Here is a 144179-nt window from a genome sequence, read left to right as displayed (position 1 = left end):
TCTGACCATGATGGAGTAACAGGAATTACATCCATCCTCCCACCTTTTAAACAGCTAGAAAATTGAATATATGAAACAATAATTTTTAGGTTTTGGACAACAGGAAGCACAGGATTGTGATCCCTGAGAGAGGGAAGAAATGAAATTCTCGCAATGGCGCCTCAGCCTATGCCTGGAGGCAGTTTCCAGGCCATGGAGTGGAGCAGAGGAACCCACGTAGAGTGCAGCAGTCTCACTGAATTGAGGAGACAGAAATTCAGTTTCAGAAAGTCCAAGGCAGCTAGAATTTATAAGGCAGAATAGCAGAAGAGGAAGCCACACAGAGAAGAGTTTCGGGTTCTTTGCCTGAGTCATAATGTGTGCATGCATGAGAGGAAATCACCCAAGATCATGTCAGAACCACCTGAAATCAGTCGGACAAAGGGTGCCGGGGACAGTTCCTGTAGGCAGTGGTAAGTCATAGCAGGCTTCCAACTGAGGAATGAAAACAATTGATGTTGAAAACTAGGAAGCTCACTCTAATAATAATATGGAGGACAGCACAGCGAAATAACTAGATTAGAGGAGGGAAAAAGTTCGAACATAGTGAGATGAGAAGAACATGGAACACTGGTGAACCAGTGCAGGTGAGAGAGGATTTAGAGCCAATCTAAGCAGTGGCTGTGAGAATAGAGCAGAAGGGTCGGATGTGATAACGTTAAAGAATTGACATTGACAATACTTGTTCACAAATTGAACATCAAGTGATGAAGAAAAGGAGGACTCTAGAACAGCCTCCACAAATCTAATATGGGTGTCAAGAGGGATGGTGATGATATTCACCAAGAATTATACATGGGGAGAATCAGAACTGAGGAATAATAGTAAGTACAGTTTCAGCTATTTTTAGTTTGAGGTCTCCAAAGTTTGGCATTTAGATGCAAAGATCTAGCACAAAGTTATATGTTGGTGCTAGAACTGAGGGAAAATTGTTCAACTGTAGAGCCTCATTATAAATCATTAGCTAGAAGTGGAAGTAAGTCTGATGAAGTTTGATGAGGAAGCCTGTTCTACAAGCAATTTCTCAAAAGGGTCAGTCACACTGAGAAAAGAGAATGTATGTTTCACAAGCACTAGGAATTGTCAAAGATTCTTCCCTCCTCAAAGAAACGTTAGAATGGAAAAGGCAAGGTGATAGGTCTGAGAGTGAATGGCACCCGGGGAGGGGACGGGACCTTAGAGCTGAGGGATGGAACCTCTGCAACCCCTGCCTGGTCTCAGCCAGCCCCAGGCCCATGCGACCTCTTCTCCCGGCACTGCGGAGTGCACTGCTTGGCCTCACCCCTGCACCCTCCTCCTCCTCTTCCTGCCATGGCAGGGTTAGAAAGGGACAGATTTCAAAACCCTTGCAGCAGTTTTGGTGGGCGCTGCAGTTGGTTTCCATTTGGAAAATCCCCTCGCTTCAGGGTAGTCTTAGGAGCTTAGGACGTGAACTGCTGCTCTTCCTGCCCCTGCCTTGCTCATTTGCGGGCAATTCCTGCCAGGGGACTAGTTCTCCACAGAAGGGCCTGAAAGCTGAAGGGGAGTTAACAGCCCAAGGTGACACTGGTATGAGGAAGGGAATTGGAAGTGAATAATCAAGGACGGTTCTGTGTTTTTGACATCTTCCTTGTGAACTTACTAGAAAGCAGATTCAGAAATTAAGAAAAAAAGATTCCGGAATAAATGAAGCATCACTCTATATACACATATATACAATCGCCCCTCATCGTCCCTCAGTATCCAAGGGGGATTGTTTCCAGGATTCCTCGGATACCAAAATCTGAGATGCTCAAGTCCCTTATGTAAAATGGCAGAGTATTTGCTTATAACCTACCTCATATCCTCCCATATACTTCTCATCTCTAGATTACTTATAATATCTAATACTATGTAGATAGTTGTTATACTATATTGTTTAGGGTATGCTGACAAGGAAAAAGAGTCTGTACACATTCAGTAGCACAGAGGCCACCATTGTAGGCCTTTCCATCTGCTGTTGGTTGAATCTGAGGACATGGAACTCCGGGGAGCTGATAGAGAGCAGACTGTACATATGTTTATACTTACATGCATGCACACGCATGTAAATGATAAATGAAGACCAAATGACTATGTTTAATTTATTTACATTGTTTAACATGACAAACAACTATAGTCCTAGTAATTTCTCACTAAAAACATTCAACTTCGTCTATGATAGCTCCCTTTTCTAATTCTGCCATGGAGACACTCTGTTCTAAAAGTAACGCAAGTTAATGTAACCTATAAATATTTTTATAGAAATTTCGGTTTCCAGTAAGATTTCTTTATTATAAAATCCCCTGGAATCACCTAACTCTCTTTTATGGCACTTACCTCTCTGTAATTTTACTTTTAAAAATATTATTTATTAATGTCTGTCTCTCCCACTACACCATAAGCTCCACGAGAACAAGACTGTGTCTGCTTTTATGCACCGTATTTCCCAAACTCAAAGCATGTGAACTGGCACAATGTTAGTGCTCAGTGAGTGTTAGTGAGTGAATAAATGAACTTTTCAAGAATGCATTCATTCCATTATTGGTTGAGTAGAAAGATCTAAAAAAGTTACATTCCTATAGTCCAGTTTTAGAATTACGTTTAACATTTAGCCACATGCCAATTTGTGATAAGCAAAATGCCACTATTCAAATTTATCTTTCAGCCCAATGGTATCTGCCACCTACAAGAGAATTCTCCTTATTTTTCTTTATCATGAAGCATTTCTTTAACTAAACCTAATGCTCTACCGTTTTTATCACTGGTACCATTTGTCAGTACTGAGGTGGTGTGTGGAGAGACAAGATAAGGCGCTGGCTGGTCTGCTGAATCGTAAGAAGAAATCTTAATATCAGGGCTGGAACCCATATCGTATCCTGTGCTTTAAGATATTAATAATGATAATGATCACAATGTTTATTAATTCCTTCCTGTGTCAGGCATGACATTGAATGATTTATGTATGTTTTTAAAATTAATCCTACAAAAAGCACTGCAATTACAGTTGAGTAGGAGAGATTAAGTAACTGTTCAAGGTCAGACAGCTAACAAATTGCTGCCTTCATCCACACTCACCTCTGTTTGACTCCAAAGCTCTTGCTTTTAACATCTTGTTCCGGGCACCAATTTGAAAAAACACATGGGATACTGAACACTGTAAGGCTTTTATTCTGAGACAAGGCCCTAAATTATGTAGATTTTTTTATGCTTTATGCCATTCACTCACTAATACGAACAATGGTTTCTTCTTGTATCCTGGGTTAAATCTGAACTCATCCTGGAGATTAAAGTCTGCTCTGACTTCACCTGCTCGACAGCACTCCTCCCTCAGCAGTCATGTTTCTCTCCTGAATTTCCTGGAACATCCCAGCTCATCTCCAATTATGCTTTTACAATGTGGCAATATATTGCTCTTCCCTTTCAAAGACAAGTTCATGCTTCTTCAAGCACAGATGTGACTCACCTCATTCAGGAATCCCTGACTAACATCGCTCCACAATCATCTTCCCTTTCCCTTTCTTTTACTTCTCTCAGCATTTCTGAAAATAACCTGTGCCTCACTCTCAGGCAATTCATTCCCTTTTACTTATTCATTTATTTTCTCATTCTCTCTCTCTATTTATTGAGCACCTATTTTATACCTGCTAGTGATACAGATGCTGTTGAATGGAGCGGCGAGCAAGAAAATGAGATCCCCTTTGCTTGTGAAACATACAAAGTGATCTGATCCAGAGTACCTGGATGGCTGGTTTAGACTGGGTGTTGGGAAAACCTTGATGAGGAGGGCATGTTTGAACTCAGACATGAATACCAAGGAGAAACCAATCTGTGCAAATGTAGAGACAAAGTATTTCAGATGTCAATTATAAACATTAAAATAAGGAGGAGCTTTGCATGTTTGTGATACATCCAGAGACCCCTATGGCTGGAAAACAGTTAGTGGGAAAAATCAGTGGTGGAAGATAAGGTTAGAGATAGAAGCAATAGCGAGGAGTTTTTATTTCATTACAGTGGAAGGCATTGGAGGATTTTAGAAAGGGAAGAAGTAAGACCTAATTTCTCTTTTAGAAAAATCATGAGGGCTGCTAAGTAGAGAATGGCTTATATAGAATCAAAAATGGAGGAGGAAAGACTCCAAGGGAAAGTGGTTTTCGATTTTCAGCAAACAATGAAGGTGGCAAGAAGAGACACGTTAGCAACGCGTAGTGAAGGAACGAGCAACATGCCTTGATACTGAATTTAATAAGACCTTGTTCTTGCACAACTGGTTGGATAAACAGGTTATTTAGAGACTTGGAGAAAAGACTGAGGGGTAACTAGATGGGGGCCAAAAACAAGAGTCCCAATTTGACCTTGATAGGTTTGACACACCTGTTAGACGTCAAACTAGAGAGAAGAAGTAGAAAGTAGGATACAAGAGTCTAGGATTCAGAAAAGCAGTCAAGGCTAGAGAAATAAATTTAGGAGACATCAGCAATTGGCTGGCAATTGAAGCCATGGGACCTGATACTGGGAGGGAACAAATGTAGTGAATCCAGTAGAGGGCTCATAAAATAGAATTTCTCAATTTTCTGTTTTAACATTTTAATTTTTATCTATTTTTAATTATTTCAAAAGACCTATGTGTGATATGCAGTGATGGTTAATTTTGTTCCGCGTATGTACATCTACTCTTCAGCTGCTCTATAAACTCTCAAGGGAGGTGATCTGTATTTATTCATTTTGGTATTGTCCACTGTGCCCTGTTTTAATGAAAAGCTGAACTGAAATGAATTAAAGTGAAGTGAAATGAGTCAACAGAATCAGAGAACTTTTGTGAGTCATTTAATGAGAGCATTTTCCATTTTTATTTTTAAACCAAATTGAAAAAAATAATAGGTTTTACATTCTAAGATGTCACTGCTTCTGCTTGGTTTGAAAGAAAATATTTTCCCTGTTTTGAATCATTCTTCTCAATTTCATACAAGGACATTTACATAAAGAATTCTGTGATGAAAATCCTTTCCTGACTGTTCTTACTTACAAAATCAGCCTTTCACCATGTCTGTAAATACTTGGGATGAGGCAGCATAAGATTATTAGCCTGAGTTCCACCACATGTAGACCCTGAGCTAAAATTTGAGTGGAAGTAGTTTTTTTGGGAGGCACACTCAAGAAATATGGGGGAGTGAAGAAGTGAGACAAGAAAGGGAAAGAGGAGATTAACTGCTGTATTGTCAGGAAAATTCCTACTGTGGGCAGCTACAGCTTGATCTTTCTGGGGAATCTGAGGAGCAAGTGTAGAATATAGAGCTCAGAACTGGGAGAGCTCCTGTTGGCTGGCTTCTCCCAGAACCCTTAAGCTCCCAGCCCTCCCTCAGTGCTGGGTTCAAGCTTAGTGGGCTCCTGTCAGATAGAGCCTCCAAGCAAATAATATTGGACACTGGAAGGTGGAAATTAGGGTATCATGTGCTGAAAGGTTAAGTGTGAAGGGACGTGTATGAGGCACTGACCCTATTTGCTACAAGGATATATTATAGGGGCTCACAGCAATCTGATTAAATAAGATTTTAAAGAGCCAACTGACCTTGGCATACTAAAAAGTTCCCTTTACAACTTTGTCTGCAAAAAGCAGTCTGGGGTAGTGGTCTTATAAAACTAAATAGGAATTGGTTCCTGTAAGTCATGTTTTTAAGCCTCTTTAAGCAAATAATAATGAGAGAGAAAGAATATTTATGGTTATGAAATCATAACCTGAGATTTGAATTTAAAATAAAAAGGAAGGCAAATCATCCATCTGGCCATATATGCAGCCATATATTTCTTTATTTCAAGAGGTAGGGATGTTAGAAGAGTCATGTGTAAGAAAAATAAATAAGTTAGGGGCAGGCCCTGTGGCTGAGGGGTTAAGCTCGGGCACTCCACTTCAACAGCCCAGGGTTTCACCAGTTCGGATCCTGGGCGAGGACTTAGCACCGTTCATCAAGCCATGCTTGATGAACCAGAAGGGGCTGCAACTAGAATATACAACTATGTAGTGGAGGGGGCTTTGGGGAGAAGAAAAAAAGCCCTCATTTTCTTTGGATATAAACCCAGAAGTAGAATTGCCGGATCATATGTAGTTCTATTTTTAACTTTTTGAGGAACTTCCGTATTTTACTTGTTTACTTCCGTACTGTTTTCCATAGTGGCTGAACCAATCTACAGTGCTAGATTTTTTTTTTAAATCTCAAAGATGACATTGGGATCGCAAGAATAACGTGATTTAATAACTTTAGAAAGATTCATTGATCTGATTTATGGATTGTATTCAAAGGAGGAGGAACTTAAAAGTTGCTAAGAGACTGGATCTTAAATGTTCCCACCACACACACACACAAAATTATATGTGATGCAATGGAAATATTAAGTAATCAGTGGTGATCATACCGTAACATATAAATGTCTTCAATCAACACTTCATACACTTTAAACTTACGTGGTTTAAATTTTACATATATCTCAATTTTAAAAAGAGGCAAAAAAAGAGAACAGAATTAATATTATTAGTAGAATAGATTAGTTCTTACTGTGGTGTTATGTCTCAATATGCCTCTCGTTTTAATGGTTTGCTTCTACTGGAGGAACAGGGCATGCTAGTGATTAAATGTAAGAATGGATTTTCTTTCTAGCTTCATTATTTTACTACAGCTTAAATAACTCTGATTATACATTATTTTTCACATTTGCATAATGATTTTAAAACCTATATAGCATATGAAAAGACTTTTTGTGAAAATTTTTAATTTTAAGAAAAAAAGGTGTTAAATATGAGTCATTTACCTCAATTATTTAGGAAATAGATGATCTATTTAATTGAATGTTCTGAAACATTGATAAAAATCATGGATACAATGCACAAAACAACTTTAAAAAATAGTGAAAATGTTTAATACCTATATAATGAGCGTAATTGAATCATTCTTTGATAATTTAAAAGGAAGTTCAGAACTAATAATGTTATAAATCATCATTGTAACATCTTATTTAAAAAATTAATAGACTTTTAATTTTGAGCAGTGTTAAGTTTGCAGAAAAATTGAGCAGAAAATAGAGAGTTCTCATCCATCCCCTCTACTCGCCTTCCCCAATTTCTCCTATTTTAACAGCTTGCATTAGTGTGGTGTATTCCTTACAATTGATGAGCCAATATTGACACATGATTAGTACCTGAAGTCCAGATTTTACATCAGGGTAGACTTTTTCTGCTGCAGATTCTATGGGTTTTGACAACTGTATTACGCCATGTATCCATCATTAGAGCATTATACAGAATAGTTTTACGGCCCTAAAATTTCTCAGTCTTCCATCTGTCCCCGTCCACCTCCTCCCTCCAGGAGTCCTTGGCAACCACAGATCATTTTACTCTCTCCATGGTTTTTGCCTTCCCCAGAATGTTTTATTGTTGGAATCTATATTATGTAGCCTTTTCAGATTAGCTTCTTTCACAGTATCTTTTCATGGCTCAATAGCTTTTTATTTTTTATTGCTGAATAATTTCCATTTTATGGATGTATGAGGGTGTGAAATGTTTATAACTCACATGATGAAGCTTTCTGGGAAGAAGAGGGTAGACTCCCAACTGGGCCCAAAAATAGCTTGAAAGAGCAGGAAAAGGAGACTGGCTTGACTTTTATGGTGATTCGGGGGTGGAGTTAAGGCCAGGGTTCCTGAAGATGGTGTGAACTTCCCACCAGAGCCAAAGGAGGGAGCATCCAGGCTTTCTTATCAGATTTCCTCGACATAGGGCAGAAGGCAAATAGGGAGTGGCAGGGCTTGAAAGCTGCCAGCAGTCAGCAAAAATGGAGTCCAATCCTTTATTACAAAAAGAAACTGAGGCTCAGTGTAGATAGCTTATAAATTGCAGACCTAGGATCAAAACTCAGGCAGCTGCTTCCAACATTCATGCCCTTAACCAGGATACAATTTTTTTGATCATAAAAGCATCACCTGATTATAGTGGAAAATATGGAATGTATAAATAAATTGGGAAGAGAAAATAAAAATTACTCTTATTTACACCACTCATGGAAAATGACAATCATATTTAGTTTCTACATTGTCCTTTAAGAGTTATCCTATCTTAATACTCTGTAAGCTGCTTTGAATATTCCTAAATTAAATATCATATATTGACATTTTTCAAAGAATTAAATATTCCCCAAAGTGGTAGACAGAATTCTAAGAAGGCCCTAAATATCCCCAGCCCTCGGTGTTAGTCTTGTGTTGTCCTCTCCCCTTGAGTGTGGGCAGAACTTGTGACTTGATTCTAATTAATAGAATATGACAAAGGTGATGGGATGTCACTCCCATAATTATGTTTCTTTATATAACAAGGTGTAGTATTCTATAGATGTAATTAAGGTCTCTTAAGTTCACCAAAATGGATATTGCCCAGGGTAGGCATGATGTAACTGGGTGAGCTCTTTTAAAAAAGGCCTTCGCCTTCCCTGAAGAGAGACACTTTTCTGCAGGTCGTGAAGAAGTAAGCTGCCACCTTGTGAGAAGGCCTGTAGGAGGGCCACGTGGCAAGGAATCGCAACTGGCTTCTAGGAGCAGAGAGTGAACCCTGGCTGACAGTCAACAAGAAAACAGAGAGATCAGTCCTATTATCACAAACAACTGAATTCTGCCAATAACCACATGAGCTTGGAAGAGGACACTGCGAATGGAACACGGCCCAGATAACACCTGCATTGCAGCCTTGTGATCCTCTAAAAAGAGATCCAGTCAAGCCGTGCCTGGACTCCTGACCCACGGAAACTATGAGACGATAAATAAATGTTGTTGTCAGCCTCCGAGTCCGTGGTTCTGTGGTAATTTGTTATCTAGCAATCACAAAGTAGTACCTCTAAATATGTAGTTTCAAATTGTGGCACAAAATTGTATCAGATGGATTATCTTTAAATTATTTAAGTGTTTTCTATGTAAATCTGTCTAAATTTATGATTTTTTCCTTTGCTATAAATTTAAAGTCGATCTACAGAGTAAAATGCACACGTGATTTTTTGCTTCGTTAAATTCATGACACCTTATTTTAGTAATACAATTCAATTATCCACTGCTTGCAGTCTTGATGGGACTGTCCATCTATGTACCCAGTCTTTGCCTGATGAGAAGAGAGTAACATGAGTTAACAAGACCAACCAGACTCTTTCCCTATAATGTGAATCTCAAGAAGAGTGGCATTGAAAATCAATGGATCTGATTCATGCTGTGGTAACAGCCTGATGAGACTTCTTGTGATTCCCTCCTAACTAGATTCCCATGTGTTCTGTTTCATATTCTTTCTTAGGCCTCATTGTTCAACTCCTTCTTTGATTCTGTGAGTGTAAACTCATATCCTTCCTATCAATCTATCCATCTATCTATCTATCTATCCAAACACACACACAGAATCAATCCTCATTATTTATGGATTCCACTTATGTGAATTTACCTACTTACTAGAATTCATATGCAACCTCCAAATTAATGCTCCCCGAGCTTTTGTGGTCATCCACACACACATACAGAGTGTTGAAAACTTTGAGTGGCCCAACACACACATTCCCAGCTGAGGTCAAACAAGGAAACACTCTGCCTTCTTGTTTCAGCTTTTATGCTGTAAACAAGTGTCCCTTTCACAGACTATATAAATGTCATGTTTTTGCATTTTTCATTTTTGGGGTGATTTTTCTGTTTAAAATAACTTCCAGCCATTAAGTTGAAGTATTTTCTAGTGTTCCTAAGTACAAGAAGGCTGTGATATACCTTATGGAGAAAGTGCCTGTGTTAGATAAACTGTTCAGGCATGAGTTACAGTATTGTTGGCTACGAGTTCAAAGTTAGTGAATCAGTAATATAGGGCATCCAGAAAAAGGAAGAGAAAATTTGCTGTTCTGTATGTGAGGCTTCTCCAGATAGTGCTAAAGTAACATCTATAGTATGTGATCAAATTATAGAAAAGACAGAAATGTAGTTAAATTTGTGGATTCAGGAGATGATCACAGATTTTTTAAAAAGCACAGTGGTCAGCCTTGTGTGAGGCTGAAAACCAAAGAAAGGTATGCTAATTTTTGTGTATTGTGTATAACAATGGTCTACTTTCATTCTTTTGCATGTGGCTGTCCAGTTTTCCCAACACTATTTATTGAAATGATTTTCCTTTCTCCAATGTGTGTTCTTGGCTCCTTTGTCAAAAATTAGCTGTCCATAGAAGTGTGGGTTTATGTCTGGGCTTACGATTCTGTTCCACTGATCTGTCTGTCTTTTTCTGCCAGTACCATGGGTTTTTATTACAATAGCTTTGTAGTATATTTTGAAATCAGGGAGTGATACCTCCAGCTTTGTTCTTTTTCTCAGGATTGCTTTGGCTATTCGGGGTCTTTTGTTGTTCCATATAAATTTTAGGATTCTTTGCTCTATTTCCTTGAAAAACATCATTGGGATTCTGATTGAGATTGCAATGAATCTGTAGATTGCTTTAGGTAATATGGACATTTTAACTATGGGTATAATGCTAAGCGAACTAAGTCAGAAGGAGAAAGACAATTACCGTATGACTTCACTAATATGTGGAAGATAAACAAACAAACAAACACACAGATATGGAGAACAGATTGGCGGTTACCAGAGGGGAAGGGCGAAAGAGGTAAAGGGACACGTGTATGGTGACAGATGGCAACTTGACTTTTGGTGGTGAACACAATGCAGTCTATACAGAACTAAAAATGTAACGATGTGCACCTGAAATTTATATAATGCTGTAAACCAAGGTGACCTCAATTTAAAAAAAAAATTTATGATCACATTACCCAGAGTCAGGAAAATGTTAAACCCTTCTCAGCTAGTGCTGGCTGGCTCACACGTTTGAAAAGGCGATGACTGTGTGAGAAATGTTAAAGTGGCAGGCAGAGCAATTAAAAAATACTTGGTAAATGTTATACAGGAAAAGCGTCCTGTGGAAGAGCAGGTTTTCAACACTCATGAGACTAGCTTGCTTTACAAGGACATTGGTAAACTGACATATAGTGCAGATAGCATTTCAGTTGACAAAAAAATTTAACATCACTGCCATAAATAACTAGAATCGACTGAGTGTGTATGTGTATTATTGATTGATTGATGGATGGATGGATAACATATATAATGTGTATATGCGCATTTTATATACACGCAAATACAAACCAGATACAAATACAAAGAATCCTATGAATATACCAAATAAGAGGCTCAACTTTAATCACTCTCAACATAGCTAGCCAAAGCTGTACTTCAGAAAGGAAGGAGAGATGAAGACTTTCTTAAACAAAAAAAAGTCAAGGGAGTATACCACCAATAGATCTGCCTTACAAGAAATGCTAAGGAGAATTCTTCAAGCTGAAATGAAAGAACACTAATTATCAAAGTAAAAACATATGAGCGTATAAAACCCACCAGTAAAGGTAAATAGTCAAAGTTAGAACTCTCTAATATTGTAATGGTGGTGCATGAAACATTTCAATGCTAGTGTAAAAGTAAAATAACAAATATATTAAATATAACTATACTGGTTTTTGTTTCCTCAAGTAAGAAACTGGAAGTCACCATTCCATCCTAACGATAAGTAAAAGCTGAACGGACTGAAAAGTCAACAATTCTTCTTGGATCCATAAGAGAGAGGAGAACACAGGGCAAACTGCTGTATCCCAGATGGAAGAGACAGACAGGGAAACAGAGAGAGTCACGGCTTTCCAGAGCAGAGACTCAGGAGCAGAAACAACCCCTGGGAGCCAGTGCTGGTGGAGGAAAACCTGAACTGTAACTGACAAATTGCTGGAGGTTCAATGTGGACAAATCTAAGAGTTAGAACCTCTATAGGGACCCAGTCATAAGGAGGCTTCTACAATATATGATTTATCTCCAGTGGCTCAAACGGATTCCCACAGCAAAGATCAAGAAAAATCTCCCTGGGGCTTCTGGCAGGAGGAGAGGAAAAGGAATCATTTTAAAATATACCAGAGCATTCCATCCTTCTCAGCAAGGCCTGCCTCAAAGGAAATTACTTTAAAGGAACCTACCCTGCTGGGGTATTATCAGAGCACAATTGACCTGGGTAAGGAAAATACCCAGCTGCAGCCAGCTCAAGACTTCCAAGTGGGAGAACAGACATACTTAACTCCAGTACACACTAGCCATCTTGTCCTACCTAGGTGGGAGTTAAAAACTGAGAAACATTGTGAAGTTCACAGTCCATACATATAGGCTCACTAAAAGACTGGGACATGATCTTAGGATGATAGAATATGTCGCCTTTGCTCACACCTCAACACCACATTACTAAACGCCTATTTACAGCAGTTTCTTTTACCTAGTACCTCATGTTCCCTATCAAAAAATATTACAAGCCATAGCAAAAGGTAAAAACCAGTTTGAAGAGACAGAGCAAGCATCAGAACCAGACACAGCAGGGATGTTAGAATGATCATTCCAGAGATTTAAAATGATTACGATTAACATTCTAAGGGCTCTGATATCTAATGTAGACTGCATGCAAAAACAAATGGGCAATGTAAACAGGGAGATGAAGATCCTAAGAAAGAACCAAAAAGAAATACTAGAAATAAAGAACACTGTAACAGAAGTGAAGAATGTCTTTGATGAGCTTATTAGAAGACTGACATGGCTAAGGAATGAATCTCTGAGCTAGAGAATATGCCAACAAAATCCTAGAAAACTGAAAAGTAAAGAAAACAAAGACCTAAAAAAAAATAACAGGGGTCAGCCCCATGGCCTAGTGATTAGTTCGGCATGCTCTGCTTCAGCGGCCTGCAGTTCTCAGGTTCAGATCCCAGGTACAGACCTACACCACTCATCAGCCACACTGTGGTGGCAACCCACATAAAAAATAGAGGAAGATTGGTATGGATGTTAGCTCAGGGCTAATCTTTCTCAGGGGAAAAAAAAAAAGAACAGAATATCCAAGGCCTGTGGAATAACTACAGAAATGTAATATGTGTGTAGTGAGAATACTAGAAGGAGAAGAAAAAGAGGAAGGAACAGAAGAAATATTTGAAACAATAATTACTGGGAATTCTCCCAAATTAATGTGAGCAACCAAACCATAGAACTGGGAAATTTAGAAAAACACCAAGTAGGATAAATGCCAACAAAACTACACTTCAGCATATCATTTTCAAATGACGGAAAATCAAACATAAAGAAAAAAACTCCTGAAAGAAGCCAGGAAAAAAACCATACAACTTTATCTACAGAGGAACAAAGATAAGAATTACATCTGATTTTTCTTCACAAATCATGAAAGCAAGAAAGGAGCAGAGTGAAATATTTAAAGTATTGGGAGAAAAACACCACCAACTTAGAAGTCTGTACCCTATAAAATTATCCTCCAAAATTAAAGGAGAAATAAAGACTTTCTCAAATAGAATGTGAGAAAATTTGTTGCCAGTATATTTGCCGGGTGGGAAATGTTAAAAGAAGTTTATAAGACAGAATAAAAATGATAAAGATGAGAAACAAGGATCTACATAAAGAAAAGGAGAACACTGAGGAAGGAATTGGTAAAAATGAAATAAAAACTTTTTAATTTTCTTTTTCTTCATTGATCTAAAAGATAAGAGTTTTTCAAAATAATAGAAAAAATTTATTTGATTATATATGCTTATGTGAATAAAATATATACATAAATGTATGTATACTTAGTATAAATAAAATGAATGACAGGAATGATACAAGTGATAATACGAAAGCATTAGGATTATTTTGTTATTATAAAGTACTCACACTATCCATGAAGTGTTATAGTGTTATCCAAAAGTGGACCTGGATTAGTTGTAAATGTACATGGCAAACTCTAGGGCAACCATTAGGAAAAGTTGAAAAAAGAAATATAATTGGCATGTTAAAGAAGGAGAGAAAATGGTTGCACATAAAATCCTGAATTAAAACCACAAATGAGAGAAAAATAGGAACAAATAACATGGACAACAAACCGAAAACAGTGAAGAATACGGTAGATATTAAGCCAACTATATCAATCACCACTTTGAATGTCAATGGTCCAAATGTACCAATTAAAAGACAGAGGGTGTCAGAGTGGATCAGAAAACATGACCCAAATATATGTTGTCTACAAGAAATCCCCTTTAAGTATAAAGACACATATAGATTAGAAGTAAATACATGGAGAAAAATATACCATGCTAACACTCAAAAGAAAGCAAGAGTAACTATATAAATTTCAGAAAGAGCAGACTTTAAAGCAAGGAAAGTTATCAGGGATAAAGAAGGGCATTGCATAATGATAAAGGGGTCAATTATCCAAAAAGAGGTAAGAGTTCTTAATGTATATGCACCCAACAACAGTGTCAAATTACATGAGGCAAAAAGTGATAGAACTGCAAGGATAAATAGCTAAATCCACTATCACAGTTGGAGACATCCACACCACTCTCTCGGAAATAGATTGGTTCAGTAGCAGAAAATCAGTAAGTAAGTTAAACTCAACAACACCATCAATCAACTGGATATAATTGACATCTATAGATTACTTCATCCAACAACAGCAGAGTACACGTTTTTCTCAAGCTCACATGAAACATTCACCAAGATAAACCACATTATGGACCATAAAACACATCTTAACAAATCTTAAAGAATAGAAATTATACAATGTCTCCTTTTTTATTATAATGAAACTAAACTAGAAACCAATAAAGGAAACATAACTGGAAAATTCCCATATATTTGCAGATTAAACTACATACTTCTAAGTAACACATGAGTCAAAGAACAAATCTCAAGAAATCTTTTTAAATATTTTGAAATAAATTAAAGTGAAAACACAACTTAAAATTGATAGGATGCAGCAAAAACAGTGCTTAGTTGGGAGTTTATAGCATTGAATGCATATATTAGAAAAGAAGAAAGATCTAAAATCAGTTATCTAAGTTTCCACCTCAGGAAATTAGAAAATTTAGAGGAAATTAAATCCAAAGTCAGTATAAGAAAAGGAATAATAAGAATTAGAGCAGATATTACTTGTATGGAAAACAGGAAATCAATAGAGAAAAATCAAAAAACCAAAAATGGTTTTCTGAAAAAAAATAAAATAAAATTGATGTCATTAGCCAAGCTAAGTAAGAAAAAAGAGAGAGAAAAAATACTGATATAAAAAATGAAACAAGGTACATTACTACAGACCCCATGGACATTAAAAGGATAATAAAGGATTACTATGAAATCTATGACCAGAAAATTGATAACCCAGATGAAATGAACCAATTCCTTGTGAGACACAATATGCTAAAACACATACAAGAAGAAATAGATGATCTGAATAGGCCTGTATCTATTAAAGAAATAGAATTACGAATTAAAAAATTTCCTGAACTGAAAAGACCAGGACCAGATGGATTCACTGGTAAATTCTACCAAACATTAAGAAAAAAATTATGCCACATCTCTATATTGTATTGCAGAGGACAGAAACAGAAGGAGTATATCTGAACTCATTCTATGAGGCCAGTATTACCCTAATACTAGAACCAAATAAAGACATTACAAGAAAAGAAAACTGGAGACCAATCTCTCTCATGCACACAGGCACATAAATCCTCAAAAAGAATTAGTAACTAGAATTCAAAAACTAAAAAAGATTATACATTACAACCAGGTGAGATTTATCCAAGGTATGCAAGGCTTGTTCAATATTTGAAAATCAATCAATTAATGTAATCTATAACATTAACAAATTAAAAAATAAAGTTCACATGATCAGTAGATGCAGAAAAAGCATTTGACAAATTCCATTACTCATTTATGATAAAACTTTCAGTAAACTAGGAACAGATGGGAACTTCCTCAACTGAATAAAGCATATCTACAAAAATCTACAACAAACATCACACAATGGTGAGAAACTCAAAGCTTACTTGTTAAGATCAGGAACAAGGCAACAATGTCCTCTCTCACCACTCTCTTTCTACATCATAGTGGAAGTCCTTACCAATGCAGTAAGACAAAAAAAAAAGAAAAGGTATACAGTTTGAGAAATAAGACTGTCTTTGTTCACAGATGACATGATTGTCTATATAGAAAATCCAAAAGAATCAACAAAAAAACCGCTGGAACCTATAAGCAATTATAACAAGGTTGTAGGATATAAGGTTAATATACAAAAGTCAATTGCTTTCTTATATGCTAGTAATAAACAAGTGAAATTTGAAATTAAAAACACAATAGCATTAGCACCCTAACAAATAAAATACTTAAGTTTAAATCCAGCAAATTATGTACAAGATCTCTATAAGGAAAATTACAAAACTCTAATGATCACAATCAAAGAAGAACTAAATAAATGGAGACATATTCAGTGTGCTTGGATTTGAAGGTTTAATACGGTCAAGATGTCAGATCTATACACTAATAAAAAACTTCAGAAAGAGAAATTCAGACACCAATCTCGTTTACAATTGCATCAAAAAGAATAACATACCTAGGAATAAATTTAACTAAGGTAAAAGACCTGTACACTGAAAACTATTAGACACTGATGAACAAAATTGAAGAAGACATAAATAAATGAAAAGATATTTTGTGCTCATGGATTGGAAGAATGAATATTGTTAAAATGTCCATACTATCCTATGCAATCTACAGATTCAATGAAATCCCCACCAAAATACCAATGGCATTTTTCACAGAACTACAACAAAGTTTCCTAAAATTTGTATGGGACCAGAAGAGATTCCAAATAGCCAAAGCGATCTTGAGAAAGAACGCAGCTGGAGGCATTATGCTCCTTGATTTCAAAGTATACTACAAAAGTACAGTAATTAGAACAACATGGTTTTGGCATAAAAACAGACACTTGGACCAGTGGAACAGAATAGGGAGCCCAAAAATAAACCGACACATATATAGTCAACTAATTTATGACAAAGGAGCCAAGAATACACAACAGGGAAAAGACAATCTCTTCAATAAATGGTGTTACAAAAACTGGACAGCCACATACAAAAGAATGAAACTAGGCTACTACCTTACACCACACAGAAAGATCAACTCAAAATGGACTAAAGATTTGAATGTAAGACCTGAAACCATAAAACTCCCAGAAGAAAATACGGGTGATAAGCCCCTTGACATCAGTCTTGGCGATAATATTTTGGATGTGACTCCAAAAACAAAGGCAACAAAAGCAAAAAAATAAACAAGTGGGGACTGCATCAAACTGAAAAACTTCTGCACAGCAAAGGAAACCACCAACAAATGAAAAGGCAAGCTCCTGAATGGGAGAAAATATTTGGAAATATATATCTGATAAGGAGTTAATATTCAAAAGATACAAAGAACTCATACAACTCAATAGTAAGAAAAAACCCCAATCCGATTAAAAAATAGGCAGATGATCTGAATAGACATTTTTCCAAAGAAGGCATACAGATGGCCAACAGGTATATGAAAAGATGCTCAACATCACTGATCATCAGGGAAACGCAAATCAAAACTACAATGAGATATCACCTCATACTTGTTAGAATGGCTATTATCAAAAAGACAAGAAATAACAAGTGTTGTTTAGGATGTGGAGAAAAGAGACACCTTATACACTGTTGGTGGAAATGTAAATTGGTACAGTCATCATAGAAAACAGCAGGGAAGTTCCTCAAAAAATTAAAAATAGAATTACCATATGATCCAGCAATTCCACTTCTGGCTATTTCTCCAAAGAAAATGAAAACACTAAACTGAAAAGATATACACACGACCATGTTTGCTGCAGCATTATTTACAACAGCCAAGATATGGAAATAACCTAAGAGTCCAGCAAGGGATGAATGGATAAAGAAGGTGTGGTGTCTATATATACAATGAAATACTATTCAGCCATAAAAAAGAATGACCTTGAGGGCATTACATTAAGTGAAATGTCAGGCAGAGAGAGAAAAATACTGTATCATTTCACTTATATGTGGAATTTAAAAACAAACAAACAAAAACTAAGCTCATAGATACAGAAAACATTCAATCCAACAAAAGCGGAGTACAGATTCTTCTCAAGAGCACATGGAAGATTCTCTAGGATATATCATATATTAGGCAACAAAACAAGTCTTAACAAATTCAAGAAGATTGGAATCATATCAATTTTCTTTTCTGACCACAATGGTATCAAACTATAAATCAATTACAATCGGAAAGTTGTAAATTTCAAAACTACACAGAAATTAAATAACACACTCCTGAAGTACCAATGAGTCAAAGGCAAAATCAACAAATACTTTGAGACAGAGAAACAGGAGACACCAGATACTTATCATATAGGATGCAGCAAAAGCAGTTCTAAGAGGAAACTTTATAGCTATAGATGCCTACACTGAGCAAAAAGAATGATCACATATAAACAAGCTACTTTTACATCTGAAGGAACTAGAAAAAGAACAAATTAATTCCAAAGTTAGCAGAGGAATGAAATAGTAAGTATTAGAACAGAAATAAATAAAATTAGGAATAGCAAAACAATAGAAAAGATTAACAAAGCTAAAGTTGGTCTTCTTAAAAAATAAACAAAATTTACAAATCTTTAGCTAGACTAAACAAGAAAAAAGTGGACTCAAATAAAATTATAAATGAAAGAGGAGACATTACAATTGATATCACAGAAATACAAAGGATTATGAGACTACTGTGACAATTAAATGCCAACAAATTGGATAACCTAGAAGAAATGGATAAACTCCTAAATACATACAACCCACAAAGACTGACTCATGAAGAAATAGAAAACCTGAACAGACCTCTAATGAGTAAGGAGACTGAATCAGCAATCAAAAACCTCCTAACCAAGAAAAGTCCAAGACCTAATGGCTTCACTGGTGACTTCTACTAAATACTTAAAGAAGAATTAATACCAATCCTTCTCAAACTCTTCCAAAAAAATTAAAGGGAAGGAAACACTTCCAAACTCACTTTCCAAGCCAGCATTACTCTGATGTGAAAGCCAGATAAGGACACTACAAGGAAAGAAAATTATAGACCAATAGCATTGACGAATATTGATGTAAAAATTCTCAACAAAATACTAACAAACCAAATATAACAGCATATTAAAAGGATCATACAATGTGATTAAGTTGCATTTATCCCTGGGATGCAAGGATGGTTCAACATGCACAAATTAATAAATATGATTTACCACATTAACAGAATGAAAAATAAAAATCATGATCCTTTCGATAGAGGCAGAAAAGGCATTTGATAAAATTCAACATCCTTCCACAATAAAAACTTTCAACAAATTAGGTATAGAAGGAACTTACCTTAAAATATTAAAGGCCACATATGAAAAGCCCACAGCTAATATCATGCTCAATGGTGAAAAGTTGAAGGCTTATACTCTAAGATCAGGAACGAGACATGGGTGCCGACTTGCACCACTTCTAAGCAACATAGCATAGGAAACCCTAGCTAGAGCAATTAGGCAAGGAAAAGAAATAAAGAGCAGCCAAATAGGAAAAGAAGAAGTTAAATTATCTCCATTTACAGATGACATGATCATATACACAGAAATCCTAACAACCCCACGAAAAAATTGTTAAAACTAAAACAAATTCAGTAAAGTTACAGAATCAAAATCAAAATCAACATACAAAAATCAGTTGTGTTTCTATAGACTAACCATGAGCTACCTGAAAAAGAAATAAATAAAACAATCCCATTTACAATAGCATCAAAAACAATAAAATAGGAATAAATTTAACCAAGGAGGTGAAAGAGGAGTACATTGAAAACTATGACATTCATGGAAGAAATTGAAGACACATGGAGATATATTCCATGCTCATGGATTCTTTGTCCTTTGAATCACTAACTTCTTTCATCTTCAAGTTCATAGTACTTTTCACTTTATCCTAGGTCTTCTGAAATTTTACCACAGTTAGTCTAGGTGCGAAGTTTTCTTTCATTTTTTCAACCTGTGTAGCACCTCATTAATAAGTTAAACATATATCTTTCTCCAATTCTATCAGTACTTATTACTTTCCTCTTTCTATTCTGAATATCCTATTTGTGCTGACATATCTTTAGACAGATGTTAGGATTTCTACATCTATCCTCCTTGTTTCCTAACTTCTGTTTTCACACATTTCATCTCTCAGTCCTTTATGGTTGAATTTGGAAGCATTTTTTTATTTTATCTTATACTTGACTAATACACTTCATCCGAATCCATTCTGATATCCATTCTATCTGTTAAATTTTCCTTATTTTAACAAATTTTATACTTCCAAAGTTTCTTGTTTGCTCATTTTTTGTGGACTACAGTTCCTCTTCATCACTCTGATGATAATTTCTTCTAAAGTCTTGTTCTTTGTAGTCCCGTCATGTTATTCCATCAGGTGTTAGTTCTTTTCCTTGAGATTCATGTCTCTTTTTCAGAGATTGATTGAGATCAATCAATCTCTTTCATGGGGTTGTTTTTTTTACATGATTGGAGATTTTCCTTTGTGTGCTCATTTTCTGGGCATACCATTGAGGGGCAGGATGATATAGGAAGGATTTAATCAGGAACTAATTTTCTAGTCGCAGAGTTTTCCATTTCCTCCTGGTTGTCTCCAGCTATCCAGGGCATGGCCATGCCTCTGTCCCAGATGCCCACTCTCACTGCTTCTGCCCGTTCATGAAGACCTCAACTTGGTCTTAAGCTGGGGGAGGGAGGGCAGGGTTACATGCCTTCTGGGGAGTTCCACCCACCAAGACTCCTGTCAGTTGGCTCAAGATCCCTTCTTCTTCAACACATACATCACGTCCAAACATGGAACACCTCCCTCCCGTGGAATCCCCTCCCCTCCTAGAGTTTTCCTGTATGTAGCCTCTGAGCTGTGACTCCCTCCTTTAATTTGATTCCATTGTCTGCCACCCTTCTAATCTACTGAAGGAATGGGTTTTTAGAAATACGCTATAGAGCATTTGGTACAGGAGTGTTGTCTAGGGCACATATTCAGTCAATCAACTTAAGGTGATTCTGAAACAACTTTCAAAGTTTAAAGCCATCTGAAGAAATTACAAACGAAAGCAGCTTTAGATTAGACCTTTTAAAAATGTACAGCAGCTCTACATAAAAAATAAATATTGGAATAAAATTAAAGGAAGCAATACAAGGGAATGTTCGGAATAACTATGACAAAAAGAATTCTGAACCTGTGAAGCCTGAGCCTCCAAAGCAGAGAGGGTGAACTTAACCACTACACCACTGGGCCACCCCTATTTTTATTTTTAAATATTAAATATTTTTCAGTAGAGATGCACTTTCTAAGGCATCTTTAGTGAGGAAGTAATACCCTCATGAATAGTAAGAAAAGCTACTATAAAAATCAATCACCTGGAGAATACTTTATTTCTCAGCACCCTTCCCTTCTATTTCATGTCTGGTCATTTTCTCCCCTTCTATTTGCTTGCTAGGGCTGCTGTAACAAAGGACCAGTAACTGGGTGGTTTCAAATAACAGAAATCTGTTGTCTCACAGTTCTGGAGGCTGGAAGTCCAAATCGAGCTGTCAGCAAGCCTGTGCTCCTTCTGAAGCCTATAGGGAGAATCCTTCCCTGCCCCTTCCAGCTTCCGGTGTTGGCCATGGATCCTTGGTGTTTCTTGGCTTGTGACAACACAACTCCAGTCTCTGTGTCCATCTTCACCTGGCACTGTCCCTGTGTCTTCAAATCATCTTCCATCTGTGCACATCTGTCCCTGTGTTCAAATTTCTTCATCTGTATGGGACAGCAGTCATATTGTATTAGGGTCCACCATATTGGCTTCATTTTAACTTGATTATCTCTTCAAGTTATCTTGATATTAAGATTCAAAATATCTTGATATCAAGATTCAAGATATCTTGATATCTTCATTTAACTTGAATATGAATCTATTTCCAAACAAGGTCACATGCTGAGTTACTGGGGGTTAGGACTTCAACATCTGTTTTTTGGGGGCACACGGTTCAACTCATAATACTCCTGTTTGTCAAGTGATGATGCCCTGTCTGTCTTCAAAGAGACTTCCTCTTAACTCTGAACATCTCTCTTAACCCTCTCAATTATCAAAATGTTCTGAATCAGTATGGCGTTGCTGAGAGGCTTCTTCACAATTACCTAGAAATTTCCTTTGAGGAAAGAGCTTGATTTAGGGTGGGGTTAATGCCCAGTCATGGTTTACGGGGTCAGGCACTAGTGACAGACTGGAAGACATTTTTCAGCAACTCTCCAACCATAGCATATAGGAAAAGTGACAAATTACTTCACCTAATGCAAGAGAAGCAGGATTGAGTAGCTGTCACCACCCTGGCTCACTGGAGGCCACGAAGAAAAGATTCAGAACCATTGACAAGCGGCAGAAACGGCATGTTGGATCATGTGCCTAGTGACCCTTTAAATTGCTTCCTTAATTTAATATTGTGGTATTTTGCTTAGAGAAACCTCTCTTGGAAGCAGTAGTAATGGTTTCCAAGCAGAAAATAATAGCATGAAGCTAGAGCCAGTTTCCTTGCTTCTTTTGAAAGTCTGTGTTCAAAACAAAAGAAGGGAAAATACGTAATAAATATGGTCATTTAGATGGTCTTGGTAATTCTCAGTAAGATGCACTGAATAAAGTATCAATTAAGTACTCAGGACATACTAAGCATTACTTATTCACTGAATGGGTCATAGAGTCAATCATCAAAGTAAATCTTTATTTAATTTTGCAGACACTAAGTGGGAAATCTAGAAACAGTGAACTAATACAATTTTTTTGTTTCTCCCCCGAACTCCTATTCCTCTGGCAGCCCATATAAAGAATAGGTTCTGGTAGGCATTATGAATTATATTCAGGTAGATTTCTTATTTTAAAGCTACTTTGGATTCAGTGTCTGCATATATCATTTAGATCTGTATATCACATGGCAATTTATTCTAGTTCATTCCCACATTTAAAATGGATGTTCAGCACGGTGTAGCATCTATAGGCAGACTTGCAGGAACTAATTCCAGAGGCAGCCCTCTTGCAGAATCAGTGCTAAGCCATTATCTCAGCATGACTTTGTGGTTCCCTACTGGGAGAAACTGTCATTTCTTTTAGGGACAGTGATTTTGGGGCCCTCTCCATTTGGGCTCACTACAGAAGAACGAGTGGCTTTGACACAGTGAAGATTATTCAAAGTCAATCCCAAATTACAGACTTATGTCCTACCTCTGTCAAAACTGCAGACCATCTGAATGGAGGGCCTATGTTTGAAATTTCCTATGTACGAATTTAAGTATTATCACTATATCCAAGCCCAGATTGTTTTAGAACATGTTTTTGTTGTTATTCTGAGTGAAATGAAGATTTATATCAAAAAAATCTTAGATTTAAGTATAATTCAAGCAAAGCTGGCATTTCAAAAAGATGGTCTCTGAGATTCACATGCAGGCAATCATTAAAGCTCTAAGGCAGACACCAATGCTGCCTTGCTCTCGAAAGACCTTTGGTTTTCTTCCCTAGTCCATTTATGCCTAAGTCTCTGCGAGACGGAATCCAGCGAAATGCTGCAAAATTCCAAACAGATGATGTGCATGCATGAATTCATCATAATGCCTAAATTGCTGCTTAGCAAAACAGCTAGGCATCTGCTGGTCCATGGGCCCAACTTCCTCCAAGATTATTTTTCTAGTGTATGTTACTCTCCTATCTTGAATTTCTCAGTACTTGATCGTTATTGAGATAAACAAAAATGCAGAATTTTATTTTATTTTTATGTAAGAGAAAAGCTATATAAAGCTGTTGGCATTTACTTTTCCTTGTGATAGAGATATCAAATTCCAAATCTGGAAGTTTCACCAGAATGCACTCCCCAGTTATTACCTCAAAATAAAGCAAGTAAATTACTATATGTGTCTGTCTTGGCAAAGATTTTTGGCTTAGATGTGGGTGTTGGGTGGTGGTATACTATTAATGTAATTCGTTAGCCACTGTATGTATTTTCATCCAGGAATTTGCTTAGGGATGAAGGAGAAATCTAAAAGGATCAGGAGTGAAATATGCATTCCTTCCCTTTGAAGTTTGAATCTTTAGAGCAGGTTGGACAGTCTGGAGTTTGCCCCTATGGAATGAGGCCACTGTTCCCCAAGAGGAAACTATTTCAAGAGGGGGGATTCTGGCCCGCGACCCAGTATCACCATCAAGGAGGCCTAGTTCTGTGCACTGAGTGACAGACGCTGGGGTCCCTCCTCTCAAGCCATTTATGTAGTATGGGTGGTGTGTCTTAGGATAAGAGGCTGTAGATGGAATAAAAATTTGCTCTGTAAGAACAGAACCTAACCCTGGAGCCAGAAGTATTTCTTCTTGGAACTCTTGTCATTTGAATATGAAAACAAATATAATTTGGTTTTTATCGCAGTGTATAAATGCAGCATACCAGTTATATTTAAAATAATGATATTTTCTTGCATTTTTTAGATGATTTCTGTAATTTCATTTCTTCAAACAGGTTATCTCCCCAAGAACAAGAACCATATCTTTTCCATGTTTTTGGGTTTTATGATGGCTTCGTTAATTGTAGTAATTTGTATCAAGTAAACACCAAATACGTGTTTTTCGACTAGATGATTTTCTATGTTTATATGGCTTTACGGTTCACAATGTGCTTTCACACACACAAAATATTATCTAACAACCACACAGAGACAGTTGTGCCAAATAAAGTTGTTTCCCTGAAACTCCGATAAATAAGAGATTTGTTCACGAAGTCTCATAGCTAATAATCGAGAGAATCAAAATTCAAATACAGGATTACAGAATCTATATACATTACTATTCCAACTACTACCAAAGGTGGCAATCTGGTGGTCCTCAAGCCAAATTTCAGTCACAGATTTATTTTTTCCTTTTTCGACTCACCACTGAATGAGAGTCTCTCTCCAGTTGACCACGCTGCTCACCACTTGAGGCTGAGAAGCACCTGGCACCACTCGATGACTTAGGTTACTTGCCTGGCCCCTAAAGACGTGACATCCTAAACCTCACCATAACCTATACAACATGGAAAGCTCCTGTACCAGCTACAGACTGCTTAAAATGGAAGTTACTAACTGGTAGAAGGAAGCCAAGTCAGTAGACAGGGAACCTGAAAGGATAAAGAACTATTGAGAAAGACTTTTATTAGGGGAGGTCCTCATGAACATCTTTCTGAACCTTGATACCTCTGTCTTGTAATGTTCTTTCCTTCTTATAGAAGGCAAAGGGATTACAAAGTGTGAGTTTTGTTTTTAAACAAATAAAAAGTCTCTTAATACTCCTTTTCAAAACATAGGCAGCATGTAAAACAAGGGAAAGAATTATGTAAGTCTACAATCCTACTCTTATAATCTGTTTTTAAAAATAGATCATGTTTACTTGGTTTATTATATTTTTATTACAAATTAGAAAGTAACTTGCTTTTCAGTGATATAAATCAAAGGAGATATGATCAAAAATTACCAAGATCCACAAAATCTGTCAAATGAAGGTGGTGGAAGAAATCAGGGTGAATTCATACTTTAGAGAGAGTTCTCCCTGGCCTCACAGGTCAAGCTTTGCAACAGCTGCGAGGTCCAAACACTTCTCTGGTTTGCCATCCCCCGTCACTGCAGGAGCACCAGGAGGCTCGGGTTCAGAATTAATTAGGTTACTGACAAAACCCAATTCAGGCTGAAGCTGAAGACAATACTATGATAGATTCATATTACTTAGCATCATATTTAGTAGGGAATTAAAGGACAGGATATCCCTTTTGGCCGTTCTATAGCTCTACATTTTCTGACATTTCCTCGTCTTTATGCTCTTGAAAGAATCAAAGAGCCCTAACCTCAGAGAAGGGAATCACCCTTAATTTTGACAGATCTTAAAAGAGGATTAATGTTCTGATTCTTACTGAGGGTCTTTTAGTCATTCAATTGCCTTAAATTACATCACCTTTATTAAACATCTTTCCTTCTGTCATTGTCCATCTTCTCTATTTCCTACAGCATTTTTCAAGACCAGATAGGAGCTTAAAGAGTTCATTGGATAAAACATTCTTCGGGTGAAGGACAAGTTGTTAAGATTTAAGATTTTTTTCCTCTTCTGATGTACTGGTAGTAGTTTGCTGCTAGCAGTTAAGAAGTATGAGGCTATGTCGGACTCAGAGAGAGTTTTGAGATCAATTCGTAGTCTTTTCCACAGACTTCACACAAACAGTGAAGCTGGAAGGACCAGGTATTTGCCATGATCCCTCTGATAATCTTCCCATCATCAGTATGGGCCATGTGTTTATGTGTTAAGGCAGGTGGCTGTGGCTCAGCCTTGCTGGAATCTCACAACAAACAAAGCCTGAGGGCTTGACCTGCTCTATTTTAAGGCTGACAGCTGTGCCTGTTTTAGCCAGTGCTGAAGACTACAATTGCAGCATGCAAAGGCCTAGGGGGACTGAGGCTTCACCAGGTTCCTTCTCCAGGGGCCTGATTTGGCACCTACAACCCAGCAATTCAAATCCCAAGACAGGAAATTACTTAGGCAAGGCAAATGGTCTCCCTAGGGATCCGGTTGATTTGTCTTGTTTTTATTCCCTCTTACAGTGATTTCTACCCAGGAAACAGGACACCGTGCTTGGGCCACGTCAAGAGTCAGATCAGGGCAGATCCTAGCAGAGAAATAGGTTGCCAAGTAGAAACCGAAGTTAAAAGGGAGTAACAGAAATTGGGGAAATCTGGCCAGGCAGGGTAGGGAACATTTGCAGTTTGGTGAGCTGAGCACGCTCAATCCTGTTTCTAGCAAAGGCATCTGCCCCGACACCCGTTCAGCACAGCCCCATCCTTTTTCCGGCCAGACCCCTGTCTCCTGCTATGCTAGATTGCAGGGTTGGAAATCCTACCTTGGGCTCCAGAAAGTCAGTCTGAGCCCTGGGAGCAGCCTGTTGGCAACTTTGAGAAAATGATTGCTTTTCTGAATTGACCATGGGATGCCACCGTCGCCAACCTAAACTTGGAGTAACTGTTTTGACAGGATCTTCACTTTTATCTATGGTAGAAAAAGAGCTTGAGAACAAACAAATTGCCTACATATTTCATGCCACTCAGTACAACATTTCCTCCTCATGCCAGTATACAATTATCCTAACCAAAATCATTTTGACTTCTTTTTATTCTTTTGTAAGCATAGTTTTAAAGAGAGCAGTTTATAGACAACAGACCCAATACAGGAAACTGCCAAGTGTTGTGGAACACATTCTAAGTGAAAGAGGGCTTTAAACATATTTGTTGAAATAATTTTCACATATCTATTTCTTAGAAGGTTGTGCCGCTTTGTAATTTTTTCCAACACTATTGGAACAATGTCAGCAAAATAAGCGATGATAAATAAATGGCAAGCAGTAGGATATACTGGAGTATATGAGGAAGCCATTTAGTGTAAACCTAATTCGGCCTGATTTTGTTTTTCCAAAACAGTCTGACGCATGGCCCTTGAGCATGTATATCTTGAGCTTGTATATCTACTTTAAGCATTGGCTAGGTCCCAAAGACAACAACAAATGCCCTTAAGATAAAGATGCAACTTCCCCCCTTTGGCATTTCCTTAAGGATAAGCATCTCTCTCTAGGCTAGGAACTGGTTGCAGGCTCACCCTGTGACCACCCACCTGGAGACAGCAGACCTGCTACCTGCCCTGTGAATAGCTGTGCCCGCTAGGGGATCTCGTGACTGTTGTAAAAGTGACATTCCTATGATATGTGATACATACTCTTTGATGGTGTATAACCACTCTGTACATCCCATTTCTTTGGTGCCCTTCCTTCCTTAGGAAACGAAGGCCCTGGGCTAGCCCTCAGATCTGGCTCATAATAAACTCACCCCAATTTTGATTTATAGATTGGTTATGGATTATTCGCATTGACAGTGATGTAATGTGGATGTCAAAACATACAGAAAAAGTAGATATACTTTATTGTCAAAACATGAGAGAGGGAGAGTAGACCACGATGGTGACATAGGAGGTTCCTGAGCTCCCCTCCTCCAACAGACACATTGAATCTACAGCTACACATGGAGCAATTCTCTCTGAGAGAAACCCAGAAACTAGCTGAGCAACTCCCACACATTAGACAACTGAGAAAATGCCCGTGTCAAGATGGGCAGGAAAGACTGCAACACACTCTCACCATAAACACAACGCCATGGCACAGCGCCATACAGTTGGGAGGGAACTCCCAACTCCCAGATTCTTCCTGAGGATCACAGGGTTTGGATTCCACGTTTAGCGCCAAACTTTTAAGACTCACTCCAGAGAGACAGACTCCCAAAACAAAGAGTTCTGAAAGCCAATGAGGCGTGTGACCATGATACCCACAAGACTATAGCAAATAATGACACAGTTCTTAATGTCTGCACAAGCCCCTGTCATAGCTCTCCCCTCAGGGTTGAGGGAACAGGCAAAATCGCCCCCTCCCAGTCCTTCCTGGAAAGAGGTTTATCTGCATACTTTACAAGCTGCCGCCTGAGGGCCAGGCTTCTAATTTAGCAGGCATTTGGTGCTGCTATGATCCTCCCCAGAGACCTGGGAAGCCACCACACCTCTCCCGCCTTCTCTCTCCAGCCTGCTGCCAGTAGCTCGTGCACTCTGCTGCACCCCAGCATTTACTGCCACCGCTTAAAGAACAGGCATTCATGAAAGAAATTAAAGAAGATACACCAAAAAATGCAGATATTTCGAGTTCAAAGATTGGAGGAATTAATATTGTTAAATTGTCCACACTATCCAGAGCAATCTATAAATCTAATGCAATCCCTGTCAAAATTCCAATGGCATTTTTCACAGAAGCAGAAAAAAAATTTTAAAGTTTGTATGGAACTTGCACAGAAGACCGCAAATAGCCAAAGTAATCTTGAGAAAGAAGAATAAAGCTGGAGACATCACATTTCCTGATTTCAAACTATCCTGCAAAGCTATAGTAGTCAAAACAGTATGAAAACAGACATATAGACCAATGGAACAGAATTGAGAGCCCCAAAATAAATGTACACAATATACAGTCAACTAATGCTTGACAAGGGTTCCAAGAACAAACAATGAGGACAGGACAGTCTCTTCAATAAATGGTGTTGGGAAAACTGGATATCCACATGCAAAAGAATGAAACTGGATCCCTATATTAACCATTCACAAGAATTAACTCAAAATGGATTAAAGACTTGAATATAAGACCTGAAACTGTAAAATTCCTCAAAGAAAACACAGCCGGTAAGCTCTGTGGCATTGGTCTTAGAAATGATTTTTGGGATTTGACACCAAAAGCCAAGGCAACAAAAGACAAAATAAATAAGTAGGACTACATCAAATTAAAAAGCTTCTGCACAGCAAAGGAGACCATTCTCATTTGAAATGGCAACCTACGTAATAGGAGAAAATATTTGCAAACCACGTGTGTAATAAGGTCTTAATATCCAAGGTATGCAAGGAACTTACATAATTCAATAGCAAAAACACAAATAAACCAATAAAAAAGGAGGCAAAGGATCTGAATAGACATTTTTCCAAAGAAGACAATCAAATGGCTAACAGGAATATGAAAAGGTGTTCCAAATCACTAACCCTCAGGGAAATGCAAATCAAAACCACGGTGAGATATGACCACATATCTGTTAGGATGGCTATACAAAAAAGACACAACAAACGCTGGTGAGGATATAGAGAAAAGGGGACACTTGTACACTGTTGGTGGGAATATAAACTGATACAATCACTATGGAAAATGGTATGAAGTTTCCTCAAGAAATTATAAATAGGACTACCATATGATCCAGTAATCCCACTTCTGGGTATATATCCAAAGGAAACAAAATCTTTATCTGGAAGAGATATCTGCACTCACATGTTCATTGCAGCATTATTCACAACAGCCAAGGTGTGGGAGCAACCTAAGAGTCCTCCTGCAGATGAATGGATAAAGAAAACGGGTATATATATGATGAAGTATTACCAGCCTTAAAAAGAAGGAAATCTTGTCATTTGCTATAACATGGATGAAACTTGAGGGCATTATGCTAAGTGAAATATGCCAGAGAAAGACAAATACTGTATGATATCACTTACATGTGGAATCTTACAAATTAAAAGAAAATAAAAAGTCAAACTCAGAGAGAGTACAAAAATGGCTACCAGGGGTTGGGGGTGGGGGAAATAGCAAGAGGTTGGTAAAGGGGTACCAACTTTCAGCTATTAAAGATGAATAACATCTGAGGATCTAATGTAAAACACAGTGACTATAGTTGATGGCACTGTGTTGTATAACTGAAATTTTCTATAGAGTAGAACTGAAATATTCTCAGACATACAAAAAAAAATAAATAGGTGAGGTGATGGATGTGTTAACTAACTCGATAGGGGAATCCTTTCACATTGTTTATGTACATCAATCACACGGCACATTTTAAATATCTTACAATTTTACTGTCAATTATACCTCAATAAAGCCAAAAAAAATAAAATATGACAGAAAAGAAGAAGTGATGGTGAGTAACTGCTCAAATCTGACAGCTACCATAATAAAATATTTCTCAAAATTTTGTTTTACGAGAATCTGCTGGATCTCTCTTGAGTCGTGCCACCGTTTGAGAATTGCAGATTTTTTAAATTTAGAAAATCACCTTGGGTGGGATAGTTACCCTGATTGATTCTTAGGGACCTAATTATGAATATCAAATGCAAATTATGTGCAGGAAGAAATTACAAAAATTACTTTAAGTGGAGTATTATAATTTTAATTATTCCATATTTCAAGGAAACAATTATCTCTGTCTTCGGAAGTTGAATTGCTTTTTGTAAAAATGAACGTGAAAATGCCCAATGAATGAAATGTTTTCACCGTTCTTCAGCAATGGAATACTGGTTTGAATTTTTGTGTTCTGTTTGTTTGAGTTTTTTTGTTTGTGTACATTCATCTATGTCATTAAAAATATGAAAATTATGTATGGTTTTTAACTTACTGGAGAAATTGTGTGGCAAAATATGTAACTACTAGAAGTTATGTAACTCCTAAAAGAGATGGTTGTAAATTCAATCTACTGAAATATATTTTTAACAGCTAGTTGTGCACTACAGAAGAAAAGCATTCAAACTATGATATGCACGTCATCACTAGTACTAAGATATTTGTTTGTTTTGCATTAATGCAAGTGTGGGAGTTTTATTTGACCATTTGAAAAGAACATGTTTTTAAAATCATTAAATATGAATTCAGACATGTCATTTAAAACAAAATATAATTGAATATGACTTCCTCTGTGTACAATGTAGGGTTGGGCTTTTTCTGTTCTATTTCACACTAGATTTTAACAGCATCAGGAAGGAAGTTGGATATAAGGCTGCCTTGAATTTATAAAGTAGTTTCCTTCCTAGGAACTCAAAATTACTTGCATTCATTCTTACAAGATGCTTGTCAGGCTGCCAGTCTTTATTGTGTTATCTTGTGTACTGAGACGTGCCTGGCAGAATGAATACCAGCTCCTCCTGCCTTCTCATCAAGGGAGCTGTCCAAAACCAAGTAGATCTATATGGGTTTTGAGTCTGATTTACTTTTAGACATGATGAACCTCATACACCTATAGATGGGATTATGTCAAAGTAGTCACCTTGGAAGGCTAAACATTCCATGAAATTGCTACTGCATCAAATAAATTTAGTACTCTCTTGAGTCAAGAGTGGTGTTGCCTTCAGGGCGAGTTGATGGAACCATTTTAGTGCTCCATCACTCTACGAGCATGTTCCACTTTCATCAAACACTGCTCCAACTTATTTTTATTGTCTTTTATTGTTTCCATCTATCAAATTACCCCCACGATGAAGACTTTGTCACCAATGTAGATATCCAAAGAATGAGACACCAAAACCAGCTTCTGCCTTTCATAGATCTGTTCTGTAAAATGACGTCGATAAACATAATATTAGCTAATACTTACTGAAAATTTCCTGTAATCCAGAAACTATTCTAAGCCCTTTATTTGCACAGTTTTGTTAATGCTCAACACAACTGTGGAGTGGGAACAGTTATTATCAATACATAATAGATTCTTTTAAATTAGATGTTGAAATATCATGTAACTTACCTATGGCCATAGACAGTGAAATGTTCTCCATTTGCGAGTTGGACACTGCATTGCCCATTTCCAAGTCCTTTCTGACCAAGGCAAGGGATACCTGGGCAAGCGATACAGGCATACCACTAGCAACACACAGAGTGAGAAAGACTTATGGTGAAAAGTTAAAGAATTTGCAATAGAGTGGATACAATCTCTATTTATCAGAGAAGCAGGCTTGGTCTGGGCACGACTGCATGTCAAAAGAGGAACTTCCCCCTTGGATTCAGCCTGATTCAGGTTTTGTGGAGCCTGAAACATATTTAAATTGGGGATGCCCCATTTAAGGTAAAGATTATAAAAGTATGAATAGAAATAATGGATGAAAGTGCATATTTATTAGGAATGAGAAAAGAAATCTCAACAAATTAAAAAAAATTAAACCACCAAGTATTATAAGTATCAGAAAATGCAGAAAAATAACATATTAATATTAATTAGCAACCTGATACACCAGTCTAATACTTTACTTTCTACAATTTTTGGTGCACATTCTTTGACTGCCTCTTCCTATGACAACAATTTTGTAGCACAATTTTCTAAAAAGAGAATAGAGGGGCTGGCCCCATGGCCGAGTGGTTAAGTTTGTGCACTTAGCTTCAGTGGCCCAGGGTTTCACCGGTTCCGATCCTGGGAGCGGACATGGCACCACTCATCAAGTCATTCTGAGGCAGCGTCCCACATAGAGGAACCAGAAGGACCTACGACTAGCATATACAACTATGTGCTGGTGGGGTGGGGGGTGCTTTGGGGAGGAGAAGAGAAAAAAAAGCATTAAAAAGAGAATAGAAAGGTAATATTGAATCAATCCTCTAGCAGAGTTGATGGAAAGTTGGGTGTGTTTTTAAAATTTATTGATTCAAAAGTATCTTTCTGTATCACATTTATTTACTGATAAAGCTGCATCTGCTCAGACAGTCCTTGCCAGGAAGCAAGTCAGCACAGAACTGCAATGACAGCTACTGGTCCAGCTTGGCCACATCCTCCCTGTATCATGACTCCTCCCAATCCCACCCCTCCCGAGGCCATTGCTGTGCAGGGCATGACACAGCCCTGATGCCTGGTCATGGTAACTTCTGAGCAGGGAGTAATGAAGCAGGCTCTGAATGAATTCCTTATTCTTTAAGTCAAAGATGGGGTCCAGATTCATGATGAGGTCTACCACGCACATATCTGTTGGAGGTAAAGCTGGCAGCCTATTGGCCTGTCCTCAGTCCCAGAGCCACCATCATAGGATACAAGCTGTTACTCAAGCTGGGCAGCATGCCATGCTTCCAGCGCCTCTCCACATCCACTATGGAAAAGGCTCTAAGCCATGCTTCATTAGCTTCCTGATAAAGCTATCTCTGACTATAATGCTTTACTTGTTTATAGAGAAGCAGGAGACGGCAAGTAACATACCCTGGACTGTGAAACAATGGAAGTTTCCTAGCCATGGAACTGGCTTGCTAGAAAATGAGGAAATCCTGGTGAGTCTGAATACTAGCCCTGCCTTTATCTTAGAGACCCTGAGTTCTTCCACTGACCCAGCTCAATCCTCCTAGTCCACTTTCTGAAAGGTTATCAAAACTTTAAGAAAGCAAGAGCTAACAGGGACATTTAGGAGAAAAATTTTTTCTCTCTTCAATGCTTTAAAAGAGAATGGGCTTTGGATCCAGATAGACCATATCTGGCTCTATCACCTACTATTTCTGTAAAATGGGAACAATAATTATACATATTTTGGGCTGTTGAGAAGAGATTAAATGAGATATATGCATGACAGTGCACGGCTTGGCCTACACGTGTTTCCTGTGAAATCCCTACCGTGTCTCCTGAACTAACCGAGACCAACACTCTCCACCAGTGGAGTAAGTTTCACTGCTGTAAACCTGGTGGGCAGGGAGCCTTGCTGAGTCCTGGAAACTCAAATATGCTTCAAGACACAGCTGACAACAATCTCTGTTCTCTTTGTCTAACACTGTATTTTCGAGTTTAGCACATCAGATCCCCATGGGATTTCATCCTTGCTGTAAATCTCTGCTCCCTTGACTAGTTCTGAATGTATTCGTAATGAAGATGCTTTGTATTTATGATGTACTGACGTGAACACTTACTGACATGAGTGACCCCTGCTACCTTGTTCAACCCCTAAATTGGTATTGCCACTGGCCTGTCTAAAACCGGGAATTAAGCAAGCCCTGTGGCGCTGAGGGGCTACAGAGCTAAGGCATTTGATTTCATCTGGTGCTTCATGCTTCTCTTTCATGCTGCCAAGTTCTTAGCAAGTAGGAGGGTGTAATGCAGTCTCAAGCCATTTCCTAAAGAGGTACACAAAACCATTCTAAATAACAGCACAGTTGAAAAATACATATTAACTCTCAGGATGACTAGTATACACAACCTACTTACATGAACAAAAATGGTAAAGGCCGAAATAATGCTAAGAACTTTACCTTCATTATCTCTCTCGTTTTTCATCAGAACTCCATAGCGGAGCTACTATTATTATGCCCATTTTATAGATTAGGGTTTGGCAAACTATGGCCCATGGGTCTGACGTCCCCCCTGTTTTCGTGTGGCCCAACAACTAAGGATGGTTTTTAAATGTTTAAATGGTTGAAACATAATCAAAGGAAAAATAATATTTTATGATGTGAAAATTGTATGAAATTCAAATTGCATATTCATAAATAAAGTTTTATTGGAACATGGCCACATCCATTTGTGATTGTGCTCCACAAGGCAGGGTTGAGTAGGTGCAACAGAGACCTGATGGCCGGCAAAGCCTAAAATATTTACCATCTGACCCTTTATAGAAAAACTTTGCTCACCCTCTTTCCAGACAATGAAGCTAAAGATCAGAGAATTCAGTAACCTACCCACGCCTACTCTAAAAATAAGTGGTCAAACTAAGATAAAATCTGGGTCCAACTTATCCAAGAGAGCTTACCATAAGAACTAGACACTGTTACTACAGTTCAGGTTGTTATGAAACTCATTGAGTCTCACACACAGAAAGTAAATCACATTTTAATCATTCTGAAGTCATATTTTCTATCTTGACCATTGCAGACAGGTTTGGCAGAAGGTAACTGTAAAACGGTGTGCTGCTGAATTTATAAGGAGAGCATTTTGCTCTGTTGACATCTGCATGGCACAGTGAAGTTCTGGTCCTATTTCAAGTGGAATAATTGCCAACCCCCATCTTATAAATGCTTCTGCTTCTAACCTAACTTCAAAAGCATAGCGCATATGCTAGGCTTTTGGAATTGGATGAAAGGTATGGGACCATGCCCAAGAAATAAGTACAAATGATTATTCAAAATTATACATTCAGTTAATTGCTAGTAGAGAGAAAATATAATCCCTTCCTGGTTTCAGAAGGCAGAAATAGTGGCAAAGGATTCAATTCATTAAATAAATGAAAAAAAATTACATCATTATAATCATTACCTGAGAGCAACATTTTAATAGCCAATATTCATTTTAAGATCCAGTTTTACATATTTATAATACTATTTTATTTGCACCTTAACTGTTATTTTAGACATAATGATTTAAAATAATTGCACAGTCTGTTTTTGTTCTTTTTCACCATAGTGGCAAGGATGGTACTTTATATATGTCAGAGCATAAAGCATAGAACTGGGACCATGAAGGATCAAGAGATGCTGTTTTTAAATCTTTGCAGAGATGCAAAGACTGGGGTACAGTGGCAAACTAATAATTAGTATTGTGATAATACACTGACTTATGAATTGACAAGTTCATAATTGGTATCACATGCTATCCTCATTGTTCATGGTATTTGGATCTTTGGACTGAAACACTTAACCTGCATTTGTGTCATGGCTGCTTGCTCTGGAAGACTTCATCCTCCAATTACTGATGTGTTGGATCTTAGGATAGGTGCTTTTGTGACTTGGCAGGAAAGGTAAATGGCACATCTTGGAAGAGCATGGTTTTTGTTAGACTAGTATTTACCTTAAGTGGAGAAGTAAAAGAGATAAGGCTTTTTAAAAAACACTAGGTAAGGGGCTGGCCCTGTGGCCAAGTGGTTAAGTTCGCTTGCTCCACTTCGGTGGCCCAGGGCTTCACCGGTTCGGATCCTGGGCGTGGACATGGCACTGCTCATTAGGCCATGCTGAGGCGGCATCTCACATGCCACAACTAGAAGGACTCACAACTAAAATACACAACTATGTACTGGGGAGATTTGGGGAGAAAAAGCAGAAAAAAAAAAAAAGATTAGCAACGGTGTAAGCTCAGGTGCCAATCTTTAAAAAAAGAAAGAAAACTCTGGGTAAGAAGAAAGGACACATATATTAGAAAATTATAAAGGGTAAAGTAGCTTGCTAAAAATTAAAGATGGACTTCCTATTTCCATTTCTATTTGTGAGGAGCTTGGATGCTGCCACTACATCCTAACAACAAGTAAAAAGCTATACACATTGAAAAATCGATAACTCTCTTGAATCCATAAGAGAGGGGAAGACACTGGGAAAATCATTGCCCCAAAGTTTGGAGGAACACACAGGTGCGTACAGGAAGTCACAGCTTACCCAAGCAGAGACTCATGAGCAGAAATTGCTGTGGGAACTGATGCCGATTAGGAAGACCTGAACTGAAACTGAAGAAGTGTGGGATTCTCAGTGTGAACTACTCTGAGAGTTAAAAACTCAAGGAGAACCCAGTCATGGGGGGCGCCCACAGTATTGGAAGATTTACCTGGGGGAGCTCAGCCAGATTCCCACAAGGAGAGTGGAAAGGAACCATTTTGAAACACTCTAGAGCACTCTGTTCTTCTTAACAAGGCCTGCCCTCAGGGGAAACTAGTTAACCAGAGCCCAACCTGCTGGGATGCTACAGAGCCTAAAAACCTTGGAGAAGGGAAATATCAAATCCAGCCCACTCTAGCCATCCTGTTCCACCTTAGAGGCGAGGAAAAATGGAGAACCACAAGTGAAGTTCACAGTCCAGAGGCATAGGCTCACTAAAAGACTGAGACCTATCATAGAACTAAGAACACTTTCTCTCTCCCGACACCTCAACACACATTACTAAAGGCCTATTTACAGCAGTTCTTTCTACCCAGTCCATCAGGTCCCCTGTCAAACAAAATTAAAACCTATACCAAAAGGCAAAAAAATATATAGTTTGAAAAGATTGAGCAAGCATCATAACCAGACATGGCAGCGAAGTTGAAATTATCAGACTGAGCATTTAAAATAACTATGGCTAATATGCTAAGAGCTCTAATGGATAAAGTAAACAGCATGCAAGAATAAATGGGTGATATAAACAAGGAGATGGAAATCCTAAAAAAGAAACAAAGAGAAATGTTATAGATAAAAAACACGGTGACAGAAGTGAAGGATGCCTTTGATGGGCTTATTAGGATACTGGACACAGCTGAGGAAGGAATCTCCGAGCTAGAGGGTCTACCAATAAAATCTTAGAGAACTGAAAAGCAAGGAAAATAAAGAAGGTAAAAAATAGAACAGAATATCCGAGGACTGTGGAACAACTGCAAAATGTGCAACATAGCCATAATGGGAATACCCAAAAGATAAGAATGAGAGAAAGGAACAGAAGAAATATTTGAAACAATAATTACTGAAAATTCTCCCAAATTAATGTCAGAAACCAAACTATAGATCCAGGAAGCTCTTAAAAACTCCAAGCAGGATAAATGCCAATAAAACTACACTTCAGCATATCATTTTCAAATTAGAGAAAATGAAAGATAGAGAAAAATCCTGGGAAAAGACAGAAGGAAAAAAAAATCCTTGTCTACGGAGAAACAAAGATAAGAATTATATCCAATTTCTCCTGAGAAACCATGCAAGCAAGAAGAGAGTGGAATGAAATATTTAAAATGGTGAGAGAAAAAAACCCATGGACCTAGAATTCTGTACCCTGTGAAATATCCTTTAAAAGTGAAGGAGAAATAAAGACTTTCTCAGACAAACAAAACTTGAAGGAATTTGTTGGCAGTAGGCCTGCCCCCGCCTTGCAAGAAATGTTAAAAGAAGTACTTTAGAGAGGAGGAAGATAATACAGGTTAGAAACTTGAATCTATGTAAAGAAAGGAAGAACATCAAAGAAGGAATAAGTTAAATATACAATAAAAACGTTTATTTTTCTCATTCTTAATTGGCCTAACAGATAACAGTTTGCTTAAAATAATAGGAACAATCTACTCAATTACATATGCATATATATGTTTATTTATAAGTGAAATGAGTGACAGCAATGATACAAAGAACAGGAGGCATTAGAATTACTTTGTTATTATAAGGTATCCACACTACACATGAAGCAGTGCAGTGTTATTTGAAAATGGACTTGGACTAGTTTTAAAAGTATTTTGCAAACTCTACAGCAACTAGGAGAAAAAGTAAAAAGAGAAGTATAACTGATGTGCTAAGAAATGAGGGAAAATGGAATCATGTAAAATGCTAAGTTAAAACGACAAAAGTGAGAAAAAGAGTGGAAGACAAAAATAGGAACAATGAATAAGGGCAACAAACAGAAAACAATTACAAATATGGTAGATATTAATCCAACTATATCAATAAGTACTTTTGAATGTAAATGCTCTAAATCCACCCATTAAATATAGAGATTATCAGAGTGGATCAAGAAACACGACCCAACTATCTGTTATCTACAAGAAATTCTCTTTTAATATAAATACACATATAGATTAGAAGTAAACGCATGGAGAAAAATATACCATGCTAACACTTATCAAAAGAAAGCAGGAGTAGCTATATTAATTTTAGATAGAACAGACTTTAATGTACAAAAAGTTATCAGGGATAAAAAGGGTGTTCCATAATGATAAACAGATCAGTTCTCCAAAAAGACAATAATTCTTAATATGTATGTGACTAATCATAGAGCATCAGACTACATGAGACAAAAACTGATATAACTTCAAGGAGAAATGAATGAATTCACTATCATAGTTGGAGACTTCAATACCCGCTCTCAGAAAAAGACAGATCCAGCAGGCAGAAAATGGGTAAGGGCAAAGATGAACTCAACAACAGCATCATTCAACTGGATATTATTGACACCTGTAGACTACTTCATCCAACAACAGCAGAATACACATTTTTCTCAAGCTTACACGGAACATTCATCAAGAGAGACCACATTCTATGCCATAAAACAGACCTTAAACATTTTAAAAGAACAGAAATTATGCAATGTCTGCTCTCAGACCACAGTGGAACTAAACTAGACATCATTAACAGAAAGATAACTGGAAATTCCCCAATTTCTTCAAGATTAAACAACACGCTTCTGAATAAAACATAGATCAGAGAAGAAATCTCAAGAGAAATTTTAAAATATTTTGAACTGAATGAAAATGTACATATAACTTTTCAAAATTTGTGGGATGCAGCAAAAGCAGTGCTTAGAGGGAAATTTATAGCATTGAGTGCATATATTAGAAAAGAAGAAAGATCACAAAATCAATCTTTGAAGTTTCCACTTCAAGAAACTAGAAAAAGAAGAAGAAATTAAATCCAAAGTAAGCAGAAGACAAGAAATAATAAGAATTAGAGCAGAAATCAATGAAATTGAAAACAGTAAATCAATACAGAAAATTCACAAAACCGAAAGCTGGATCTTTGAAAAGATCAATAAAATCGATAAGCAAATTAAAACAACTAGATATCACTACACACCCGTTAGAATGGCTGAAATCCAGAGCACTGACAAGACCAAATGCAGATGAAGCCGTAGGGCAGCAGGAACTCTCATATTTTGCTGGTGAGAAGGCAAAATGGTACAGTCACTTTGGAAGACAGTTTGTCATTTTCTTAAAAAACTAAACATACTCCTTTCACACAATCCAGCCTTTACACTCCTTGGTATTTACCCAAAGGAATTAAAAACTTATGTCCATACAAGAACTCGCATATGAATATTTACAGCAGCTTTATTCATAATTGTCAAAACTTGAAGATGCCCTTTAGGAGGTGAATGGATAAATAAAGTGTGGTGTATCTAGACAGTGGGATATTCTTTACTGCTAAAAAGAAATGAGCTACCAAGCCATGAAAAGACATGGAGGACTCTTACATGCATATTATTAAATAAAAGAAGCCTATCTGAAAATGCTACATGCTGTGTGATTCCAACTATACAGCCTCCTGGGTAAGGCAAAACTATGGAGACTATGTAGAAAAATCAGTGGTTGCAGGGGTGAGGGTGAGTGAGTGGAGATGAACAGACAAAGCACACAGGCTATTTAGGACAGTGAATTCTCAGCACGATATTATAGTGATTGATGTATATCATCACACTTTTGTGCAAACTCCTAGAGTGTACAATACCAAGGGTGAGCCCTAAGGTAAACTATGGACTTTGGGTGAATCTGATGTGTCAACGTAGGTTCATCCTCGGTAATGTTGATAATGGGGGGGAGGATAAGCATGTGTCAGGGTGGGGGGTATATGAGAAATCTCTGTACATTTCTCTCAATTTTATTATAAACCTAAAGCTGCTCTAAAGAATAAATTCTTTAAGTAAGAAAAATTAAAGCAAATAAGATACTCTTAAACTGTCTTTTTACTTTTAGCATCCTTGAGCCATTTTCTGGACAAACCTTGTTTCAAAATTAAGCTATTTACCAATAGCAGGCAAAGCATATGAATCTTCATCTACTTACATTTCCTCCCCTCTCTGAGTCCTCTTTGTATTTTGTCTGCATCCCTCTTGTTACACTTTTGGTTTTTCATTATTGCTGCTTATTTACTTGAGTCATTCTGCCTGGTTCCATATACTGTAAACTCTTTGAAGGCAGGTACTAAATCTTAAAAAGGTATTTTCATTTCCTGCTATAGGGGATAAATGAAAAATCATTGACTTAAATTGAATGAAACATTTATATTGGAAATGCACATTATACGGAAAGATGTGCACTTTTGTTTAACAGACACAGGGAAACTATTATGTGCCACACAGTTTCTTGTGTTAAACTAATGAAACCTTGTCCACTTTTAATGTCTGATTTGCTTTGATATTTTGCAAAGATAAAAATTAGATAAATATCAAGTGGAGAGGAAAATTTAATTTTTCAGGAGAAAGTAGACAAGGAGAAGTACTTAAGAAAAACTTCAGAGAGAAGTAAGAAGATTAGGTCTGAGGGGCCGGCCTGGTGGCGCAGTGGTTAAGTCTGCATGTTCGCTTTGGTGGCCCAGGGTTTGCCGGTTTGGATCCTGTGTGCGGACATGGCACTGCTTGACAAGCCGTGTTGTGGTAGGCATCCCACATATAAGGTGGAGGAAGATGGGCACGGATGTCAGCTCAGGGCCAGTCTTCCTCAGAAAAAAGAGGAGTGGCAGCAGTTAGTTTAGGTTTAATCTTCCCCAAGGAAAAAAAAAAAAAAAGATTAGGCCTGAAAAGAACTTGCAATACCCAAGGCAAGGAAGGTACAAGATATAATATTGGGAACATTGGAGAGCGTGCCCAGTCTGAATAAATTTTTCAGCATCATCTTTCTTCCAGGAACGATCACAGAGTTCAAGCCTGTTCCTCTCTTTTTTCCCTGTCTTTAATACTTATTAAACATTTAGTATATGCAGAACACTGTTCTAGGAACCATAATATTTTGTATTCTAAGTGACTCAAATTAATTTTGCCAAAGTAGATAGATAAATATGATCCTTTATTCTAATTTATGATAATAAATCTGGTCTGAACAGCCTTCATGATTAAGACACTAATGGGCATGCAGTGTGTTTTGAATCACAGTCATTTAATCCAATGAAAGATGAGTCAGTTCTAACACATAATATTTTTTCTTTTATAAGCTTTGAAAGCTAATTGTCTCAGTGCAAATTCTGATTCTACCACTTACTGGCTTCTTGTCCTTTGAGCCCATTAAGAAAGTTCTGTAAGCTTCAGTTTCTTCATGGGTAAATGAGGATGATCGTAGAACTCAGCCAATGAAATTTCTGTAAGGATCAATTGAAATAATGCATTTAAAACAGCCCACATATTATAAGGACTCAATAAATGCTAACTATTAACACTATTATAATTAGTGTTGATCTATTGTGCAGCTGTCCCTGTTATGGATGTCTTGATCTCTGGGGCAGACACTCTTGAATGGATAACCAAGCTGATAAAGTTTGAACTTATTAACTGGACTTCAATAAGCTAATATTTGTCCACTCAGGATGCTTGATACAAAGGGAACTCTCCCGGGCCCGTGAGTCCATGGTATACCTAACAAAGCACAGAATCACCAATCTTCATGATCTTTCCACTTTTATTTTAATTTTTTACGTGGCTCTACATAGTAAAATCTATTCAAGTGTATCTTATAATTCATTAGTTATTTAAATGTAATCCAAAGAGAATATGTAAACCAATGGTATGTTTTTAAAATCTGGTTCTAGTGTGTTGTCTTATAATGGTGTCAACACAATTATTCAATATCCCTTTGCTATGATTATATGACCTTGATTCAAGAAGTGAGGGGCAGGCTAGTTTAATTGGCTAAAATAGTTAATTCTACTATGGTTTTTGAAAACAAGATTTTTGTGAGGAGTACCTTATTGGTTTCTACCCGAATTCATTAAAATTATCATTGATGTTAGGAGTTTCTAAGATAATTCAGAATTCACATTTGCTGTCCAGGCTATTTAATGCTACTTTTCTTTCTGTAAGATAGTTGATAAACAGGACTGCAGCCACAGAGCTCTGGAGCAACAGGAAAGGGAGCTCCCTTGTCACTGAATATAGCAAAACATTTAGGGAAAAAAAGAGATTCCATTCTCAAATGGCAAATTAAATTATATTTTTATGATCTATAAATTACATGGAGGATATAATTTCCAATCCAATTTCAAATATCATTTATTAAAAATAATATACATTAGCACAAATACAAATAACATTTGTCCCAATAAGGTAAACTAGTGTTGATATGATCCTTTTCCATTTCTAATATACACATCTCTTACAGGTGAGTGAACAAATCTACAAAGTTAGATTAGGTGGATAAATTAATTAACTTTGCACAACTTGAAGAGGAAACCTTTTTAGTGGGAAACTATTCTAAGTTTGATGATGGAGAAAAGCATGATTTCTCTCTAATATAACGTCATTTATGAAATATTGGTCCTAGGAAGTGTATGTTTGTGTGTGAGTGTGTGAAAGTTTTATAGGAGATGGTGAAGGAGGAAGTTATTCATACAGAAACAAGTTTTCATATTTTATTTTGGTACAATATATTATAGTTACCACTGTGATTTCAACAATAAATTCTGGTAGTGTAAACTTTCCTGAAATAATTAAGGCTTAAGAATTTTCTTAGAAGCACTAAGAAATATAACATTCAGTGGTTCTCAAATTATGATCCCTAGGTTAGCAGCATGAGCATCATCTGGGGACTTAGAAATGTAAATTTTTAGGTTCCACTCCAGACGTACTAGTTCAGAAAATCTAGGGATAAGATCCAGAAATCTGTGTTTTCAGGAGCTCTCTAAGACATTTAGATGCATGCTAAAGTTTGAGGACCTCTGGTCTCAAGAAATTCCTCACAAAAAGGAGAAATTTGACATATGTGCTGAGAAATCTGGGAGCAAACACATGAAATCATTAATTTAAGAAGAATGTTTGTCATTGATGCCTTTTGCAGATACTTTCAGGTCCTGTCCAGTTATTTTACTCCTTTGACTAAATTAGAGAACAAGTTATACAGTGCCATACCTGTTCCCCTTTCTCTCTTTAACAAGCTCAAGTTCAACCACATTTTGGTCTTCAAGATGGATCTCGATCACAGTCAGGGATATTCAAGTAACTCCAGATTAAGAATTAGTGTTCAGGGGCCAGCCCATTGCCAAGTGGTTACATTTGTAAGCTCCACTTTAGCAGCCTGGGGTTCACCGGTTCAGATCCTGGGCACAGACCTAGCACCGTTCATCAAGCCATGCTGAGGTGGTGTCCCATATAGCAGAACTAGAAGAACCTACAGCCAGGATACACAACTATGTACTGGGGTCTTTGGGGAGAAAAAAAAAAAAAAAAAGGAAGATTGGCAACAGATGTTAGCCCAGGTCCAATCTTCCTAAAAGAAAAAAAAAAATTTGGTGTTCGTTGTCATGACACTCATTGCCAGTCTGGCTCACCATATTGGCTAGTTCTACTTTGTCTGGTTATCAAATCAAGTCCTTATTTCTAGAAAAAAGGAAAGCAGTCATGCTCCTCTTCTAATATTTCTACCTCTCCACAGAGGCTAGAATGTCCACTCAAGCATGTGCTTCTGACAACTCTCCTTATTGGCTACTCTGCAAGAGTGGATTGATGAGTAAGAAGATTAGTCAGAGACTAAATCATTGAATAGACTACTTTTCACCAGCATGAAAAAATACTGGGTGTGCTTGTATGAGGATGAAACATGATGAGGCAGGAAAGGTGGGTGGAGTGGGATAGAGTGCTGTGGGAAGCATCCAACAGCCTCCCAGATCTAAGCTTTAGCTCTACTCCTTAGCCAAGTCGGGAATGTGGGGAGGAACAGCTGCCAGCATATCAAGTTCTTCCTTATCAGAAAACCCCAGAAGGCAAAAAGAGGGAAGGATACAATTCAAACACTAAAAACTCACTCCCCTAAATCATAATTTCTTAGATCTAATCACTGTATCCCTGTTTCGTTCTCTGAATCCCGATTTCTGCCTGGATACCTGCCAAAGATCTCCAATCTTGGAGGAACTTACTTGCTTTAATACAGCCCGAAGTTTACTTGAATGTATCCTGGAAACCTTGTCAGCAGCGGGTCTCTTTGGCCAGCATAACTCTCTATGCTAACCACTTTCAGATAAACTAGCATTTTACCTATTTCACTTACCAATCTTTGGGGGGTTCATCTTACTCCTTGTTGGTACTTCCAAATGCTGAATTCTGTTACCAACTATTTCTTGTTTTACTTCCAATTGTCTAAGTTCTCCCTTCCTCTCATCATTCCAGCTGGAGTAGCTACACTCTTACATGTCTCATTAGAAGGGATTTGAGTTTTAGCTCTGGGTCTTAGATCTTTTTTCACAATTCTGCTACAGTCACTTGGTCCATGTCTGGCCACATTTTAAAATATAATAACTTTACCTGGCAAATAATATCAGGACAGAAGAGATCCTCTGTGAAAATGCTTTGCCTCAGAGTTTGTGTTTCCATCAAGAAAGACCATCTGGACAAAGAGAAATTCAATAGATGACACACGTAGAGAGTTCAAAGCGTCTTTGGTTGTTACATTTAGCCTAAGGCAGTTTTATGCTCACTACCATCTTGAGAAATCTTGGTATTATACACATTAATATCCTCATCATAATTGTAGAAGTATTTAAGAAACACAGCCAGCATCTTGGATTTAAATCTAGGAGTTTCCAAGGAAAGATCTGAGGAAAAGTCTCATTGACTATTTAAAACATACAATAAATAGCAAAGTAAACATATTTTCAGCAGGGGAGATGTTTATATTGTGGTTCTAGTGAAAAAAAAATAAGGCTAAAAACATCGCCATTTGCTCTTCTCTTCTCTCTCTCTTTATTTCTTTTCTCTTCTCTTTCCATCTCTCCCTGGACAGTCTTACCCAGTGAATTATCCACTTTAATTATCCACTTCAATGCAGATTACTTCCACATCTATCTCATTCTTCTCCCCGGAGCTCCAGATACACGCCATTAATGGCCACCTACAGCTGAGTGTCTCACAGGCATCTGAAACATAATTCAACTGTGAATTACTCATCATTGTTCCCCCTTCAGACAAACACCAACACCAAGCCTACTCTGCCTCCCATATGCCTTATCTCAGCTAAGAAGACTCTGCAGGTTTCCAAGCTAAAAACCTCAGAATTATCTGCAACTGATCCCTTTCCTTCAATAAAAATCATATATTTGCTTATCAGTTCTTTATTCTAATTTCAAAATATTTATCAATTCCGTTCCCTCTTATTCATCTCCCAATGCATTGCATTGGTTCATCATCCATTAAAAATTTCATGGATTACTGCATGCTTCCTAGTTGGACTCCACGTATCCAAGTTTCTTCCCAATCCATTTTCAGTATCACTTCCTGAAATTTTTTTCTACAAAAAAAATTTTTTAAAGGTTATTCCATACTTAAGAGCTTACTTCGAATATTTCTCATTGCTTCCAAGATAAAGTCTAAACTTTAGCTTGGCACATAGGATTCCTTATAATTTGGTTCTCAAACTTGTTTGACATTTACTGCTCTTTCTTTGTAGCCCAGTAAACACTAAGATGAAACCACACAAACATCTTCATTGTTTGAGAAAAATAGCATACCTTTTATCCTTTTCTTTCTTTGAATACGCTTTTTCTCTGCCTAGAGTGTATCCTCTACTTTGTCTTACTGGCATCTCCACTGTGGCTTCTCACAGGGGATGTTAATTGTTTATTTGTGACTCTCTGCTCACAAATTGTGCTCCTGGAGGGAAGGGATTATGAATAATCATAGATATCTAGCAAATAACAGACATTTAATTTCAGTGAATGAATACGTAAGTGAATCCAAGGTAACACACATAGTAATTAGAATTAAGTATTTTAGTGGTGTTAGGATAAGGTTGATAAATCAGTGAGTAGTAAATTGCCCGAGAGATACACATTTGATGAAGGGCAAAAAATTTGAAAAGAGACGATTTTCTCTTCTCTTTTACTTGCAGAATGAAGGAAAAGTCTACATTTAAAGCAGCTCAGAGAATGTTACCTTACATCACTGTCAAAGACTAATTCCGAAATGATGTCATAAATTTCCCACATCTGATATTGAGTCAATCTGTCATGTGTAATGCCAGGGACATTTCTTCTTCTAAGTGAAATGTAGATGGTGACCATGAATGACACAAAGGAACACATTTTTGGATATTTGATGATTTTAAGGAATAACTGATAAAATCATAGTTACTTTAGAGAAGAAAGCTTAGATTTTAGTGATATGTAATGACAACACAGATGTGACATGAGATTGCTTCAAAATGATATGAAACAGTTGAATGTGGATGAGGCAGCTTTATCCATGAGTTGATAGATGTTTAGGACAGGTGATGGATAATGTGCATTCATGAAAACGTCTGTCTATTTTTGTATATGTTTGAAATTCTCTCAATAAATTAAAAAAAAATTTCCATCATGACCAACGCCTGTGACATGACAATTGTGAACAAAGTCATATCAAAACTTGTTCTTGTAATTTTGAGGCACTCTGATATTTCCCATTCTATTCTCTCCTTTTCTATATTATGTATAAAAACCCCATAATGATGAACCACTAAATTTATTTGCTTTTGCTAACGGGTAATGGCAAACGTTGTTTTATACAATGAAATAATTCTTCAAGCGTTAGTCTTCCTCTGCCCCATGCTCACTCTAAGAGTTATCTATTTTCCATCTTAAATATTAATTTCCTCCTAAGGCTCCCAGACTTTTAAACATCTCGTCTCCCTCATGTTACTCTAATTTTGCCACATGGATCTTGTCATGAAGTCTGCTGTAGAAAAAATTTCTAGGATTGGTCTAAATAGACGAAGATTAAGGCAGGCCATGGACAAGCTAAGGCACCCTAGGAAGGACAATACACATCATAAAATCGTTTCCTTGATCTATATATTTGAACAGAAACATTACTTTGAGTAAACCAATGGTGTTTCAGGTGATTAAATTCTATCTTTACTCAAACTTGACCTTAGTATAAAAAGAGAGTTGAGAACATACACTCTTCCTTGTGTTCCACTCTGTGTAAACCTCTGCACCGTCTCGTTTTACTGGTCTTTCTAGCATTACGTTCTGATTGTTCTGTAGCTTTGCAACCACAAAAATCATCCAGTTTCATAGACTCTCCAGGCATCCAAAGTCATTCCTTAGCTGATATTTGTATAGCCTGTTTTTCTGATTTTTTAAAAAATTTGAATGTCATTCTGTGTTTTTAAATACTTTTCCATTTACCAAGGTCATTTTCAATCTTATTTTTTATGGCACAAGCTAGACCTCCTGGCATGGTGCCATCTACAAAAAATAAATACTTTTCATACTGCAGCATTCAGCTTAGTGATAAAGGTGAATACAATGCAGTCCCATCGAACTACCTTTTTTACTGTCACCTCCAATGTAGCTACACTTGATTTCAAGCCTCAAACCTATTTTAACTGACTGATAAATGTATTAAGTAAGGAACAACTGAGTATCACTAACTTCTTAATATTAACAAGCCATATAGACATCTAAAAAGTGACAAACATAACAGCTTTTTGGATGATTTAATATTCATCTATAGTACTATATTTAAGAACCAAACGGCTTGATAAAGATGAATATATAAACTTATACATTGTGTTATAGTCTCTAGTCTTCTCATAATTGTTCACGTTTACATAATTTCCACAAATGTATCTTATAATCCTCGAGGCCTGTACTCCGTAAAGTGAAAGACAGTGTTTGATGTATGCTGGGTAATTTAATATTATATATATTGAATTAAAATCCCACCATCTCAACCCATCCTATCTCTTTAATTTATTAATCTGACATAGGGAGATACAAAGACAAATACTTTCCAGGCGTAGAAAAGAAAATAATTTGTTAAGTACTTGAAAAAATGGACCTATAAAGAGTTTTTGTTGTTGGGTGTTTTGTTTTATTTTGTTTTGTTTTGTTTTTGGTGAGAAAGATTGGCCCTGAGCTACCATCTGTGCCAATCTTCCTCTATTTTGTATGTGGGATGCTGCCACAGCATGGCTTTATGAGTGGTATGTAGGCCCACACCCAGGATCTGAATCTGCAAAACCCGGGACACTGAAGTGGAGCATGCAAATTTAACCTCTATGCCATCGGGCCAGCCCCAAGAGTTTTTGAGGACTATATATTTAGTAATATTATTAAAAAAAAAAACTTGCATGAATTTGAAAGGTCAGTATAGAACCTGATATAGAAAAGTTTGTAACTGATCTAAAGTCTTTAATTTAGCGTGTATAAGAATCAAGCCTGGTCACGACACTTTAAACACACATTTTGCCATTAACCAAACTGAGTGTGATGCTCTTGTGGTAGATGGTCTGTCAGAGTCCCAAACATTAAGGATAAAGATAACTTAAAACTGACTTCCTAGGTTCATTAAACATTAAGAAATCTTACAGTCTCTTAAACCATTGTATTTAGGATTCCAAGGAGTAAATGGGATTCTGTCATCTTGACTGTTGGAACAGTTAATCCATGTACGTCATAGGGAGGCTGCGCTGGAACATGTCCTGTCAAGGCGCCACCAGGAACAGTACCTGTGGCCTGCTCTTGGCCTGCTCCACTTCCAAATCAGTCTATTCTAGCCAATCTGTGACCTCTGGTTTGATATTTCTTGGAACTCACGCAAAAATATTTTAAGCTAGATGAGATGTAAACATATATTTTACCCTCATATACTTAAAGTTTTAATTCTCAGCATGTGGAAATCAACCTCTTGGTCAAACTTTGAGCTCACTAGAGAGAATTCCTAAGAATTTAAAAGTTGTTACTGCCTTTAGCCAAGTGAAAAACATAAAGTAATGCTGGTGGGATGATAATCCTTCTGTGCTAATGGTTCCCTGGTGCCTTTCTTTCAAGGGGACCCCATTACAAGGTAGCTGTCTTCAATATTCACATACTCCTATGAAGTACAAAATACCATCACTTTCATTTAGTATGAAGTAAATCAAGCACAAAGAAGTCCAGTGTCAGAAAGTGGCTTGTCAGAAGATAGAAGTAACATCCACTTTCCATTTGCTCTCTGCTCTTCCTTCTATTTTTATCTAGTAACAGAATTTTCTTCTGTCTTTAAAAGAGCAATATCATATTCTGCTTGGGAAAGAAAAATAAGAAAACAAACTTCAAGGATTTTAGAGTCCCCATTTATGAAAACATTTAATTCTTAGCTTTATGGTAGACCCTCATTGACTAGAATACTTACTTTAATTGAATGAATATCTGACTTATTTAGCCTTAGAAGTTAACCAAAATAAGATTTTGGTATTTTGAAAACAACCAAACAAACAAGGGAAAATTCTTTGCATAAAACACAGTAATATTTGTGTAAGACACAAATACAAACAAGAGGACCTTCTTTCTAAAAATGTAGTCTATTAAATCTAATTGAATCTGCCTAATGATTGAAACACATTAAGACTATTAAAGATCTTTATTCCTGTAGCTAGGAGAAAAAATTGGAGACCAAATGTGTTAATACCAGGATGTGCTCTGAAAGTTGTTTTCTAAAACACATCCCTGATTAAAAGTTCCCATTTTTGTTTTATTTTGAGGGTTGCTGTTTTTTACCCCCATTTACCTCTTTCCAATGAAAGTGAAATAATGGAGACCATTCCATCAAATTCATTTGTGAGTTTTGTCATAAACGTTGTATTTTGCTGTAGACATGTTATGGATATAACCTGTATTTCCTAGTTTGGTAGGAGGAAGGGGACAGTAAATTCCCATCTAGAGCTGTTCTGGTGGAATTTCAGCACCCCCTAATTTCCTACCATAAATGTTCTTGGAGTCCCTAGAGGGATTTGCTCTCTTGGCATCTATTGCTTCCAGCCTGGGCCACTGTGGCAATACTGCCCATTACTGCCCACACCAAAAGTGGTAGATGGGCTTAATTGTTGCTCTTGCCCAACAAAGAGCCTGAAGTTGTTTATAAACCTTTCAACATTAGCAGAGGCTGCTGTTGAAATGGGAGGCCGTGTGCTGACGGCCATGGTGAGGGTGCCCCCGGGGTAGCCCCTCCACCTGACTCTCTCCAGGCACCATCTGTGGAGATCTTAGAGAAGTCATCCTTCCATTGCTGTCTCACATATTCGACCTGTTGGTTGACATCTAAACGACTAATACACAGTCACCACTTCTTCCCTTGTGTACCAATTGCCTTTGAAGTGAATTTGAACAACTCTACTCCCTTTTCCTTTAGGATGAATTCTTCATCAGGGGTTTTCTTTCCTTTAAAAAAAAAAATAACCTTAGAAGACCATCCCTGCTGGATCTCTAAAGATGCACAAATCGTAGGGTGAACGTGGCTAGATTTAAACTAGGACTCCTGCTGCATTAACCCATGCACACTTTTTAATACACACAGCTATTCAGATAGTTATAAAATGCACATTTTAATTTATGGCTATTAATGGAATATATATTTACTTAACTACAGTTAAGGAAATGACTGGATTCACAGATAGAATATTTATCAGGCATCTCTTATCTGTGCCCTTTGCTAGGCAGTAGGAGTAAATCAAGGCACAAGGTTGGACAAATAGCCTTCAAGTAGCATCTTTTTTTTTTTTTTTTTTTGGTGAGGAAGATTGGTGCTGAGCTAACATCTGTTGCCAACCTTCCTCTTTTTGCTGAAGGAAGATTGCCACCAACATCTGTGTCAATCTTTCTTCCTCTATTTTGTATGTGGGACACTGCCACAGCATGGCTTGATGAGCAGTGTGTAGGTCCGCACCTAGGGTCCGAACCCTTGAACTCTGGGCTGCTGAAGCAGGGCGTGTGAACTCAATCACTAAGCCACTGGGCCAGCCCCAGCATACACATTTTTGCTGTTAGTTTGGACTATTCATAAAACACTCATGAAAACTTGCTGCAGCTTCTAATTATCCAGACATTCTTTCTTATATCAAAAGTCTATTATAACCTACATACTTGGAACAAAGTAGGTTCCCAGCATGAGTGTTAAATAAATAAATGAGCCAGATTGTTGAAACAGATTGTTATGGGAGAAATGTCCAATTTGACATGTTATCCTTTTCTTTGTTAACTTGAGTTTTCTCCTATATTTCTCTTGCTTCTGTTTTTCACGCTTTCAGCTCAGGTCATTCAACCTCACATGATTCTCTTCCCCAGGCAGGAAACACACTAACTCTTTTTCATGCCCTTCCATCTCTATCCAGTCCAACGACCTCAGGATGGTCTTTGACTCCTTAAATCAGCTGAGCCTATCCATAAGTTTTCTTTAGGATGGCCACAAAAGTAAAACCTTATGTTTCCCTTACTACTCCATTGAACTAGGCTTTCAGTAAACATTGCCATTTATGGTAAATGGAAAAAAAATCAAGTTTGTTTTTACTTACCTGCTTAAAATTATCCTTACCTACTTAAAAATCATCTTTGCCTGCAAAAGGACTCTATTTAATTCCCAATATACAGTATTTCAACTGCATCTTAATCTGTGATATAAGGGACATGTTTTTTCTAAGGAAAGTGCATTTTGAGTTTCAGATAACTTTCAGACTCTAGGTTATTTAATGTCCCTAACTGATCTAATACAAATGCACCTTTAGAATATTTTACTCAGACTAAAAGTAATACAATAAAGTCAGCTACCAATTTTCTTAATGAAATAGTTTCTCTATTTTTCAAAGTTGCAAGTTATTTAAAATAACTACTATATTCCAGTAGAAATGGAAACAAAGAGAATGTGTATATGATTTTGTTGTTTAAAGGAGGAGTATTGTCACTGGATATCAAATATGGATATATTATTGTATGAAATATAATTGCTAATCAAAATAAAATTGTTTAAGATATGATTTCAAAATCACGGAGAAATATTTCAAAATGTGTAAAAATCTAAATTCATGACATAGCAACTCAGTGAAGCATGAGCTTAAATGGAGAAATCCAGGGAATGAAGATAAAACATAAAAACTTTACAATATATTGATGTTTGTACAAAATTATTTAATATTTATTAAATCTAAAAACAAGTCAATTTGGAAGAATATTTCTTTGCTAACATTGTATATATATATAAAAAAAGACTCTTTGGCTTATAATTTCATCCTTTTTGTCTTAAATATTCTAGAACCGACCTGAATATTATGATAAACTTTTGTTTAAACAGCATCACACAGTTAACATGAAACAACAATTCTACTTTATATCCCTTAGCCATAGGCACATTAAGAATCAACAGATATTCGTAAAGATCAAGATCAGTGAAACAATAGTTGAATAACAAGATAATCTTGAGTAAAGTTGAATGCAGCCAGAGTTCAACCTTCTTCCTTGCTTATCTAGATCACATTTGATGTCATCTGGATTAAACAGGATATTTCTTCCACAAGTGTAGACTGCCGACATATACCCATACCTCAATACACCACATCAGAGTTGTGGCTAATCCCTACCATGATAGAAGGATATCAGTGTGGTTAGGACACAGGCACTTGAACTATTCTGAAGCTATCTGTAAAGAACTACTTTGAATTCGTACCTAGTTTCTTGAGTTTCTGCCTACAAACTAATGTGTTATAAAGAGAGGAAAAGTTGCCCTACCAAACTTTAATATGAAAGCACATTTAAGTGACATTATCTTTCCACCAGTATTAATATGTAAGAGAAAAAGTAAGAAAGTACATCACTTGAAATGATTACGTCCATGAAGTTTGGGTGGGTCTATTTAAAACTTAAAATCTTAGTAAACTACTTGAAGTATTATGTGCTTGCTCAGTCTTAATCCTCAGGAGTTTCCCAGCCACAGAAACTTTGGAAAATTACTACGTACAGATTCTGACATATAGATATTTCTGGATGAAAGAAATTGAAGGCCAATAATCAAAGAAAAAAGGCAGAGGGAAATTAATCTGCTGTGCGCATCTTTGTTATCCATCACAGGTGGATGAAAGAAAGCATCCTGCACCTCCCAATTCCATTAGGGAAGGACGGACTCAGGAACTATTTAAAAGCTATTTATGTTTCCAAAAATGATGGAAGTTGTTGTACAAAAAGGCAAAAGGCTTTTGCTTGTAATTAAACAAGATTAAAATTCTAGTCTCTATGTAATTTCAGCTTTAGAGTTACATTGCTCTGAATTTCAGGACTTTCCATTTCAGAGCTGCCTAATGACACTTAGCCCATCAGCCCCTTAGCTCTGAAAGATGCTCCATCGAACGCTAAGAAAGAGTGGGTAACAGTAACGTCAATCTGGTTTGGTTAACTGTGGGTTCTGCCTTTGGTAAGCAGGTGAAGGACTATGGTCCAGTTACAGAGGTGAATTTTTCTAAGAGCAAAATGACAAATCTCTTTCACTCACTGGATCCCAATTCTAATGCTTTTTAATAATCTGATAGTAATCTATGAAGATCACACAATTTCCAGATGACTCTAAAAATTAACCCACTAACAATTAGAAAAATTTTTCTTATTGCAACTGAATTCCTTACCTAAGGAAATACACATCCCAAAAGTTATTAATTCAATTTTCTTGTACATATACTTGGCTACCTTTCCTAAGAAGAATGACTGTTCCCTCTCAGTTTTATTTTTATGCTATTACTTTATTAGGAGTGTGCAAAATGTCCAGTCTATCACACTTAGCTTTCAGAAACAACAAAATCCATGTTGTGGCACTTGGGAATATCCTGTTATAGTAGGAGTTTCAAAACCTACCTTTATGAATGATGTGAAACTATTATATTCTGGATTTGTGTTTATAAAATGCTATTGCTGTACAGTTACTGGTATATTTCTGCAATTTGTAAAGAGAGAGTAAAAGACAGCGACAACTACTTTCAAAGAAGGTTCCTCAAGCATAGTGGAGTAGACGCCAGCAAGGTATGGTGTGGTATAGTATTAAAAACACAGGCTTTTGTGTTCAAACCCCAGTTCTACCAGTTCAGAACTGTGTAACTCTTGGAAAGTCATGTAACTTCTCCAAGGATTAGTTTTCTCATTTGCAAGATGGAGGGACTTACTTCACAGGGTTATTGTGAGTATTTAGAGACAATGTATTTAACATTGAGCTCCAGCCCCTGCCTAGCTTCCTAACCTAATGAACTCCTTTCTCTAGCACAGAAGCAGGTTACAACTCACTTATGGTGCCCTTCCCTTTCTTTCATTGTTACAGGTCAACTGGAAGGAGATCATAATGCCTGCCTAGCAATTAAAAGTGGCCTGCTGGGTTACATTCAGAAATTAATCTCGATTTAATTCCCTAATCTCACTTACTATGATGATTTTAAGCCCTGTGTGTCCTTGTTGTCTGGTGGAATTCAATTAAACCTTTCTCAGTTGATTGCTGTTGAGTCAGGAAAAATGAATGTTCTCTTATTTAATTCTTAACAGTTTGAACGAGGCAGGTACTGAACACACCTGGGAGGTAATGTGATGTGACAGAATATGACAGACACTTTAGTACCATTAATTATTAGTCATGTGACTTGGGGCATTACCTCTCTAGTCTCAATTATCACCTCAATCATCATCGATAAATAATGAGGACAATGGTACCCACAAAACATCACTGGGGGGGCTTTAGGTTCTAGCTCGAGACCTGGTCTATAGTAAGTGCTCAATAAATGTGTGGTTTTCTTTTCCCTACTGTCGTGTTTTCTCCTGTCATGTTTCTTATCATGGTTTTTAAATACTATGGAAAATTATTTTAATAACAGACATTTTAATGCCATCAGTTTAATTATTTAATGGCATAAATATTAATATTTGACGAATCTTGAACTTTTAAAACATACTGCCCCCTATAGCAATTTGGAAACTGTTCAATAATATATTTAAAGTGTTGTAGAAACACTTCACATTTCTCAAATGATGCATTGTTTCTTGAAGTCTGTTCTTTGTGGATGAAGCAAAGCCAACTTAAAGTCTCTGTAAGGGATATGGAGCTTTAATTTCATTACTTTAAGAAAGGCAAGGGTATCTTATGATCTGAATACCATCATCAAATTAAGATATAGAAAGATTGTTTTTTTTTGAGGAAGATTAGCTCTGAGCTAACTACTGCCAGTCCTCCTCTTTTTTGCTGAGGAAGCCTGGCCCTGAGCTAACATCCGTGCCCATCTTCCTCTACTTTATAAGTGGGACGCCTACCACAGCATGGTGTGCCAAGTGGTGCCATGTCCGCACCCGGGATCCAAACAGGCAAACCCTGGGACGCCGAGAAGCAGAACGTGTGAACTTAACCACTGCGCCACCTGGTCGGTCCCTAGAAAGATTTTAAAACTTTCAACCAGGCCCCACGGTCGTGGAAGGACTAGGCCAAGTATGACTTCTCATTTTCATCATGGTACCGTTATGCAAACACCACGCAGTCACACTGTATTTGGCACAATGTAAAAAAGAGCACAGACTTTTGCAAGCAAAACACCTAAGTATTGCCATCCTAATTGAAGATAAAAACTGATGCAGAAGTTTACACTTCTGAAACCTTTTTTATATTAGAAAAAGTAGAGAAAGAATTCAGGTTTTCCAAATTCCTGCTGGCTTGCAATAAATTTGAAGGAAGAAATGGTGATAAAAGTTCAGCAGCTGACGGGGGAATGGAGTCCAGGCTCCCTTGGTCCAGAGAGGAAAGAGGCACATCTTGGATGGTTTGCAAAGGGTTAGGAAAATAAATTCCTATGCTGTACTTGTACTACATGTGGCTGATACTTCGCAAACACCTGAGACAAAGCAGAAAATGTGCCGAGCTATAGTTTAAATGGTATGGTGGCTGCCAAAACAGCTGTATATGCCCCACAAGAAAATTAATAACACACAAGTTACCCAGTAGAATTTAAAGGTAATCAAAAATCAAAAAGGCTTTGTTCTATTTTCTCATAATTTGAAGCTCTGAAAACCCCAGAAAGACATATTATAAAGGGTCATTGAGAGTATTATGATGTTTTTTAAAAGGAAAGACTTTGAAATGAATGGTTAAAATTCATACACGATCTCTCCACTGAAATTTATACTTAAGATTTAAGAAGATCTTCAGTCTGAAGAAAACAATTTAATTACTTTTTTTTTTTACCACTACCATTTAATAATCATGTGTTTATAGAGACATCCCATCTATGGTGTAATTAAGCACAACTAACTTTATCACACAGAACAATAACTTTACTGTACATTATACATTGTTAAACATACACGTTATACCCCAAATTCTGCCCCTATCGAAATCTATTGGCATGTTACAAAAACTGTCCCCAATGTCCTTTGACAATATTTATAGCCACATTCATTTTATATTTTAATATGTATTTGCAATTACAGTATTTCATTTATTCTTGTGTATGAAGTTTCCAAACTTCTGCATAAATCCTCGAAACTTGTTTTCATTTGGTTGGTATGAGTGATAAACGCCAGTGTTGTAATTAAGTATTGGGCTGGACCTGCCATAACTATTACCTATAGCTGTGGATTTTATTTCTGGGCGGTGTATACCGGCGTTGGGCATGTTGCTTGTTGGCTGAATAGAGCTTTCAATCTTACAGAATGGCTCAAAACGACTATAAACGCGCCGGTCCATTGAATGAGTTCTTAGAAGCTCGTTGGGCTTTAGCCTTGGAGAAGCAGCTGGTTTTCTCTCAGGAGCAACAACTGCATTCATCTCCTTCGAATCGCGGTACTGGATCTGTTCGGTGTTAAATCTTGGGGCAGAGGCATCGCCCGCCCTTTCCAAGAACTTGCGCTCAGCTGGACCTGGAGAAGGTATGATTTTGTTACTTTCATTAGATGGGGAGTTTATGCCCTGAGATGAGCTAACTGTTACATCTTCCTTACTCTTGTGGATGCTGCCTGGAGAGTTCGATGAGGAAGAACGCTTTCTTCTAGGAGATGACTCAAGTTTGGATTCTGATTTTTTTGGTTTTTGATTCTCTTCAGCCTCAGAAACTAAGGTGTCAGAACTGCTACACATTCTGTAAAAGGCAGGCGCTTTATTTTTGGATAGATTTTCTTTCTTCTCTGGGGTAAGGCTAAGTAATGACCTTAACTTCTGAGAGCCCTTTTTCAAAAAACTTGGGGAGCCCTTAACTTCCTTCTTTGAAGTGAGTTCCTTGTTAGCTTCCTCCTTATTCACATCATGCAAAGCAGCAATGGAAATGGACTTGGAAGCAGTTCCGCTCGCAGGGTCTCTCTTGATAACCTCCCTCTCCTCTTCCGTGCCACGGGTCACACTGTGCATGCTTCTACAACTTTTCAGCAAATCCTCTTTGGGCTTTTCGGGTTGTCTCACTCGATTCCTGGTAAGTGTACTGTATACATACTGCTTACTATTTCCATGATCTAAATTGGCTTTTGAGTGGTCAAAGAATGGGAAACTTCGCCTTTTAAGCAGATTCTCATTTTGTTGATTCTTGAGATTTTCGGTCTGCTTATTTACACACAAGGTCGTATATAAATAGTTGTTTGACTCCATATGGCCATTTGCAGTTTGGTTTAGGACTGGTGAGTGGTCTTCAGGAAGCTGCAAGGTGTGCATTTTTGGTGCCTCTGAGGGCGAGGGGGCCTTGGGGATTGATTCCGGCAAGGGTTTGTCTGTCAAATGCTGTACACTTGCAGGGGTGTCTGGGACCTCTTTAGGTGTGTCACTTCCCTGAGAACCAATGATAGTTGAATTTGAGGAGCCAGTTGTACAACTGTTAACTTCCTGCTGCTCAGGTAACGTGGGTTTAAACACAAAAGAGGAACGAAGCCGAGAGTGAGTATAAAGGGCATTGGCTTTCAAATTCTCGGAACCATCGTAGCCCTCAAACCGGTCACCTAGAGTTGATCCATTTGACTCAGGTGCAGCTTCTGAATGATCATTTAAGTAAGATTCAATTCTCCAGTTACGCAGGAATGACTTGGTGGTGTGTTCAAGGGTTGGCATTCGTTGTTGCAAAAAGCGGACATGATTATCTGTCCCGCTAAAAGACCTCCGCACATTTGAATTCCTTTCTGCAAGATTTGTTGTTTTCCTCTGGGCAAGCCGGTCAGCAAAGCTCTGGGCAGGTGGGTTATGGTGGCTTGCATAGCCCCCGCGGGATGAGGACGTCACGCTGAGACTATCTGAAGGCCTTTTCCAGCTACTGGGAGGGTGAATGTTTCGATTCAGAGCCCTGTTAAGCAGCAGGTAGGGTGCCGTTTCCGGCTGTTCCCCAGCATAACTATGCCGCTTCCAATTTTCATTCATCTGACTGGGTTGATACTGACGGATGGTATTGGGGCCGTTAAAGTTTGGAAGAAAATGAGGTTTGTACACATGATTTCTTATGTTATATTTGTCATGTTCATTTCGGGTATATATCCCTCTGTTTTTGAAGTAACTAGAATCTAGTTTATGGATTTTGTCTTGTCTACCGAAAAGGTTTCTTTGGCTGGAAACGGAGGCTAATGAAGAAACCGAACGCTGGTAAGTGCCATTCTCCCAGAGTGCTTTGCCATGCTTCACCCTTGCCGATTCTTCCTGAGCGAATGAACTGGGGACACAGGATCTGGCATAGAGAGTTCTAAATTCTTCATCAAAGGACTCCACAAGTTGTCCTGTGATTATCTGAACCATGCTGAGGTGAGCTTTTTCAAATGACCACATGTAGCTAAAAAAAAAAAAAAAAAATCAAAATTGGAAAATTTTAATTTTGCTAGTAAAAGGTTAATGACAATATATAGCTTTACTAAGAAAAATGTCATTTAGTGTCCACAAAACAGTATTTTGTGTGTTTCCCTTGGCTACCATAATTTAGAACATCTTCAATGATTAAATGCTTGCATACATATGTCTCCCCACTCCCATATTCCTATTTTAAATAACAAAGCAACTCAAGTCTTGGCTTTGAATCCACCCAAAATTTCTTAGACTACTTTCCAGAAGTCCAAAGAAAAGCCTGCTGTGCATTTTGCATCTCTGCCTACAAGACTTTATGGAATAAAAAACGATATTATATTTCATATATAACATCCTAGCAGGGTGCAGGCAGCCAGTATTGGACGAAAAGTTGAGAGACCTGGCTTCCGCTGAGCTATCTATCCATATGAGCTTGGGCCTCAGTTTCCTCATGTCTAAAACGAGGACATGGACAGCATAATCTCTACAATTTCTTAGAGTTCTAACATGTTATAAGGCAAGATAGGTCTGTGCTAATTCATGTATTTTATCTCTGTGGCTTAGTCAGTGCAACTTAGGACACCAGCAGTTATAAACAGAGACAGGATTTGTAGGCACAGCCTCAGTCACTACAGGGCACACTTCACTACACTCAGTGTACACAGGAGCAGTAAACTTAGTCCTCACAAATCATGCCGGTCAGAATGCCAATTAAGATCTTTAAATATAGAACACAATTTCTAGGAAATTAAAGTTTTTAACTATTTTATTGTATTTGTGGAACTTCTAATATCTTTCCTCGAGTTTCCAGGTGGCAGCTATCTTGAAATTTCGCATAAAATTTAAATCTGATTTTTAAAAATTTAGATAATGTAACATAAAGAATCACTGGGCTGAAAAAGGAATTGCTACTATGCTATGTTTCAAATAATGTAGATGATATAATGGAGGTCAACACACAAAAAAAGGAGACAGAGATTCTCCACAATGAAGGAGCTTACTGTTTATACAGGGAAGGCAATAACAAAGGCAAATGAAAATATTAAAAGAATATGCAGAGTAATAATTTAAAATACATGAAATATCATAAACGGCAGTGTACAACTTAGGAATCTTGCTGTCGTGAAATGGTTAATTTTATTTACTATGCTTACTGAATGTTTGGCATGAGAAGAATATTTACTAGGTGCACTTTACGTACAAATGTGTGCGCCACCAGCTGAGTTAAAAGAAATAGTACAAAAGTGAATCATTAAAGGAATTTTCAATCCAACTGAAGATATGAATACAAAATTTGCTAGATACAGCGAGTAAAGGAAATGGTTAGTCAGCTATCAAATATGAGAAAATCCTTGGAGACAGAGAAAGTTTAGCAGCATTTTGACAGAGAATAGATACCCAGAAGTCCAGACACGAAAGGTGTGGGAGGACAATTTGTGTGGAAGCAGAAACATGTGGGAAAAGGAAGGAAGCAATAATGGCCATGTTTTGGTTGAACACAGAAAACAAATTATATTTAGCTGAAATAAAGAAGCTATATGAGAGATTGATGAACTAGTGGGGAAAATCTTGAAAGCAAAGCAGAGAGTTTGATTGTGTCAGATTTGTTTCCAAATTTGTGTAAATTATAATAAAAAGAGATGTTCGAGGAATTTTTTTCTAGTAGCTATTTGTAGTATAGACTTGAAAGATGAGGGATTGAATTTACTCTGATGAGTCAAGTAGTTGGAATAAGGTGATAAGAGCCTAAACAAGAGTAGAAATTGGAATAATGAGTAAAAATGTCGAGCCAGTAACAAGAAGAAAGAATCAGAATATCTTCACGTCATCAAGGATGTGCACAGAATATTAAATAAAAATCACCTCCAACTATTGAGCTTAGAAGACTGAGAAGATAATGGTATTGGTGAATACATTGCAATTGGAAAGGGTTCCTTGCCTCAGTAAATCATAAAATAATATTGTAATATAATTTTAGGTAATAGGAAGACATTCAATTGGATTTATTCAATTTAGAGATGATTCTTCGGAAATACTGAACAGCCCGGATGGAAGAGCTATTTATACTGACATTTAGGGATCTTCCTGTAAAACTGCCAGGACCCCAGCCAACCACTCTGCTGTAAACCCAACTGTTGATACGCATTCCCCACACAACTTCCAATAAGCTTTAGAGTCCCTCATTCTTAAATATTAACACACAGTAAAAGACTGGCAGACGTTTGGAGAAAGTTTAGAAGACAGCTTATAAAGCTTAAAAGCTTAGAAGTAAAACAGAGACCACAACAAACAGGGAAAGGGCACGTGGAGGAAACAGAGAAAATGCACAAATAAGAATACGTATTAAACACACACACACACACAAACTGTAGTTAATATTGTCAAAGAAATAAAGAAAGAAAATAATGCACTTATAAAACATGAACAGGATGCTATAAAAATGGTGCAAGTAGCAGATGCTCAAAATACTTGATAGAAAAATTTAAAAAGAAAGTTATAATAGAAAGTTTGGAAGATATAATTGAGAAAATACCCCAGGCAGCATAATGCCCCCTACACCTGGATGGAATGGGAGAAAAAAATCCAATGGGAGCAGAAATCTAGTTAATAATTACAGAGAGAGAGACAATAGAGAAAGTTGAACAGGAGAAGAAAATATCACAGAATAAATAAGAAATCTTCCCAGAATTGAAAGATATGAATATTTGGATTGCCCAGACCAACAAATGAAAAAAGGCCTAGATCTAGAAACATTTAATAAATTCGAGCATAGCAGGGAATAAAAGAGAAACCCTAGAAGCTTCCAGAAAGAAAAAAAAGTTACATGAAAAGAATAGGCATAACAATTGTTTGAGACTTCTCCACAGCAATTTTGATTGTAGGCAATGCCTTCCAAATTTACAGGAAAAATGATTCAGCTTAGAATTCTATCCTCAGTTAAACCATAAATCATCTAAAATTATGGATTTTTGGACTCAAAAAAATCCCATGCTGGTGGAAAGTGTTCTTGAGCAAACTTGGGAGAAAATCATGACTTGAAACAAAAAATGAGAAAAAATATAGGATTAAAAGTGGTAAATTGTGGCTCAAAATACTCAGTACTATGGGAAATACCAGGACCCCAGCTGTGCTCCACATTAGAGACCTGCTAGTCCAGATTGGACATCACAGATCGTTGGTAGTAACAGAGCCTTTGGAAAAGTTACTCATGTGGGGGCTGGCCCCGTGGCCGAGTGGTTAAGTTCGCGCGCTCCGCTACAGGCGGCCCAGTGTTTCGTTGGTTCGAATCCTGGGTGCGGACATGGCACTGCTCATCAGACCACGCTGAGGCAGCGTCCCACATGCCACAACTAGAAGAACCCACAACGAAGAATACACAACTATGTACCGGGGGGCTTTGGGGAGAAAAAGGAAAAAATAAAAAATCTTTAAAAAAAAAAAAAAAAAAAAAAAAAAAAAAGTTACTCATGTGCTAAGAAAGCTGCAGAGTCAACAGGAAAAAAATTAGCAATAAATAAATAGAAAACAAAGACAATGAATAAAAACAAAACGAAATGGTAATTAACTTTGTACGAAAAAGGAAACATGTCATAACCCACTTCATGGCTCAAGAAAGATCCATTCTGACACAATTTCAGTAATGTAAACCCACACTTCTCATTTAACCAAAAAGTTGTGGTAACACTGTATTTGGTGAATGGGGACCAGGAGGGAAAGTGGATTTGGGTGGGTAGGAATTCTAACTCCTCTATTATCATAATATAAAGTCAAGAGAGCACACCTAAAAGTGATAAATTGAGAAATAGCAGTATAAACACCTCATTTAAGAGAATGGAATAAGTATTAAAAAAACCAGCTAAAGGAATTAAATAATTGCATCTGAAGGTCAGGAACCAAGAGTAGATAGAGATGGAGAAGAAAAGTTATTGTTTTGCATTGCATCTCTCAATAATATTTGATTTTTAAGAATATGTGCATATATTTACTGGGATAAAAAATAAAATTAACTTACTACTCCCACACCCTCCAAACACACTGTCACACATTAGTCATGAAGTTGGCAATGTGGTTATAAATTCACATATTAAAAAGTGACTCAACAACTGTGAGCTCCTGGCTGGGGGTTAGAAAGTGAAGCTTATGCAGTGAAGGGTAGCAACAATACACTGGTTGTAACATGGATCTCTCTCTAAATGTGATGATCTTCAGTTCTGATCAAAGATGGTACCTTGGAGCCAACAACTTCAGTGAAACTTGGCTTTTGAAAGTAACCTTTATAGAGATGATAAGATTTCAAAAAATAAAAGCTTACAGAATCCTCTGTCAGTCAATTTGTGGACAATAGTAAATACCTTCCAGATTTCCATATGACAATTTCAAATGAGGGTATCCAATTCAAAATTGGATTTGTACACTCTGATATAAAGTATATAAGTGTTTTATTTCATCAATGTTAGTATCATGATATGGCAAAACACGTGTTGTGTTTTCCTGATACAACGGTCATCATGATGAATGATCTGTCACACAATATGTGACTATGTTGGCTACAGACACCAGGCCTCTTTAGAAATGCTGGGAATTTAGAATATGAAGACATTTTATGGCAAAGAATTTTGGATTAAAGAAAAAGGCATTTTCAATTTGCCTATGAGGAAAACAACGCAAAACTAGAATATGAGAGGCGAAGGTTGTTTTTAACCGAAAGAAGTAAATTTTTTCAGCCAGGTTCTACGAAGACTAGTTCATAACTTTTCCATCAGATCCTGTCAGAATATTAACAATAGGAGAGGTCCATGATAATTAGTCAGAAAAAATAAAAGTGACAAGAGCTGACACCCATTAATTTTTTAAAGTAGTATACTTAGAATTAACATGAAATAAAAGACAATGGAGTTGTTAGATAAGAGTTTTGATGAATTTTTATAATGTGTGGTCCTAGGCATTCCATATTCACTTCCACAAATAGTAACTTAAATTCTGCCTCTGGCTTACGATATAGACAGAAAGGGAAAAAGTTTGTGTTGCTGTTCTGTGTTTTTCCCAGCATCACTTCTAAAGTAACTCAGCTACAGTCATCTCAACTCATAGCATCTATTAATACTTAGTGGTAGCAAAACAAAATTGAGGTGAATTTGTTGTTGAAGATAATCTTAAAAGTCAAGTTAACCAATAAAAATAGAAAGCATTCATTATGATGAGACTAACTAATAAACACAATTTATAAGCCAAGTGAACGCCCAATTTTAATTAAAATTGCAATTAAAAACCCTCTAAAACCAAGTGGGTCTGAACAAACACATACACATATAATGAGTCTTTAAAAGGACTCATCAATTTCAAGCACTGGTTGTAATTTCTGCTCTTAACAAGTTTCCCTTTAGAACTCCAAACAGCATTTCAAAAAAGGGTTCCTGAGCTTAAAGAGAAAGTTAGCAAATAATAACAGCTAAAACAGGCGGAAAATAATAGATACCATTAGGAGCCTTGGACGCATTATCTCATTTAATTCTTACAACAACCCTATGAGGGAGGTTCTACTATTATCCTCATTTTACAGAGGAGCAAACTGAAGTACCACCAAGCTAAGCAACCTGCCCCGATGCTGCCTCCTTCCTGTGGACTTTACATTCTTAAGAGAAGAGGGCAAGGTTTCCCCTCACACTGTCCTGCTTACATCCACAGCTCTCCTGGCTTCTTGCCTTCGTCTTTAGTAACGAGTCTACTCTGGCCTGGTGACCCAGCAGTTCACATGCATTTGTTGCTGTTTTTATCTACCTGTTGATACCACCTCACTGTGTATCCCATTCAGGACCGGTGCTGGGATTTATAAGGGGGTTATAAGGGCAGCATCTGTACACTGGAGCCAGCCCTGGACGGCATCTGGCCCTTAGCTAGGGTTTTAGACAGGTCATTTAACCTTCTGGAACTTCAGTTTTATCACTTATAAAATGTAGATGAAAACAACTGCCTTGCAGATAAGCTGAAAGACTGGGGATGAAATATCTAAGAGCCAAGCTAGAACAGAGGAGATAATTCCACCAGCGGCAGCCTCAAAAGACGCCAGAGAGGAGAACCTTGTCTAGTGTTTACCATGGCCTTTTTTTTTTTTTTTTGGTGAGGAAGATGAACATTTGTTGCCAATCTTCCCCTTTTTGCTTGATGAAGGTTGTCTCTGAGCCAACATCTGTGTGCCTATCTCCTTCTATTTTGTATGTGGTACACTGTCACAGCATGGCTTGACAAGCAGTGTGTAGATCCACACCCAGGATCCGAATCTGTGAACCCTGGGCCACCAGGCCACCAAAGCGAAGCATGTGAAATTAACCACTAAGCCACCAGGCCAGCCCTTACCATGGCATTTTTAATAGCCAGATTCTTAAAAGCTTTTTGTTAGTACTATAGTGACCATGAAATAATTATCAGATTCTTAGTAACACTAAAATAAGAACAATCCATTTGACAGGTTCTTCAAGGTGATAAACGGTTTCTATTTTTATGAACAATTGTTATTAAGTCCATACTACTTAGTGTTTTCATAAGGAGCAAAAATACTTTTAGTATAATGGAGCTGCAGGGAACCTGAAATAGTCAACCCCCCAATTTTGGGGATGAAGAACTTGAAGCCCATGGAAATTATGTGACTTGACTTGTGTCTTAATGTTCTTCAGAGACACAGCCTCTAAACAGATCACACTGAAATTTGAAACTAATAAATTCTATAAATGATTGATAACACTGGAGGTAAACACAATCATCTTACCTGTAAGAACCGTACATAACTTTCTGACAGTCAATTAACAAAAACTTCTGCTCCAATTTTCCATGAAATTTTGCTCCTGTTTTTGAAAGATAGTCTTGGCCTTTTACTGTCCGTACTCGAATATTCTAGAATTTTAAATATAAATATAAAGTAAAAATTATGGCTAGAAAGGGGATATTTTGAAAAGTAAAATATATGACCATATAAAACCTTAATACCTAAAAAGCATACTTGAAATAATTTTTAAGAACACATAACAAAAAAAATAGTGAAAAGCAAATTTTGAAACGTCACCCAAAAAAGAAATAAATACTCAAGGGAAATAGTCACTTAAAATGTATTTTAACATAAGTTAAACAGGAGATTCTACTTTTCATTTACACAGAATGGTTTCATAAATCACTTAGGGTCCTACTTCAAGAGATCCTCTTAGAGTATAGCGGCACGATGCCAAAATGACATACTTGGTCATCCACTCTCGTTTTAAAAAGTCAAATGTAACTGAAAACACTATGCCAAACGTTTGTGATAAGCAACATCTGCTGAACGAAAGACTCATTCAAGTCAGTAGTTTTAAGGTTGTGCTTGCCAAACTGAAACATTACCTATCATGGGCAGCAAAGTTAACTCAGAAACGTACGTGCCCACCATCAAGAAAAGCATGATAAAAACCATCATGAAGATGCGTGTTTTCAGTCACATTCTGGAAAGCACAAGGGGACCTTTCTGTGATCAGTCATCATGCCACCCTAAATATATATATTTTTCTGTTTTACCTTTGGAGTAATACAGCTTAACATGCCTTAAATTCAACTGAGATAAAAAAGGTACACGGAAACTAAAAATTAGGATACACAACCACACACCGAAGCTTTAAAAAAAAAATACACTAAATACTTAAAAAAAAACACATGGAAAAACCACATGGAATTCTTACCCTGAGACGTTGAACTTGACAGCCCTGTTTCTCAGTCATACTTAGGAAATGATTAAAGTTGAATTCATCGAGCAGGATGTATACAGATATCCCTCGAGTTGATGCCTCCACTATTTCTTTGAAAATGTCCACATCTGTAAATATATCCATCACTAAAGCAATAACCTGTGTAAGATAAGAATATAAAACAACTTTAGATCCCCAATAGGGAAAGATCTAGAAATTGCTTGCTTTCAGTAAAAACTGGATAAAATAGGGGGCTGGCCCCATGGCCGAGTGGTTAAGTTCGCGTGCTCTGCTGCAGGCGGCCCAGTGTTTCATTGGTTCGAATCCTGGGCGCGGACATGGCAGTGCTCATCAAACCACATGCCACAACTAGAAGGACCCACAACGAAGAATATACAACTATGTACCGGGGGGCTTTGAGGAGAAAAAGGCAAAAATAAAATCTTAAAAAAAAAAAAAGAAATGGTATAAGAAGACTTGAAGACCAGAGAATTAAATACATGTGCCTAAAATTAGCTTAGCAGACAGAATAAGCAAAAGAACAAAAATGGACAAAAAAGGTGATATGATTAAGAAGGTACATGAAGAGAGAAAGAGCCTAAACAGGCCTCTAAAACCAAGAGAGTCCAAGTTAACCATTGGAAAGAGAACCATTATTGACTCTGAGAAGCAATGCAAGTGAGATAGTGCTGAACCAAGGGGCAAACCATTCAAATGACCACCTACCATGTGCCAGACGAGAGCAAAATCTCTGCCCTTTGTGAAATTTACATTCTAGTGTGGGAAGAAACTAAAAGCGATAAATATAAGAAATCGATAAATCATGTGATAACCTACAGGATGATAAGTTTACTGCGTAAAAATAGGGCAGGGTAAGGGGGATCATGGGTCACTGGAAATTGAGGAGGAGGGGTTTAGGGTTTTCAGGGTAGGTCTCTTTGAGACAGTGTCCTTTGAACAAAGACATAAAAGGAATTCGGGAAGTCATCAACACAGACATCTTGAGGAATTGTGTCTCAGGAGGAAGGAACCAGCGGTGCACAGGCTCTATGTGAGAAGCATGCCTGGCACATTCAAGAAACAGCAAGGGGGTAGTAGAAATGAAATGAGAAAGGGAAAGGGTAATCGTAATGCCTTGAAGGCCTTATAAAGCCTTCAGCACTTTTTCCTGAATAAGATTGTAAGCTATTAGAGGCTTTTAAGTTGAGGTAAAAATATGATCTGATTTATGTTGAAAAAGTATCATTCTGGAGACTTTGTTAAGAATAGACTTTAAGAGTAGCAGCCAGGGTGGAAACAGGGGGGCCAGTGAGAATTATTGGAGCAATTCAAGTGGGAGGTGACAGTGGCTAGGACCAGATGGTCGTGGTCCTAGTCACCATCAGTGATGAAGAGAAATGGTCAGATACTGGATATTTTTGAGCCACAAGGATTTCTGGATGGATTGAATGTGAGATATAAGAGAAAAGGGGAAAAATAGGATGACAAATTTTTAGTCTTACCAAGCCGAAGGACCAAGTTGTCATCAACTGAGATAGGGAAGAATACAGCTACACTAAATTCTAGGTAGAAGATTAAAAAAGCAAGCTAAGTCTGAGGGGCCTAGATATCCAAGTGGAATGCTGAGTAGAGAAGTCTAGGCCAGAGATGTTGACCGACTGTCAGTGGTGTAAAGATGACAATTAAATCCAAGCCACCAAGGGAGACTGAATAAATAGAAAAGAAGACCAATGACTGAGCCCTCGGACAAAAGGAGGTGCCAGCAGAGGAGAGTGAGGAAACGAAGAGAAGGTGGCATACTGGAAGCCAAGTTAAGACAATGTATCAAGAAGGAGGGTGTGCTCAAGAGTGTCAAATCCTACTGCTAGACCAAGTAACATACGGATTAAGAATTCACTGAATTTAGTAACATACAGGTTAATGATGACTTCCACAAGTGTAGTTTCAGTGGAGTGTAAGAACAAGTGCCTTATTGGAAGGGGTTTAAGCGGAATGGGAGGACAGGAACTGGAAATAGCAAGTATATGCAACTCTTTGAGTAATTTGCCTACAATAAGAAGCAGAGAAATGGAGAGGTAGCTGTGGGTAAAGCTGGACCAAGAGAAGTTGTATTTTTTGCTTTGTTTTAAGGTAAAAGAAATAACAGCATGTCTATATGCTAATAAAATGAAAATTAATGATGCCAAGTGATGGTGGGAGGTGGGGTGGGGAAGGAGAGAATTTCTGAAGCAACGTCTTCCCGGTGGCAATAAGAGATAGGATCTAGTACAAAGGTAAATTAGAGCACAGAGAATAAAGACTAGTAAAAGATTATCTATAATGTCAAGCCAGAAGGCCAAGGATAAGAGTTCAGATGCTGGTGGAAGTGTGGATGTGGCAGTGATGCTAGGCAAGTTCTCTTCGGAATGCTTCACTTTTATCAGTGAACTGGGAAGCAAGGTCTTCAACTGAGAAGACACTGGATTATGGAAGACATGTTGGAGGTATGAGGGAAGGGGTATTAAGCAGTCATCTAGGATGGCAGGAAAAGGAACAGGCTACAGAAATACGGTATGACTGTAGGGAGCATTAAGGACTCACCAGTCATAAAATTAAAATGAATCAATGTGGTTGTGAGTTATTCTCCAACTTTGTTCATCTGCAGGGGTGTAGGCACAGGGCAGGCAGAGTTTGATTTAACCACGGATGCAGTTCTGGCTGCGAGACTATAATAAAGTGAGAGAAGGAAGTAGAATTGAGGGTGCACGTAATTTGGAGTGGCTAAAATGACTGACCACAGGGTTGAAACTAGAGAAAGAGAAGGAGGATGTCATGAATGTGAGAGGCAGTGAACTGGGAGTGGGGCTATGAACTTGAGGTCTTTCTGGGGTCAATGGACAGTTAGATATTAAGGAACTGTTAATTTTTTATGTTGATAGTAATTATTATAAAAAGACATGTCTTATCTTCTAAATATACATATTAATAAAGCTACAGATGAAATGATATGTTGTCTTGGATTTACTTTAGAGATAAAACAAAATTGTCAATGAACTGATAATTGTTGAAGCTGGTTGATGGTACATGAGGGTTCTATATACTATTCTCCCTACTTTTGGAAACTTCCATAGCACAAAGTTGAAAAAAAAAAAAACATGAAATAAAGGAATATTGGATATTAGCAGGTAGCAGAGGAAGTAAGCCAGAAATATGGGTAGAAGTGGTATTCAGGTGGGGATACATGTATTAGGGTAAACAGGATCTGCAGTTATAGGCTGTGATACTATCGAAGACATGACTGGAAGTCAATGGCTGAGGTATATGCGGACAAGATCATGGAAGGAGAGAAGGTCAAGCAACGGGTCTTTAGAAGGATCTCTTACATCTGTATTGAAACTACCAGGAACTGAGACAGGAGTAGTGTTGAAAAGAGTGATGGAGACCAAGGAACAAAAATTGTCACGAAATGAGAGGGAATGGAATGACCTGGGAATAGACACATGGCAACAACAGCCAGGAAAACGAATGGCTACACTGCAAATATGTGAGACGATGAAGAAAGGCATGGATTATATATAAATACATAAACTCATTTTTATTTACTCTTAATAAGACGTTAAAACAAAACACTAGACTATGTTGACATTATACAAGTTGATGACATTCTTTAAACTACCTGTGAAACATATTTCAGATTTTCTCTAGAAGAACAATTTCAATCATTCTAGTGGCCTTGCAAGATCCTTTCCTTGTTTATAAAGGGTATGAGGTGCCAGAAGAAAAGAGAAGCCAGAGATAACAATCTCACCCATGTGTTGTGCCCATTCTTTATAAAATCAAGGACGTGAAAAGCTTCAAATCACACCCGCAATTATTAATTAATGCATTTAGTATGAGTGGTGTGATGATGTATGGACATTGAGATAAAGAAAAGAAAATGTCCATATTATAAACTTATTGGACAAAAATACTTTTAAAAATGGATGTCTGGAGCAGTCTGGCACTAATTTTTTTTTTTAACTAGAAAGGAATTTTGAAAATAAAGAAATATTATTATACAACATAGTATTCTTTAAAAAATTAATCAGTATATCTAAAGAATTTATTGTGAACTTGCCAGGCAGTCTTATGTAACAAATTACTTGAGACTTTGGAAATGAACAAAAACACATTACCAGGATAAACAAAGGTTTTCGTTTGCAAAAAGTAATTGAAGTTACTCAGCCAGTGGATGGTTCTAGCACACCAAAGGTAGAACAGATGACAGTCTCTCTTGCACGACAGATAATACACTGGCTCAGGATCCAGGAGACTGGATTACACATCTTTGACAAGCTTAACTGATGTCAACTGAGTCAGGCAGCCTATCGGGACTCCTGGTTCCCTGAACTCTCACTAGACATGTTGAAAAATTATATAAAAAATTATATAAAATCCACAGAAAATTTCAGCTGTGCCAAGAAAGGCAAAATAAAATGTAGCCCTTTTTTTATGGTGGGTTACATTCCTGGGAAGGAAAAATAGTTAGAAATGTGGTAGGCCAAATCTGATCTAAAGGTATTACATTCCCAGTTAGCTAACTAAATCACACTGTGCTGTAGAAACGACCACAATGACCATATATAATGAAAGAAAAATCATATACCTGATTAGCGTAAGGCTTTTTAAAAGGTACGTCAACTGATTTTATGTCAGTACAGAAAGCAGTTACATTAAATGGTATTCATTAAACTACCACGATGTTCTATAATACTTAAATTCTTCTCTGCTTTTTCATTAATTCCTGTTTTATTCTTGCTTTATAAACTGAAAAAGTAAACAAGTAAATGCATTCATCAGCAACATGAGACTTAGAAAATTTTTATGAAGGTGTTCCAGGTCATTTTTAAGATTTGAGTGAAACTTTGCATCTTTTAGTAGTTTCAGAGAACCCGACTCAGGATGTTGGTTTTCACTCATCCTTCTCACAGCAGTAAATTTTCCTGAAGTGACCCAGACACTGAAGGTCACACTGAATTAAAATATAGATACTGACAATGAATTTACGATAAGTTCATATTCATATCACAATTCAAGGTCATTTAGGATAGTATATAATCAGTTGTTATGTAACACACTGTAATAATAATTCAGAGAAAAAAATTGCTCTATATGTATATGGTTGTTAGCGGTGGATACATAGTACAATGAAAGAGACTAATGGAGCTTCATGCATAAATCTTAAATAAAGAATAAAGATTACTTTTAACCATGCAAGCTGGAAGATTAGCATTGCAAAGACATAGAAGCAAAGATTAGAATGAAGATGACAGTAATATTTTAATAAATGTTTACTGAATTAACCTAAAGTTGAACACAAAGACCATTATACTTATGAATATAGAATAAATTTAGTTAGGATTTATACAGATTATAAAGATTATAAAGGATCTTGAAAATCTGATGTTTGAATTTGATCTAGAGAGCAATATAAATCCTGAAAAAGAAAATATCTGGTCAAGATAGTGTCTTGGGAAAATGTGTGTGATAGCAATATTCATATTGAAAATATCTAAATTCTATTGTCATATTGACTGAAGATTATGAAGCCCCCTTTATTATTTTTATTGTAAAGTTCTTATTTATAAACGCACTGAAATACCAGAAAAAATAAAGTGAGGTAGAAACTAGTGATAAGAAAGATAAAAAGTATAGAACTGAAAATTGATGATAGATTTGACAGAAAATGTTGATTACAATGTTGAGCATGAATATTTGCATTTCCTTAGAAATATCCTTCACAATCTTCAGAATTTTAATTTTGAATCCCATATTGTTTTTCCCATTGTAATCCATTAGGATAGAAAACATTAGCCATATGATTTTATATGACCTAGATACTTAATGAAATGTGAGTATGCCTTAGGTTAATGTTCTGTAGTCACAGAATGGTCATAACCCTCAAAATTGAAAAATTAGGTATTATACCTTTTATGCTTCAAAATACTAAGCACCATTTGAAAGGATTCGGACTTCCTTGGCAATTGCGTGCATAGGTACAGGAGGATTTATTTTTTCCAAGAGAAGAAAAGCTATTCAAATTAAAAAAACAAAAGGATCAATGGAGCTCTACAATAATTGTCTTTATAATAAAATTTGACACAACTAGAAAACTTTAAGAATTGAGTAATAAAAATCAAGGGAAGTGATCACTTAGGGGATATGTATTTCTGAATCTGTAATGCCTGGCAAAAGCAATGTGCTAAATGGATATCAGAAAAAAGAGAGGCTGATATTAATGTGTTTTTATTATATCCTTCTGCAGCCTATGTAACAGAGCGCATTTTGTGTGAAATTTTATATGTAATATATTGTGTGCACTATAATATTGTTTAGTAAATTACAGCTTTCCATTCTGAATACCTCAATTTTGGCCAGTATTTAAGTATCTTTACTAATAGTTCTATCAATATATCAACTGGTTTGGTCTGCCAGAAATTAAGTGATCTTGGAGAAGTCACTGAATGATTCTGAGTCTCAGTGATCTCTATTACACATTAAGTAAACCAGAGAAGATCTTGCATGTACCAAGTTCTAAAATTCTATGTTTCAATAACTATTCATTCACTCCTAATTATCCAACAACTGAATTCAAATGTATACTGTACTTAGCTTATAAAAATCAAACCAAGCATGACTCTGGGAAAGTGAAAAAAATTTGAGTATTGTAATAAAAGTCACTAAGAGATGTAAAGGGGAATGTTTGGGTTCTGTTATGGCCACAATATAAATCTGTAGAACTAATAGGTATGTTTGACAACTCAGAGGAGAAATCGTACAAATTATTTCCCACATTTTTTGCATCGTATCCTATGATTGACAGTGCCTATCCATCACTGTTATGGACTGAATGTTTGTGTCCTTCCAAAATTCATACGTTGAAACCCTAACACCCAACGTGATGATGGTCTTTGGAGGCGGCGCCTTTGGGAGGTGATTAGGTAATGAGGGTGGAGCCTTCAGGAATAGGATTAGTGACTCTACAAAAGAGACCCCAGAGATCACTCTTGCACCTTCAACCATGTCAGGACAGAATGAGAAGACAGCTTTCTACGAACCAGGAAGGGGGTCCCCACCAGACACTGAATCTGCCAGCATCTTGATCTTGGACGTCAGAACTGTGAGAAATAAATGTTTGCTGTTTAAGCCACCCAGCTGATGGTTTTTCTGTTCCAGTAGCCCAAATGAACTAAGACAACCACAAAATGAACTACATTTTTATCTTTATCATAGTTAAGCATAGCCTTGTATCAGCTCTGTGCAAGTAGGCATCTCTGCTTTTGAAAATAGCTTGTATTCTAACACTTCCAGGAATTAGGAGGAAAGAAAGACTGAGGAGCAGATCTAAAAGAAACTGCAAAGAAGAGCCATGGTCCTTCGACTGATTTCACAAATCTATCCTCTTCCACATTCTCATGTCCCCAGCAGTTCCCAAGAAAAAGACTTTTCCTGAAGCTTGGCCTGGCAAGGGTCCCAAGCACGGGCCCCAAAATTCAAGGTTTCAGAGGATCTAGACAGAGTAGTTAGTGCTGGAAAAACGAGCTCGGGAGCTCCCAGCCTCTGTGATCACAGAAGCGGTCCACTTTCCAGAACCTATGAAGGAACTCTGTGGAGAGTCACAGTGAGAGGAGGGAGAGACGGAAGGAGGGAGCGCCCAAGCCGATTCGTCTGTCCAACCAGCAAACGGTTACAGTATCCCTAACTTTGTGCAAAACCCAACTCTTGGTGTGTCAAACGGATGCTCTTTAAAATAAAGATCTGTGCTCTGTCATCACAGCACTAAAAATGCTAGTCTATTCTGCTGATACAGAGGAATCAGAGCCTCATTTTAGTCAAATTCTGGCAACATTTGTAAGAATAGAAGGAGAAAGTTAAAGTTATATATTTATTTAAAAGTGGTAATAGCCTTTACTAGAAAACTATGAAGCATTCATAATTTTTCAAAGACAACATAGACGCTATAGTACACCAATATGTCAAGGTATACAGGTGTGCAGTACAGCCGTGAGGGTACACAGCAGCATTACTTCACTAGGAATGAATTAAAATACCAAAACCTAATATTTATGAGTGACTTTTTTTTACTTTACTTGCAACTTTTAGTATTAAAATTGTCAAACATACGGAAAAGTTGAAAGAATGATACAATGAATAGCCATACTCACCACCAATATTTAAGAAGTGTTAAAATTTTATTTTTTATCTTAATTTTATATAAATGTATTAAGAGATTTGGGGTCAAACTTCAGAATAAAAACTGAGGTAGATTTGATTATGGCTAGAATTTTCACCCAGGGTTTGAGAGAAGGCTTGGCCTGGATGCATGAGGCAACTTGTTAGAATAAAACATTTACTTCACACCCAAAGTCATTTCTTAAAAGTAATAAACATTTCTCCACTTAATTTCTTAATAGCTTGCTATTACCTTTCAATATTGCACAAAAATTGTATGTGCAATTGGTTATTTTCACTGATGATATTTAAACACTTATTACAGATAAAATGAGTTTATTATAGTAACTATTATTTTAAATCATTAATTTGAACTAAGCAAAACTACTAAAAATTCTGACCAAGAAGGCAAACATATGGCAAAACGTAGGTTGTTATTATATTTTAATTTTCTTTAGCTTTTTAATTTTCACTAAAAATGAGTATTAGCATGGCATTAAAATAAGAAATAATTTAAACCATTATTTTAAATTTGGGAGGAAGTCATTAGGAAAGAAATAACTAGGAGTAGAAAATTTTTAAGACACCATTTTAGAGTCTTGTGAAAAATTTAATTCTAAGCAAAACCTCTGTGCCAGACTGAAATATATTTGATCTTCCAGAACAAGTGTTTTTTCATGATTGGGTTAGTGAGATCTTTCCATAATTAACTCCTCATAATGAGTGTCATTATTCTGTTCTACCTAGTTCCCAAGGTAGGTATAACTGAAATATATCAGGCGTTCAAAAAATTTTTGTTGGGATCATCCGCTGGCCACATGGTGCCTGCTCTCACTGAACACAATTTTATGAGAAATTCACTCATGGGAGTATAAATCAATGTGACACTTGCTATAATAAAATTATGACCAAACACCGTAAGGGAATGATGGTTTCTAACTAAGAATTATATGTATCAGTACCTGGAGCCTGCAGTGAGCGAGGTATCCCCTTAGACCTTGTTCAGTAAGGCACTGAGCCTGACTTCTAAGAATTAAATGCCAGTGAATAGTGGATCACAGCACCAGCACACAGAGTCCCTTAGCAGAGAGAATGAGGTCTACACAATAGGACTAGAGGCAAATGAATGACCGTAACATGTACAAAAGTGGGCGCTTCAACAGAAGAATATGGCCATTGCTTGGTAAGCTGTGGAAATAAAGTAGAGTCACAGAGACAAACACCGTCCGTGTTCATTTAAGTACTTTCCAGAGGGGCGAGTGGGTACCCAAAGGCATGAACTTGACCTTTCTGTAATATTGGCCAGGTATACTGGGTTTAGTAATGTCATCGGAGCCAGGTACATTTTAAACATCATATAATGAGTTCTTATTATTCTGATTTTTGTGGCCTTCAAGTATATGGGGTCTTTTATATACATACATACATATATATCGCTTCAGGGAGAGAATGAGCCAGCCAGATAACTCCAATCTGTCAGGACAGTGAGTGCTTACAATGGGCACTGTAAAATGGCATTCAGTCTTCCAAACTTAGTCAATGTGAATTTACTTTAAAGAAATGGATCCGACTTTTAATTCTTAAGTCTAAGGTCGAGAATAAAGACATTGGCAAATTGACTAAAGTAACTTTTTTCCTGAGGCTCTTGGGAGATCTTTACTCTGTAACATAATCATCCATGAGCCTGGGATAGCTACTACCTTATTTGAGTGTCTGTCATGAGGAAAAGAATGAAGGGCACTGCAGGGAGAAAGAGAAGGAGGGAAGAAAGGAGCAAGAATCCGGGTGGGTTAGGAAAGCTGTAGAACAGTGCAGGAAGCGGAGGAAGGGTTCGGGTACCAGGAGCTGAAGCATTAGGAAGACTCAGAGGCAAGGCCGCGCTACCGCAGGACAGCTAGTGACCCAGTGTTGCTGGGAGATGGAAATCTGTTCAGGAGGAGTTAGCCACAGGGTAGAAAGATTAGAATGATAAACTTGTAGGGGGGAGTCCTTGAATGCCAGACTAACTACAGATTCCATAGGCACAATGGGGAACCATTTAATGCTTTATAGCCAAAGAATTATGTGATTAAAACAATACTTAGGAAGATTAATACGTTAGTATATAGGGGATAAGTTAGAAATTGGAACAGCCACCAGTAGGTAGAGGAGTTAGGGGGTTTCAATCCTAACATAGCACAAATGTATAAGATCCTAATGTGGATGGTGGGAGCAAGGATAAAAGGAAGAGATGGACATAAAGTTGTAAAGGATGATTTGAGAAGACTCAATGGCTGAGTGCTTGTGGACGACAACAGAAAAGGGCTAGTCAGGAATCGTTAGGGGTTAGAGACACAAATTACATGGAGAATTACTGTACCATTATAAGAAAACAAAATTCAAAAGCAGTATTTCATATATAAAGAAAGGCAAAACAATGCGATAATTGGCTAAAAAGTTGAGTTTTTTGTTTTTTCTATCCACTTACTCATCCATCCATGGTTTTTTTTAAATCATTGAAACTTGAGCATTTTTAGGTTTACAGGAAAAGTTGGGTGGACACCAAAAAAGTAAAATGGGAAACAGGTGATTAGGTTATTGGCATAAGATCTCATTGTGTCAGAAAGAAATGGGATGAGCACAGGAGGAAGAGTTTGCCTTAGAATTGGGGTATACAAGTGTGCTCAGACTATGGGGAAGAAGAGAATGGGTGATCACCGAAAGAAACGTTTTGTGGGGTAAGTAGGGTATGGTGAGAGGAGGAGACGGAAACAGATTAGGGACTGTCACCGATGCCCTTGGCATACACTTCATGGTTAGAGATAAACCTTTCCTCTCGGTGTATGGTCAGAGGGCTCAGACTGTGGGCTTGAATGGGAAAGACAAAGATTCAGAATAGCTGTTCTGAAGAACACCGTAAGAAGCTAACGGGAAATTAAAGGTTTCGCAGTGTAACAGGAAGGTCCAACTGAGGTCAAAAAGATGTAAACTTGAGGTTGACATTTTAGCAAGTTTTAAAGAAATTTTCCAGCAATGCTCAACAACTGTCAAAAGACATTTATGTTAGGGAAATTAGGGAAATTTCAATACTGACTGGATATTTAATAATATTAATGATTTTTTGGTTTAATAATTTACGTTTTTAAAAAGCCCTTATTTTTCAGAGAGTCGTATTGAAACAATAATAAATGACACAAAATGATCTGACATATAATTCAGCAGCAGTGGGGGATATGGAGGAAACAAAAATGATCATAAGTTGACACTTACTGAAACAGGGTGGTAGGGACATGAGGATTCCTTATATTACTCTCTCTTCTTTTATGTATGTTTGAAAACTTCCAGAACAAGAGGATACGTAATCAAGAAACCAGCCAGACTTTCACTCCATCCATCTTACTCCTTCTTCTTTCTTTTTTTTCCTATTTTTATCTTTTTAACACATATACCATCCTTGCAAAATTTTCCCTTTATTTTTATACTCATTCTCCCCGAGTCACTTTTCAGTGTTTCCTCTTCTTCCAAAAATGTCTGCCCCTTCATACCTATTTGAATCTGGCATCTGCCATTTTCTAGCTGAGTGAACTAAGAGAAGATTAACCTCTTTGAGCCTCAAATTTCTCATCTATAAAATCAAGTAAATAACTCCCACCCCATAGGATTACTGGGAAAACTGAGATGATGAACATCAACTTGTTAGTAAGTACCCTATGGCAAAGGATAACAAGCATTATAAGCACACGGCAAGGGATCATTAAATATTTGCTATTATTAATAAAAATGCTGGTGATAACATAGCTTGATGCATAGGCATTTTCGTTTTATTTAAGCAGAACTTTTTGGTCCCTAATTTAAAGAGAAGATGAGTGAAGTGTTTCACAATTTTCAAGCCATTATTTTCTTAATTTATAATGTTGGCCTTAACCGAATATTCCCCAATAATTAAAACAACAACTGCAACGAAAGAGAAGACATCTTTCTATTCCTGCTTTAAGAGGCTGAATTCTTAACTTGAGCAATAATTGCTTACTTTAATGTCAACTATAAACACTCAACCTGCCATAAAAAATTAAACATATTACATAGCAAAAGTACCATGAGTCCTATTTATTCAATAGCAATTTCTATTTGAATAAGAAACTTAAATATGGGGTGGGCCCCATGGCTGAGTGGCTAAGTTCACGTGCTCTGCTTGGTGGCCCAGGGTTTTGCTGATTTGGATGTTGGGCGTGGATGTAGCACTGCTATCAGGCCATGCTGAGGTGGCGTCCCACATAGCACAACCAGAGGCACCTACAACTAGTATATACAACTATGTACTGGGGGGCTATGGGGAGAAGAAGAAGAAGAAGAAGAAAGAGAAGACTGGCAACAGATGTTAGCTCAGGTGCCAATCTTTAAAAAAAAGAAAGAAAGAAACTTAAATATAAAGTTATGAAATACTGCAGCAGCATTTTCGTATTTAATGTTAACTTATTCATACGTCTTTACCCTATAGTTAAATTACAGGGTATACAGTCAAAATTTTCTCTCTTGGGTAATTTTCACCCTACTAGCTTCTGTGAATTGTGTATTATTTTTCATTGTGATGCCTGAAAGCTGAAAGACAGCATACCTTCGGTGGAAGGGAGCAGTGATTCTAACAGCTATGAGATCTGGGAAATAATTTTGAGGGGACCACGAAGTTCAATTGAAAAACTTGAGCCACATTACTTAGAATATTTCCTGAATGATCCTTCTCCCACACACTTCAGGTTTCTTAAGTATTTTGAACACCTAACGATAGTCAGTGTATACAGATAAACACTATACAGACACAAAACACCAAATATTTCCCAGTTGGGCTATAGTAATAAGACAAATTTTGTATTTTATTAGCAGCTATTTTATTTTCAGGTCTTCAATAATATGATTGAACTCTCATTGTCAAAATCTTCATTTTCTCTGCTGGGAAAATACTATAAAGTATAATTTATTTGTTTTCCTAAAGTAGGTCTGTAAGAAGGAACTTGTCAGAATTCTAGATTGAAAGTCTGTTTCTGTTTATTACATATTTTACACCTGAAAATTGAGGTTTTATCAAAATTGAGATTGTCTTTATCAAAAGCTGAAATAACCACATATAATTCCAACCATTTTCATTATATTAAACCAAGTTGTTTTATCTCTAAAGTTAAGAAGGCTCCATGTCCTTATGTATCACCCTTGATTGGTATTTGATATGTTATTTGAAAAATAAAATATGTTCCATATAAATATATGCTCAAGCAGCCAGTAAAGCTTTAAATATAGGCAAAATGGAAGTTAATGATTAAAAAAGAAGTAAAGAATGAGATGAGGACAAAAAGGAGGAGAAAACACAATGTACAAAAATTCACTTGAAGTAATACACTCAATTTGGTTACTATACCAAATTCACAAAATGGTATTTTAAAACTCATCTAAACTATTATTATTACTATTATTTAGTATTTCCAAAGGCCCAATAATTTCATTTTTTATATCTAAGGACACAAATAATATTAAAAAGGAACTTCCATTCTAAGAAAATTCAAGTTGGAGTTTCAAATTGGCAAGTGAAATATTTTTGAAACAATTTAAATATGCCTGTAATTTAGGTTTCTTGAAATTTCATCTCTGGAAACAGACCAAATGACAAAAGGAAAATCATATCAGATAGGCATTAAAACATTCACATATGGGCCAGCCCTGTGGCGTAGTGGTAAAGTTAGTGCACTCTGCTTCTGTGGCCTGGGGTTCCCAGTTTGGATCCTGGGCATGGACGAATGCACCGCTTATCAAGCCATGCTGTGATAGGTGTCTCATATATAAAATAGAGCAGGATGGGCACAGATGTTAGCTCAGGGCCAATCTTCCTCAGCAAAAAGAGGAGGATTGGTGGTGGAAGTTAGTTCAGGGCTAGGCTTCCTCAAAAAAAAAAAAAAAAAAAAAAATCAGATAACTATAGCAGAGGAAAAAATTACCCAAATCATTAAAATGAGAAGCAATTCCATAAGAAATCTAACATCAAGCTTTTATTACTGCACTGGTCAAATGCAGCAATAAGCCTGCTAACTGGTAAGGGGGCCACAGTGATTTGTCCTCTGAGAGGAATGGAGAAAAGTGTTATGCAAAATACTCTTGTGAATTTAAATGTCTGATAGGATGCAACATTTTTCAATGACAGTTAATTTTAAATTAAATTACAATTTATGAGCATCTAGAAAAGACTGCAAACCCTACTTTTTCAGATAGGCTAATTATCCAGTTAAAAGATAATCTCACTGTTTTTTTTGACTTAATGTTAGATTGCCCTTTTTTACACTGAATTCAAACTTGCTAAGTAAAATTTAGGGGCATTTCTTTCAATTCTGCCATCTGGATCAAAAAATAAACAAGCAGTTAGCAAGACTTTTATGACGTGAAAAAATTTATAAAGTATTTTTCTATTATATACTGACACACACACACAATTTGTCTGTCTGTTGTATTCTCTCTACACGCAAAGGAAAAATTACAAAAAAAAAACAGATTACAAAAAGACAAATAGCAATAATTTCTAATTATACTAGGGACAACGGCATTGTCCTTTCATCTTGGTATATGCACATTTTTATAAAACTGAGATCATATTATTTACGGAACATTGTATGCTGTATATTTATCATTAGAGAATAAATACTCTCCTATTATACACACTGTCATACCATGACATGTTCAGAAAAGATAATTCCCCAAAGCAGTGAAGAATGTAGTCAGGATACAGAAAGACCACCTAGAAATCTGTGGCAAAAGGCCAGAAACCTAATTGCAAAGGGGATCATATCATTCAGAGTTCTGGCAGGAAAACAAACTTCCCTAAGAATTTTCAATGTTGAGAAAAAAGACTACTTATATTTACAAAAGTGTGGGCATGGTTAAGGGAACCCACAAGGGAGACAGGAGCCTGGCACTTAAGCAGGGAGTGAGAAGGGGAAAAATAAACACCCAGAAAGTGAGCTTCTCTCCTTCTGGTGTTCACTCTCCTACTGGCGCCACCCTCGGGGCAACCTCCCCACCCCGCCAGGAAGGCCGATGGCAAGGAGGCCCAGGTGATGCTGTCCATGGCACCAGCCTTTAAAAACCAAAGAAGAGCAGAGAAGGGTGGGAAACAGATCTGAAAGGGATTTGGGATAGAGGATAAAGTGCTCAGAGATGTAGAACAGAGGCCAGGTTTCAGAGATATTTAGGAAGTAGGTAGCAAAAACAAAATGTGACAGTCAACTGGATGGTGGGGTACATGAGGAGAATGCACTTAGGGTAATTTCCAGATTTCTGGATTGGGTGACTGAGTGGTTGGTGTTGTCAACGACAGACATAAGCCAATGGGAGTCTGGAAAGATGAGTTTGGCTTTGGGTCTACTGAGTTTCAGCCATCTATGACACAGCTAGGTGGAAACCCTTATAGGTCGCTGATTATCAGGGTCTGGGATTTGGGAGTAAGCTTCTGGCCTCCAAAGTCACAGATTTCCATTTTATCTTTCAGATTAACTATTTTAAAATAATTTATAGAATCAAATATAAACTCTGTACAATGGCATTCAACGTCTATCACAATCCGTAACTTCTCTTCTTAGTTTCATACCTCACTGCATATTCCATGCATCCAGCTCTGACGACCCCTTTCTTTCGCCATCTTTCATATCATGCTTGTGTAGTTCCTTTTGTCTAAAATCTCCATCTTCTCTTTCTCTATGAAAATCCAAGCCACCTTTCAAAGCCTAGCTTATGGGCAGGCCTCTTTCACAAAGCCTTTGCCAATTCCCTGAGCCTAAATTAATTGCCTTAATTTATTAATTTATGCTCCATCTACAGTTTGTTTATACTTTTGGCACAGCATTTATTTCATTCAGCCTTATTGCTTACTCATTACTTTCAAGGGAGTAATAAGCTACTAGAGGGTGGGCAGTACACCTCAGTCATTTTTGTATCCACATGGACTTACCAATATAACTTAATAAAATTTATCCAACTATTCATTGAGGTTTCTCCAAAGCATCAACTGTACTTATTTTCAAATAGTAAACAAGAAAATATTTTTTAATGAATATTTACATTTCTTTTGAATTCCTCAAAATTCTTATGATTTTCTAAATAAAGCACTGTCTCAGAAATCTCTCACGGTATGTTCACTGAAAACCTACAGAGTTCTGGGAAGGAGGTGAGCTGGAGCACATGGACTATTGTTATTACTGTGTTTACTGGTCCTCTGTTTTTGGCAATATTTTATGTATGCACACTTGTATGAAATAGCTAGAAGATTCCTAAAGGTCATCTGCCTGCTACTCAAATGAAGTATGTCTTTAATTGTATTCTAAATGCCACAGGTAACAAATGTAGAAAACATGAGTCCTAGGAAGTTGGGAATAATAACACTTGAACTGTGGAAGGTGTTAATAAGAACCATATTTCTCAAAACAGCCCTATGAGTTGAGCTAAACAAGGAGTATTACACACCAAAGCCATCAGCAATAAAAAGCTAAAGATCACAGAAACTAAGATATTTATTTAAGACCACATAGTAAGTGAGGAAGCTACGGCTGGAACTAATTTGCTTATAGTTCAGTACTCTGCTATTACACCATATGACCCCAGTTCCCTTCCTAAATCAGGGGAAAATGTATACACCTGAGAGCCTTCCAGGACATGGTGGCCATCTCTTTTGGTAGAATCCAACTTGATGCAGATGTGCGGTTAACGCTTCACTGATAATGACAGGCAAAGAATAGTGTGATGCAGAGTGCCATTCTTGAAATACATTTGTGCCCTATGTTTTGAATCCTGTCGCAAAGTTCTGACAAGCTCCATGATATTGTCATTGGGTTAATCTAGTATTCAAGTCTTCTTTGTCTCTATAGTCTGTGTAGAGCCATATTGAAGCCTGGGGGAGAGTCTTAGTCTGAGGCTCTATTCCAAATGCACCTAAAGCTATCATGGATGATTCCTAATATATGCATAAATGATATAAGACATGAAAATTATGATTAGCTTTTTTCTAAAAAAGTACAGCTGAGGGGTTGGCCCAGTGCTGTAGTGGTTAAGTTTGCATGCTCTGCTTCAGTGGCCCAGGGTTTGTGGGTTTGGATCCTGGATGTGGACCTAGCACACTGCTCATCAAGCCATGCTGTGGTGGTGTCCCACATACAAAATAGAGGAAGACTGGGCACAGATTTTAGCACAGTGACAATCTTCCTCAAGCAAAAAGAGGAAGATTGGCAACAGATGTTAGCTAAGGGCCAAAAAAAGAATAGTTGAAAAGCGGTTATTTGAAAAATCCATCTCATTAATTAATTTAAAAATTAAAAATCAAGTAATAAGAATAAACCATATGTTCATCACACTAAAATGCACAGAATATTTAAATAAGACAAGTTTCAGAGTGTTTAAAGGAGTTGTTCTTCTTGGTAGTAGAGCTATAATTTAGGACTATTTCTCAAAATGGAAGAACCTTACCTATTAAGGAGTCAGAACGTCAACAGTGTAACCAGAACGGTTCATGAAAGAAACTGCTTAGTTTCTAATAAAGAAATGGAGGAAAAAAGAAAGTGGTATGAGAGAATAAGGAATTTGAGGGTGAATAAACTTACTGAATATAACTTCTACTAGTAGGACATCTTTTACACAGCATCTTTGCCAGCACTTACTAGGCTTTTTTTTTTCTCATGAAATCCCAAGAAGGCAGAGATCTTCATTTGGTCAACAAATGGGGTAGCAACAGCTGCCTTATATTTCACAAAGAACAAGTCCATTTACTTTATTCTTCCTCTAAATTCTGGTAAAGGACAGCCTTAAATAAGTAATGGTAATTTGTTTTATCCCTTGAGTGGATTTTCTTTCCTAATGGGTTCTTTATAACATCTGTTTAACACCATTCCTTTGATAAAAATCATATGGCCATTTACTCAAGCTAAATGTGTTATCATAACATTTATGGCATTAAGTCTCTTTTCAAGCCATTACAAAAAATATGTTAGTATTAGAAATTGAGATTCCTTCAAATTCTAATACATTCTCTGAAATCTGGTTGACACTACTGTGTTTAACTGGAATCCTGAATAGACTAGAAGAAATTCATTCATTGAACAAAGGCATGAATTAGATCAATTCTGACCTCCAAGATGCCCTCAAACTTTGAGATTCTATGCTTCTATCAAAAAAAAACTTCATAAAACATTTCGTATTGGAACAATACCAAGAATGGTCTTCTACTTCCTTGGTCTCATGCCATTAGGGGGTTCCTCACATTACAAGCTAATGAGATGTTAGGTATAGAAGTTGAAAGTAAAGATCAAGATATAACAGCAAAGAGAACAGGAAACTAAAGAGATACAGCACTCAGCTTATGAGAATGGCTATGAACAATACTCAAAAATCTTAGCCATGCTGAAATATTTTACTTTTATATTTTAGCAACATTTAACAACGCTTTGGAGTTGTTTGGCTGTTTTCCATGGTAACATTTCCAAACAATTGAGATCAGTAAATAAAATTACACCATCTAAGAAAAATAACATGTTCTTAAATACCATTTAATTGAATAAAACGATAGGAATCATCTTCTTTAGCTTAATTAAAAATATAAGATGACATCTAGATAACGGCTTTTACAAACTAAAGAAATAACAAAAAAGGCTGGAATATGTTTCTGACATTTGTTTTTTTAAAGTTAACCAGCACTCAAGAAAAAGCACAGGCTGAAAATGGATGCATAGCAGTAGGCTTTCTCCATCTAACTGTAAAGAGATTTATATTTGACGGAACTGTTTACCCTAAACACACTACAACAGAATAAGAATGAAATGGGCACCTCATAAAACAGAATGAATATTAATATGATCAGGAAAGACTGTCTAGCCAAAAAGGTTCACAAATATATATTGGACAAAAGAGACTGCATAATACCTGATGTACCTGTGAATGGATATTTTACTACGTTATTATTAAGTCAGAATATTTTACCAGAACTGACAGATAATTCTTAGCAACATTATATCAAATCACCATATTTCTAAAATCACCTATTAATTGCGGGAATAGTCAATAAGTTGTCTTGCTTTGACTATATACTATACCAGATTGAGTTCTAATTCCAGAAAAAAATTGATTTTCGTCTTAATTTAAATTTAGATGATAAAAGCAGAAAAAATAGATAAGGAAGCACTAGCTCAATTCAGCCCATACATGTTACCTTTATGGGGTCATTGTCACAGGTTCTGGTACTTTTATCCACTCTTAATAGTATAAATGAGCTAGTTGATTTCTAAATTGAACCAGATATTCTGTAAGTTGTGGTCCTGTGAAAACGCCATTTAAATGGAATTTAGGTTCTCCATAGGGATATAACAGGATAGTCAGCTGAAAGAAAGTTTCAGATTCTTAATTTTGCCCTTTCAACACAATCATTCATACACTGAGAGCTTCACGCTGGAGCGAGGGAGGGAGCCCGCCTCCTGAGGAGTGGATGGCCCGCACCTGGTCAGTAGGAAGCAGCTATGAGAGGCAGAGCTGGAGCCAAGGGTGATTTCACACTGCTCCACAGCCTTACATCTTCTCTGCAGCAAACACCTGCTCCCTGCTTCCTCTAAGTCCCTTTCTCCACCTCTCACTCCGACCCTGAGTGGACGCAGAGAGGACTTTACTCCGAGGAAGCAGCATGACACCAGCAGGTGGTATGTAGCTATTGCTCATATTTGCCTACTCTATTCCTGTGCTCCCCCTGGCCTCTGGGAATCATATCCCGGCCCTGCCAGAATGTCCTTACTTTTCCTTACAGGTAACTAATCCCCTCCCCTCACTCCTCCCCTCTGCTCTTTTCTTTTCTCCCTCTCCCATTGTCTGTTTTCTCCTGTTTCTCTGTCCCTCAGGAAATATGTTTTCTTTGCTCTCCCGCTTGCTTCTCCACAGTCAGTTTTTGCCTCCCACCACCACTCTCCCAACTTTGCCTTGCGTGAGGTTCATGTAGCCAGAGCCAGACTCCAGTTCTTACTATTTCTTGGCCTCAGAGCTCTAGTGCTAATGTCATCTACTGACTCGGTCTCTGAATCTCCTAGTCTAATGTCTTAATAGCCAGAATCTCTTCGGCCCACCCATGCAACAAACACTAACAACTGGAATGGGCAGAGGTGGGGCCATAGCCATCTGTTTATTTTTTATTAAAAGAAAATATGTATTAAGCTCTCATTCTCTGCCAGACACTGTGAGAGGCTGGAGGAGGGGCGCAGGGGACCATGAAGCAATGTTTATCTTAAATTATCTTAGAAAGAAGAGGGAAGGCAATAATCTAGGTTAGAACAACACTTAATCTTTGGACAATAGTACTTCTAGAGAGATGGTAAAAATCTGTAAATTCACTCAACAGGGGATGTTAGGACTTTTGGAAGACAATGCAACTCTCTGCTTTTCAAAGTTTCGTTGGCTCAGGGGGACTTGTCAACTGCCTGCTGTCAGCATATTCACTGATCATCACTCGTTGACACCATTAAATATCTGAGAAGACCAACTACTTTGTAGAGAATATGAAAGGAGAGAGATAGTTTTTCACTTACAATTTTTTAAAACCATTGACTCATTACTTAACAATTGACCACTGAACCGAATAATAATATGTAAACAAAGACTTTATTTGTGATTAGTCATAGGAGCCTTAAAATAAGAAGCAAATATCTTTGCCCAGTGGGGTGGGACAATAACAATCTAGGGTGCAGAGGGCAGTTTTCAGCCTAACAAAGAACGCTTCCCCTGCTTGCACTGGAGAAGGGTTGACACTAATTTCTTAGCAGGGAAGAGCTGGAGGTGATGTTAGAACCTACCCCACATATGCGTGATCTATCAGCAGAGAGAGCAATGATTCCACTATCTGCTGGGAAAATGAAATGTGAATATATAGAAAACTTCAGAGAAAAGAGGCATTGAAAAGTGCAATATTATGCTAGAATAAAATAGTATGCTACTGGCATATAAAAAATAGGCCAGTAGAAAGGAATGGAGAAAAAAATAATGAAGAATGAGTAAAAACCCATATCCAAGGTGCTTTTTGATAAAGATGTTTTTAGGACAGATATCTTCAGAACAGTGTTTTACATTAATGGAGTTAGGAAATAAGAAAATAAAGACTAATACACCAATAGAAAAATGATTAAAACCAATACATGTGGCCAATAAATATATGAGAAGATGTACAAGACCTCAGTAACAGACACGACTGCAAATTAAACTGTGTTTTACCTTATCATAGTGTCAAAAAATCGAGATGATTGACAACACCCAACGTTGGCAGCTGGTGAGAGAAAACAAGCACTCATATGAAATCTCAGCGGTAGTGTGCACTGAGACAATTTTCCTACACGACAATCTGGTAATGTTCTTTATAGTTAACAGGTGACCAAACCACACCCTTTTACCACACCAGACCAATTCTCTGGACTTATCCTAAGGAGAAACATGACTCAAATGTGGAGATGTAGTTCAACACTGCACTCTCTGTCATTACATAGATTTTATATATAATTACATTTGTAAGCAACATAAATGTCCAATAACTAATAGGGCATTACAGTTATGGTACATTCATCTAATGGAAAAAAGTAGTTAAAATAAGTCAGGTTCAAAGAAGCCTGTAGGATATAAACCCATTTTTGGAAAAATAGAGAAACACAGACAGAAAAAATCTACAACTATAATCACCTAAATTATTTCAGGTTATTTTTATGGTCTTCTATCTACCTCTTGCGTTGTATTATTATTATTATAGGTATGACTAGTTCTATGTTTTTGATTATCAATATGTATTTGTTTTAAATATCTATGAAATTAAACTAGATAAATTTCACCTTACATATTGGGAGTTGAGTCATTCCAAACAAATCATTTTGTTTGATCCTAAAAGCTGAAGTTAGAGCCACTCAAGATTCTTGGGCATAGAGAGAGCAAATACAGAAACCAGCACTCCTTGAAAACTTCTGTCTTATTGAGATTTATTTCTACCCAAGTGAGCTGGAGGTTATATATATGTAAGATTAGGGACATCACCAATAGAGTGCTAGAAATAATATGAAGTGAACAATCTGATTCATACAAAATAAGGGAAGTTTGTCTGGAATTCTACAGTACTTTTGTCTTGGGACAAATATAAAAGTATTGGAAATTGTCAAAAACCAGAAAACCATAATGATTAAGAAGGGTTTGTGCAGCTTCCTCAGTCACCAAGACAAACTGATTAGAATTCTCAGAAAGACTATAATCACAATAGAGTTGAAGACTGAAATCATAAGAAACCCAGACAATTTCTACTAACGTATCCCCAGAAAAGAAGCAATTCCATATAGTAGATATTGGACTTGCAAAATTTCTATCTCTGGAAGTTGGTAGAGCCAAAACAATGGAAACATGATCCAGAATTACTAAAAGTGAATTCATGATTTAAAGATTCATAAATGCCTCTGAAATAGAACGTGGAGGCATTTGGGGACGGAGTCTTCCATTCTTGGAGTCAACATCACGGAACACAATTTTGCTGCTATCTCACAACATGCAGTTCAATGTCAAGGTCAGAAGAAAGATACAGGAAACAATGTTCGACCCAATAAGGCAATCCCTTTGCTATGACTTAGACGAAACAAGAAACTGTGCTGAAAACATTCCGGCAAATGGCGGAAAGCTCATATATTATGATGAAAATAAAGTCAGTCTTATCCTCCCTAAATAAGAAAAGACCAGGGATGGGAAGACAGCTGACCTCTCAAGACCTGGAGAGGAGGCAGGAGAGGAACTCCTGGAAGGAAATACTGTCTGTGACATCAGCTCCTTGCCATACAAATGACACACCTGTCACTAAACAACATCAACATGTCAGAATTAAAGTACTTAATTACCTTAAATTACCTCTTTATAAATGTGGTTAATGAAAATGATCTGAATGCAAAATACTGACTTCTTTCAAAGTCACTCCAGGGTAGAACTTAGCACCTGGACAGCGTAACTTCAGCAATCAACTGTGGTTTCTTTTCTCTGTTTAAATATTAAAGGAATGGATAAGCGAAGCAATGCTAGTTTTATGAGAACTTACATAAGTTACTTCATTTACTTTCTACATCATGGCAATGCAGTGGCACCACAACATTTTTGAAAGCTTCTTTCAGGAAGTATGTAATGTGGTAGATATTCTCTCACGTGACAGGAAGTTCCTTCACATAATGGGTTCGGGGTGAAGACTATCACCTCTTTGCCTCATTATAAGAAGCTTTTGCCACATTTGTTTCAAGAGGATAACAATACACAATTTTTTACAAGGATGAGCAACATTGTAAACCTTATAGGATTTTACTGACTGAGATTCTATACTGGGCTAGGTGTTTCCCAAATTCCCCAGTCCTGAGGGGTTTCCAGCCCAGGAAAACACAGTAAATGTTTGAAGAGGAAGGCAACAGAACTCAAGGTTAATAACCTAAAAAAGCAGGATCAATAGAAATTGTACTCTGAGACGAGCCATTTTTAACCTTCAGCTTTTTTATTTTTAGATTATTCAAGAATCCTGGTTTGGCTAGATATATAAACAGATTCCCAGTTCTTTCCACATGTGTCAACAACAGCTTTTGTTGCTAGCAACTCAGCAAAGTTGACTACTGTCAAACAAGTGTCATGTGCCATTGAAAAAATTTAAATTTTGACCTATGATAGCCTTTTAATGTGTGAATACACAATTAGAGTTGTTTTGAATGTTGAATACACCAGTGCCTGGTACTACTTAGCGGTTACACGTGGGGATATAGTTCTTGTGGTCCTGCACTCACATGTGCCAGTCACTCCTACCAAGCAGAATAGGGTGGTCTCTATGCTTATCAGTTTTGGTATCTCTCACTTTCTTGTTAAAGAAACTTATTTGAGGGGGCCAGCCTGGTGGCGCAGTGGTTAAGTTTGTATGCTCCGCTTCTGTGGCCCAGGGTTTGCCAGTTCGGATCCCAGGTGAGGACCTATGTATCACTTATCAAGCCATGCTGTGGCAGGTGTCCCCCATATAAAATAGAGGATGATGGGCACGGGTGTTAGCTGAGGGCCAATCTTCCTCAGCAAAAATAAATAAATAAATAAAAAAGAGGAGGACTGGCAGTGGATGTTAGCTCAGAGCTAATCTTCCTCAAAAAAAAGAAAAAGAAACTTATTTGAGGCATGCCACCATTTAGAGTCAATTCAGCCTTCATAAGTCAAGTGTTTTATTTGCTATGTATATAAATGCTTCATTTTGAGTATGTAAAAATATAAAAGGTATTTTATTTTTGGTGTTTTTGAAACCTGAAACATAAATCGTATCAACTGCTGACTTCTTTCTTGACTAGTAGTCGCCTTTTTCCTGCCTCCATAGTCTTCAAAAATACCACACTCCCATCAAGTAAAAGCTTTCTTCACACATGATGATTCCTACTGGGGCCAAGGAGATCAAGCAGTTTGAAAAGGTCCCCCCGAGATTCCGACGTGCTGCCATGGGGTGGGAGGAGGCTGGGGGTGCCTCACTCTCTTCTCGTCACTCTGCTCCGCCGAAAGCCAATAATCTAATGACAGGTAAGTTCTTTGTTCCTGCTTTCAGGTTGTGCCTTGTATTTACAGGAAAACACTAAAAGCTGCAATGCCCCAATACTAAGCTGAAGTATGCTATGATAATTATTACATTAATAACTTCATGTCCGTGATTATATTTTGCACATTGAATGTGCATTTTCATAAAATCTTAGTGGATTTTGAATGTGGTGATGCGTTTTGTAATCATCTATAAACTACAGATCACAGGATAAATTATTTTAACCTGTTTCATATATCAGGTTTTATTTTTGTTTGTTTTCACCTGAATCATTTCATTTCCTTGCGATTAAAAAGTACGCTCTGGGTCATTTGGCCCCTGGGGTTCACCTTGTGTCCAGTCCTCAAACTCTGGGAATGAGCACTAGAAGAGCATTCAGTTTGGCAACTTATACCAGCTTTTGAACAGAACAGACAGAACCAAGTAAAGAGAGCACTGGAATTATTAGGTATGACAAAAGATAAAACGTGCACTTTCAATCAGGCATAGAGTTCCTGCATTTACTACCAAATCTTAAATTCTCAGTGCAGAATTTTCCTTGTTTGTGATTTTCAAAATGCTTAAAAGAGAAATGTTTGGAAAAACCTTGAACTTATTCTCCCATTCACACAAATGCTGTACGTAATATCTGTTTAAAAATAATAATAAAGCCTTCCTAATTTCCAATTTATCAATTTTTACTGCTAATTTTGGATTTCATGACAAAATCGAATCCATCTTTTCTGTTTCTCATTTTTATTTAAGAACTATGCTGGTGCTGGGGCCTAGGGCAGGCCGCCCCAAAGTATCCCACAATGGCATATTGATTACTTTGAATTAAAGTCACTTGAGAAGCAAAGAAGGCATCTTGATCCTCCTGTTTCTGTTCACCCCTGAAAGCAGGAAATAAATCTCCCCTGTGAAAGGCGTTCTCCTTGCATCCTTATCTCCAGAGCTGGGGAATTCAGGGCCCAGAGGCCTGTATAAACAAACCTTGCAATTCACTACTTCAAGCCTAAACTCTGTTTAAATTCCTCACTAATTACGTACCTCACATCTAAGTTTCTTTGTCCTGTCATTCCTCATAAATGTATTATTTCTTTGTGCAAAAGGTATATATACTGTCTGCTTTGTTAACTCTCCGGGCATCATTTGCGTGATTCTCCCGTGCATATGTAATTAAATTGTGTTTTCCTCCTGTTAATCTGCTCTTGCATCCATTTTCTTATTAATCCAGCCATAAGAACACAAGAACAGTAGAAAGGAGATTTTCCCCCATCCCAACAGTGGGCATTAACCATACGCAAGGAATCATTACAATATAGAAGATAAAGTTCCATTCTCAGGGACTTCAAAGTCTAGTTGGAGAAACAGAGGCATAAACAAAGACTGGAATCGCAGCAGGATTAAGTGCTACAAGGATGCGCACGGGAGCGAGGAAAGTAATACTGAACTAACTTGGGAAGTTCAGGAAACACTTAGCCGAGAAAACACGTTAGTTAAAACTCGACCGTTAAAAAGACATCAACAGGAAGGAACACCACCAGAGAACAGAGAGATACGTTAACAGGTTCCCCAAACAGTCCAGGCAAGAGACCATGCCAGGCTGAAGCAGAGCAGACAGAACCAATTTGGTATATGTTGGTGACAGAATCAACAGGTCTTGAGAAAAATTTGTTTGGGGGTAGGAGAAGTCATGCAGAAGACGAAGGAGCTAAAAAGAATCGATTTCTAGGTTACCATTTGGAATGTGTGGTAAGATGGTAATACCATTATTCTAGTCAGAAAATATAAACACACCATCCAATTTGGAAGTGGAGCAGAGATTAAACAGTTAAATTTGGGAAATACTAAGTTTGGGGTATACAAGACACCCAGATGGGGATGTCCAGAAGACAGTTGACTGTGAACTGGTGATAAGCAGCACTTCGTTCTTTCTGGTCTTTGTCCCAATTCTCAACAAGTAACAAATGACCTACGGACACCAGCCTTCTCCGCATCTGAGTCCCCGCAAAGTGCAGAGGGCAGCCACACCTGCTTCACACCTGACCAGAGCTCGTGATGAGTCTCCCAAGGAATCCTGTTACTCCTGCACCGCCGTGGGGCTGGCAGAGAATTCTTTCCTGAGCTAGGGACAGGTTGGTAGGAGAAGAGCATCAGAGAGTGGCAAATAGGCAGGTTAGAGTATGCCAGAAGCTTCTTGTTCCTCTCAGACATTAACTCCCAAGGGATATATAGAGAAAGAAACATTGGATCATCAGAACCCTGTTTAAGCAAAAAATGTTGGCTAAACATCCAAAGGGGGAGGAAGAAAATAACATTAGCCACTCTAAGAAAGGCCAACCTGAGCAGAGGAAGGAAGGAAGAAATGTTTTAGTTCTATACAACCAAGGTGCCTAAGCGATGTCATGATGTTTGGAATGTCCGATGATGCTAGGTAAAAAGTGTATAATAATTCAGATATTTTCCTTATTCATGTCTTCTCTTTGGCCTAAATAATTGATTGTTTTTCTTGATTTTGCTGTAATTATAACACCGAAATTCCTTAAATTTTAAGGTGGCTAATTAGGAAAATACTACAGGCACTATTCCTATTTTATATACGTCTCACTTCTGTCTGCTTGCCAAAAGCACTGCTGGCTGTGAACTGGCATGTGAGCTGCTTAATTCTTCCTCTGTTAGATATCTTAGTGTTACTTACATGTCTTTTTCACTGTCACATTATCCTACTAGTTCAGAAAAAGAGACAGTGACTAAGAAGTTCCAGAATATAAATCTACTGAACAAAAGCTTAAGTACTTTGACCTGAATTTGACAGCTAACTTAACACTTAAGGTTTTTGTTTCCTTTTGTCTTTTTCCAGACGTCTGTAGAATTTTTCAGACGGAAATTGTTATAAGGTTTTCTGTCAAAAGTTCTGAGAAAATTTTCTTAGCTCTCTGCCCCTATACTCTATTCGTAGAGAAGTCAATAATATGTAAGTAAATATCAGAAATTTCAGCCTCATTTCAGGGCTTTCTTATTTGTAACATTTAAATTACTCAGAGGACATAACAATGCAATCAAGGCTTTCATTATCAGCAAGAAGATGTAAATATTATTTTAGATTAATCATGGTACCCATAGCTGTTTCCTGACTATCCAGATGTTGTTTGTTTCCATTAGGTCACGTGGTGGGTTACCGCCACACCACTGTAGCAGCAGGATTAGCTGGTAAAGCCATCCCAGGTCTGCTGGAAGGCAGTACTAGCGTAAAGGGTCTCAGAGACAGAACATGCGAAGACAGGAAAATAATAACAAAGGCAATAACAACAACAACAAAAAAGACTCAAGTGAAGGAAGTACAGAAAGAAGTTACAGCTAAATACTAACAGTCAGGGTGGTGTCAAAATGTATTTTCAGGGGCCGGCCCGGTGGCGCAGTGGTTAAGTGTGCACGGTCCGCTTTGGCAGCTGGGGGTTCGCCAGTTTGGATCCCGGGGACAGACATGGCACCACTTGGCTAAAGTCATGCCGTGGCAGGTGTCCCACATATAAGGTAGAGGAAGATGGGCATGGATGTTAGCTCAGGGCCAGTATTCCTCAGCAAAAACAGGAGGATTGGCAGCAGTTAGCTCAGGGCTAATCTTCTTCTTCTTCTTCTTCAAAAAAAATGTATTTTCATACTATTTTGCAATCCGCTTGTTTCCACATGACCTCTAAGAATCTAGACTTGACTATAATATTAAATTATGCTTAATTGTTAACAAATATAACTGATTTTATTAAAGAAGTTCCTCCCAAGGATTTTAGCCAACCTGCATAAACTCAAACCACGTAAGTTTTCCTGAGAGTTGTAGAAATGTGACTTTAAGTACCAAAATGTGTTGTTTTTATTCTATCAATTTTAAATGGAAAACATTCTTCAACATAGAATAATCTTCCCTGACTTCTCAAGCATAGTACACTGAATATAGTTGAAATCTGGTATTATTCAAACGTACTCTAAGACAACGACAATTTCAAAGGCTATTGACAGTGGCAATCACTACATTCTAGGGTTTTCACTGTTATGCTTATGGTATCCTTTGCATGTGTCCTACTGTTTTCCTCTTACTTTTAGGATGTCAAGCTAACACTTCCGTTTTTTGTCCATGTGGTTCCTTGTATTCTAATTTAATACTTGTCATCTGGTCTGGGTTTGGAAAGAAGATGGGGAGTTTATTAGAAGTGTGTGTAATATAAGAGTAAAAGGGTTCTGGGGGAGGACCAGGAGGCCTGCTCCACCAAAAAAGCTGTAATTTTTTTGTCCTATCTATTTTGGCTGTTCTAGGACTGACTTCTTTATTTCTTGGTTCTCTGCATCATCCTAGAAGGATGCTATAATCAGGGAGCCAAATCTGGAAAGGTAGTATGTTAGGTGTATACTTTTGGTTTAAGCAATTAATAAAATATTTTAACTAAGAATTTTTTTAATCTACGCCATGTTATTGGTTATTGGTTTCAGAACCCATTTTCCCTAATTTAGTTGATGCTTCTCAATAGAAACAACGATTAAACACAACACATACAAAGTAAAAACTATGAATGTGAACTTCACATGCGTACTCTCAGAATACATGATACCTTGATATGTGAGTGTGTGATGAAACTCTGATGCAACAACTGTGTTTGAACACCGACTGCTTGTGAACCTAAAAGCCAGAAATGGTCACAGCTACCTGAGGACAGAAAAGGCACACATACTATGAAAAAAAATGTACAAGTCTCAAGGAAGTGCAAGGTTAAAATGATAACGACCAAAGCGACTTGACCTGGTATTGAACCTGTCCCTTTACCTTTCCAAGAACATACCTGCTCCAGTCAAACTAAAACTTGTCTTCAGGCTCAACAGTGATCATTTCTTCAAAGTCTCTTTGTCATGCTCATTTGCACTGTTCCAGATTTTGGGTGTTATTATAGGTGCTGTCTGCCCATATCCCTTCTGAGTTACAGAGGCCACAATAATAAAATATTTGTAAATGCCCTGGCAACAAGTCAGAGACCTAGGTTCCAGTATTGGATCTACCACATATCAGCTACTAACCTTGCTCAAATTACTTAACTTCTTGAAATCTCAGTTTCTTCATCTGAAAAATGGGAAAATAAAATACCCTCCAGTGTTTTCAAGGATCAAATGAAATACTCTTTTCAGCATGTAACATTATACCTAGCATGCAGGAAAAGCTAAGTGTACAGCTGAGATTCAGAGTCAGTCAGCCCGGACCCAGGGTCCATGCTCACAACAACTAACCTAAGTGTCACACGCATTTGTACATTCTGACATTCCTTTCTGAAAGGAACAACATCAGATTTGTCTCTGCTTATTTCTGATACTTTTCTGGGCAAACAAAGCCATTCTCCATTGAAATTCTAAATTCCAAGGGCCTGTTACCCTTTCCAATATGTCATCTACTGAAAACTTAAGGAACGGGTTTTCTACTCTATTCCAACAAAAACAAAAACGTTAATTTAAACACCAGATGGTTGAGGACAAACCCCTGTAGAGTTTTGTTTCTTAGGTTCCCTAAGATGACACACACTCTTAATTAAAATCTCTTCAAGAATGTTCTCTCAAATAGAAGACACCTGCATGAACTAGATTGCATTTGTACATGTTTTTTGGCATATGTGTGTTTTTTATTGGCAGACACCACACACATATGTTAAGTTACAGAAAGCAGATTGTATTTCCTCACTTTACCTATGAGACTGTCATCCTAAACAAAATCAAGAGATTCATCAGAATGCAAGGTGACTACAGGAACCATCTGACCACTATTCTATCCAGAAAAAAAAAATGCTTCTAGGACCTGGAGTTTGCAAATTCTTGGCAGATCCACTGCTTCCTGAATTTAGATATGGAACACTTGGGAGGGCCATTTAAATCAAGGGACACCACAGTCACAGAAGGCCACTGGCTATATATGCTACTGCATTTGTGTGATTAATGGACAAAGGACACACTGTTAAATACAAGCCTAGAAAGAACTCTTCTCCCTCACCCTTAAATTAACCCTCTACGGACAAATATAAATGTCCAAAAGGAAAAGAACAGCTTCCTTCATGGAATAATTAAAGGGTACTCTTCTCTGACCACCATAAAACATAGTGATTCGGGTTAAAATAAGGTGACAAGAAACTAATTATGCTTTAGCACTTATAACACTTAAAGTGATTAGAATGTCAAGTCATTTCCAAAATGGAGAGAGAAGCAGGATGACTACAGTAATAAATATTGAGGCCTCGCACGTCTGTGCATGTGCACTACAAAGTACTCTGTAGAGATTCCTTTTATATTTCTCTGCAAATAAATATTATTGAAGGAGAATCTTTGGTGCTAAAAATTAGAAGCTTTTCATTCAAAAGAATCACTTCCCATTTACATCATTTGTTCGGGTATTTGAGCTTAGATTTAATTTAGAAATTGACTCTGTATGTAACTTGATTTAGTAGAATCATAATATTTTAATTGGTTCATGGATGTTGGCATATATCATAATTGGAAACATGAAACTCAAGATGCCAAGAATGTCTTTTAAGGATCACCATGTGATGGTAAAGGCTCATATCTAGAACTCTCTCAAGATGTAAAGTGTTAAGTTACTGAACTGTTACCAGAAACTTGGTTCATATTTTAAGCTCTGATGTATTTACATGGTTTACTGAACAATTTAGATGTGTAAAAATTTGCCATAATACACCAAATTACAAAATGCATTAACAAATTACTACAATACCAACAGACTGTGCCAAGGAATATGTTAGTAGTCTAAATCAAGAGAATTTTCAGGAGTAATCTCATCTCACTAGCAGAGATCAGGCTGCCTGTATTAGTTATCTACTGCTGTATAGCAAACTACCCTGAAAATTTAGCGACTTAAAACAACAAACACTTATTATCGCACAGTTTATGTGGGTAAAGAATTTGAGAGTGGCTTAGCTGGTGGGTCTGACTCAGAGTCAAGGTCACTGTCACCTGAAGGCGGCTGGGAAGGAGTATCTGCTTCCAAGATGGTTCACTCACATGTCTGTTGGGAGGAGGTCTCAGTTCCTCACCCTGTGGGCCTCTATATAAACTGCTGAGTGACCTCATGACCCAGCAGCTGGCTTCCCCCAGAGCAAGTAATGAAAAGAGAGCAAAGGGGAAGCAAAATATCTTTTATAACCTGGTCACACCATCACTTCCGTCATGTTCTATGCATCAGAAGGGAGTCACTAAGTCCAGTCCATGCTCAGTGGCAAGGGATTTCAGCTCCACCTTTTGAAGGGAGAACTAACTGATGAAGAGTCATAGATATATTTTAAAATTAGCACATGTAACATTAAAATCTGGTGCACAAAAATACATACTATATTAGTGGGTAGAGATGGAGAAGAGTATTTCTGGAAGAGGGAAGGGCAAAAGCAAAGATTTAAAGGTAGAAAATAGCAGCATGTCACACCTAGAAAGGCAGATGCTGAATGAGGTCAGTGCTTCTGCAGCACTCGTAGATGGCAAAGGTGCAAAGGTTCGTAATCATAAAAGGATGATATGGTCTGTCATCATTCCGGCAAGTGGCTGGAGGAATACTGAAGAAAGCAGAATTGTTACGCAGCAAGATGAGTTAAAGGGACTGTTGCAATTAACCATGAAAAGTAGGGAGCAGCACATGAGCGGTAGCAATGGAGAGAATTAGGAGGAAGTATGCATGGCAGAAATCCAAAACTCAGTGTCTGGTAACAAAACTGGAGACATGAGAGAGGGATGAATCATATGTGATTCCAAGGCATCGAAACCTTGGTGACTAAGAAAGTGATGATGCCTTTCACAGAGAGAGGAAACAGGAGAAAAAGTTGAGCGAGCTTCATAAACTTTTAGCTACTACTTTGGACATATTACATTTGAAAGTCCAGTGGGCCATATGGGTAAAGATGTTGGACTGTCAGCTAGAATTAAAGGCCAGCATTCAGAAGACAGGCCACATGAGAGTTGTAAATAGTAGTGGCTGAAGGCGTGGGCATGGAAAGCAGTACTAAGGAAGAAAATGCAGAGAAAGAAAAGATCCAAGGATAAACATCTTTTTTTCTCCCCGAAGCCCTAGTACGTAGTTGTATATCCTAATTGTAAGTCATTCTAGTTCTTCTTGCGGGACGCCGCCTCAGCCTGGCCTGATGAGCGGTGCCAGGATCTGAACCACCGAAACCCTGGGCCAGTGAATCAGAGCGTGTGAACTTAACCACTCAGCCCCGGGGCTGATCCCTAAAAATCTTTTGAAAGATTCATTTTCAGGAGATGGAAAGAGAGTTACGAAAGGACATTAAGAAACAATAGTGAGAAGTACAGGAAAAGAATGAAGAGAAAGAAATATCATAGAAAACAACGGTAAGAGAATTAAAAGCGAACACTACTTCAGAGAAGCGGGAAACTGGAGGTCATTAAAAGGTCGCTGGCATGTCCTGACCACGTGGACAACAGTGGCCTAGGAGGCCCCAGGTTAGAAGAGGAATGGAGGAAAAATCCAGACTGCAGGGTTGGGAGGAAAGAGAAATAAGGAAGTAGAGACACTTGATGGAAACTATTTCTTAAAGGAAGCATAATGGCTAAAAAGGAAGAAGTAAAGAACTGTAGCAAGAGACGACAGCCGGATGGAGGCAAGAAACTCACTCAGAGGGGCGTCCTATAGGAAAGCAGAAAAGAAATAACCATAAATGCAACTTAAAGGTATAAACATCAAAGTGATAGAATTGTAGAGACGAGTCAGGATCACAGATTTTTTTTTTCTTGGAAGAAAACAGATCAGAAGAGATGGTAGCCGAAATTAGACTTTTGAGGTAGAAAAGCGGGAAGTTTTAAAGAATTCTTCTGGGCAGTCCTCAGTCAGAAAGGATGCATCAGGGATTTATGAGTGAAGCAGTCCTTTGCATTTGAGGAGAACAAAGATGTTCAATTCAGTTTTAAATGTTAAGTCACATTATAAACCTGTGTAATTTGTAAAATTGTTCTTATCACTGTTTCTTCTCATTAATAGGATTACATGAGATGAATATATTGTTACACAGGTTATAACAATCTCCTGCTGTTTCTTCAGCAGTAACCAGGAAAAAAAAAAAATTGTGGACTTTCTCTACTTCTGGGGTTGAGGGGAGAATTTCACACTTGTAACGGAGGAGTATATTCTTTGGGTCACATTTCCTGAAGTGTTATTTTTAAATAGTTCTTTGGGCTCTCAGTTTCTTTGATGTCACCCTTAAAAATAAAACAGTGTGGACATACACTTGAATGTGAAACTAAGCTCTGGGAAATCTGTGACTTTGAGCCCCAGGGATTTTGCTACTGTGAAACTATGTAAATAAATCCTAAAAACTGTTGATTCAACCGGAATCAGTCTGCTTTTACAAAAATATAAGAAAGCAGCTGACATGACAATCTTTTTTTTTTTTTTAAATTGGCACCGATGCTAACATCTGTTGCCAATCTTCTTTTTCTTTTTCTTCTTCTTCTTCTTCTCCCCAAAGCCCCCCAGTTCATAGTTGTATATTCTAGTTGCAGGTCCTGCTGGTTGTGCTATGTGGGACGCCGCCTCAACATGGCTTGATGAGCGGTGCCATGTCTCCACCCAGGATCTGAACCAGCGAAACCCTGGGCCACTGAAGTGGAGCACGAGAAGTTAACTGTGCGGCCACGGGGCTGGGCCCAACAATCTTTTATTTTAGGAAGGAGCTGCACGGTTTTCCAAATTGGATTGTTAACTGAAATAAACAATTTGAAATGTAACTTAGAAAGAGAAAAAGGTTGATGTACTTGGCTCTATTAATACATTTATTGTTTGAATGTGGCAAATGTTTTTTGAAAAAAGATGAAATGAACACATGCTCAAAAAATTAGCATTCCGGGGGCTGGCCCCGTGGCCGAGTGGTTAAGTTCGCGCGCTCTGCTGCAGGCAGCCCAGTGTTTCGTTGGTTCGAATTCTGGGCGTGGACATGGCACTGCTCGTCAGACCACGCTGAGGCAGCGTCCCACATGCCACAACTAGAAGAACCCACAACGAAGAATACACAACTATGTACCGGGGGGCTTTGGGGAGAAAAAGGAAAAAATAAAATCTTTAAAAAAAAAAAAGTTAGCATTCCACTTTCCCAAATATACGTATTCTCTAGAATATAACTGTGAAGAATATAAGGCTGTAACATTCTTACATTTGGTTTCATATGGGGCTGTTCATTTTCATCTTCATGTTTTGAATAGAGTATGGCATTATAAACTTTTGTTTAAAATATTAAATTAAACAGAAATAGTTAAAATATAAAAGTTATATATATAAATGAAGTTTACATGTAAACTTTACTACTATATTATAAATAGCTGTATATGATATTTATAATGCCATTTTAAAAAAGACACATACAGAGTTAATTTTTTAAGGCTTTAAACCTAGAGGCACTTAATCCCTATTAAATTTCACATAGAGTTAAACATTTGTAAGTGTGTTTCAAGGACCTGAGGAATTTACAAGTCTGTACATATATCCTCATTATACATGAACATCTACCCTCACATAGACAGGATATCGGAACATAAGCATACACTCACATGTATACTATTTGTAAGTGGTATTTTAAACACAAGAGTTTATCATTTGTAACTTAGACAAAACTTCATGGGGATAATGGTTGAAATAATGAGTTTCACGAGGTGCAGTACACGGAGAAATGTTGGAAAAGTAATGCATCAGAAGGAAAAGTAAAATACAGGATGGTTTCTATCCATAAAAATGTTGAAAATGCTCAAAATAACAGTAAAATAAAAATAGCCTTTAACTGACTCACTGAAGGAGCAATATCTATGTTTCAGTACTAGACATACATTTAAAGAAAATTTTTCTAAACATTAAAATAGTCATAGCTTATAATTTCCTTGTATTGTAAACTCCTTTAATACATATCTAACATATGTATAATTTTTTGCTTAAATTCACATGAAGATTTTCTGATATTTAATCATACTAATTCATTCAAAATAAAATGAAAGGGACTCCTCTAACACAAGACAATGATAGCTTGTATTAGATCAACTCTCCTACGGGAAAGAATGGTGAGGGCTGGAAAACAAAAATAAAGGCAGCCAGGATTTGTGGGGCCAAGATCACAGACAAGGAGAAACAATGAGGTAAGCCAAATTTTTCCTGCCACTTTTTTACCTAGCATTTTTTACAGCTGCCAGTTGACAGAGCAAGGCACTGAGCCCAACAGTAAGCTGGGCTGAAGAGTTTGCAGCAATCTCAGAAGGATGAAGAAAATAAAAACTGGAGTCCTGTACCACCAAGGCAAAAGGGACTTGAAAGCCCCTAATCACAGAGAAAAGGCAATCACAATAAAGGGAACTCAAGATTCTATGCAGTTATTGCTCTTAAGACATTTGCCAAATCCTAAACTGCTCACTGAGTAAAAGGACAAGAAACCAAACAGAAGGAAGTTGTTAAGAGGGTAAAAAGCTTAAGAAAGCTTTTGGTAATCACATTGGGAAGATAAAAATTGGAGTTCAGATTCTTCCAAGAAAAAGAGGCTCCTGTAAACACCTCCAGTGCTTAAAGGAAACCCCAGAAGAGTGACCTGAGGGATTAGTGAAAACTGGAGATCGATCACTGTTCTGAAAGACTCATCTCAGCCTCATGTATCTCAACCCCCGGGTGGAATAAGGTGACCCACCCTTACTTCAACTGTCAACACAAAGAAATCTAACCCTCTCTAAAGGAGATTACCTCTGCAGCTTTTCACACTAAATATCCAGATTCAATCAAAAAATCCCAAGCATGTGAGGGGACAGAATCGAATGATCAATCACCAAGAGAGAAAAAACAGACAACAGAAACAGACCTACAGGTGATCCAGATACGGGTGTTATCAGAAATAGACTTTAAAATAACTGTTATTGAGGCATTTAAGAATTATGACTGAAAAATACCAATACTAAAATTAAGAACTCAACAGAAGAGTCAACTGAAGAAAGGATTAGTGACTTAAAGATAGCCACGTAAAAAATATCCAGAATGAAGTAGAGAGAGAGAAGATCACAGAAAATACAAAAATGAATATGAAATATAAATGGGATGTGTTTAAATAAACAAAGATGTATATCACACCTGTAATTAGAATTCTTAGGAGAAGAGGAGAAATAGAACAAGGCAGAAGCAACATTTGAAGAGATGGTAGCTGAGATATTTCCAAAACAGCAGAAAGACAGATTTGAGACACAAATTCAAGAAGCTCCACTATGCCAAGGAAAAGAACACTGAAAAATAAGTACTCACGTAGTCACATCATATTAAAGCTACTGAAATGACAGATGAAAAAAAAGGCTTAAAAAGCAGACATAGAAAAAATGATATATTATCTTTAAATAAGCAGCAACACAAGTCAGCTGACTTTACAATTGAAACGACAGAGTTTGCTTAAAAAAAAATTCTATAGCAAGTACTGTTCACATTTCATGCCATATTCAACAGTGTAATGGAAGATCTAACAAGGAAGGAAGGAATCAAAAGGGAGAGCTTTTGATTAGTAAGGTAATCAAAAAATACAAAAGTTATATGGATTGAAAAAGACAAAATAAAACTAGCATTATTTATAGAAAATTCCAAATAATCTACATATAAACTACTGGAATTAATAAGTGAATTTACCAAGTTATTTGAGACAAGGCCAAAATGTAAAAAGTAGATTGTATTTCTATATACTAGCAAAGAAGAAATAAAAAACTCAGTACAAAAAATTTTTAAAATATTATTTACAAGATCAAAAATAATAAGTATCGGGGGCCGGCCCAGTGGTGTAGTGGTTGAGTTCAATGTGCTCCACTTTGGTAGCCCAGGTTCGTGGGTTTAGATCATGGGCATGGACCTACACCACTCATTGGCCACACGGTGGTGGTGAACCACGTATAAATTAGAGAAGACTGGCACGCATGTTAGCTCAGGGCTAACATTCCTCAGCAAAAAACAAACAAAAAAAAATCAGAAATAAATCAAACACATAACATGTAAGACCTACATACAGAAAACTACAAAATCTCACTAGGAAAAACTAATCATAAGTAAATAAATAGAGGAATATACTTTGTCCATGGATCAGAAGATTTACTAATTATAAAGTTTACTTCTGTTCAAACTGTTCTATAGATGCAATATGATCCCAATCAAAATCTCAGATTTTCTTTTTTTTTGGAAACTGAGAAGATTATTCTAAAATTCTTAAAGAAAAACAAAGGATTTAGAATAACCACAACAATACTGAAGAAGAACAAACCAGGGGACTTACACTAGTAAACAGAGAGGCTTACTCTAAAGCTATAATAACTAAAACACTGTGGTCCTGGAACAGGAGAAAAAACAGATCAATGGAACAAAACGTAGCCTAGGAATACATTAATATATAAGTGGTCCCTTCAGTTGTGACAACAGTGGCACTGCAGTACATCTTCAAAGGGATGACGTTTCAATAAATGGTGCTGGGTCAACCAGGTATTCATACGAAAATTAAAATGGACCCTGACCTCATATCATACACATAAATCAATACCAGAAGGATTTGTAAACCCGAATATGAAAGATAAAATAAAACTTCTAAAAGCTAATAAAGAGAACACCTTCTTGATCTTATGGTAGGCAAATATTTCTTCCAAGAAACCCCAAAATAGTTAACCTTAAAATAAAAGATAAAAAAATTGGGCCACATTAAAATTAAGGACTTCTGTTTACCAAAAAAAATACCAATATTAGGGTGAAAAAAGCCACAGAAGATATTTGCAATACATGTATCTGACAAAGAATTCACATTCTGCATAGAAAATTCTTACAAATCAATTAAAAAAAAAAGCCTAGTTTAAAAAAAAGAGGGCTGGCCCCATGGCCTAGTTGTTAAGTTTGGCGTGGTCCACTTTGGCAGCCCAGGCTCAGTTTCTGGGTGTGGACCTACACCACTCGTTAGTGGCCATGCTGTGGTGGTGACCCACATACAAAATAGGGGAAGATTGGCACAGATGCTAACTCAGGAAGACTGGCAACAGATGTTAGCTCAGGGTGAATCTTCCTCAGGAAAAAAGAAAAAGAGAGAGAGAAAAAAATAAGAATGAGTAAAGAATCCTGGGCCCTAAGACAGAATGAAGAATATATCTCATCTAAAATTAAAGGACAAATATAAAGGTGACAATATCATAGGGGGCAACTGATCAAAGTCTGGCAAGGGATTTGATCAGAGCTCAAGCAAATAAAACTTAAGGTGGATTTTAAAAGATGAATGGGAGGCAAAGACTATGGGAAAGGATGCTCCAAGTAGGGTAATAATCATGTACAAAATTAGGAAGGAATAAGCTACCATGGAAAGCCCAGAGAATGCAACTCAGTAGATGGGAGAATAAGGACACTGGAGGGAGGTGGGAAGAGATAAAGCCCAGAGGTGGGGACGCACCCAGAGCCTCCTTTCAACGTGAAGAGCCTCATACACACCATGCTATTGAATTGGATTCTACCCGGTCAATAATCAAGAATCTAATGTAACAGCACCTGCACAAACACATTGTGAGAATTCAGCTGGTCTGCACGGTACCAGAATGGAATGGTCTGGCAGAGGCAACAGTGACGGTTAAGGGCTCTGTCTGGGCCCACGGCTGGGCTCAAGTACCAGTGCTGCTATTTCTTCCTCCTAAATCTTAGTATAAATTATTTAACGGCCGTTCTTCACCTCTGAAAGGAGGCAACAGAAGGACCCATCTTAGAGCTGCTGTGAATAAAAATGTAATTCAAATAAAGAGCTTAGAATACTGCCTGGCACATACCACTCGATAAGTGCTAGATATTATTAAAGTCATTAACAAATTAAGTTCTTCGCAGTAGAGAAGCAATCCTATATAAAAGAATCTTGGAACGGAAATCGAGATGCCTGAATACTACCTATCCTGACAGTTACTGAGCAGTTGGGTGACTTTGGACTCTTGGACTTTCTCAATTTCCAGCTGCTCACTTGTAAAAAGACTATATGGTCACAAATCTAGATCATTTTTTATTTTTTTTCAGTAACTGCTCGAGAATTTCAGCAGGCTTGAATGTGACCACTATGACTTACTGATTTTTTTTCATGATTATAGATTTTCCAGGAGCACATATTGGATTGATATTTAGCCAAATGGCAATGTTTTTGCCGTTCATGTTTATTTACTTGTTTAAAATATTTGTTTGAATTCTTGGAGGGAAAAATCAAAATGTGATTATTAATAAGAAATTAATACAGCCCAAAGGAAAGTCTTAGTTTGTGAAAGAAAATGTACAGTTACTGATTTTTCTGCTTTTAAAGCTTTGAGAGTCAACTAATCATTGAGTGGCTCATGATTACGCAAACACAGTTATGAGGCTTTCTTCTTTTCTAAAGGAATCTTAGCACGAGACTCTCATCATATCAGCACTGGGGTACCAAGGGGTGGGAGGAGCGGCAGGGCTGGGTGCAGGCAGCAGAGTCTGCCCTTACGAGGAGGAGCATTTTATCACTGATACTATTTACAATTCCCAACACGCAGTGTAATAAAAAGCAGACTGCCTTTTAGTCAATCTTATTATTGTTTTTAAATTCCCTAGAGACAAGGAACTTCCTTATTACCTGCACCCAGGGCAGGCAGCTCCCACTGCCCCGCTGTTTTGTTATGCCATTGCTTATCAGTACAGGAAATCAATTATTTTATTATGGGAAAAGTCCTAAGTGAAAAAAGCAGGAGGCAAATTTTTATACCTAATCCCAAGCAAGATCTCAAGTATATTACATAAAAATATTCTATTTCAGAGATCTACAAAAGGTATTAAAATGCATAGACACGAGTGCACACGTACTTCTCTATCCATCTATCTATCTTACAGGGAAGAAAATTTATAAATTTTATTTTCTTAATCTTTTCCTGTATTTTTTTTCATATTTTCTATAAGGAATAGATGTAGTCTGATAAGAAAAAATAAACCTTTATTATATATATGTCTTGAACTAGTAAGCTGTGTCGGTCAATAAATATTTTCAAGGTATTTTATCTATATTGAAATTTTTCTACTTTGAAACTTCAGGAAGTGTCTCTATAATACTCTGATACCTAAAGAGTAAAAAGGTGGGAAAAAGAATCCAGACCCTCCCTAATATAAAGGTCACTCACAGGATGTTCAACCACCCATAGCATTTTATCTATATATCTCTATGAATCTTTTAGCACAGCCTCCAGATATTAGACATCAAAGCATGAAGTGTTTCTTTTTCCACTTGTATGATCTAACAGAATACCTTGCACATAGTAGGGATTCAAAAGTATATATAGAATGAAACTATGTGTATAGAGTTGAAAGTTTTTGTACAGAAATAAACCTTATTGAATTAAAATTAGATAATTAAAACATTTTAAAAATAGCTTTAAGACCCAAAAAATCAGCTTCCTTAAGATATAGAATTAAGTAGTTACATTTTTCTATTCTGGCAGGAAATTGAAGGTTTATTCTCACTTCAAGAAGACATCCATTTGATATTGAATTTTAGTTGGCTCCAGGCTATTGTTAGCCTTTTGGTGAGCATTATCCCAACCTATGTTACAGCCGCTTTATATTTTCCTCTATGTTTTAAGTAACAACAAAATGTCAATATGTCCAAGATCAGGTTTGATGGCATCACTGACTTACTTAAAAACATTCCATCACTTCCCACCATCCACATTCACAAAGCTGGACTGAAGGACCTCCATAATTTGATCTCTGTCTATCTCTCTCACCAAACCCTGCCTTCCTTTTTTTCACCCCTACGCGCCCTACATTCCCTGTTGTCTGAAAATGCCAAGCTCTCCACCATCCATCTTAGAGTCCTCAAAATAGGTTCACCCACACAACCTACAAAAAAAGTGACCTCTCAAGTGACATCTTCCCAGTTCCTTATTGTCTCTTTCATTCACCTGACTCAGCAAATGGGAGTTGCTTAATAATTGCCTTTGGGAGGTTCTACTTCTCAGCAGGTTATACAATCTCCTGTTTTATTTGGTCCTGGGTCAGCCTCCAGTCATTCTTCTTATCTCACACTCTGTATGTACCCAGTTCTTTGTATCTGAATCTTATCCAAGTTACTTCCAATGCCACCCCTCACCTACGCCCGCAGGATCAGGACTGCTCTCCAAGCAGTCACTCTGGGTTCAGATTCCACAGTGAATCCCAATCTCTACTTAGACACGTCTGTAGGTCTTGGTGGCCATGCTGTGGACAACCATCCCAGGGCTGTGGTGAAAATAACTTAAAGGCCTCTGTAACTTTGTCTCTGTGCCTGTTTCCTGATCCCAACTGTCTGATTCTGATGCCAGCTTCCAATGACAATACCATCATTCCAATTGCTTAGGTCAAAAACTTTGGAGTAACCTTTTATTACTCAACTTATTTCACACCCTACATTTTACTGTCTTCAAAATATATCCAAAATCGAACCATCACTCCTACCATCTTGACCAAGTAAGACACCATCATCTCACACTTGAATTACTTCAATAGCCTCTGATATGTTTATTCTTAAGCCCCTATGGTCAATTTTCAATACTGCAGCCAGAGGTATCCTTTTAAAATACAGCATATTGGAAATTGACCATTTCTCTCTTTTGCTCAAAATTCTCCAGTGGCTCCCCATTTTACACAGAGCATAGGCCAAGGTCCTTATAATGGCCCATGAGGACCTTCACAGTCTGGCCTCAATGTTACCTCTCTATTCCCTAATGTTAACTCACCTATTCATCTCCCCTTTGCTTTCTTGGGTCCAGAAACTGGCATTCTTCCCTTCCTCTAACAAACAAGAAGCCATATTCCTGCTCTAAAGCTTACCCCATATCTAGTCTGCTCTGCCCACAAATAGATGCATGGCTCATTTCCTGTTTCCTCAAATCTTGACTCCAGTGTCATTTTCTTGATGAGGCCTATTCTCCACCACTCTCAATCCTCCTTACCCAGCCTATTTTGTCTTTCTCCATAGCACTCCTCAATTATTATTCTTTTTATCTATCGCTCCCCATTTGTATATAAGCTACATTCAAGGCTGGGTTTCTTTGGCACTTTATTCTCTTATGTAGCCCCAGAATTTAGAATAATACCTGACATACAGTAGGCATTAAGTAAATATGTGCTGAATAAATAAATGAATGAATAGCCTGCCATACTTTTCACCTGTAAGGCTGGCCAAAGACTGACTGATCCCCCTCATAGTTGAACCCAGCAGAGGCCAAAGGAAAACTTCATTGTCTGACTGCCCTTCTCTCATTTCTTCGAATTTCCCCTATATCTGAACTCGGAGAGCCCATTTCTTTACAGTACCTCCTAATTTAGTCTGCATTCTAGGTCCTACACCTCAACTACTTATCATAACCTTCTGTTCATTCTAGGTATGTAACTTCTGACTTCTAATAGCAACCCCATAATGGCCTTCTACCTCGCCCATTTAGAAACCAGTGCTTCCGCAGCTCTACCAACTGGTCTCAAAGCTAGATCTTCCTGACCAGGTCTTCTAACACCTTCATTCAGGAATATACAGTCACTACTAATTTACAGTTATGATCATTTTGGATCACTGCCACTGACTAGAGTCATATCTATCACAAGAAAGCAGACTATTCATCAGTAAAATATGGATAATAAAAGTGCATATTTCATAGGGTGACTGTGAAGGTCAATTTAAGGTAATGCATGTAAGATGCTTAACACAGTGAATGAGACATAAGTGCTCAATAAATATTACCTGTTACCATTTCTAGATTACATAACATTAATCCATTGCTCAAAATCAGCTGCCAGTTCCAGTCCTGAGGATAAAAGCCAACCAATTTTCTCAAGATAATTTGAAGACTGACTAGTTAAAAGACATGAATAATTGATATAAAAGTATACACCACATGATCTGTGGCAACTATAGATGAGCAGGCAGAATCCTTTAAATAGAAAATATCAGTCTGGTGGTTCAGCCCTCATCATCTGAAAAAGGCTCTCACGGCAAACCTTCATTCCATTTTATGTCTCATTAGGAGGAGAGAGAAGTAAAGGAAAGTTATATCTTCTTAGTCTCATGAAAGTTAACTATTAATAAGATGCCTCAAAGCGTACCTGAGATCCTAAGCTGATCGTCTCATTCAGCTGCAGGCTACATTTTATTTATAACATTTTAAACAAGAATGCCTAGAGTCAACTTCTCTTCTCTTCTTCCAGGTTCCTTTCACTCACTATCGAATCACCGCTTGCCCACTTCTCCTCCGCAGTGTTATTTTTCTGTCTGGGCCCTAAAGGTATCTGAGTTTGTAAGACTGCTAAATTCTATCCCTATGGAATTTAGGTGTTATGTAGACGTTAGGAAAACTCAGTATTTTATGATCATAGTGTTTTATGATGACAATTAGCTTTGCCATTGCAAAAAACTACTAAAGGTGTGTTGTCAGAAAAATATTGTACATGTCAATAAGTAACTAAACAAGTCTTTGGTTTTTATACTAATCTTGTGAGAGGAAGGAAAATGAGTAAACAAAAATAATCATAAAAAATAAGCAGTCCACTTCAGAGATCCCAGAATACACAGAAATAAATTTTGCCCCATAGTCAATAACAGTCCCTCAAAGTTCAAAAGAAAGATGGTACACACCACATGCAGTCCCTACAGGAGTTCTCCAAGTTTATTCTGGCAAAAAAGAATTAAGGATCCCCAAGGGTAATAAGTGAGTAGAGAAAATGGTCTTAAAAAAGTGCTGTCCCTTGATCAGATAAATCATATGCACTTTGAAAGAACTCAAATTTTAAATTGTTTCTTTCTAAATATTAATAGAAGTACAGGTTAATATTATTGAGGCAGAGTTTCTGATAAATTTACTGTCTCCTACAAGCAATTCTGATTTTTCTCTTTAAAGCTAACCTCTTTCCCAAGTTGCCAATTTTCAAATAAAAATCTGTTAAAAACAAAAATCATGGGTGATCTTAGATTTTACCTGACAACACCCTGCCAGGTAAAGCATCTGAAACTCACAAATTACAGATGGCTTTACTGTACAAACATGTTAGAGATCGCATATAACGACTTTATTTTTTCAGATTTTTTGCTCCAACAAAGCATAAAATAGGACCTCTATCAGGAAAGCAGAGTTTTTTAAGCTAAGAAGACTAATTATGGTAGGCTTTAAATAATATTCCTTATCACTTTTTGAATTATATCAGAAATATTCAGTAAGTAATAATAGTTCATAAACTCAAGAGTTATTTAAACCAATTTTTGACACGAAATGGCAGGTCTATAATAAATATGAACTTTAAAAATTTACAAAACCTTGTTGTTCTTTTTCATAAATATGGAACCCTTGTATAATGCGTTTATTTAAAAATCTAATAAAATTATCACCTTTAAAATTCCGATGAATATGGAATGATTACTTTTTTCTCTCCGTCTGTGGAACATGTCCCTCTCTTTAGCTTTTCACCAGAGGTCTGTACCTTTTCAGACCCTCAGATCTTTAGATAAGTAAGATCTGAAGTAAGTATGGTTGAGAAGTTTTTCTTCAACACTTAACAGCTTCCTAAGAAAGAGGATACCTTTTTGCATATCCTGAATATAAAATACATATATCTAAGCTGTCTTCACAGGAGGGCTTATTTTCAAATATATGTACTTATGTTGAATCAATATTTTCCTGTTGTGAACCTTCTAAGCAATAACATTGGGAAAATGCTCTGTTGCTCTTCAACTAATGCAGTGTACATAATCATTATGATACTTCAGAAATGTGTTTAAGTCTTTTTGGGAATAGTCATTTCATAAACAGCTAATTATCCTAGCGGGCATTCCTAGTAAGATACTGTCTTGTTAGATAATGAACTTGGTCAGACGTAGTTCTTGTATTTAAAGAACAAAGGCCAAATCACAGTGATGCAAAAATACAGACTGCTGAATTTTTTGACAAAATAAAGGTCTGGAATAACACAGTAAGAGGAGGAGGGGAAGGAGGAAGCAAAGGAGGAGGAGGAGGAAGAGTCGTCTCCACACCACACATAGGGTATGAAATGTGTGGTAGGCGCCATGTTAGATATGTCAGCTATTTCACTCCATTCTCACAAGGACCCTATGGCGTATCAGCATCTCCAAGTTACAGATGAGAAAAATAAGGCTCAGAAAGGTTGTAGTATAACATCTAATACAAACAGCTATCTGAGCTGGGATTCAACCCAGCCCTAACTGACTCCAAGATTCAGAACCATCCTACCATACCATGAAGCCTCTTCAAAAAAGAACATTATTTAAATTGGGGCAATTAAAACAAAAAAAGAGGCTCCAGCTTTTTACCCATAAAAGTTATCAAGTCAATCAAGGAAGCCCAAAACTCCAGCTTGCAATAAGGTTAAAGAGTCCCTACATGGTATCTTCTTTCCTCTCTCCTCTCCCTTAAGTAACTATGTTAAAAATGATATTCTCAATATCATCAGGGTTATTGGGAGAGGTGGAGGAAGGGAGTGGGTGAATGAACTACGAAGAATGTGGGAATGTGTTATCTCTCTGCATAGCCCCAGGAGTTTGGCACAGGAAGAGTATTCCCATGCAGTCACAGCAGCAGTTAGGTTGGCGAATTCAGTGCAATTTTATGAAGATCTCTCTGTCCCTCTCTCTCTCTGACACACACATACACACATAAATATATATATTAACAAATAATGCATTTTATTTAAAGAAGAGGTGCTCAAATTAACATCACAAAAAAGTAATGTCATTAAATCTGTCTAAACAAAAGATACTTTCAGGAAGAAATTAATTTTGAGTCAAATTCCAAGAACGCAAGTATTCACAATGAGAGTTGGAATAGGGAGGGGGCAGAGAGGAAATTCTTACTAAAAATTGGGAATGTTAGGAGATGGATGATCCTAGCCTAATAAAGGCACTGATAAATACATAAATATCACTTAGCTGAGCAGGATATGCTGGCAAAGTAATGCAGATGGAAGTGACACATTATGACGCAATAAAAATTATTCATATAATGGACTAATTCAAGGAGTATAACACTGAAATAATCTTGAGTTGGTAAGCACTATTAAAGATCTGGATAGGAACATTAGATTTAAAAAACACTAAAAGGCTTTGCTTCATATCCTTCACTAAATAAAGATATGTGGGGAGGCGCAATGATTTATTCAGTCATCGCTAGCTAGTGGTAGAGGCCTGGTGATGAAGCCTCTCATCGAGTACTACCTTAATAATACCAGTTAAACCCCAACAAAAGCCCCCATCATCTGTTCACATTTCCAGTTGCAGCCATGGGGCTAACTGGTAGTTAATGTCTCTCTGTGTTACTAATAACTCCCTAGGCCATAACAGACACACCCAGGAACAATGACTCAGGGAGGAATCGAGACCTGAACTCAGGAGATGCAGTACAGATCACCTGGGGAACTGCTCTGCCCTAATTCTCACTAGACTTTTGCTTATGTGTCTGCTTGATGCCATATTTCACAAGAGTAAGATTCACATCTCACAGAAGCTAGACTAGAATTAGGAAGCTGAGATGCAAATACCATTCTGGTTAAACATTTGCATATTCAAAACTACCAGAAATTATAACTTTATGGATGTCTATCACCGAGTGGCTAGAAGAAAAAATACTTTAATGAAAGATGACTTTTTTAAATAATTAGAGAGGATACTTTCCTAAGAGGTGTTACAGTAATTAGGAATACATGCATATATCATCTTGGGAACACCTCTTGAGAGACAAATAATTACCTGGGAAAAGTCTTGCTAGATGCTATCAGACCTTATAAAGTTGACCCAAATGTAATTATGTCAATCACACAGTGAAAAATAGAAAGGGGTTGGAAAAAGAGCCAGTAAATAAAAATATGACTCTTCTAGGGCACAAGTCAGATGTTACCTGTAAATGGACTTTCCCAAAGGAAAATTCCTAAATAACAAAATAAGCAAACATAGAAAAGAAAAAAAGAAATCCTCTAAACAACTTCTAAGTGACAACTGGTAAAAATAAAATGAATAAATAAAAACAAATTTACGGATTTTTGAATACTATAAAGACTATATTCTGCTTATCAAAGCAGAATGATTCGAGACTGTATTACTTAAGATAGAAGCAAACGCATATAAATTAGTGAAATTCAAAAACAAAATATTTCCAGTAAAGACAGATAAGATATAGTATCATTTTTATTTACTCTCTCAAGGGACGGGAAAGTTAACTAGGTAGTTATGATCAGACTTCAAATGTTTGGACTTCTAAGAAAATTGCTTTTGGGTTCTTTTCATTATTTTAGGATTTTTCCATTATATGACCTTTATTTTTGTAAGTATCTTATCTCAAGTGCAAACAGAATAGGGAAATGGATTTAAATTCTGCTCTGAGATGGCCTCCTGGGTTCTGCTCTGCTGGTTCTTAGTCCTGCTTCTTTGGCCTCACATCTCCAGAGTTTTGGAATCATAATTCTGATTACTGAAAGAATCTCCCTGAGAAATCTGGAGGCAAGAAACTTTATTCTATCCCTTAAAATATACATGATTCAAACACTTGATGAAAAAAAGATCAACCTCTTTATAATGCCACGATGATTCATTGAGAGTTACCAATAAAGAAAATCTGTCTTCTGAAAATGGTTCCAAAACAGAAAGTTTACCCTGATAACTAATAGGCCTCCATTGCTTCTGAAGGATTATAAGAATCTGATTTATCTGCTGAGTCAATGATAGTCAGGAAAACCATGCTTACTGTCTAAAAAGCAAAGTGTTCCGAGAAGCTTTTATTTCCTAATAATATTTGCTCTTCGTATTTTAAAATTTTTCACAGGACCATGTCTGGTTATGGGCTAAATAGTCTAAAATTTTGTAAAAATTGGGTTAATAACTTTTTCTTTTCTGGAGTACTGGATCCTTCAAAAATCTTTAAATAAACATAGTGACATAAGAAGAAATTTCCAAAACACTTGAGAAATACATATTCCATCCACATACAGCCCATTTGACCTCAATATTTACTGTATATGGGTAGAAACTAATGCATTCTCCAATGCTTTTGGGGGAAAAAACCACTAAGCTATCTGTCATGACTTACATTCAATCGCAATATTCTCAATTTACAAAGTTCAACTAATTCTCTTTCCTTGAATTCAGCTTGGATATGTATATACAGATTGAATAAAGGTAAAAGTCTCTTTCTTATTTTATGCAACGTTGAAGAGAAGCACAACATTACATCATGGTTTTACAGTATGGACTTCAAGTTCCTCAGCTTGCTAATGCCAGTGGGAGTTCCCAGCAGACAACGACCAGGCAGAGGATATTGCTTTTAGAAGCTCAGGAAATAAATGGCTGCTACATTAGAAAGAAAAACACATCAGGTCGTCATGACTAATGTTCAGTTTCCAGTTGAGTGCTGGCCCAAGAACTAATGATATCTCCTGAATTTCATTTCACATCACAGAAAAGCAATGCTCCAGAGGAAACGAGCTGTGTGTCGGGTGATGAATTCATAACTACTAAGTTTACCATAATAATAACATTACTCTTCACTGATGTAGTTTTCAATTTTGAGATAACATTTGTGATTCAAAAACATATTGTCTCCCAAACAGAAATTAGCAAATGTTAGTACTTGATATTTGTTATTTTACCTTTACAAGGACTCATCTATCTTCTTGACTTTTGTTCTGCTGTTTTACAGAATATAATTGCATAATGTGTTCAGAAAGCATCGGATAGTACAGTTTTAAAAATACTCATGGTTCAATTCGGGAAATTGAACTGACAGTTCAATTCATTCAATAAAGTTTGCATACCTACCGTGTACCTGATTCTATAGCTGATTTTTAACAACTGGAATAGATTCGTACTTTCTTTAATATAATCCTGCTAAAGGAGTTAAGAGCTAAAAACTCAGGTTATTTGAGCTCAAAAGGCTTGGGGAAAAAAAATCACCTTATTTTTGCAAAAGCCTACATTTGACATTAGCCTCAGAACACTGTGTCTTCCTGACAGGACGGCGAAGCTTTTAGTTGCCTATCTCGCAAACTACCATGTTGCTATGGATTTCAAGGGCCTTATATTTCCTGTACTTCATAAAAGTATGCTTTTCAAGCATTTCTGTGTCTTGTTGACGCAGAAGAAATCAATGCTATGTATGTGCGCATCCTCAGGTCCCTTTTAGACGTAAATTTCTATATTGCATAATATCAGTAACTAAGAAATAGACACTTTCAGTCAAAAATCATAACTTTTTGTCCACACATTTTAAAACCTTAGGTTGAGCTCAACCAAGAGCTTAGGAAATTGGGTTGTAGTCTCCACAGAGCCCCTCCTGCTGCTGAGCGCACAGAAAACTCTCAATACCTTTCATTTGATTGATTAAAAGAAAATTTCTACAGTTACAGCTAAGCTCCAAAATAGGATTTCTGAGATTTACAAGCCAATATAAATATTTAATAAAGAACAGTGAGGCCCTAAAATGTTAAGCACCTCAGGACCTTACTTGAGAATTTTACACTGTTATGCCTAATTTTACACTGTTCCCACAAAACTCAGGAAATAAATAAATCTATGGTTTATTTAGTAGCATAAACTATATGCAGAGCAAGAACTGGGGCTCAGTCCTGCTGAGAATAAAGAAAAATTCACCAGATTTACCTGCAACATATTTCTTTTCAGAGACCAAGGGAAGTTGAAATGCTATGGATTTATGAATATGTCAAATCATTATCTTCGCAGTCCACACGCCTTACCTTAGGGGGCAGAAGTTCTCATGGGTGTATGTACATTATGAAGAGAAGGAAATCTCCTCTTTCAGCAGGGACCTAACACCACTCTCTCAGATACATGTGATCCATGGGAAGCACAACTTTCCTATGCATCCATATGTATATTTCCTAAAAATCATAGGTGTGATCCACACACATAAAGATTCTCTTAAAATACATATCTGTTATACTACTTTGGTGCTTTTTCATATGTTTCAAATATTTCATTTAGAAATAGAAATATTACCTTTCTTGCTTCTTTTATCATCTTCCGAATAGTTTCCTTGATTGTAAGTAGGTGTGCTCTTGGTGGATGAAAGAGGAGTTCTATATGGGTCCCCCCTAAGAGTCCAGGCATCACATACGGCCAGCCTAAGTCAAGATTTGGAGCTTCTACATCAGACTCAATGGGCCAGTAAGTCCCTGAAGATGAGGTGTCATCACAGGAATTATCAGTACCCTGTGCCGTACTTTGTGCAACTTTCTGGACATTTTTCAAAATATAATTAATTTCTTCCTCAGCTAGAAAGTCTGAGACTCGTTCCTTGGCAAGAAATTCATGATATGCTTCTAACCCAAGTTCAATCAGCGTATCAATAGCCACTCGATACCATTCCTTGTAGTGAGGTTCAATGTAATTGTCTGATTTACACTCATCGTTCAATGAGGACAGCACTGATGAGGTCTCCATGCTCGCAAGAGTTTGACAACAGTGCTTTCAAATGTCCATTTGTGCAGTGACGAGAGGTATCTGGATGTCTGAAAAGAAGGAAATTAAGATCAGATTTCTATAATAAATGTTCTATGATATCTGTCAACTATTATTTTTACATTTACTCATTTCTACTACCAGTAGCTCAATATGACATGCGTTTCATACCCAAAATGGTATTAATTGCACCATAACTAACATATCTATCACAGATAAGCTAAACAGATTTACTTTTACAGACTGCTAGTTGATTTTCCTCTTCTAAGTTACCTCTGCTTTCAGTTTCTCACCTCAGGAAATACACCTTCCTTCTCTGATCTCCGGAAGTTCATCCATCTTAACTGTAGTCTGCGACTATACGTGGCAGTATGAGTTTCTATAAGCCTTTTTGATGTCTGGTCAGCCATTAATACAAGTCTTTTCTGAGTACTTGTCATGCATATATACTCATGAAATACAAAAAGCACAAAACACTTGCCTTCCAGGAATTTATTAATTAGTTGAAGAGACAAAATGTATACACAAAACCATTTGTTATCACTTTGAACAAAGCCATATATTTCTAAGGGCCAAAATGAGTACTGCCTATAGTCAATGCTTTCAGAATAAAAGCAAGTAGATCTCAGTATGGAATACACGAGTTATAGATAGCCCTGTGCAGGAGGTGGGCTCCAGGTGAAGCTGGGGCAGCAAGTTAGAATACGACCAGGCAGCAAGAAGGAATATTTTCATTCCACACCAGAATGAAAAACATAAGCAAAAGCACAGAGCAGGTATCAGCTTGACATTCAAGAGTTAGCAAAAAAACACTTGGCCTGTCGGGAAGCAAGCTCCTTTTACTAGGAGAGAAGATAAAGTTGAATAGACATGATGGAGCCAAGTGTGACCAGACAAAGGAGATTTTTGAGATTCAGCAAAACCTGTGTATAAAACAATTAGTCAGGCAGCATCAGGGGAATGGAGGAGAGATGAGTAGCTAGAAGAGTCATTCAGCATTCAAATACCCAATGAAGAGTGACAAGAATATTCAAGAGAGGGTTCAAAGCAAGAAGTGAGATTTGATGGCTTGACAACATATAGGCGATGAAGAAATTTAAGACATCAAAGATACTTCAGATCTCTCCTAAGAGTCAAAATTTGCCTATCCAAGTTCACACTCCATCCCTCACAAAGCCCACAAAATGTTATTCATTGAATCATGCACTGTTGGAGATACGGGACTGGATTTTATCTCAACTAAATCAGGGACTTTCAGTCTTTTGAAGTCATGATCTCCATTGTCTGAATTCAAACAAAGTACAACTCCAGGATGCGCAAGAGCACAAAAGGGCTAATCTGACCAAAAATGTCTTTGTCAGTGGCCCTGCCCTAATTTTGAATTTTCCACTTAACTCAGCCTTTTTGGTCTCAAGCTGACCAAAATTCAAATTTGACTTGGGAGGGTAATCCAGGAAGTTATTACCATTTATTAACTCCTTAGCACAAAAGGTATAAGAGTCACAAATCACACAGAGAAGTCATGAAGGAATGGACACTATGGCCATGAATTTTGCTGTGGGGGATGGGGTCAGAAAAGATCCAGAAGATGGCAAGGCAGAGCTGAGGAACAAAGAAAATAAAGGGTGGTTGGCTTTACTATTTCAGTGGAAACAATCCTGTCCCCATCCCCAGGCTCAGAATTTTTACAAAGAAAGGCTAACAGTATAGAAAGCCTAAAGATTGACTCCGATATAAGAATAAAAACAGAAGATGTTCTTTTCGGTCTTCTGGAGAGCCCTCAGCTTGAGTCACAACTTGATCCAAGCCTAGGCAACTAGAACTGTCCCTGGATCCTAGGGGTGACCCAGGCTCGGCGATGCAGTGTCCGAGTTGGGAAAACAGTCTTCCTGCCCCACACGGTATTATGGGGGAGCTCTGCAGAAACATGTCCTTCCTCCTTCATGGGCAGAAGGAGGAACACCAAGCCTGTCTGCTAGTGTGAGATCTCTGGCATGGAGAAATAAAAATGTTTCTTTTATTACCTAATTGAAATTAGCTTAATTTATCAACATGCACTGGGGATGCAATGCTGAAGCTTTCGTAAATTTCTCAAGCATTGTGTAAGGCGCCATCTTTTTCCTAATGATATTTTATTCAAGTTCAGTGGTTCTCGACAGGGGAGGTTTGCCCCTCCCCCGGAACAATGTCTGGAGACATTTTAATTGTAAGGATTTGTGGGGATGTATGCTACTGGTATGTAGTGTGTAGAGGCCAGGGATGCTGCTAAACATCCTTCAATGCACGGGAGAGCCACCCACATTAAGGAATTATCTGGCCCAAAATGTCAACAGTGCCAAGGGTTGAGAAATCTTCATTAAGTTGTTCACTTCATATGTATGATATCACACTACTAATTAATGACTTCTTAAGTGTTCATTAAAGTTCTCTTTTGCACATAATACTCATTTTTAACAAAGAATATGGTTTTCATTTGCTTGATAGAATTAATTCATTTGATTAAAGCAGAGTTCCCTAAGGTTTAGTGAGGTGTGGTTTTCATTTGATAATTCCAGTCCATGGAGGAACAGGCATCCAGTGATTACATGAACATCACATCAATTGTGTGTAATTCTTACAAATGGTAGGTACTGCTGATTGCTCATAAAAATCCCAACTTTTCTAAGCATTTGTTTCTTAATTTTTAAAATCTAACTTTTGAATTCCTATAGCATGATGTTAAACTCCTATTACCTATTTCAAAGTTAAAATGCATAAAGTACTTTAAAAAACTGTATTTGTTTCTGAGCTTTATCTATGAAAATATATATTCTGCAACTGTAAAAAATTCATTCTTGAACTATGTGTAAACTGAGAAATCATAGAGATCAAAGGGACTATAAAAACAAAATAAAATCAGAAAGAGAGATGAAAAGTTAATTATGAAGTAAAAAACAACTGAAAATGAGAAAAAAGTGAAACACTATAGGCCTAATCCAATAGCAATCCCAGATACAGGTACAACGCAGAAATACACCTCACAGAAAAATACAACAGCCATGAGCACTGAAGTTGAGAAATCATGTACAAGAGTTAAGAAATAAATACACTTGACATTGTCTTGTTGGAGAGGCTATATTCTAACCACTGTCTAGAGATATTCACTTTTCACAAGAGCTGTTTACAAGAGATACTTGTGAAGGAAGCATCTACAAACAAATTTTAATGGGGAACAGCAAGAAAATGGTGCTTGCATCAATGGCTACTGCAATAACATAGCAGCTGGATTTAGTTAGAGACTTACAACAGTGTCTCAAGAGTTCAACCTCTGAACATTTGAAGGGCTTTATTTGAGGACAGGATTAAGTGGTGTGCCTTTAAACATATAAATGAGCACCATTTAATTAATAACCATTAAAAACTCCTAGAAAGTATATTCTTTTAACACATGATAGAGTTAACAAGTAGAGAAAAATAAAACCTCGCTATGATGTAAAAGCTGACCAGACCGCTAGGCTCATCTGCCAGCTAAATGACTCACTCCAGAAAAAGAGCCTTATAAAACAAGTGACTCAAATCCATGCCTCAAAACCATTACAAACTGCCTTTCATGTTGCATCTTTAGGGTCATTTGTGGAAAATATAAATGCCAAATGTTAAATCTGTAAATACAAAGGATATAAAATAAGATATAAAAAAATAGATTTCAATTCACTAGCCACTCTGGAAAACAGTTTAGCAATTTCATTCATAAAACTAAATGGGCAACTAACACACGATGTGGTGACCGCACTCTCAAGATCGATCCCAGAGAAATAAAAACAGATTTCAAGAGTTTCTCCTAGTTTATGTGATACTATAAAATAAGTCCTCTGACATAACTTCCAAATTAAGCAAATTTCATTACAGAATATTTTACAGTCTTTCAAATACTGAGAAAAACAAATCAGTCTTTTTCTGAGGGGGAAGTTACTGACTCCATGATGTGCATTGAAATGTCTACCTACCTATGAGGAAAAATTTCATACAGGATTGTTTTAGAACATCTGTCTTATCAAATCATAATCCACGGTCCACAAGAGTTAAAGATCATATATCTCTTTTTTCTTCAAATTTTTAGGGGCCAAGATTGTGATTGACTTTGAATTTGATTGCCAGAAATTTAAGATGGCAATTAAAACACTTAAGAAGCTACTATTAAATTAAAAATTCACTATAATATTCAAGCTGTCAAGTACAATTTGATATCTAACTTTGGCATCCAAATTTATTAAAAGATTCTAAGCTGGCTTCACACTGACATTTATAACAAAATGGCCCAATAGCACAGATTACAGACTTGCACAGAGATGATTTTCTGCGGGCCAAGGAACGTATGAACACACAGCATACTCAGTCACAGCGTGCCGGGCACAAACAGCCCATATGTGGATCACCAATGAAATCACCCATCTTATCAAATTTAGGAAAAGCACAAACCGAAACAGCTCCAATTCATTTTAAAAATCCCAGATGACAACTCCATTTGCTCAATATCTAATCATTTTTTAGGTTCCTTAATTTCTTTTAATAGGGGGATGGGCTAACTCTCCTACCAAAATAATTCCAGGGTTTGTTCGTCTCGGCTGTTACTCAACGTATTTGCCATCCTCAGTCTAAACCGCAGTTCAGATATGAGAATATAAAGGCCCCCAATTTATGTTAATGATATGAAAATAATCATTCGCTGTCATTTGGAAGTATTTATTGAGTAATTCCTGTAGAGAAATTTGTAGGATAAACAATGAGCCCTTTACTAAGAAAGCATATACTCAATAGTCTAATTATGGAGGATTACTCTATGCACGGCTTAAAATGCAAGTGAAATTAAAGCAAACTACTCTTTTATGAACACCTAAACTACTTCTAAATTGGATTCTATCATGATATTAGCACTCCAGAAGCTCCAGTGAATGGGAAAAGGTCATCCTGATGGGTCTGTATTTTGTGCTGTGTCAAAGTGTGCCATCTTGTCCTGGTCCTGGTTAATATGTGTAACAATTATTTGGATGAATACATAGAAAAATATTGACACAGTTTGAAGAATTGAATAAGAGCACATACATTAGATACTGGAATCAATATTCCAAATGATCTTACAGTGGGGAAATAATAAATCGACATCAACAAGATTAAACATAATACATTTAAAGGTTTGAATTTACATTAAAAATTAACTGTACAGTACAGGATTGAGCAGGGCTCGAGGCAGATTATGTCATGAAGAATAGTTGAAAAATTTTAATGTTTAGTCCACAGAGAAAGCTAAGAGAGACACAGAAGAGTAGTAGTCAATTATATGATGTGGGGAGAAGAATTATTTTAAGGGGTAAATGACAAACCACAGGTTGGCTCAGTGACACAGCGGTAAGACAGCCCAGGATTTGAATTCTGCTCTGGCACATGTTAGTGGTAAAACCTCAGTCACGTTATTTCAGGGCTCTAAGCCTTACAATTCTCACCAGGAAAATGGGTAAATTTATAATATTGACTGCAAAGGGCTTCTATGAGAACTAAATGAGATAAAAGCCTCAATTCTATATCAGCCATAAAAACTGCTAAAGATCATTAGGTGGCAACATAGGAAGGATTTTATTTACTAATAAGGCCCTACTTTTCTCTTACTTTCTTCCTACTACCCTCTTTCTGGATGTAATCAAACAGAAGACATATTTTTGGACAGAGTCCTAGAATGTGTAATAAATCGGGTTCTGGGGGCACCCTTTGCTTCAAAATTCTATGAACATATATATTTTTCCGCCTGAAAAGGTCTACCATACCGACAAATTCGCTAACTTTGCTTGGAAGTAGGGACGTGGTTAGAAGAGTGTTGCTTACTGTAGGGTGACAAGAAACTGCCTACTATCCTCCTATTCCCAGACTCTCCTGAGTCAGCCTTCACAGCTCAGCTTCATCTTGTGGAATTTAAATAAGTAACATTATATACACTCATTTTCAAACGAAAAGACAAGAAAGTCAAAAGCTGCCAGTAGTACTTTTAATAACATGTAAAAATGCTTATGTTATGATGTTATATGAGTAACAAGTAGGCTAGGAAACCACATAAGAGCGAAATTACAATTAAACACAACTCACCCAAAAACAAACGGAAAAACACAGATGCAAAAAAGTAGAGTGGTTGTCTTGAGTGGTGGTTCTGTCGGGGATTTTTCAAAGCTTCTGACACTTTTCTGTATTTACCAAATGCTTTTCAATGAATATGTATTTTTTGCAGTGGGGAAAAAGAAATTTTTGAAAAGAAGTAACCCAATAGTTATTTTTTACTTTAAAATATCCTCTTTTTTCATTCATGTACTAAGTTGACTGTAATTGGTGATTCAAAACCCTGCAGACAAAATAGTGTAATAATTCCTACAGAGCAACACACGAACAAGTACAAAACATCTAGAAACTAAAGCTCTGTGGGCACAGGGACCATAAAGGAAAGAAAAGATAAAAATAATTGGATGTACTTAATGAGGTCTCAGTACGTAGCTCACTGATACATGGCGTCATCCCTAACTCTCAGGGGCGAGGACTAGAGCCACTGAAGTGGCTCCCCCAGCAGTCCCGACCCGTGTCATTACTTCTCACGAATTACTGAAACATATCATCTACCTTCTTCACTAGATTACAGACTCTGCGATGGCGGAGATTGTGTCTGTTTAGCACAATTCTTAAGGCTCAGTACATAATTGTTAAATAACATGCTAATAATATGCTGCCTCAATAACTCAATATAACAGAATGAGAGTTGATTAAAGGATGATAGGCCAAAAAAGGCTGAAGAATAAGCTTCTAAAAAACGATAATATCCATGCAGAACTCTTTATGATTGAAGTATGTCTTTGTTTATGTCAAATGGAGGTTAGTTTTTTGATAGTATATCACCCATTTGTAAAGGGCTTTTAAAAAGAATCATTAGAAACCGATTGAGGACGTAAAAGATAAATCCATAGATGTCTATCAAAAAACATAAATGCTAAGTTCAAATGTGCACTTCACCAGAAGAAGAGAGATATTATCAAGTGTTGTTTGGGGATTCCCTTAAAAATTGCTATTTTGAAATGTTAAATTACGTTAAAGTCATTCTGCATATAGTTTCTGTGCATTTAAATTAATCTTAATGAAATGACGTTCTAAGTCTTGTATTTTTCAACATAAGCAGTGATGCAAATTAACTGTAAAGCACGACTCATTTCTCCTGGTTTTTGGTATCAGTTCTGTTACTCTATCAGCTTACTTCAGCAGGAAGAAAGGATTCATTGGGTGTTTAAAGGGATTATGATTATAGATGTTTGGTCTATCATTAAGGTGAAATTGGTGTAAACTATATATTCCAGAGCAGCCCTAAGAAGTTTAAAAGTCTATATTTTACAACTTGATAAAACAAAGTAGTGTAAGGCTTAAGTTTATCCAATCATTCAGATATGAATCCAGATTCTTCTGGTTTCAAGAAGTCTCTCTTTCTCCCTATTCCAAAGGCAGGCAAAACTTACAACTGGATCAGGATCTACTTTTCTCTTGTGAATGCTAGATGTTAGGGGAAACGATTTTAAATAGTGACTATTGTTAGTGCCAATGGTATCTGAAAATCACTATTGAGACGTCTTCAAAGCTGGGTTCTAGGGAAGAAGGCTAAGAATTTCCCAGAAATGCCATCAAAGCTACTTATTTTCCTGTTGTCAGGGCTTGGGCTTGGGAGCTTTCCTCCTCTCTATCTTCATTCCTCTCTGTCGATACTCTCCCCAGGATGATCTCATCCAGCCTTACAGAAGGAAATCTGTATATCCAGAGATGACTCACACATCTCCAGACCTGACCGCTCCCCCAGCCTCCAGACTCATATATTCAATGGGTTTCTGGATACCTACTCTGAACATCTAACACATTTTGTTTTCTACATTTAACATGCTGAGTTAATTCCTATCTTGGGACCTTTGCTCTAGTTGTGTCATCCGCCTAGAACGCTCCTTCTTTTCATTCCTATCTTACTTCTATCTCACCTCCTTAGAGAGGTCCTCCAGGCTACCCATTTTAAAGAGAACCCACCTTCTCTGCCATGCTTAGTTCTATCAGTCAGCTTTATTTAAATTACAGCCCTTCTCATTATGTAAAATAATTAAAGTATTTATTTACTTGCCACTGCCTATATCCTCCTCACTAGAATGGAAGGTCCTCAACGGTCACCAGCTGGTGTAGTCTAATTATCAGGACTCTGTCATATTGGTTATTCCATATCCTGAGCACCACTGCTGTCTTGGATAAGGCCTATTGACTTATATTACAAGTACGTTGGAACCTTCCCTCACTGTGTAATCATAAGGGAGAAATAACTGGGGACTGATCGATCGATCAATCGATCGATCTACCTACCCATCCCCTCACTCATCTTGCCTCTCCTTCTCCCCACTTCACGACACCTCTCCACAATTCCTTGGATACCACAGGAAGTAGAGTTCAGGATCTTTCAATTTCAGTTTCAGAACCTTAGCATAATTTATAACAAAGACATGATATATCTAGACAAGAACACCATAGGCAACAAGGGGATCATGGAGTGAAATGCGGAACATGTGTCATACGCCCTCTTGTCCCACCTTTTGAGTCCATTTAAAACAACAAAGAGTCAACCTTGGTAGACGTTGACATTTATAGAGGGACAGGTGCTGAAGGAAAATTGAATAAATCTGTGCTCCAATGTGAACTATTAAAGTCGCTTTCCAAATACATCTAACAAAGTGTGCTTCATCTAGGAAAAGGTGAAAGTTTGAAAACAAAATGTCTTAAGAAAATGCGTTTTGCTTAGGTATGCTGGGAACAGCAATCAAAAGTCAAAGTGTTGGGGCTGGCCCACTGGCCCAGCAGTTAAGTTTGCACACTCTGCATCGGAGGGCTGGGGTTTGCCAGTTCAGATCCTGGGCACGGACCTATGCACCACATGTCAAGCCATGCTGTGGCAGGCATCCCACATAGAAAGTAGAGGAAGATGGGCATGGATGTTAGCTCAGGGCCAGTCTTCCTCAGCAAAAAGAGGAGGGTTGGTGGTGGATGTTAGCTCAGGGCTAATCTTCCTCAAAAAAATAAAAGTCAAAGTGTTATATATATTTAGCAGCAAAAAAGCAATCCTGGACTATTAAAAACTAGAGGTTTAAAGACGGTGGTAATGTTGTGGAAATTGTACAAATGGATGTAAATTTATTTAGTTAAAATGTCAAAAAATATTAACTGTTAATAATATGTCTAACCTAGAAAGATTTTAGTTTCAATTTGTAAAGAGATCCACATAAATAATCAGAGCACCTAAAATAATACCAAGGTTTAGCAATTCTTTATTAGTCTTTTCCCTAAGGATTCACTTTTAATCAAGCCTGCTCAGGAAATAATGTGCTTTTCTTTTATTTTCGCCCAGAAATTCCAAAAGAATTCTGACTAGAAAACTAGCTCAGAGTAATTTAAACCTTTTATTTTTTTCTAAATAAGCTTCCTCATTGTCTTCTCTAACTTGATTACAGAATACTTGCACACACAGAAGTTATCCAGTAAGGTATAAAGAAATACATTTTTACAATATGTAAAATGCGGCTGGATTTGTATAGATAGGTCTTGTGGGTTACGTATAAGCGGTTACCTGGTGCCCTGAGATCTGGCTTCATAGCCGTGCTGAATGCCTCTGACCCTGGATCTAACCTGGAGACTGTAATGACTGAGACAAAGCTGATGTTTACAAAACTCCAGGCACAGTTGCCCAAAGCAGACCTGAACCAGCAAATGCACCTGCTAGCTCCATCGTTTCGCTTTCATTTGACCTTAAGGCCCTTGACAGTGTAACAGCGAAGGAGGAGGAGATAGCACAGCCACACGATGGTATCATGGCTATCCCTGGGAACTTTCTGCTATGCACAATTTACTGTGTGCGTACCTGTGTACAGGTTTGTAAATCTTGTTCTTTTAACTCCTGTGCTGCTCAGAGTTCTAACTGATTTCAAAGGCAGGGCTCTTCTCTTAGTCTCAACTTACCTTTTCCATGAAAGATGTGGCTAGCATTTAGCAAGTCCTACAACAACACACACTCTTTTCTTTTTTTCTTTTTTTAGGAAGATCAGCTAACATCCGCCATGAACCCTCCTCCTTTTTGCTGAGGAAGACTGGCCCTGAGAGAACATCTGTGCCTATCTTCCTCTACTTTCTATGTGGGACGCCAGCCACAGCATGGCTTGACAAGCGGTGTGTAGGTCCGCACCCAGGATCCGAACTGGCAAACCCCGGGCTACTGAAGCAGAACGTGCAAATTTAACTGCTGCGCCACCAAGCTGGCCCCACAACATACATTCTTCAGTGGAAAGACCTTAGCACTCTTCCCAGGGTGTTATCACTGATTACATTATCTGAAACTATTCTCTCTTTGTTTCAGTTTTAACCATCCTCTATACAAATCTAGAAAATTACTCGCATGCACAATACATAAAATAAACTGAATTATTTGGGGTCTCCCCCCAATAATGGTATCACTACACTGTGACATTAAAATCAAAGATAATAATTAGTTTCTTTAACTCAAATAATTAATGATTTTATCAAGTCATTTATTCTCTGTGTGTGATACATGCACACACCTGCTTAAGATACTCAAGGGCTCCTGTCACAACTTTCTAGGGAATCATAACAGCATCCGATGGCCCTGGGGAGATTTTATGCTCTTTTCCTTTAAAGCTTCTTGTTCTAACTCTTCTACATACAAGACTTAACTTGCTAAATGGGAGTAAATCTACTCCATAAACAAAATACAGAATTTAAAATATTTTGAAGACCCTATATTAATAAGAGGGCTCTGAATCAAAGCTTTCACTATGGGCCAGAGGTGACCAATTTCTCAGAGAATATCTTTAGACATGAATGTACAAGAACTGGCCTAGTATTGCCCAAATAAATGCTTTTGCAATAAAGCACTTCTGTATTACTTTCAATGTATATGGACTGATGCTTTTTGTCTGACATTAATAGCCATAGAAATTACAGATATATGCTGTAATTTTAATTTTCTTTAAAATCATTTTCCTACTGAGATTTTTTTTTTAAAGATTGGCATCTGACCTAACATCTATAGCCAGTATTCTTTTTTTTCTTCTTCTTCTCTCCAAAGCCCCCCAGTACATAGCTGTACATTCTAGTTGTAGGTCCTTCTGGTTGTGCCATGTGGGACGCCACCTCAGCATGGCTTGACGAGCAGTGCCATGTCCGTGCCTAGGATCCAAACTGGGGAAACTCCAGGCCACTGAAGCAGGGCACTCAAACTTAACCACTTGGCCACAGGGCCAGCACCCTACTGAGTTATTTAAAGGTTTGATTATATGCATAAGTGGTCCCCTAGTTAGTTCTTTTGACCTTTGAACTTTTCTACATTGGACACTGACACTCAAAGTAGCTTTTCTGTGATAAATCTAGTCTTTAATCCATCAATTAACAAATATCTCAACTAACCACACAGGGAGGCTATCAGCATCTCACTATGCAGTTTCAAAACATCATTACGCTTCTGTGTTATTTGCACTCTTATCTGAATATTTTATTGCAAATTGAACTTATTTTATAAGTTTTAGGAAAATGAAAAAATGACAGTCTTTATGTTAGGGATAAAATGTGTATAATTGAATATAATCGAGGAAAAGATGGAAATCTCTGGACGTGCCAAAACAGGCAAATCTTTAGCTTTAATCAGAGAATCACTGTACATGTGTGCCATTGTGAGGGAAAAGAAGAAATCTTTTAAAAATTGTATAAAATTCTAGAAATGTACTGTTGAATATTGTATTTAACATTCAAAGTGTAACTGGCAATTTTATTTACAATATATTTTAGCTATTAGAGACTATAATCCCCCTTGTGATATATATTTGTTGCTTGATTTTTCATATAATTTCACTTTTATATATTTTTTTTAGAAACATACAATGTACCGAAGTAGAGAACTGTACTGATAGAGATGACAGATAGAAATAAAGAAAGATAAACAGATAAATAAATAAATAGGTAAAGAGATGGAGAAATAGACAAATAAATAGAGGTAGGAAATGGAAGAGAAGGAAAAAGAAAAGATGAAAGATGAGGTAGGAAAAGAAGACAAGAGAAAGGATGAGAAGAGAAGAGTAAAGAAGGGTAAGGAAGCAGAGGAAAAGAAAGAAAGGGAAGAGAAGAGTAGCACAGGGGAGGAAAAGGAGGAAAAGGAAGACAAGGAACAAGAAGGGACAAAGAGAGGCCAGAAAAGATAAGATTGGACGAAAGAATAAAGGGACAATACAAGACAAGAAAGGAAAGGAAGGGTTGAGATGAAAAAACGAGTCATTGGGGAACACTGTCAGTGTCATCAATAGTTCCTTACTCTAAAAACAACTGAGCTTTGTTTCGCCCTTCTCTAACAAATAATTCAGAAGTTACATTTATTTGAGAAAAAGACAATTGTTTTAAAACAGCAGGAAACAGCTGTTGAATGAGTCAGATGAGACTAAGTATTTGGAGCAACATGCCGTTAAGAATTAAAGCCATCATTGCTTGTGCATGTATATAAATTGCTTGTGCATGTGTATAAATGACAGCCCAGACAAACAGCTCATGTTGGGTATTTGATGCTATTAGAGCCATTGAGGAGGAAGATGCCACTGTTTAGTGCTTTGAAAACTGTCTTTTCTTCCCCAAGTGAGTAATGCTTATACAATCAGAGAAGCGACCTCATGACAAATAGAGAACTAAAACCCTTTGAAATGAAAATTTAACAACAGAAGTGGAAATAATGAGCTTCCCAGTGATACTTTGGGGACACCTTATGGTACCCTCAGTAAGAAGTGATCACAGAGAATTTCAGAGCAGAATGGGACGCGCTAGTGATCATGTAGTCCAAACCCTTCACAATGCCAGTGAAAAACCTGAGAGGCCAACAGAACTTAAGAACCTTGTCCAAAAACACAACTAGCTCAGGTCTTCTACTGTTCAATTTCACAAATGATTAAGGAACATATACAATATCTGCTGGGAGCTTCAGTATATGAAAGAAATACTAAGTAAATGGACCTGATCCACTAATTTCTGTTTGTACTTAAAATGATTATTAGATACATGACTGTGAGCTTCCTGAGATCCAGGAACAGTATCTTGTAACCTTCATATCCCCAGAGTAGAACACACCACTCAGTGCACAACAGTCTCTCTCTTTCTCCCTCTCTCTCCCTCTCTCTATTTTTAATGAATGGATGGAGTACAAGAGCATAAAGTAATAGCCTTTAGATACCATGACTGCATACTTTTGTACAAACTCTTTAAAATGGGTCTCTTACAGTAACTTGGGGATTGCACCTGACCCTATGCCAGTACTCAGGAAGCTGACCATTACCACCTTACCTTCCCCAGGGATGGTGCAGTCTACAAATTACACATAGCTCAAAAGACAAACCGTATGTGCCTTTAGGGAACATCTGGCCTCGCTCCTAAGGACTGTGTGAAAATAAAACCAAATACAAACTGGGTAGTAATTAGATGTCCCCAGAGGAAAGGGTTCCTCATATCATTCACGATCATGTGATTCAAGCACTTCCCAACAGAGATGTGCCCAATGGGTGAATATCCTTTCTATCTGGATCATCTCTCTAACACAGGCTCATCTTCCTCACAGCATCATAACTGCTGAAAACATCTTTTGCCTCCCTCATCTCCCACCCCTACCTCCTGTATATGTTAACCTCTTGACCTCTTAACAAACCCTCCCCCCCAATCCTGGAGCTAACTTGCTCCCATCACACTCCACCTCCACCTATACCATTTCTACTGGAGCCTGCCATTTCCCCAGCTCCTGTGTCAGCAGCCCACAGTACTCAGACGCCAACAATGGTTAGTGATTGTTGGTGCCAATCACCCTGGAACTCTACCCCACCCTTGTGGGCTGGGAGAGAGACCTTGAAACAGTGCCAATGCCCACTGACCCACCTCAGTAGGAAGGAAGCTCCACTTGGAGGCTCCAGCACGTTTTCTCAGAGAAATGTTGGTAGATTTAATTCTTGATGGAGCTTAGGTGTTATGTGTATAACATTTAATCCACGGTATCCTTAAAATCCATAACCATCACTTAGAATTCTTTTTCCATGGGGGGGGGGGCCATGAAGATAAGGGGGAAATGTATTCTGATTGTCAAACGACAACTTCACCAACAAAGTTCTAAAATACATCCCACTTCCAGATCAGAAATAATTAAATGAACAAAAGTACATTTCAAAATTAACAGTAACATTGTGCTTAAGAGACTCTCTGAATTGTGAAACATCCTGAACACTCATATTTTGCAAGTTCCAGAGGGAGAGACATGCAAACTTACCTAACTAGCTAAACAAGGACAACTTGTAACTTTATAAATAATTAGTTAATTAAATTAAGCTAAGCGGGCCTTTTCAAAAGGTCTCTAACCAGATTTATGCTACAGAAGAGGCCTGCTTTACTGGGATCATAGTTTCACCACAAGCCTCTGCAGACTTCAAGTACAACGCGCCATCTTGGAAACTCACTATGGTACAATGTAATTGAATGGGAAACAGGCGAGTGACTCGCTGCAGGGTAAGTTAAGCCCCAGTCAGTAAAACACTCAATGCACAAACCTCCCCCATAAACTGTAAGGGGATATGGTAGCAGGAGGGGATATAACAGAGAGAATAATAAAATTAATTAACCCATCCCAAAAGACTTTAGTTAGTTATCGTTAAAGTAATAATCTCTGGAGAGTAATCAGAAAAGACATCACTGAGTCAGCACCAGAGGTGTGGTTCCTCTCCATCTACGCAATCCCTTTCAGCAACTGTTCAACTGCTGATGCTTCCCACAATAAATTCTGAGCATCTGCGGTCTAGAATGTGCCAGCTTTAAAGGCAGGATCCACCCAGCCCCTCAGGCAGGCTCTGCAGGGTGCAGCCAGCACCCTGAATATGTGTGTGCACCACGTGTGCCCTAACCCCAAAATCAAGGGGGTGGAATCTGGAACTGGGAGGAGTGGGGCTTTGTACCATCCTGGGAACTGTAGAAAAAGGAGGAGAAAACAAACAAAACAAAGACTCACCCCACCCCCACTGCATCCTGTTTCACACCATCCTCATTCTTCAGTTATTTTGAAAAACCAAGAAGACCAGCTTTCTCTTCTAAGTCCTTTCATCACCGTCCCCTTTCTGGCTCCTTGTTAGGACTGATTCAGCCACAGTCATGGATTTCCCTGGGGCTCCTGCATTTGTTGGGGATGAGAAAGGGAAAGAGGGGAGGTGCCTGCCAGTAACTGGCAAAATGTCTACAAGTGGGAATCTGGAAACGAGCTGTTGGACATCACAGTCTAGCCTTGACCGCTTGCCACCAGCATGTCTTTTTCTTAGTGTTCCAGCCTCTTTAGTTCTTGTCTCCACTCCTGGGTGGGCGATCCTATATCCTATAACCTCGTCACTCCAGGCACAGTCAGCATGCTATCCTGTGTTCCCATAACCTCCCTGTCTCCTCCCTATAAAGCACTATTGTCTCTTTACATACCCACGACTCTAGCAACTAACCCTTGCACATTCTCTGTCTGCCTCCTCACCCACCTTATACAGGCAATAACTCTCCCAACGTGTCGCAAAGGATAGGCCTAAAGTCGCCAAGTCCCTTTCAGGAGCAGTCTCCTCTAGTCGCACTCTCATTTTAAGGCCACCACAACTTAGAGCAATGGTTCTCAAATCTGTATGTTCCAGAATCACCTGGTGAGCTAATGGAGGACACAGACCCAGGCTCAGGACGACCCAAGTTTGAAAGGCACAGGTCTTGACTAATCTAAAATCAGAAGCGGACTCAGATACAAATAAGAAAATAGATTTTGTCAAGAAAAACTTTTTCTTCCTTTTTGAGTTCTGCTGCTCCCTCGAGAGCTAAAGTACACCCACGCCCCCTCTGTAGCCTAAGCGCCTTACTTTTTTCCTCCCGTGAACCCCCACGCCCCTCCACTTCCACCTTTTACTTCCTCCCACGAGGCTTTTTCCAGAACCTCTCTACCGGTTTCCTCTCCCGGTGTCCTCCGCGGACTCCTGCAAGAAAGAGGAAACAAATCCGACGTCCACGGTGGGCGGCTCCTGTCCCTGGGGGAACCCGAGCCCATCCCGCCCGAGACTTAACTTTTCAAACTTCCCAACTCACTCCTTCCTACACGATAATAAAAGAAAAGTAGGCAAGACAGAGGAAACGGCACAGTGCGCCCTGGTGAACTGCCGAGCCCGCGCGGGCTTCCAGGGAGGTCCCTTTCCCTCCGCTGTGCCCTGCCGGCCCCAGGTGGGTGCAGCCCCCGGGCCCTGCCGCATCCCCCTCCCCGCGCCCGCCAGGCTCCCGCCCGCCGAGGCCGGAGCCCCACTTACGGCCAGGAGCGCCCCCGAGCAGCGCGCCGCCGCTCCCGCCGCCGAAGGTTTGCCTCCCAGGAAGCGGCGAGGGCGGGGAGGGGCGGGGAGGGGCGGAGAGGCGAGGGGGAGTTACCTGCGAGCGTCAGGTTGGCGGAGGGAAGCTTATTCCGGCCCCAGACCGCGCCTGTCCGGGACCGGGTGCAGAGCTGACTGAGGGCGGGTGTGGGGACGAGTTGCAACAAGTCCGAAGTCTTGTCACTCCAAAGCCCGCGCAGCCAGAGAGCGCCTCGTAACCTGTCTGAACTCAAAAACCCAGCCCTCCACCAGCAAAGTATAAAAACCTTTCTTTTCTGTCCGCCCTCGATTCAATTACAAGTCCCGACATCTCGGCCGGGGCGAGCAGAGACCCGGGAGGACGGCGCGCTCACCTGGGAAGAGGGTGAACCTGGGAGGAGCGGGGTGTGCTCTCATCCCCCGTCCTTCCTGGGCTCCGGAATGCACGGAGGGGAGGCGGAGGGGTCGCAGGGTGGGCTTGAGGGTTGTTCCACCCTCCAGAGAGTGAGGCTGATGGAGTAGAGTATTCCAATCAGCAGCCAGCGATGCAGACCTCTACCCAACCGCCTGAGTTTCCAGGCCTGGAAGACGCCAGGAGGTGGAAATGTGGAAGAAAAAGTGTTTATGCAATTACGTTTTTATATGAAAGAAGAATTTTACAAATCATCAAAGATTTGATATCGATTTTGGACGGTTCTGGTTACTGGATGGGATGAAAAGACCCTGTTTGAAATAGGGATGCCTGCGTGAAAAGCAGGTCACTCCAGGTGGGAGGCTGTGGAGTAATGTTATGAAAATATAGACGTTCTAATGTGGTTTTAATGTAAAATAATTACAGCAATTAATAATTTCCTTGTATTCATGAGTGTTTATAGTAACTGTATAATCATATGTAGTCTTCAAGATAGAGCCATTTGCTGCATTGTTAAAAATACAGCCTATGGGCCAGCCCCGTGCTCGAGTGGTTAAGTGCGCGCACTCGGGTTTGGGGCCCAGGGTTTCGCTGGTTCGGAGCCTGGGCGCAGACATCGTCAGGCCATGCTGAGGCGGCATCCCACATGCCACAAGGAGGACCCACAACTAAAATATACAACTATGTCCAGGGGTGGGGAGGGTCAGGGAGAAAAAGCAGGAAAAAAAAAGAAGATTGACAACAGTTGTTAGCTCAGGTGCCAATCTTTGAAAAAACGAAAAGTGCAGCTTAGTACAGGAAGAATGAAACTTAGGGTAATAGGCATATTTTAAGCTTCTGGCATGAAATGTAAATTATCATAAAATGGAATTGACCTTAAAAATTATTTTTATGGCCACTTTGCCCTGAATAAAAGACTTGGGGAAAATGCTAAACTGGCGGGATGTAAGTCCTGAGCGATGGGTAGATTAGACAGGAGAATAAAATTTATGCATTCTCAGTGTTGAAATGGTGTAAAGGCCAAGGGCAGGATGTAAGACCAAGTTCCAGGACGGCACGGAGGCCAGCTTCCACATTGTGCTGTCTGTGATTTGGAGTTCCTTTTCTTCCACAGCATCTAGAGAATTGTCTTATTTTACATATTTAACTTTTTCCCTCTGCTCCTACTAATTTCCATATCTCACCTTTTAATATTTTTGCAACTCTGGTCTTCATTTTTGACATGCAGCGTCTGACTCACTCAATCCATGTTTTCTGTGTGCTACTTCATTAGCTGGTATCCTTTTACAGTGTTCAAAAATAATTCTGGATGTTTCTTAAAGGAGCAATATTTATGAGCATTTTGAGATTGCATTCGTAAATATACACTTAATTTAAAAAACAGCAAGAACATTTAGACTAAACAAATTAAAATGGGCCCATGGGGGTCTAATTTTAAGATACGTGTTTATACATAAATCAAGTGAAATCACAAAGAAGGATATCTACTAGAGTGTTTATCATGAAAAGCAAATAAAAGAGAAGAAAATGTAAGTGGATAGGGAGAATCCATTAAAGGCTCTGTGCTAAGGGCTTTCCATCCTTAGTGGGATGGGAGAATAGATAAAATTGACCCGACCCCTTCAGGACCCTATGAGCCAGGTGGGGAGAAAAGATACACACAAAGGAAAGGGAGCTAATAGAATGAGCCAGTGTGAGGAACTTTAAGTGGAAAGGCCCCATGTGCTTTAAGAGGCAAGAGGAAGGAATGATTAACTGCTTAGATCACTGGGGAATGGTGATGGAACTGCGTAGAACTGTTGGAGTTCGAATCGGGTCCTAACTGATGAGCAGACTTCGTAGGAGACTGACTTAGACTTAGGGCTACAAGCTGAAAGAGCAGAGTGAAGACTAGCTGGGAGAAAATAAAAGCAAGTTCTGGGACCATACAAATCAATTGTCATGTCTATGTTGGAAGGAAAGTTTGGAAATAAAGTTTAGAGTGATTTTCTCACCCACAGAATGACGTCAGTATTATTTTCTATCTAGGATTGTTATAAGAATGATGAATTAGAAATAATATAAGTAAAACCCTTATCATAGCATCTGGTATATGGTGAGACCACAGTAAGTGGCCACTGTTCTACTGGGGGTCGGATTGTGAAGAGCCCTGACTACAAGCTGCAAAATATGGACTTGTGTCTACTGATGGTGATATAATGACTAACCTACGAGTTGGTGCTGGCAACCACAAAGGGACCCAGAAAGACTGCCTGAGACCGCCTGCAGCATTGAGAGGACCCAGCGCTGTGGTACCAACAAGGACCCTTTGAATCCATCTGGCTCCCCAGAGGTCCAGCTGCAGCAGGGTGAGTCTTTCCTAGGTCTTGGATCTCTAAGGTCCTTGAGTTTATCCGATAATTGTTCCTGTGTTTATCTGGTTGGAATAGGTTATCCTCTGTGTTCACAGAGAATTCCAAACCTGGTGCTCAGGTTCCTTTGGCCTTTGAGCCAGGAAAAGGAGGAGAATAGCTGTTGCCCGTAGTTGGAGTTTTCCCCTATTTGCCTCCTTGACTGGTTCAACTAGCTAAAAGTCGAACTGTTCATGAATAAGGGCCAGCCTTGGCTGACTCTGAAGAATACCCTTGAATGAGAGTTAGTTTCAGTTAACGCTGAAGAGAAGGAACATTTTGCTCCCTCCAACTGGCATTGCCAGCGACCTGGGTGACCCGGGGACAAGTGGAGGTGTCTGAGATCAATTCTTGAGATGTGCTGCAGTCCCACAGAGAACTCCAAAGCACATAAGGAAGAAATTTCTCTCCTCTAGGGCTGTGCAATTAGGGTGCACCAGCCTTCCGAGCCACCAGGATTGTTTTACACAATCCATAGCAGAAACTGAGACACAGGAGAGGGCAAAAGCAACTCGTTGGTGACACTCTAAAGAGCTACACCTATAAGCAGCAAACTTTGATCCACCACTAGAACCACTAGACTGACTTGCTGAACCAGAATGAGAAACAAAACACTAAAACCAGGAAACTGTGGGACATCCCACAGCCAGCTGCCTGCTAGTACTCTGACAGATTTTATGTTTAATACTTAGGGAGCACATACTTGCAAGGGGCTCCCCAAATGGGAGGATGTTACTAAAGGAGTTCTCACTTTAAAATGCCCCAAATGGGGCAGTTTCAAGTTGCCCAAACTAGGGTATTTGTGAATGCAATTAGAGACAGCCAGCTACAAAAGTAAACAATCAGAATAGGATGCATATTTCAATTGGTATCGGGAAGCATCCAAGAGATAAAATGTTAGAATCATTTCCTGGAAAGAGATTAACAGAACTCTATCTGAGACTGTATCTGAACTGAAGAAAACTGTTGAAGCTAGCACAGTGCTCAAGTGGGCAAATCCTTTGACAGCTCTTCCAATATACCTGTTGCTTTCGGAGCTGCCAGATCCATGTCATTGCCTCCTCCTCCCTCACCAGTACCTTCACCAAAGGCACAAGGGAAAAATCCAGACCTTTATGCCATTGTTGTCCCTTTAAAGAGAAAACTCCTGTTAGGGTAGGAGGTGGAGCTGTACTGATACCTCCCTTTACTCCTTGGACCAAATCAGAGCTCAGAGCCATAGCCAAGGACTTTCCAGATCCGCTTACAGATCTAGAGGGTTTTGGTAAGGAATCTGAATTAACGATTGGAGTTTAGGTACCAGGATTCTCAGATCTTTACCAGTTAATTCACATGATTGTCTCAGAAAGAAAAGCTAAGGAGTGGATAGAAAGGGCAGGGTGGGCAAACCCAATGGACAATATGAGGCATCAAGGAGTTGAAGATAAAGAAAGATGTTTAGAAACAGCATAAGAGCTTTTGAGAGCCATTCCGAGAATATTTCCTAAGATAGCTAATGTACTAAAATACAGCAATGCAAACGAAGGACCGATGAGCCTATCCCCGATTTTTATGAGACATTTGACAAAAATCTTTAAACAGTATTCAAGGATGGCTCTTGAAACCTTTGAGAACCATCAAAATGATCTGTTACTTAATCCAGCCTTTTTGAAGACTATTGATGAAGAACTAGCAACTCACATCAAACAACATGAGTTAGGCTGCTCTGCTTTATACACTAACGTATTAGTAACAACGGCTGACCAACTTTCTAAAGCTATTAAAAACAAAGAAAAGAAGACTTCAGAGAAAATAAGGAATTGTAACCAAACAAGAGCTCATCCCGTGGAAGACCAACAGGTCCATAAGAAACAAAGGAATCAGGTCTTTGCTTTTACTGCAAAAAGCTTGGGCATCAGGAAAAGGACTATAGAAAGAGAAAGAGAGAACTCGGACAAGGTCAGGATAAACGCCCAGAACATAAAGACAAACAATAGGGGTGCTCTGAGGATTCTGAGGGAATCTTCTCAGTTCTCCTGTCAAATACCTTAGGATACATAGTGATACAAATAAAGGAATCACAGTAACAGCCTTAATAGATGCCGGAACCACTTTATCCATTCTAAACCCTGCCCAATTTAAGGATTCTCCCCCTTAGAGTAACATAACATTTCAGATAGTAGAGGTTTCAAACTTTCCAGTCACCGTATTCAAATCTGTTCCAATTGATTTTCAAATTGGAGAAATTGAAGAAAAACACTCCTTTCTCTTAGTCAACAGTGCTCCGCTGCATCTGATGGGACGGGATCTCCTAGAGAAATATGGAGCTTATGTTTCTTTTACTCCAAAGGGAGAAATGTATTTAAATTTGGGATTAACCTCTTTAGATAGGACAATTCAACATAAAATAATGATTTTAACTCAAGTAGCCCTTCAGGATAAAGAGGAGATTCTTAAACAAATTCCTCAAGAGCTTGGGGCTTCTACTCCTACAGATATAGGAGGGGTTCATTCAGCAGAGCCTATTAAGATTTCATTAGACCCAGGCAAACTTTGCCAAATATTCAACAGTAACCATTGAAGACAGAAGCCATAGAGGGCTTGAAGCCTCTGATATAGTCCTACCTAGAGAAAGGACTCATCATACCGAGTGCCAGCCCCTGCAATTCACTTGTGTTTCTGGTAAGGAAGGCACATGGAAAGGCATGGAGATTTGTAAACATCTAAGAGCAATAAATGATGCAAGTATACTATGCCACCTGTGGTTCCAAATCCACACACCTTACTGTCTTTCGTCGCATTGAGCAGCAGGTAATTTTAGATAATTGATTTGTGCAGTGCTTTCTTTAGCATACTGATCCGTCCTCAGGATCAATACTTGTTTGCTTTTACATGGGAAGGACAACAGTATACATGGACGGTAATGTCACAGGGCTACACAGAAAGCCCAATTTATTTTTCACAAATTTTAAAAATTGACCTAGACAACCTTGAGTTCCCCCAATGGTCAACTCTGGTCCAGTACGTGGATGATTTGCTTCCCTGCTCAGGATCTTTAGCAGACGGACAGCAGGACACAATATATCTGCTTCAACAGTTAGCACATAAAGGACATAAAGTGTTCAAAGAGGAATTGCAATGCAGTCAACCAACAGTGAAATATCTAGGACATGTGATATCAGCACAAGGACTTTTAATTAATCCAAATAGAGTCAAGGTAATTCTGGCTTTTCAGATGCCCAAAACCAAAAACCAGCTTAGAGGATTGTTAGGGTTAATGGGATTTTGCTGGAATCAGATTCCACAATTTTCAACTTTAGCCCAACTTCTGTATGAACTATTAAAACAAGAACAACCAGAACCCTTAAATTGGGATTGAGAATACTCAAATGAAATGAAAAATTTAAAGGAAGCCTTATCACAAGCACCTGCATTGACGCATCCAAGCTATGACCTGCCCCTTTTCTTTTTTTTTCCGTGAACATAAAGGTACAGCTTCAGGAGTCCTAACTCAAAAACACAGGGACCGTTACAGGCCCCTCGGTTACTATAGCCAACAAATAGATCCAGTGGCAAAAGGATTACCCTCTATCTTACTTAGACTATCACAGCAACTGCATTGCTATGTAAAGCTACGGAAAAAATAGTGGTGGATAAATCTCTGTCTATGCTCCTCATTCAGATGAAGCTTTGTTAAATTCTCATCATACTCAACACTATCTGCTAGTCGATTAACTTCTTACGAAATTGTTTTGTTTCCCCCAATATAACTTTGCTTAGATGTAACAGGTTGAATCCAACCATCTTGCTTTGAGATAATGCCAAAACAACAAAATTTGATCATGACTGCATAAAATTACCTGATCAGCTCTTGACCCCTAGGGATGATTTACATGAAAGTCCTATAACTAATGCTGACTTTATATCATTCACAGATGGCTCATTCTTGGGAGGACCCACTGGGAAATATCAAGCCAGATATGCTATGGTTTCTCCAGTCTCTGTTCTTGAGAGGTCTTCCTTGCGTGATGCTCACTCAGCACAACAAGCTGAACTTGTTGCACTTACTAAAACCTGTCATTTGGCTGAAAGAAAAACTGCAAATATTTTTACTGATCGTAGATATGCATTGGAATACTCCATGATTTTGGGTTGCTCTGGAAGCAAAGGGGTTCATTAATCTCTACTGGACAACATATTAAAAATGTAAACAAGTGGCTGCTTTATTGGAAGCCATCTTACTCCCTAAGGAATTGGCAGTAATAGAAGTGCAAGGCCACTCCAAGGTGATCTCTTAATAGGCTAAAGGAAACAAGTTAGCAGATCAAGCAGCTAAGGAAGCAGCCTCACAAATGGTTGATTCCACAAACTTCTATATGTTCCTTGTCCCTCTCTAACTTGACTGAGGCTTTATTTGATTTTCAGAAGACTGCCACAGACAAAGAACAACAAATGTGGATTCAAAAAGGGGAAGGGAGTTTTTGATTCTCACAGGAGCCTATGGATTGGACCTAAGTGATGTCCGATACTTCCTTTAAAAGCTCAACTTCCATTTCTACCATTATATTCATGATTTGACTCACTAGGCCCCAGAGAAAATGATCTCTTGAGGGAAAACAGTACTTTTGGAAAACTTCTTTCATTATAACACGGAAAATATATTCCAAATGTTTATTCTGTACTCAGCATAGTTCAAAGGGAGTTTTCCCTTTGCTAGCACGACCATTTGAATTTTGGCAGATGGATTTTATCCAAATGCCTCCCTCTCAAGGACGTCAGTATATGCTTGTTATGATTTGCATGTTGTGTCATTGGGTTGAAGAATTTCCATATAGAAGGGCCACAGCTCAGTTGGTAGGTAAATTACTATAGGAATGTATCATTCCAGGATGGGAAGTTCTAGCGGAACTACATAGTGACCAAGGGATTCATTTCACCAGACAAATTATGAAGGAAATTTGTGAAATCTAGACTATATTATAGCATTTTCACTGCAGTTATCACCCCCAATCAGCAGGCCTAGTGGAACCAACAAACGGCATAATTAAGACCCAATTGGTTGAACTCACAGATGCAATTCCTCTGCCATGACCTAAAGCCTTTCCGCTGTATTGCTGAACCTAAGAGCAACACCTTTTGGCAACACATCCGTCATTTCCATTTATTATTACTGGTAGGACTATGCATCTTGATGAAGGATTGTATGAGCCTTCTTTACTAAAAGGTGACATACTTCACTGTTGTAAAATCTTGACAAAACTGTTAAAAGAACATTCGACATTGGTTGTTGATGCATGTGACACAAACTTACCCATGGAAGAAGACATACAGGCTCATAACTTACAACCTGGTGACTATGTTTACGGGAAACATCATCATCTGAAAAACTCTTTATGGCCTAAATGGAAAGGACCTTATTGGGTCCTTCTGACTAATTCCTGTGTAGCCTAATTACAGGGAATTGACTCTTGGATCCATATTTCTCACTTTAAAAAGGGCACCAACTACAGAGTGGTCATCAGAGCATATCTTGAACTTAAGACTGACACTACAGCAATGAGACTAGGATGAGAAGCAGCCAACAGCCGATGCAGACAGCTCTTCTAAGAGTCTGGACCAGGCCAGTAATTAAGGGACGATACATATTGTTTTTGCTTATTACTGAATTCACCTGCTCTTGTTACATTTGTCTTTCCCAGCTGCCCCAATTCTTAGATATTGACTATTTGTTTTGGGAAAAGGCCACAACTTTAAATCCTGCAAGCAGTAACCCAAATCATCAATTTAACTCCTTAAGTCAAGTATTTATGTATAACTCTAAAACCCAGAATTTAGGATCTATCTTACATAAACCTGTCCTAAATCTTCCTATTAATTCTGACTTCTCAGGATACACTTACTAGATAGGGCATGCCCTGGGAAAAATCTCCAGGGAGATTCTGCCATGTGACATTTTTGGAAGAGAAGTTACAACTAACAGAAGAGACCCATATCAGCATTGCCATGTGGCTATAGGGGTAGATGATGAACATTTAAAGCTGATACCTGGTTATGATAGTGAATATTTGATCAAACCCTGTACCTCTTGTCACAGTGCAATGTGCCCCCACTCCCCCAACCTTGTTTTTGTGGGGTCCTATGGTAAAAAAGGATGGTTGAATCCTGTTGGAGTGAAATGGTGAACTACCATAGATAGTCATCCTCTCAAAATTCATGAGGGCCAGTTATGGGAGGCCCTCTGGTTGACACAAACTACTCTATATTTGGAGCTTATGACTACCCATTTAAATTTAGTCTGGAGAACTCATCATTTCTGGGCAAGCAGTCTATATCCAAATTGTAGCCAAATGACTATCCCCCAATGGAATCAACACATTTGGTGGCTAAACTGCATTGGCATAAGAGGGCAAAAAGGAGTATTTTAGGTGGAA

The 144179-nt window shown here is 37.8% G+C and overlaps 1 protein-coding gene across 6 annotated transcripts; it reads right to left on the bottom strand.

Annotated features, from left to right (window-relative positions):
• Positions 1-52900: 52900 nt before the first annotated feature.
• On the bottom strand, positions 52901-135050 carry FAM83B (family with sequence similarity 83 member B). Of its 6 annotated transcripts, XM_070245702.1 has the most exons (8): positions 134932-135007; positions 134534-134607; positions 134131-134291; positions 133623-133781; positions 118052-118563; positions 67247-67411; positions 66310-66434; positions 52901-59538 (listed from the first exon to the last, which is right to left on the bottom strand). In XM_070245702.1, exons 5-8 carry the CDS (start codon positions 118493-118495, stop codon positions 57237-57239), a joined length of 3036 nt encoding a protein of 1011 aa, XP_070101803.1. In that variant the 5' UTR covers positions 118496-118563; positions 133623-133781; positions 134131-134291; positions 134534-134607; positions 134932-135007; the 3' UTR covers positions 52901-57236. The 6 variants fall into 6 exon arrangements, with proteins under 6 accessions (XP_070101803.1, XP_070101802.1, XP_070101804.1 ...); XM_070245701.1 differs by lacking the exon at positions 134131-134291 and having other exon boundaries at positions 134932-135015; XM_070245703.1 differs by lacking the exon at positions 134131-134291 and having other exon boundaries at positions 134494-134607.
• Positions 135051-144179: the final 9129 nt, after the last annotated feature.

The sequence above is a fragment of the Equus caballus genome, chromosome 20, assembly GCF_041296265.1.
Source record: "Equus caballus isolate H_3958 breed thoroughbred chromosome 20, TB-T2T, whole genome shotgun sequence".
NCBI classification, from domain to species: Eukaryota; Metazoa; Chordata; class Mammalia; order Perissodactyla; family Equidae; genus Equus; species Equus caballus.
This window is presented reverse-complemented; position numbering and strand designations above follow the sequence as displayed.

Excerpts from the sequence above, each read along its gene's own strand:
- FAM83B (XM_001503204.7), bottom strand. The coding sequence starts at position 118,495 with ATGGAGACCTCATCAGTGCTGTCCTCATTGAACGATGAGTGTAAATCA. Across the intron at positions 67,412-118,051 it reads TGATAAAAGAAGCAAGAAAG|GTTATTGCTTTAGTGATGGA; the intron begins GTAATATTTCTA and ends TATCTTACACAG. Across the intron at positions 59,539-66,309 it reads GTTATGTACGGTTCTTACAG|CTACATGTGGTCATTTGAAA; the intron begins GTAAGATGATTG and ends TTTTTTTTTTAG.